Source organism: Mobula birostris, chromosome X (genome assembly GCF_030028105.1).
Source record: "Mobula birostris isolate sMobBir1 chromosome X, sMobBir1.hap1, whole genome shotgun sequence".
NCBI lineage: Eukaryota > Metazoa > Chordata > Chondrichthyes > Myliobatiformes > Myliobatidae > Mobula > Mobula birostris.
This window is the reverse complement of record NC_092402.1, coordinates 46,697,607-46,841,785: the sequence shown is the minus strand read 5'-3', so window position 1 is coordinate 46,841,785 and position 144,179 is coordinate 46,697,607. Positions and strand designations below refer to the sequence as shown.

At 41.5% G+C, this 144,179-nt stretch overlaps 1 protein-coding gene across 4 annotated transcripts; it reads right to left on the bottom strand.

Annotated features, from left to right (window-relative positions):
* Window positions 1-59,616: 59,616 nt before the first annotated feature.
* On the bottom strand, window positions 59,617-135,224 carry med24 (mediator complex subunit 24). 4 transcript variants are annotated; one of them, XM_072249873.1, is made up of 28 exons: window positions 135,145-135,207; window positions 133,285-133,435; window positions 132,117-132,255; window positions 125,798-125,880; window positions 123,377-123,415; window positions 122,463-122,536; window positions 121,784-122,007; window positions 120,194-120,305; window positions 116,217-116,364; window positions 114,878-114,991; window positions 112,324-112,371; window positions 109,070-109,152; window positions 106,760-106,846; window positions 101,852-101,963; window positions 96,211-96,353; window positions 90,202-90,239; window positions 87,432-87,514; window positions 86,971-87,146; window positions 83,470-83,569; window positions 81,823-81,998; window positions 79,325-79,586; window positions 73,337-73,518; window positions 72,163-72,256; window positions 70,327-70,426; window positions 67,637-67,717; window positions 64,195-64,343; window positions 61,506-61,624; window positions 59,617-59,953 (listed from the first exon to the last, which is right to left on the bottom strand). In XM_072249873.1, the coding sequence occupies exons 3-27, from the start codon at window positions 132,244-132,246 to the stop codon at window positions 61,508-61,510; spliced, it is 2,955 nt and encodes a 984-aa protein (XP_072105974.1). In that variant the 5' UTR covers window positions 132,247-132,255; window positions 133,285-133,435; window positions 135,145-135,207; the 3' UTR covers window positions 59,617-59,953; window positions 61,506-61,507. The 4 variants fall into 4 exon arrangements, with proteins under 4 accessions (XP_072105974.1, XP_072105975.1, XP_072105973.1 ...); XM_072249874.1 differs by having other exon boundaries at window positions 133,294-133,435; XM_072249872.1 differs by lacking the exon at window positions 133,285-133,435 and having other exon boundaries at window positions 135,145-135,224.
* Between the last annotated feature and the right edge of the window lie 8,955 nt (window positions 135,225-144,179).

Here is a 144,179-nt window from a genome sequence, read left to right as displayed (position 1 = left end):
ACCTAGACATTTCAGTAACCACCACGAGCGGACTTTCCAAATGCATGGTACAAAAGTTGCAAAGGCAATTGTTTTTACACTTGATATTTTCTCACCTTGGATTATATCAAATTGAAAGTCACCTGTCCTTTGGTCATTTTGAGGATTACGGTAACCTCTTTTGCATTTTTAGAATTATTCTGAGAATGCCCCAAGAATAAACACAAGAGATTTCTGCAGATGCCGGAAATCTTGAACAAAACACACAAAATTCTGGAGGAACTCAGCAGATCATGTAGCACCTATGGAGGGGAATAAATAGTTGATATTTTGGGCCGAGACCTGCCATTAATACAGCACGCCTGTCAGTTCCTTTCAGGGCCTGTGCCAAATCAGCAAATCGGCAGCAAAAGGTTTTACACCAGCAGATATTAAAAGAGAGATCCTGATGTTGGATCAACTGCAGCACTTAATTATATGCTCAAAGTTCCTCTTCAAAGTTTGTTGTTTCAGTGTCCAAGCTACTCATGGGACCCTGTTAACTTCACACTCCACTTTTCATCATTTTCTGTGTTGTGGGCTTTCAGCAAAGAAAACCAAGATTATAATGGCTCTGCACAGAAAAAATACCCTGTTTTGAAGAAGGAAGAAGTACTTTTTAATTTACAAGCCACTAATTGGCCCTCAAGCGTAAAAAATAGCATGAGTTAGCACCAGGCCCTTTAGACCTGCCCTGTCTTTCAATATGATCGCGGCTGATCCATATGGTCTCAACTTCATAGCAATATTATTAAGACAAAGTCAACTTCTCTTTGTTGAATGCTGTGTGCAAATTTCATACTTACTGCATAAAAGCAACGTCCTCTTTTCAAAACATACTTCATTTTTGAATCCTTTCGGAATTCCAAATGATGTGAAAGGAACAAAATAAATTATGATTTAAAAGCCTTATTTTTCTTAACTAAATAAAAACTGAAGTTATCTTTTCAATGGCTCTGAAAGGCTTCCTTTTCCTTCTTCTTGCTTCCCAATGTGACATCCCTCAATTTCTATATCAAACTATTACAGTCAGCGGACTATGACCAACTTACCCTCTGACAGCAAATTTCTGAATGGTCATGAACCCATTCCTTTCTTTGCACTATTTATATTTGTAACTTATAGTAATTTTATGCCTTTCTACTGTACTGCTGATGCAAAATTTATTCTGATTTATTTCCAAGGATACCCAGCTCAACCTGAATATCAATAACCCTTCAGCTTCTCACTAATATAAGATAAATCATTCCTTTATTTTTTCTTGTAATGTGGATGAATTCACAGTTTTCATGTCCTCACCCCATTTATTTTACCTATGTCCCTGTAAATGTTTCTCTGCATACTTCTCACAGCCCATGTCACCACCTAGCATTATGGAGTCACAGAGTTCTACAGAATGGAAATGCCCCTTCAAACCATCACATCCACATGGACTGTCAAATAGTTATCCTATGTTAGTCCTACCAATCAGCTTTTGGTACATAGTCTTCCATGAATTGGCAACTCAGACACTTGCTAGATAATTCCTACATGTTTTGAGAATATGTTTCTCCACAACACCCTCAGACCATGTGTCCCAGATTCCCACCACCTGCTATGTGAAAAAAAATTCCTCAAAACCCCTCCAAACCTCTTACTCCCTATACTAAACCTAGGCCCTCTAGTTTTAGATTGGTCTGCTATGGGGAAAGGCTTCCTGCCATCCACGTTCCTCATCATTTTGCAAACCTCTGCCCAGTCTCCCCTTAGCCTTCTCTGCTCCAAGAATAACAAACATGACCTTCCCAGTTGCTCCTCATATCTGAAATGTTCCAACTCAGGCAACATAAGGAAACTTGCAAATATTAAACTTGATCCCTTCATCCAAATCATTGACGTAGATAACAAATATCGAGGCCACAGCACTGATCCCATTAGTCACAGCTACTCAACATGGAAATAACCCATTTATTAGTCTTTTCCCTTACTGACTAGGACTTCTCAACATACGGATCTAGAAAACAATCCAACATTATACATTCAGTGGCCTCCTTATTAGGTACTTCCTGTAACTAATAAATTGGCCACTGGGTGTACGTTCATGGCAGTCTGCTGTTGTAGCCCATCCACTTCAAGATTTGACATATTGTGCGTTCAGAGATGCTCTTCTGTACACCCATTATAACACATGGTTATTTGAGTTACTGTCACGTTCCTATAAAAGTTGCTTCAGGACAAAGGGTCTTGGCCCGAAACGTCGACTGAACCTCTTCCTAGAGATGCTGCCTGGCCTGCTGCGTTCACCAGCAACTTTTATGTGTGTTGCTTGAAATTCCAGCATCTGCAGATTTCCTTGTGTTTGTGTCACCTTCCTATCAGCTTGAACCAATCTGGTAATTCTCCTCCGACGTCTCCCATTAAAAGGCATCTTTGCCCACAGAACTGCCACTCGCTGTATTTTATTTTTGTTTTTTGCACTATTCTCTGTAAACTCCAGAAACTCTAGTGTGTGAAAATCCTAGGAGATCAGCAGTGTCTGAGATACTCAAACTACCCCATCTGGCATCAACAATCTTTCCATGGTCAAAGTCACTTTGATCACACTTCGTCCCCACTCCAATATTTGCTCTCAGCAACGTCCAAATCTCTTGATCATGTTTGCACCTCTTCCCGGAAACAGAGAAGTTTCTTTGTGGCAATTCAGGACCAGGTGGTTTACAAAAAATTATCAAACATACATAATAAAAGACCAACAGGTTCAAGATGATAAATGCAGAAAATGCCAAGAAAAAACAGAAATAATCCAACAAATAACATGATCCTGCAGCAGCTTAACTCAATCTGATTACTTACACAGGCACAATCAAGCGGCAAACACCATTCACCAAAATCTTGCTTTAAAATACAAATTAATAAAAGACATCATACCTCACTATAAATACAAGCCTGTATTAGAGTCAGAGTCCTAAAAATTATATTACGACCATTCCATCATTACAGATAGGACAATCCATAATAACCATCTGGACATAATAAAACAGGATAAACAAGCAAGAACAACTTACTTAATAGATATAGCCATTCCAAACGCACAACATACAGCAATCAATAAGTGAAAAACATTAGAAATATGCGGAATTAAAAGAAGAAATTGAAAGATTGTGGAACATGAACAGGGTATACAATGTCCCAATAGTAATATCTACAACTGGTATCATCCCAAAGTCACCACATAATAGCATTAAACAATTAGGGCTACACAGCAATATTTATTTGAATCTCGAGAAAGCCACAATACTAAACACCACCAGAATAGTCCAAAAGTTTGCCTTTTCTCATATATCAGGTTTTACAAGCTTGAGCTGAGAAAAAAATATAATAATAACAATCTTATTTATAGAGCACTTCTCATACAGATGATGCAGTTCAAAGCGATTTACAGTGCGATAAAGTGCAAACATGAAAATAAAATAAAGAATAAAAAATAAAAATAAATATGAAAACAAAAGACAAAAAGATGTCAGTTTAAAGCCAGGTTATGTAAATAGGTTTTGAGCTGACATTTAAAAGTGTCAACCGAGTCTGCATCTCTTATAGTTTTAAGTATTGAATTCCACAGTTTAGAAGCGTTGTTCAAAAAAAGGTGACCTGCCAATTATCTTTTGAGTGAGATTGTTTAAATTTAAGAGCCAGGCAGAAGAAGACCTGAGAGTTTGAGCAGGATTATAAAACGAAAGCAAAAATGTATTGCACCTTTTTCCACTCACTGAAACATTAATTCTGCATAGATGATGCCTGACCTTCTAAGTATTTTCAGCATTTTCTGTTTGCTTTTATCATCCTGACCTATGAATGGATGTATTTTATATTTAATTTTAATTAGGAAAAGATTCACCAGAACAACTTTCAGTTTGCATTTTAGTGTTGAAGCTAAATTGGTTCTTCTATTTTTTCAACTATTTTACATCAGTCAGTGGATGTAAATTTGAAGGCAAAGTTACACTGATACTTAAAATAGTTTACAGAGTGTTTGTATGACAGAGAATATTAGTATTCAAGGACTCAGCAGATAACCTTGATGAGTACGCCTCAGCTGTCATGGACTTTATTTGGAAATGCACGGAGGACTGTGTGTCTTGCAAGACGATCCGGGTATTCCCTAACCGGAAACCTTGGATGAATTATGAGGTCAAGTCCCTTTTAAAGGCTAGAGCTGCGGCTTTTAGGTCTGGGGATACCAGTCGCTACACGGAATCCAGGCGTGAACTCCGGAAAGCCATTAAGGGTGCCAAGAGGCAATATCGAGCCAAGTTGGAAGCCCAGGCTAACTAGAGGGATGCCAGTAGACTATGGCAGGGTCTAAATGAGATCACTGGGTGCAAAGAAAAGGCTGGGAATATCAATAACTGTGGCGCTTCTCTTCCTGACAAACTTAACGTATTCTACGCAAGATTCAAACAGAAGAGGACCGTCCCGCTCCCTCTGGATGAACCGGACCTGGTGGCATCGAGATTCATCGTCACCAAGGAGGACGTTAGAAGGGCCTTCCTGAAGATAAATCCAAGGAAGGCGACGGGCCCAGATGGCGTCCCAGGACGGGTTCTCCAGGCCTGTGCAAGCAAGCTAGCTGGAGTGTTTGCTGACGTCTTCAACTGTTTCTTGCTTCAGTCTAAGATCTTCTCGTGTTTTAAGAAGGAAACGATAATGCCAGTGCCGAAGAAGAGCAAAGTGGCATGCCTGAATGACTATCGTCCTGTGGCTCTGACATCAATTGCTATGAAGTACTTCGAGAGATGGGTTATGGCACACATCAACCACAGCCTACCGGTCAACCTCGACACTTTGCAATTCACCTACCGCAGCAACAGGTCAACGGCATATGCCATCTCTCTGGCCCTACATTCCTCCTTAGAACACCTGGAGAATAAAGACACATACGTAAGGCTCCTTTTCATTGACTACAGCTCTGCCTTTAAAACCATCATTCCAAATAAACTGATTCCTAAGCTCCGGAACCTGGGCCTTAGCACTCAGATCTGCAGCTGGATCTTCAACTTCCTCACAGACAGGACCCAGGCTGTAAAAATAGGGGACAAGCTCTCCTCTACAATCACTCTGAGCACCGGTGCACCACAAGGCTGTGTACTCAGCCCCCTGCTGTACTCACTGTACACCCATGATTGTGTAGCCAAGTTTCCATCAAACTCAATATATAAGTTTGCTGATGACACAACAATTGTAGGCCGTATCTTGGGTAATGATGAGTTTGAGTACAGAGAGGAAATTAAGAACATGGTGGCATGGTGCGAAGACAATAACCTATCCCTCAACGTCAGCAAGACGAAGGAATTGGTTGTTGACTTCAGAAGGAGTAGCGGACCGCATGACCCAATTTACACCGGTGATGCGCAAGTGGAACAGGTCGAAAGCTTTAAGTTCCTCGGGGTCAATATCACAAATGACCTGACTTGGTCCAACCAAGCAGAGTCCACTGCCAAGAAGGCCCACCAGCGCCTTTACTTCCTGAGAAAACTAAAGAAATTTGGCCTGTCCCCTAAAATCCTCACTATTTTTTATAGATGCATCGTAGAAAGCATTCTTCTAGGGTGCATCACAACCTGGTATGGAAGTTGTCCTGTCCAAGACCGAAAGAAGCTGCAGAAGATCGTGAACACGGTGCAGCACATCACACAAACCAATCTTCCGTCCTTGGACTCACTTTACACCGCACGCTGTCGGAGCAGTGCTGCCAGGATAATCAAGGACACAACCCACCCAGCCAACACACTTTTCGTCCCTCTTCCCTCCAGGAGAAGACTCAGGAGCTTGAAGACTCGTATGGCCAGATTTGGGAACAGCTTCTTTCCAACTGTGATAAGACTGCTGAACGGATCCTGACCCGGATCTGGGTCATACCCTTCAAATATCTGGACCTGTCTCTTGTTTTTTTTTTTGCATTACCTTACTTTCCATTTTTCTATTTTCTATTTATGATTTATAATTTAATTTCTTAATATTTACTAATTGTAACTATTTTTAATAGTTAATATTTGTAATCCAGGGAGCGGGAAGCGCAGAATCAAATATCGCTGTGATGAGTGTACACTCTAGTATCAATTGTTTAGTGACAATAAAGTATAAAGTATAAAGTATAAGATATTAGAAAGGTCAGAATCAGAATCAGATTTAATATCACTGGCAAATGTCATGAAATTTGTTAATTTAATGGCAATGGTAGAATGCAATACATGATTATATAGAAAAAATAAGATCAATTACAGTAAGTATATATGGGCATTAAATAGTTAAGTTAAAAATAGTGCAAAAACAGAAATAATAAAAGTGATGTAGTGTTCACAGGTTCAATGTCCATTTAGGAATTGGATGGCAGAGGGGAGGAAGCTGTTTCTGAATCACTGAGCGTGTGCCTTCAGGTTTCTGTACCTCTTACCCGATTGTAACAAGGAGAAGAAGGCAATGGGTGATGGGGGCCCTTAATGATGATGGATGCTGCCTTTCTGAGACATTGTTCCTTGAAGATGTCTTGGATACTATGGAGGCTAGTACCCAAGATGGAGCAGACTAATTTTATAACTTTCTGTAGCTTCTTTTGATCCTGGGCAGTAGCCACCCCTCTTTACCAGACAGTGATGCAGCCTGTCAGAGTGCTCTCCATGGTACATCTGCAGAAGTTTTCGCGTGTTTTAGGTGACAAACCAAATCTCCTCAAGCTCCTTATGAAATATAGCCACTGTCTTGTCTTCTCTATAGCTGCATCAATCCGTTGGGACCAGGTTAGATCTTCAGAGATCTTGAAAACCAGGAACTTGAAATTGCTCACTCTCTCCACTTCTGATCCCTCTATGAGGATTGGTTCATTTTAGATGTCATGCTAAATCTTCACAAACCTCTAATAAAGTAGTCCTACCCTTTCTAAAGTCCACAATCAGCTCTTTGGACTTGCTGACATTGAGCACAAGGTTGTTGCTGCGGCACCACTCCACTAGTTGGTATACCTCACTCCTGTACGCCCTCTCGTCACCACCTGAGATTCTACCCACAATGGTGGTATCATCAGCAAATTTATAGATGGTATTTGAGCTATGCCTAGCCACACAGTCATGGATATAGGCATAGCTCAAATGTCATCTATAAATTTGCAAAGTGAAACAAATTAATTAATCATAGCATTAAAGTATAAATTATAAAGAGTCCTGGTGGATACACTTTGAGTTCTCCTTTTTGCAGGGCTCATATAGGTATTTCCAGGAAGAATCTTCTTATTCTCAACGTGTATTTCTCATGAGTTAAGAGACAATTCAGCTCATAAAACATATGCCAGATTGCAGTCCGCCTGCTTCATTTATTTCTGTGTAACCTATACCTACTGAAATGTCCACCATCTCCCCCCAAATTCTCCTACCATTCAATTGCACTAGGAAAATTTTACAGCAGGCAATTAAACCACTAGCATATGCTTGTTGGGATGTGGGAGGAAACCGGAGCATCCAGCAGAAACCCACAAGGTCAGGAATATTCTCACTCTCTCACTCAGTCTTGCACTAGTGTCATTGTGTTTATTTTGTTGTATATTTTGCATGTCAAGAAACAGACCCTTCAGCCCATCTAGTCCACACTGAATTATTATTCTGCCTAGTCCCATCAACCCAGACCTGGACCATAGCCCTCTCACCCACGTACATACCTAAACTTCTCTTAAATGTTCAAATCAAACCCACATCCGCCACTTTTTTTGCCAGCACAATCCATACTCTCATCACTCTCTGATGGCAGTCGTTCCCCCTGAGCACTCTCTAAGCGAAGAGGCCCAGGTGTGGCTCAGAGCAAATATCAGAATGGGGAAGAAATGTGATCTAAATAACTTTGACCATGGAATGATTGTTGGTGCCAGGCAGAGTATCTCAGAAACTGCTGATCTCCTGGTGTTTTCATACGTAAGTCTCCAGAATTTTCAGAGAATGGTGTGAAAATTTAAAAAAAAAACATCCAGCGAGCGGCAGTTCTGTGGGTGAAAGTGGCTTTTGAACGAGAGCCAAATTTATGTTAATTGTCCTCTTCTTGTAACATACTGTGCTGTTGCTGCAAAAAGCTAACTTGCATGGCATTTATACCCTGTGTATGCATGTCTATGACGATAAACTTGAAATTGAAGCGTAAACTCCACACAGGTCGACCCAAGGTCAGATCTCACCTGGGCAACTGGAGCTACGCAACAGCAGCTCCAAGTCTGTCCCGCTCCGCTACTACACACAGAGCTTATTATAACTTTGGAGGAGTTTGGAAGTTATACAGTTCTGGGAGACCATCGATTTCATTGCTGAAGTGAAATATTGGAGATTCAGACATTTATTAAAGAATTGACTAAAGCAACAAAGGAGGGTGAAAAGACTTCATATTTTTGTGTGACCTCTGTCAACATGTTATTCTACATAGATATAGAAGAAGCCAAAAGCTCATAATCGGAATTAAACTCTTATCAGAGTTGAATGTCAATAGTCATACTTACTGACTTTAAAGTAAAAGATACCTTTTCTGATCTCACACCATCTCCATTTCCACAGTATCATCTAGAGGTATCAATGACACAAGCTCTCCAAATGTCTTTCCTTTTATTAACGTAAGTGTGTGGATGACAAAGTTATGCATGCAGTACTAATATTGCAGTGCTGATATACATGACGCTAAAATTTGTATTCACTTTGGCAAGCATCGCAGGCCAAGCGTCAACTTTTCCTTTTACTACCACTGGGGTGGAGGTACAGGAGCCTGCAGACCCACACTCAACGTTTTAAGAACAGCTTCTTCCCCTTTGCTATCAGGTTTTTGACTGGTCCATGAACACTACCTCATTATTTGTCTTTTGCACAATTTATTTATTTTCTAACTTGTAGTAATTTTCATGTCTTGCACTGTACTGCTGCCGCAGAACAACAAATTTCACGACATACTGTATGTCAATGGTAATAAATGATCCTGATTCTGTAGAAATTCAGCCTATCACCTATCCTCTGCTTAGATACAGCACAAGCAGGCCACACTGACTATTGAGCACCTAGTTACACCAATTCTCACCAATCTTGTTCTATCTCTCCACATTCCTACCAACCCCAATTCTACCACTCACCTACAAATTCGAGGAAACTTAAAAAGTGACTAGTTAACCTTGGTTATGTTTTGGGATGTGGAAGGAAACCTGAAAACCTGGGGAAATTTGTGCTGTCACAGGGAGAACATGCAAACTCTACACTGACAGCAACTGAGGTCAAGATTGAAGTAGGGTCTCCACTGGTTGTGCTACTGTGCCACCTTCTATTGCCTCCTGCAACTGAGACACCTCTCAGGACTTCTACGCTCTTCAAATTATTCCCTGAATTCAAACGCGTCACCAGTGGCAGTTGTAGCATCAGTAGTTGAGGATATAAATTCTGGAATTCCTTCACCAAATGTCTCTACCATCAAGAAACTCCTTGAACAAACTTTTGGTCACCAGCTTAAACTCTCCTAAATTGTCTTGAATTCAACTTCTCTTTGAAACCATTGCAATGGAATTTTTGGGATGTTCCTATTATGCTGCAGGTGCTATATATTGTTCCCTCTTATCACCCTTGACATCCATACTAAGATAAGGAACCAAATTCAATACGATATTCTGAACAAATGCAATCGGTGTTATGACAATTGCCTTGTATGTCGCCCATGTACACTCAGTGGCTACTTCATTAGGTACACCGGTACACCTGCTCAGTAATGCAAATATCTAAGGCTACTCTGGTCCCTTCTAGTCTACGAGGTGCCAATGTCAACAGTGGAGGCTCTAGAGAAGATCATCGGTCAGTTTCTCCAGAGGCGGTTGGGGCTCCCCCTCCTCCGGACCTTAAGCTGCATTGCCCTGTATGGGCATTCCACCAAGCTACAGCTCCCCATCAGCGGCCTATCAGAGGAATTCAAAGTCACTCAAGCCAGGGAGGTTACGATGTACCGAGACTCCTCTGAAGTTGAAGTCGCTTTGACAGGAATCCGCGTAAAGACCGGAAGGAAGTGGCAGGCACAGGAAGCTGTCGACAGGGCGGAGGCACGGCTGCGGCACAACGTTTTGGTGGACACTGTGGCGGTGGGGCGGGCAGGACTAGGTTGTTTTCCCAAACCACGCTACGACGAAACCCGTGGAAAGGAGAAACGTCAACCTGTTTAGGACGAGATACGAGCAGAAGTGGAGGAAGAACGACACAGCAAGATGGCCGGCATGTACAAACAAGGCGTCTGGACTAGATGGGAGCATGCGGAGCCTCACAAATCCACCTGGACAGAGCTCTGGAGAGCCGAACCATTGCACATCAAGTTTCTTATCCAATCAGTCTATGACGTTCTCCCAAGCCCGGCCAACCTGCACTGGTGGGGCATGGCAAACACTCCAGAATGCCAACTGTGCCAGAGGAGGGGCACCTTGCAGCATATCCTAAGTTGCTCTCCGAAGGTGTTGGGGGAAGGGCGATACCACTGGCGCCATGACCAAGTCCTAAGGTCTATGGCGGACGCAATCAGCACAGCGATTCAAGACAGCAAAAATCAGCACGCTCCCAAACAGTCCATAACCTTTATTAGAGCAGGGGAGAAGGCTCAACATCGGCCTAGCTCCTCGGGAGGGCTTCATGCCACTGCATGAGATGGGTAGCTCCAAGTCGACCTAGGGAGGCAGCTAAAGTTCCCAGAGAGCATCACAGTCACTCTGCTCTGCCCGGACATGGTGTTAATATCGGAGTCAACAAAGCAAGTGGTCCTGCTGGAACTTACTGTCCCCTAGGAAGACTGGATTGAAGAGGGCAACGAGCGCAAGAGGTCTAGATACACAGATCTTGTTGCAGAATGCTGGAGCAATGGCTGGAGAGCTCGCTGTGAGCCAGTCGAAGTTGGGTGCTGGGGCTTTGCTAGCCATTCATAACAGTGGACTCTAAAACTCCTTGGAGTTAAAGGACTGCAGTGCAGAAGAGCCACCAAGAACATTCTGGAGGCTGCTGAAAAGGCTTCGCAGTGGCTGTGGATCTGGACAGGGGATCCATGGATTTGTACGAGGAGGAGAAGATGACGACGTGACGCAGCTCGCAGCGGCCACTCCGGTGGTGATGTCTGTTATTTGTCAAGTAGGGTGCCATGCACAATCCTGATTTGATGGAGACAGACTTGAGAGCACAGAGGAACATCTGGTGAAACTTCTGAAATGCCTGCTTTGCTGCCGCTGCTACTGTGCGATCGAGAATCTCCGGAGGGGAAGGCCCCGAGTTCTCGGCTTTGCTTGTTGTTCGGCGGCCAGGGCGGGGTCAAAGCGCTCGACAGAGATGGTGCTCGGTGCTTGATGTTGGAAGGCTGTTTGAAGGCTCGAAGTTTTCGGACGGACTCAGAGTCTGCTGCGGTCGGGTGCTTCCAATGGTACTGCATCGGCGAGTTGGCGGTGCTTGGAGGTTCATGGCAGGGAGAGTTTCTCCCTTCTACCGCCTGCGTGAGATGATGAGGCTATTGGAACTTTGAGACTTTTTTTTACCGTGCCCATGGCCTGCTCTTTATCAAATTACGGTATTGCTTTGCACTGTTGTAACTATATGTTATGATTATGTGGTATTGTCAGTTTTAGTCTTGGTTTGTCTTGTGTTTCTGAGATATCATTCTGGCGGAACATTGTATCATTTTTAATGCATGCATTTCTAAATGACAATAAACGAGGACTGAGTGTCCTCATAATCTAATCTAACTTGGACACAAGTCGGGGGCTGATCATCCCCAGCTGGGTCACCTGGTCGAGGTTGTCTGATGATTAAAGGCCCGAAACACCCTATGACCCTGGGTTCATCACTGAAGACGTGTCCAATTAGCACCAGAAGGTGTATTCTACAGCTAATTTGTGGCAGCAACTCAATGCATAAAAGATTGCAGACATGGCCAAGGAGTTCAGTTTCTGTTCAGACCAATTATCAGAATGGTGAAGAAATGAGATCTAAGCAACTTTGACTTTGTTGGTGCCAGATGGGGAAGTTTGAGATTTCAGAAACTGCTGATCTCCTGGGAATTTTTACACAAAGCAGCCTCTAATGTTTACAGAGAATGGTGTGTAAAACAAAAAAAAAACAAAAAAACATCCAGTGAGCGGCAGTTCTGTGGGCAAAGATGCCTTGTTAATGACAGAGGTCAGAGGAGAATGGCCAAACTGGTTCAAGCTGACAGGGAGGTGTCAGTAATTCAAGTAACCACACATTACAATAGTGGTGTGCAGGAGAGCATCTCTGAATGCACAACATATTCAATCTTGAAGTGGATGGGCTACAGCAGCAAAAGACCATGAACAGACACCCAGTGGCCACTTTACTAGAGAATGTCTGAAATCAAGGACTCAAGTGCATGTATTTTAAAACAATTTTCTAAACTTAAACTCCCAGTTTTAAGAAACTTCATATGTCGGTAATCTTCTATGCTTTCAGTTTTCTTTGGTTTATCTTTTTTTTTTATCACTTGCATAAACTCCACAGCAAATTTTGTGGGTACTTATCTCCCTATCTACTGATCCACATCCTGCTGAAGTTCTTTGCAGTTAGCCATACTCTACATTTTGCAAGATTTCCTTTGCGTATGTGATTTTGAAAAATTTAGAACAAAAAATGACCAATCTTGAGTCCAACAAAAACTACGCCAACATTATCATGTACTGTAATCTCTGCGAACTCCATTCTTCTTTAAAGGCCCTAATTAATCTGCTACCAGAGGTTACCATTCCTTAACTACTCCTTGAGTACAAGTGTTTTTATTTATTCTCTCTTTTGTAGAGATTCTTAATTACCTATCTGCAGAAACCTGAATCATCCACTCATGAGATCAGCTTGCATCTATTTACCAGTCTTTCCAATCCTGTGCAAATCTGTGTGGATCAGAAATAACATCTCCACCTCATTGATAATCAACAATGCCGCTCCACAGGGGTGTGTGCTTAGCCCATGGCTCTACTCGATCTACGCTCATGACTGTGTGGCTGGCATGACTTAAAGGCAATCTATAAATTTGCTGACGCCACAACTGTCGGCAGAATTTCAGATGGTGACGAGGGGGCGTACAGAACCAAGATAGATCAGCTGGTTGAGTGGTGTCGCAGCAACAACCTTGTACTCAACATCGGAAAGACCAAAGAATTGATTGTGGACTTCAGGAAGGGAAAGATGAGGGAACACACATCAGTCCTTATCAAGGGATCAGGAGTGGCAAGAGTGAGCGATTTCAAGTTTCTGGATGTCAACATTGCTGAGGATCTACCCTGGACCTAACATATCGATGCAACTATAAAGAAGGCATGCCAGTGGCTATATTTCATTAGGAGTTGGAGAGCATTTTAACTGGCTGCATTACCATCTGGTATGACGGGGGTGTTACTGCACAGGATCGAAATAGGTTGCAGGGAGTTGTAAACTCAGTCAGCTTCATCATGGGCACTAGCCTCTGTATTATCCAGGACATCTTCAAGCAGTGATGCCTCAAAGAGGTGGCATCCATGATTAAGTGCCCCCATTATCCAGGACATGCCTGGTCTCATTGTTACCGTAAGGTAGGAGGTACAGAAGCTTAAAGGCACACACTCAGCAAGTCAGAAACAGCTTCTTCCCCTCTGCCATCCGATTTCTGAATGGACATTGAACCCACGAACTACTTTTTTATTTCTATTTTTGCACTACTTATGTAATTTTTAACTGTTATATATACATAGTTACTGTAATTCATGTTTTTTCTCTATTATTATCTATTTCAATGTACTGCTTCCACAAAGACAACTAATTTCACAACATACACCGGTGATATTAAATCTGATTCTGATCCCTTCAGTCTTGTTGGTTCTGGAGGTGTTATGACCCAGAGGTTCTTTTGACGTCATAAATTAGACATAAAACCTGTGGTTACAGCCATTTTGTGAGGTGTTCATAACAAAGAAATAATGGTAACAAACTCAGTCCATTGTAGGGAGAGAGAGAGAGAGCAAAGCAAGAGAGTAAAGAAAGAAAATAAAGAACCAAAAAGATATGGTCACCGTGTACCAAAACCCAATTCAAATACAAGGCACTTCATTGATAAGGAGCCACCTATCAGACAGTCAGATTCAGTGGCATGACACAGGCTGCGGAGAAATTGCTAGAAAAATACAGAACTAGTATACTACAATTACTGAAAATTCACTGAATAATTACAGACAGGCAGGTAATTGCATAAAAATATAAGCAAGCATAAAGTTAAACTACAAGGAAAATAACAATTTAGACTCTAATCTAACAGCCTCCTCTCAACTTTCTTTGATCCAAGGAGATTCTTTATGATTGAAATCTCTCACCCCTGTTTGAAGTTTATAACCTTATTCAAGGCACTGATAGAGTAGACAGAATTTTTCTCCCCAGGGAAGAAATGTTAAATACTAGAGGGTATGCGTTTAAGATGGAGGGGGTAGTTTTAAAGAGATGTTCAAGGAAAGTACTTTTTTGAAGCACACAGATTGGCATGTGCCTGGAATGGGTTGCCAGGATTGGTAGTGATGTAACCAGATGAGGTGATGGTGTTCAAGCAGCTTTAGTTAGACGCACAGAAAATGCAGGGAATGGAAGGATATGTCTCACACAGGCAAAAGAGATTTCATTGTGCTATGAAAGACATTTACACAGGTGCATGGATAGGAAGGGTTGAGAGGGATATTGGACAAACGAAGGCAAAGGGAACTAGCTCAGGTAGACAATGTGGTTGGCCTGCACCGTTTGGGTAGAAGGGCTCGTTTCCATGCTGTATGCCACTCTATAGCACCCAATTTTGTTCTGCTTCTGATAGGCTGCTGTGCTGTACTGTTCTAGGTTCTACAGTCTAATCAAGTAAATTTTCTTGCACTCTCTTCTAGGTGCTTGACTTTACCAGGTAAAGTGAGAGCTGGAGGATTGAAGGAGAACTGGTGTTGTTCCACTGTTTAAAATAAAGCAGGAAACTTTAGACCAGTCAGCCTGACATCAGTGGTGGGGAAGATATTGGAAGGTATTCTAAAGGACCAGATATATGAGTATTTGAATAGACAAGAACTGATTTGGGACAGTCAACAAGGCTTTGTGTGTGGTAGGTCATGTCTTACCAATTTTATAAAGTCCTTCGAGGAAATTAACAGGAAGGTTGATGGAGACAAGGCAGTGGATGGTGTCCATTTGGACTTAAGCAAGACATTTGACAAGGTCCTATATTGTTACGTTTAAGGGGAACATGAGGGGAAACTTCTTCACTCAGAGGGTGGTGAGACTGTGGAATGAGCTGCAAGTACAAGTGGTGCATGCATGCTCAGTTTCAACATTTAAGATAAGTTTGGATAGGTACATGGATGGTAGTGTCATAAGGGAATGGCTGGGAACAGACCCAAGTGCAAGACACAGACACTGAAGTACTAGGGACAGGACTAGGATACAGGGTGAGGGCTAGGACATGGACAAGAGAGCTAGGAGCCAGGGCTTGGACTCCGAGCCAGAGACCGGACAAGGACCCAGAACCTAGGTCTTGCCTCTGGCTCAGACTCCAGATCTAGGCAAGGACGTGACTTGGCTGGCAGGCAGGACGAGGCTGGAGTCTTCAGGCTTGAGGTGAGGCTGGGAACCAGAGACTCAAGGCGAGGCTGGGGACCAGAGGCTCGAGGCTTGGGGTCTTGAAGCTCCTCCTGGGCAGGGCGTGGTACTCCTGGGCAGGGCGCGGTACTCCACCTGACGGAGGCAAGGGACAGGAAGGGACAGAATCAACCGTAGGTAATGGCAAGTCGGCCTGGCTTACCTGACAGAGGCAAGGGACAGGAAGGGACAGAGTCAACCGCAGGGTAACAGCAAGACAGCCTGACTTACCCGGCAGAGGTAAGGGACAGGAAAGGACAGAACCAACCGTAGGGTAATGGCAAGATGGCCTGACTTACCCAGCGGATGCAAGGGACAGGAAGGGAGCTAGGTACAGGGTGGCTCCAAGATGAGACTACAGGCGAAGCGAGGCGAGAGTTACCGGCAAGACAAGGCAGGGCTTCAGGCGAGGAAACAGAAGGCAGGGGAAGGGATACAAGGAGTAAGGACAAGAACAATCCAGCAGACATGCCCTGGTCTCTGGAGGTATTTATGCAGCCAGCTCCAACGAGAATCAGCTGCCTCAGTTAGTGCTCAACAGGAAAACCTGGAGCAAGGGTCAATGGACCGGACCGAGAGCTGGAATGCGGACTTCACGGACCGGACCATGACAGTATCCACCCCCCACCCCCGTCTACAGGAGCCTCCTGGCGACCAAGCAGGCTATCCAGACCATGGACGACCCAGGCGGGTGGGAGGGTATTTAACAGAAGGGAACCCCGGGTGGCAAGAGGAAAACGACAGTGTCTGTGTCACTGGGTCCATGGTTGGCTGGATCGTTCTGTCATAAGGGGGTGGCTGGGAACAGGCCCAAGTGCAAGACACAGACACTGAAGTACTAGGGACAGGACTAGGATACAGGGTGAGGGCTAGGATATGGACAAGAGAGCTAGGAGCCTGGGCTTGGACTCCAAGCCAGAGACTGGACAAGGACCCAGAACCTGGGTCTTGCCTCTGGCTCGGACCCAGAACTAGGCAAGAATGTGACTTGGCTGGCAGGCAGGACGAGGCTGGAGTCTTCAGGCTTGAGGCGAGGCTGGGGACCAGAGACTTGAAGTGAGGCTGGAGACCAGAGACTTGAGGCGAGGCTGGGGACCAGAGACTTGAGACTAGAGGCTTGAGGCTTGGGGTCTTGAAGCTCCTCCTGGGCAGGGCAGGGCGCGGATCACCTGGGCAGGGCGCGGTACTCCACCCGACGGAGGCAAGAGACAGGAAGGGACAGAACCAACCGCAGGGTAATGGCAAGATGGCCTGACTTACCCGGCGGAGGCAAGGGATAGGAAGGGACAGAACCAACTGTAGGTAACGGCAAGACGGCCTGGCTTACCCAGTGGAGGCAAGGGACAGGAAGGGAGCTAGGTGCAGGGTGGCTCCAAGACAAGACTACAGGCGAAGCGAGGCGAGAGTTACCGGCAAGACAAGGCAGGGCTTCAGGCGAGGAAACAGAAGTCGGGGAAGGGATATAAGGAGTAAGGACAAGAACAATCCAACAGCCACGCCCTGGTCTCTGAAGGTATTTATCCAGCCAGCCCCAACAAGAATCAGCTAATTCAATTAGTGCTCAACAGGAACAGAAACAGGGTAGACAGGAAAATCTGGAGCAAGGGTCGAATGGACCGGACCATGAACCGGAATGCGGATTTCACGGACTGGACCATGACAGGTAGGGGTATAGAGGGCTTATGGTCTGGGTGAAGGTCGATGGCAGTAGGCAGTTTAAATGGTTCAGCACAGGCTAGATGGTCAAGAGAGGCCTGTTTCTGTGCCATACTTTTTCATGACTCTGTAACTTCCTTGCTAAAGTGTGGCAACCAAAGCTGGATGCAATGACCGAGTTGGGCCTAACCAGTGACTCACACAGGTTTAGATTAAAATCCCTGCTTTTGTATTGCTAGCCTATACTTATGAACTTCACACTCTACCGCTTTCAAGGATTTATAATGGATTTACCCACTTCACTGTTCTTGCAGGCTTCATTCATTCTATATTGTCTCACCTTATTCTGTTTGCTGTTAAATTTCATTTGCTACTTGTCTGCTGGTTTTTAAAAGGCAAAGCAGAATTTTCCTCCATGATATTTCAAAAGCCAATCATAGTGCAATGGGACAGGCGATATTTGGATACCAGCTTTGTTCGAATGCCCGTGCAGCACCTCTGCGGAAATGGAAAATAACAAACTTTTCAGATGAATTGTTTGGCTGCAGTGTCATCAACATAAAATGTTAACTCCGTTTCCCTCTCTACAGTTGCAATCTGACCTGTTGAGTACTTCCAGCATTTTACATGCTAGACTCCAGCACCTGCAGCACTTTTGCAGCCTTTTCTGCAAACAGAGGTAACATCAAAAAACCCCGAAAACACCAGTTCAACACATCAACCATTTCAATAATCTTCAATCAAACATAAACTGCTTATCTCATTACACGGAGAGATAGGACAAAAAACACGTTGCACAAATTCTGATTCAGCGTTTAAAAATAGTTAATGTAGAACTTTAGAATGAGAATACTTGGAATCTGGAGCTGAGAAACCATATGAAATAGATAAATAAGATCTATTGTAAATAGAGAACACATTTTTACAATGCTTTTCACAATCACCACATGCTCCATAGTGAAGTACTTTATTCTATGATTTCTCTTCACATTGTAGGAGACCACTTGTCCCACTGAGTCAATGGTAGCGCTCAGGGAAATCCAATCAATCTTTGAAGAGCGTCAGAAGAGAAGTTCTAATATGACAACTGCAAGACAGATGACCTCTTTACATCCTCTCCCTGTAAGTACCGAGATTGAAAACCCAGTCAAATGAGAGATGAATTATTTGTTCAGGCTAATCCCTTAAAAGGAGGCAATAACTGAGAAAATCAAAATGTAGAACTCAATTCATCATACCACCCTTGAACAAAACCCCAAAAGTTTAAGTTGTTTCTTACCTTTTGCAACCTGAGCTTGGATTTGATTGCCTATCCGTAACAGCCCCTGAGAAGGTAATGGTAAGCTGTCTTCATGACTCAATACAATCCTAGGTCTGACTCTACCCATAATATTGTAAGAACGAATGTTCCACGACCCAGCAACCTGCTTAACTTTAATTGCTGCAAAGCTTTCTCAATAGTTCTACGATAGAGTGTGGCAATGAATCAAACCTCTCTACTGTGGCTTTTAGGATTCAAGCCAAATGCAACCAAGTCCAATACCCTTAATAAGAGGATCTCACCTGAAACATCGACTGTTCATTCTCTTCCATAGACGCTGCCTGACCTGCTGAATTCTTCCAGCATTTTATATGTGTTGCTCTAGATATGATAACCCTTTCATTCCCAGAATCATTTTTGTGAACGTCCCCTGAACCCTCTCCAATTTCAGCACATCCTTTCTTAGATAAGGAGCCCAAAACTGCTCACAATACTCTAAGTGAGGCCTTCCAGTGCCTCATAAAGCCTCAGCATTACATCCTTGTTTTTATATTATCATCCTCTTGAAATGAATGTGAACATTGCATTTGCCTTCCTCACCACCGATTCAACCTGCAAGTTAACCTTTAGCAAATCCTGTATGAGGACTCTCAAGTCCCATTGCATCTTGGATTTTTGAATCTTCTCTCCATTTAGAAAATAGTCTATGCTTTTATTCCTTCTACCAAAGTGCATGACCATACATGTCCTGAAGCTATATTCTATCTGTCATTTCTTTGCCCATTCTCCTAATCTATCTAGGTCCTTCTGCAGCCTCCCTGCTTCCTCAACACCATGTGCCCCTCCACTTCTTTTTGTATTGTCCACAAACTTGGCCACAAAGCCATCAATTTCATCATCCAAATCATTGACATATAACGTGAAAAGAAGTGGTCCCAACACTGATCCCTGTGGACCACCACTAGTCAGCAGCAGCCAACCAGAAAAGGCTGCCTTTATTCCCACTTTTTGCCTCCTGCCAGTCAGCCAATCCTCTATCCACAGTAATATCTTTCTTGTAACACCATAGGCTCTTATCTTGCTAAGCAGCCTCATGTGCGGCATCTTGTCAAAAGGCTTCTGAAAATCCAAGTACACAACATCCACAGATTCTCCTTTTTACCTCCAAGGCACATAATTGATTCCGGCATGACACTTAAATCGGAAATCTTGCTCAAAGCAAAAAATCATCTTATTCATTCGAAGCACACTTAACCCAACATCACACTTAGAAATGCAATCTCTCTCTACAACAGAACCTCTAATTGATTAAGTGTGTTTTAAATGAATAGCTTCACAGAGATCAGGGTCTGGTGAGCAACAAGAAATGCAAACAGCTTTTCATCTCTCCGAGCTGCTGAGAACAAGTGCATTTCTGATTTTACACCAGTCCATTCCTATGCTTCCCTTGACTTGAAAACAAGGTCAGATACAAAATATAGAGCCTTTCAGAACAAATCATTGTAATTACCCTGGCAGTTGTGAGACAGTTTCACATTCTGGAAAGGTGCCAGACTTTCAATCAGTCCTGCTACTATGAGCAACTGTACATTTTTACCACTGCTTTGAAGGTGAATTGAGAGTTAAAAAGAGCTCAGGATTTTCAAGTTCAAGTTCAACTTCATTGTCATTCAACATGATGAGGTAGTAAACTGGTTAGACTTTGGCTTTGAGGGAGTGATAGTAAATGGCCTGTGACTACTAGAGAGCCTCAGGGATTGGTGCTGGGTCCTTTGTTGTTTGTTATCTATATCAATGATCTGGATGATGATGTGGTAAACTGGATCAGCAAGTTTGCTGATGATACAAAGATTGGAGGTGTAGTAGACAGTGAGGAAGGTTTTCAGAGCCTGCAGAGGGATTTGGACCAGCTGGAAAAATGGGCTGAAAAATGGCAGATGGACTTTAATGCAGACAAGTGTGAGGTATTGCACGTTGGAAGGACAAACCAAGGTAGAACATACAGGGTTAATGGTAAGGCACTGAGGAGTGCAGTGGAACAGGGGGATCTGGGAATACAGATACAAAATTCCCTAAAAGTGGCGTCACAGGTAGATAGGGTCGTAAAGAGAGCTTTTGGTACATTGGCCTTTATTAATCAAAGTATTGAGTATAAGAGCTAGAATGTTATGATGAGGTTGTATAAGCCATTGGTGAGGCCGAATCTGGAGTATTGTGTTCAGTTTTGGTCACCAAATTACAGGAAGGATATTAATAATGTTGAAAGAGTGCAGAGAAGGTTTACAAGGATGTTGCCAGGGCTTGAGAAACTCAGTTACAGAGAAAGGTTGAATAGGTTAGGACTTTATTCCCTGGAGCGTAGAAGAATGAGGGGAGATTTGATAGAGGTATATAAAATTATGATGGGTATAGATAGAGTGAATGCAAGCAGGCTTTTTCCACTGAGGCAAGGGGAGAAAAAAACCAGAGGACATGGGTTAAGGGTGAGGGGGGGGGGAACTTAAAGGGAACATTAGGGGGGGCTTCTTCACACAGAGAATGGTGGGAGTTTGGAATGAGCTGCCAGACGAGGTGGTAAATGCGGGTTCTTTTTTAACATTTAAGAATAAATTGGACTGATACATGGATGGGAGGTGTATGGAGGGATATGGTCCGTGTGCAGGTCGGTGGGACTAGGCAGAAAATGGTTCGGCACAGCCAAGAATGGCCAAAAGGCCTGTTTCTGTGCTGTAGTTTCTATGGTTTCTGAGTGGCCTGGCCCGAGGGTTGACAAGTTAACGTAAAGTGGGAGGTGTATGATTGTGTAAGACAGTATGATGTTACTGACTCTATTATAATAAAACAAGCAGTCGTATAAGCACGTGAAACAGCAGCAATAAAAGATGAAAGGTGACTAGTACAGGGTGAGAGTGTGGAGTGTGTTATTGAGTTGGGGAGTGGGGGTGAGGAACAGCAAGGGATTCAGACAGGGTGTACATGTGTGCTGGGTGGCAGCAGGGTATTATGAAGTCTGACAGCCTGGGGGAAGAAACTGTTACCCAGCCTGACAGTTCTGGTACTTTCTGCCTGATAGCAGGTCAAAGAGATTGTAGGAAGGACGGGAGGGGTCTTTGACAAGGCTGGAGGCACTGCGCATGCAGCGCTTCTGATATATGTCCTGATTGGGGGTGGGGAGAGACCCCCAGCGATGTTTTCAGCACTCCTCACTATGCATTGCAGGCTCTTGCAGCCTGATGCATTGCGATTCCCGTACCAGACGGTGATACAGCTGGTTAGGGTACTCTCAATGGTGCTCCGGTACAACGTGGCAAGAATGGTCTGAACCATGATGCTCTCATTTTCAGAGTTTGACCAAAAACCACACCAACATTTACAAATGTGACAGTGATATTGATATGAGAGATAAAAAGAATAATGCAAAGATGTTATATCTTGTTTTTATTAGTTAGATTTCAAAACTCAGACCCATACCTCGTTTATATCCCAAGTGACACAGTACACAGTGAGATGTACTTAAGGTGATTTGGAGGAAAGCATGGAGGGGATGTCTGAGGTGGGTGTTTTACAAAGAGCGTGTGGAACGCACTACCAGGGCTAGTGTTAGAGGCAGATACATCAGGGACATTTAAGAGACTTCATCCACATGGATGAAGGAAAAATGGAGGGCTTTGGGGAGGGAAGGGTTAGATTGATCATGAAGCAGGTGAAAGACCGGCATAACAGGGCCTGTACTGTGCTGTACTGGTCAACGTCCTATGCACATGGAATATAGCATGCCAGTCAATAACACAGGGAAGTTACGAATAGTAAATTTATACCGAACAATATAGATCCATGTTCAATCTGCCAAAAATGCTAACAAGAACATTTCAATTTCTTTTCTAAAAAAAATCCCTTCTTTTTTTGACAACAAACATCTGAAGCTATTATTTTTGCCATACTTTTTTTTTGATATCATTGAGGCAGTACAATATTACGATTTCATTTTGTTTACATGGCTGTAGACTGTCCTTTCTGGAGTGAGTTGGTGCCGGTACCCTTGTTAGTGTAAAAGTCACACTCACTTAGAACATAGAACATGGAACATAGAGCTTAGAACAGTAGAACACAGTACAGCCCCTTAGACCTACAACGTTGTGCCAACTCCTTAACCTACTCCAAGACCAGTCTAACCCTTCCCTCCCACATAGTCCTCCATTTTCTCATCCATGAGGCTAAGACCCTCTTAAAAATCTGTCTCTCTCAACACCTCTGGCAGTCTGTTCTATGCAATTACCACTCTGTGTGTAAAAAAAATCTACCTCGACATCCCCCCCCTCCATACTTTCCTCCAATTACCTAAAATTATGCCCTCCCATAATAGCCATTGCCACCTTTGGAAAAAGGTGTTGGCTGTCCACTTGATCGATGCCCTCTTATCATCTTATACATCTCTATCAAGTCACCTCTCATTCTCCTTCTCTTCAAAGAGAAAAGCCTAAGCTCACGCCACCTTTCCCTATAGGGCATGTATATGCAAGGGGGTTTTGACTTTTATGTTACTGCGGAGGCTAATTAAAATGGCGTCTTTGTTATGTTAATGTGGGGAATGCGGCTTTGTTGTGTTAAACGCTGAGAAAGTTTGCGCTAGCAGCTTGTTTTTGATTTAGAGTGTGATAACAGAATGCTATTAACCAATTGGGATAGTTGTTATGGTTTTGGTGTATTTGAAGATACTGTATGCGCGGGGTTTTGGGGCAGAAGGCAGGAGAGCGAGACAGAGGATGGACGAGGTGCTGTGAGTCTGCTAACGGGGTCAGACCCCGAGCGGGACGTTCGGCGAGGAGACGGAGACAGACCCGTGTGGAGCGTCTGGTCGACCACCGTCGTTCGTCCCAGGCGGCCGGTCGAGGTGGTCCGAGGGGGTCGCAGGGTGAAAAAGAAGGGTCCTGAGCTCCAACTGTTTGTGCACGAAGAGATTGAACTTCGATAAGTGGGGCGCCTTTTATTTTCCTTTTATAGTTTATTCTGTTTTAGTTATATAGTTCCAGTAATATCTATAAACTGTATATCATTTAATCGTATCTGGTGTATTGTCTGTTATTTGGGCGGGGTGGGGTACATCACACAGCATCCACACAAACGAATTACCCAGTTTGCCGGGGCTGAGGCTGTTTCCCTAGGCGACAGCGAGCCGAGCGACCCTGAGGGTGGCCGGGGGGGGGGCTACATATACTTCTGGCGTTGGCACTGTTGCTGATGTTTCTTGTCCATTTTCTCTAGAGTAGGCTGGAGTTGGATTTCTCACCCACTTCACTAATCTTTTCCAGCTTTGTTGGTGTTATGTTTACTGGACAGTGAATATTAAACTTGGGTCTGTCATCTCATTCTTCTCCTGTGATGGCAGTCATGTCGCTGGATTTATGACATTCATTGCTTTTGCTCATTACATTTCAGAGTATAGATCTTCAAGGGTCCTGACCCGAAATTCTTTCCCCCACCCAGATATAGCTCAAACTGCTGAGTTCTTCCATCAGTTTTTTTCTCTCCCACTTCCAGCATCTGCCATCTCTTCTGCCTCCAAAGGTCCCTGAGATATTTGAAGACTTGCTGATACTTTATGTGGACTCTGCTTATAGATTTTCCCTAGGGGCCAGTCAGCAGATTCCACTATGAACTTCCTTAGGGGTAAGCATGGAATTTTGCACGTCCACGCATAATTTCGATTAACACTTTTTCTATGCTCAACGTTCAAAGTAAATTTATTATCAAAGTACGTACAGTATATGTCACCATATACCAGCTGGAGATTCATTTTCTTGGAGGAAGATAAAGAAATACAATAGAATTAATGAACAACTATACATAACAAACTCGACAAACACCCAATATGCAAAAGAAGACAAAACATGCAAGTTATACAAAAGTAAATAAATAATACTGAGAACATGAATTGTAGAGTCCTTGAAAGTGAGTCTACAGATTATGGCAACACACACAAAATGCTGGTGGAACGCAGCAGGCCAGGCAGCATCTATAGGAAGAAGTACAGGCGACGTTTTGCGCCGAGACCCTTCGTCAGGACTAACTGAAAAAAAAGATAGTAAGAGATTATGATTATGGAGTCAGTTCAGTGTTGAGGTGAGTGAAGTTATCCACACCAGTTCAGGAGCCTGATATTTAAGGGGTAGTAACTGTTCCTGAATCTGGTCATGTGGAACCGAAGGCTCTTGTACTTCCTGCCCAATGTTAGAAGTCAGAAAAGAGCATGGCCTGGATGATGAGGGTCCTTGTTGAAGGATGCTACTTTCTTGTTGCTATGCTCCTTATAGATGTGCTTAATGGTGGGGAGATGTTTGTTTATCTGTGATGGACTGGGCTGTATTCACCACTCTGTGTAGACTTTTCCATTCCTGAACATGGCTTACCAGGCCATGACGCAACCAGTTAGGATACGTTGGCATATCTTGTTTCAACCAACACGTGTTCTTTAGGTACAAATGATACGAGAACATGATAATAGGAAGACGCGTCAATGAATTCATAGCTGGCCAATCTGCCCCTACACCAGCTGTACCATTCACTCAGATCACGGGTGATCTTTTATCTGAGTGTCACTTTCAAAAACAAATCCCTAGATTCCTGAATATCTTAAACACCAGTCAGACTCTGGTTAGATCTCACTTGGAATATTATGTTCATTTCTGGTTGCCTCATTATAGGAAGGATGTCGGGGCTTTAGAGAGAGTGCAGAAGAGATTTACCGGGATTCTGCTTGGATTAGAGAGCCTGTTTTAGGAGGATAGGTTGAGTGAACTAGAGGTTTTCTCTCTGGAGTGAAAGAGGATGAGAGGTGGCTTGATAGAGGTGTACAAGATGATAAGAGGCATAGACCTTTGGATAGCCAGAGACTTTTTCCCAGGGTGGAAATGGCTAATATGAGGGGGCATAATTCTAATGTGATTGGAGGAAAATATAGGAGGATGTCAGAGGTAGGTTTTTTACACAGAAAGTGGTGAGTGTGTGGAACTTCCTGCCAGAGGCAGATACGTTAGTGGACAAAACTCTTAGATAGGTACACAGATGACAGAAAACTGGACAGCTATGTAAGAGGGAATGGCTAGGTTGATGTTCAAGTAGGTTAGTAGGTTAGCACAACGTTAAGAGCCGAAGGGTCTGTGCTGTAGTGCTCTATACACTCCATAGCCCACTTGGAGAGAGATTTCCAGGGATTCAATACACTTGGCAGAAAAGATTCCTTCTCATCTTTGTCCTGAGTCTTTAATAAAATGAACTCTGGTTTTAACATCTCAACCATGAGAAATATTATCTTTGCAAATGCCCTATGAAGTCCCACAAGGAACACAGATAAATAGGAGCAGGAGTTCAAGCCTGCCCTGTCTTTTGATATGATCATGGCTGATCTATTCTGGCCTCAGCTCTTCTTCTGTCCCAGTTCCCAATAGCCCTCTGCTCCATAATCTTCCAAATATTCATTTACTTCTTCCCGAATATTTACTTCTTCCCTAAAAATGCCTAATGATTTGGCCTCTGCTATGCTTGAGGACAGAGGCTTCTAGAGATCTTTACTTCCTTCTGAGTGAAGAAATTCTTATGCTCCTCAGTTTTGAATGACTTCTCCCCATTTAGTACCTCTATCCCCTTGTTTGTAACTCCTCCACCAGGAGAAACACTACAACATCTACCCTGTTGAGTACCGTTAGAATCTTATCTGTTTGAATAAGGTATGTTAAATTTATTATGCTAAATTCCAAGGAGTAGAGACTCAAGCTGTTTAGCCTCGCCTGACAGAACAACCCTCTCATCCCATTAATAAGCCTGATAAGTCTCCTACGAAACTGCCTCCAATGCTACTATATCTCTTTTTAAGCAAGGGAACTGAAACTGTGAATAGTATCTAAGAGTATCAACCTCCCTGTTTTGAAACTCCAACAACTTCACAGTAAAGGCCAACGTGCCATTTGCCTTGTTGAACCTGCCATTTGCTTGCTAATTTCCTGTGATTCATACATTAGAATATCTAGATATCTCTGAACTTCACACATTTGTAGTATTTATCTATTCAATAATCTGACATGATCCAGTTTTTTCAAAGTGAGTGACCTCACACTTCCCATATTAAACTCCATTTGTCTTGCAGAATCATAATGTTCTCATCACAACACGCCCCTTCACCTATTTTCATATCATCCGTAAACTTTGAAACTTTACTATTTTAAGATTAGCTTTACTATTTTAAGATTTAGCTGTACTAAACTATGAAACTTTACTATTTTACGATTAGTTGTGAGGTACACCGAACATCAAAGCATACTGTGAAGTGTATTGCTTGTGTCAACAGCCAACATGATCTGAAGATGCACTGGGAACAGCCCGCAATTGTTGCCACTCTTCCAGTGCAAACACAGCATGCCCACAACTTACTAACCCTAACCTGCACGTCTTTCAAATGTGAGGGGAACTGGAGCACCCGAAGACACCCCATATGGTCACAGGGAGAACGCACAAGTTCCTTACAGATGGAGGCAGGAACTGATAACTGGTGCTGTGAAGTGACTGTGCTGCCCCTTTTTACATTTCATTCCTTCCTCTGTGTCATTAGTGTAAAATAATAGAGACCAAGATCAGTTCCCTGCGCTACTCCACTAGTTACATTACTCCAACCTGAAAAGGACACATACAGTATATTCCAACTCACTTTTAAATCCATGCTAACACACTGCTTCCAAGACCTTGGGCTCTTAATTGATGCATCAGCCTCATACGTGGCACCTCGTCAAATGCCTTTTGGAAATCTAAATACATTACTGGCTCCCCTTGAACAATTCTCCCTGTCATATCCTCAAAAAAATGAGTATGTTTATCAAACATTATTTATCTTGCATAAACTATGTTGACTAAGCTTGATTCTAGTTAGCTTTCTTAAATGATGAGTTATTTGCTCTTTGATCGATCACCTGTTGGAGGAATGCACTGCGGCGTAGCAGTTAGCGGAAGGCTTTACAGTGCCAGCTGTAAGGTCGGGGCTCAACTCCCACTGCTGTCTGTAAGGAGTTTGAACATTCTCACCATGACCACATGGGTTTCCTCCAGGTGCTCCGGTTTCCTTCTACATTCCAAAGACGCAGGGGTCAGGGTTAGTAAGTTGTAGGTATGCTGTGTTGATGCCGGTTACACTCATGGACTGCTCCCAGTGCACCTCGGACTGTGTTAGTCATTGACGTAAAAGCAACGCATTTCACTGTATGTGTTGATGTTTTAATGTTTCTGCGTCAAATAAAGATGATCTTTATCTTGGTGTTATTTACAACGTCCTCCACAGTGAAGGTTGAAGCAATTTAAAATTAATTTAATGTATCCTCTCATTTTTTTACTTCCAGTTACCTTCTTCGGTTGTCCATCGAAATCCGATGACGATATCCTCTCCTTTAACGGTGAGATCTTTGATGACTATACAGTCCTATCCTGCACCCACAAGCTCTATTGCAGGTGGGACATGTATATGTAGTAGTGATGGCAACCATGGCTGCATTTCTCCTGGCTCTCTTCTGCTGTCTTCTGGTTGTTCTTTCCATCTCCAGAATACAAACCCCGTCCCTACACAGCTATCGCCAAGTGGTACGGTCAGCAGCAACATCCTCCGGGTCCTCAGGTCTGATCTTGCACTTCCTTAAAACATTCTTCATCTGATCCTTATAGCGCTTCTTTGGCCTTTCAGCTGAGTGTCAACCATGATGTAGCTGCCTGTATAACACTCTGCGGGGTAGCCGACTTGGGGGCATCCTTATTACGTGCCCCAGCCACTGCAGCTGACGCTGGGTGATCATGGCCTCAATACTCCTGCAGTTGGTCTTTACAAGTATTTCAGTGTGAGGCACCCGCCCACGCCAGGTAATTCCCAGGATGCGCTGGAGGCAGCTTATGTGGAAGTACTCCAAGGACTTGATGTGATGGCTGTAGGTTACCCAAGCTTCACAGCTATAAAGGAGGGTGGTGACACAGACCGCTTGGTATACGGCGACCCCTGTGGAGAGACGAAGGCTCCTGTTCTGAAAGACTCTACGCCGAAATCTCCCAAAGGCAGCTGATGCCTGTTTAATGCGGCTCTGGATGTCGTTGTCAATGCCGCTATCCTCAGACAGAATGCTCCCCAGATATTTGAAAGATGGCACTACTGACAGCTTTTCATCACCAACAGAGAAGGCAGGTAGAGTGGGTGGAACACTGGTACTCCATTGGTAAACCACTTCTGTCTTGGTGGTATTGACAGTCAGCCCCATCCTGCTGTACGCTCTCACCGCCACAGCAAGGACAATCTGAAGATCCTCTGGAGTATGGGCCACAAGAGCACAGTCGTCTGCATACTGCAGCTCCAGGACCTGCTCTCTACGGAGTTTGGTGGTTGCGCGGAGCCTCCTGATGTCAAAGAGGTTGCCATCTAATCTGACGTCCGCTGCCACACCACTGCTATCTTCAATCTCGTTGTGGAGAAGCTTGGTAACACACAACAGGAAGATGTTAAAGAGCACTGGCGCTAGCACACACCCCTGCCTCACCTCTGTGTGTACAAGGAAAGGCTCGGACTCTCGTCCTCTCGTCCTCCTATGGTTACCCAAGCAGTCATCCCATCGTGGAACTGGTGGAGGATGTTAACAAATTTATTGGGACAGCCAAACCTGAGGAGGACATCCCGTAAGAGCTCTCCTTGCACAGTGTCAAATGCTTTGGAGAGGTTGACAAAGGCCATAAACAGGTCCTAATGTTGCTCCTGGCACTTTTCCTGAAGCTGCCAGGCTGTGAAGATCATATCGATCATGCTCCTGTTCTTCCTAAATTCACACTGCGATTCAGGCAGCATTGAATCCGTGATGTTGCTGATGAGTCTCTGAAGCATCACCTTAGCCAGGACCTTTCCAGCAACAGAAAGGAGTGATGTGCCCCTACTATTGCTGCAGATGGCCTTGTCACCCTTGTTCTTATAAATGACAACGATGTTTGCATTTCTCTATTGCTGTGGGATGTTCTTATCAGCCCAGGCCTTGGTGATGTACTGGTAGAGGGTGCGCATACACATGTACCCTCCGTTCTTCAGTAACTTCATAAGTTTAGAGCGAGGGGGCATCCACGAGGTCTTATATTTTGCCTTCTGCTGGAAGACGGTGTTGGTTATGGTAAGGTTATGCTCAGAGCAAAGAGTAAGTAGCCTCATGCCATTTGCATTCACCTTGCCAATACCATGCCTACCTAGCACTCCACTCCATATCCCGTTGTTCCGTCCCACCCTAGCGTTGAAGTCCCCAAGCAAAAGGATCTTATCATTCTTAGGGATCTGGCAAAGAGCTTCATCCAATATCTGATAAAAGCATTCCTTGGCCTCATTCTCAGATGGCAAAGTTGGTGCATAGGCACTGAGAAGCGTGGCATAACGTTTCTTTGCCGGGGGATATGGAGGGTCATTAGTCTTTCACTAATGCTAACAGGTGTTTCTGTAAGACTTGGTAGAAAGGTGTTCTTGATGGCCAAGCCTACTCCGTGGAGATGTTGTCCACCTGGGGGGAAACCTTTCCAGAAGAAGGTGTAATCGATCCCTTCCTCTGTTAAAGAGCCTTCATCCAGGAGCCTGGTCTCACTCAGGGCAGCAATGTCGATGTTGTAGTGCCTCAGCTCAGCAGCGATCAAGGCTGTTCTCCGGTGAGGTCTGTCAGAGATGCCATACGAGTCCAGGAGAGTCCTTACATTCCATGTTGCCAGTTTTAGGTTGTATTGTTACCTATTTCGAGCGCAGTAGTGGAATAACCCGATAGGCACGGTAGCCTATCCAAGAGAGTGATTGAATGGGCAATTTTTAGGCCACCTTTTCTAGGCCCTTCCGGAATTGGGGTGAGCAGTGCTGTCCCTAAATAGGGCTGCTCAGGGGTCTGCCAAAAACAGCTGCCACTCAGTCCCAGCTGCTAGCGACCAAATACCCTGTGCCGCTGCCATGCAGGGTTCTGACTAGAAGCTCCCAGTCCATTCGTACCTGCTCCCGTTGCCAGATGCCCCATCGCCGTCAGACTTCAACCATATGTAAGGTCCAGGTATTGTTCACCGTGGTCAGAGGTGGAGACTTGTGCAAGGAAGATTTTAAAGTGCCACAGGGGGTGCGCCATCCCCAGTAGCACTATCTTCACCATGATGAGGTGAATCCCGGTGGCAAGGGTGATCCCAGGACAACCGGTCCCACATCTTGGCTGCAGGAGGCTGCTGGGTCCTTTGTCTGTTAAGGCCCGTCTATTTTGCGCTGCCAGTGCGTTGCTTTTCTGACAGGGTCTGCTCCCTTAGCCTTGAATCAACAGACTTACCACAAGGCAGTGGGGCTACTTACCCATAGCTGGGACAGTGGTTGATGGGCACCAGGGCGTGTCCACACAGTGGTGGGCCTGCACGCCACGTCTCTGGGGCCTACTGCTGCTCTGAGATCCCCTGTGGTTTAGCTTGGGACCGTAAGATACCTAGTTTCCATGTGTGGCCGCGAGAAGGCACTGCAGGAGCCTTGGTGGTGGAGAGGCTCTGTACTGGCAGGAGGAGGGTTACACACTCGGCTCCTCTTTTCACCCTCTATTAAGAAGGCTAGCCAGCGGCAATAGCCGTAAGCAGAGAGCAGCAAGCAGAGAGCACTATGCGGCATACAGCATGCAGCATGCACTAACTACAGGCACTACTACACTACTCAAAAGCTTTAAGTTTCTCAGGGTCAATATCACAAATGACCTGACTTGGTCCAACCAAGCAGAGTTCACTGCCAAGAAGGCCCACCAGCGCCTTTACTTCCTGAGAAAACTAAAGAAATTTGGCCTGTCCCCTAAAACACTCACTAATTTTTATAGATGCACCGTAGAAAGCGTTTTTCTAGGGTGCATCACAACCTGGTATGGAAGTTGTCCTGTCCAAGACCGGAAGAAGCTGCAGAAGATCGTGAACATGGTGCAGCACATCACACAGACCAATCTTCCGTCCTTGGACTCACTTTACACCGCACGCTGTCGGAGCGGTGCTGCCAGGATAATCAAGGACACGACCCACCCAGCCAACAGACTTTTCGTCCCTCTTCCCTCCAGGAGAAGGCTCAGGAGCTTGAAGACTCGTATGGCCAGATTTGGGAACAGCTTCTTTCCAACTGTGATAAGACTGCTGAACGGATCCTGACCTGGATCTGGGCCGTACCCTCCAAATATTGGGACCTGCCTCTCAGTTTTTTTTGCACTACCTTACTTTCTATTTTTCTATTTATGATTTATAATTTAAATTTTTAATATTTACTATTGATTTGTAATCTAGGGAGCGGGAAGTGCAGAATCTAATATTGCTGTGATGATTGTACGTTCTAGTATCAATTGTTTGGCGACTATAAAGTATAAACTATAAAGTATAAAGTAAAAGTACTGCACTACAGCACTAGATGCTTCCTGTTACCAATTCACCAACCTCATTGTGTTTGGTGAGTCCTACACCTATGTCATCTGACTTCTTCCTACTTAAATGTCTATGGAATCTATTATTATTTGTTTTGATATTGCATACATGTTTTCTCTCAAAATCAATTTTCTCCCCTCATATGAGTTTTTCATTGATGGATCCTCAAAAATCCCAGTACTCTAGCCTACCACCAGCCCCTGCCCTACTTTTCAATTTAACATTATTCTTGACCTCTCTTGTTAAGAACAGATTGTGCCTCATTCTCATAAATCTCCTCTTTTTAACTCCTGCTTGAGCTAAGTCAAGTAGCACAATGGTTAGTGCAGCACCTTACAGTGCGAGCAATCACTGACCTGGTTCCAATTCCTGCCACTGCCCGGAGGAGCTTGCACGTTCTCCCTATAACTGTGGGGCTTTTGCGCTGGTTTACTCCCACAGGCCAAAACCTGCGGATTAGGGTTAGTAAGTGTTTTATTGGCTCCGGAAGCCTGGCAACACTTGCCCGCAAAGTTCCTTGCTGATTTGATTCGACACAAATGACACACGTCAATGTGTAATTCAATGTAAAGTACATATGCCAAATAAAGCTAATCTTTTTGCTCAGCGTTGTGGACCAGCTGTTTGAATGACTGCCACTGTTTATTGAATGACCGGTCACTTAGCTTGTTTTCCCCACCCACCTCAGACAACTGCACCTTCATATCATTATAATTGACCATATTTAATTCGAAAGACAATGGCTTTTGTCACTTACAAACTACAGCATGAATTCTGCCATAACTTGGTGACTACCTCCTAGGGAATCTTTAACCACAAAATCGCTTACTAGTTTTTTTTCTTATTACTCATGACCAGAATTAAAATAGCCTGTTCCTTGGTATGCTGCATAAGAAGCAATCCTCAGATTCATTTCATAATTTTTTTCTTCTATGATACATTTGCAGTTTAACTGGATCTGTTGCATCAGTCATCACCGTGAAGGACACGACAAATCTTCCATGACAATTGCAGCCCTCTTCAAACATTTCCCTTTTTATGCTCCACCCTACTGAAAGATCTTATTTTGGGGATCTTGAGACTACTCCCACGTGAGCTGTTGCAGCAGCAACATTTAAAAACACACCTAGCAATGTGCAGACTTAACTAATAATAAAGTACAGAATAATAACATACACAATAATAATTTCCCAATGTGCAATAATAATGTATGAAATAATAAAACAGAGACTATTGAACTATGATGTGTGTTTTCCTGTTGCACAGAGATGAACTGTTGTATATACTTATTGCATTTGATAGGAAAGATTTTCTGTAACGATCCTTGTGACAGCAGAGCTGAATGAGTCTGTTTGAAAGGGTGATCCACTGCTTACTCAGTAGCTCATGGAGAGGATGTGCCTGATTGTCCATAATGGATAACAGTTTGTTGTGACCTCTTCTCCACCCTATAACTCAAACAAGTCCAGGTTGTAGCCAAGGATGAGCTTCGATCCTTCGATGAGTTTATTTAGTCTTTTTGCATCACCAGCACCAATGCTGCTCCCCCAATATAAAGCAGCAAAGAAGACTGCGCTCACTACAGCAGACTGGTAAAAGATCTCCAACATCCTGCTGCACACATTGAAGGATCTCAGCTTCCTTAGGAAATAGTCTGCTCATCCCCTTCTTGTAAGCAGCCTTGGTGTTGGTTTTCCTGTCAAGTCTGTTGTCAAGGTGAACACCCAAGTATTTGTACTCCTCCACTACCACAACCTCTTCTCCCAGAATGTAAAATCAATCACCATCTCCCTGGTTTTGGCCACATTAATTCCACCCAAACTGATTCTTCATTAAGTTCCACTACTTCTACATTATGACCCACACCACATAGATATCTTCCTTGGTTAACAAGGTAATCCTACCCATTTGTAATATTGCATAACCTGATATATTATACCAGGGAGACAAGGACTGATGCCCTTCTGGAACTATCCTCTGGATCCCTCTGCATGCCTTTTCTGAAACCACACTGTCCTGCCACTGCTCTAACTCTACCTCCAAGTTTGCTGATGATGCCATCGTAGTGAGCCATATCTCAAATAACATTGACTCAGAGTACAGGAAGAAGTTAGTAACATCGTGTCATAACAACAACCTCAGTGTTAACAAAAAAAAAAGAACTGGTCATTGACTTCAGAAAGTAGGGCAGTACACATGTTCCTTTTTACAGCAACATTGCTGAGGGCAAGAGGGTTGAGAGTTTCAAGTTCCTAGGAATGAACATCACCAGTAATCTGACTTGGTTCAAGCACGTAGATGCCAGAGCCCGATAGGCTCACCAGCACCCTTGTGCTTCTACTTCCTCAGGTTGCCAAAGAACATTGCTGAGTCACTTTGACCCATACTCATTTTTATCAATTCACCATAGAAAGCATTCTATCTGGGTGCATCACCGCTTGATATAGCAAATGCTCTGCATGCAACTGCAAGAAACTGCAGAGAGTTGAGGACACAGCTCATCACATTACAGAAACCAACCTCTCCTCCATGGATTCTGTCTATACTTCTCGCTGCCTCAGTAAAGTAGCCAGCATATCAAAGACCGCATCCTCCTCGATGACACCATTCTCCCCTCTCCCATTGGGCAGGAGATATAAAAGCCTGAAAGCAAGTTCCAAGACAGCTTCATCCCACTGTTATTAGACTCTTGAGTGGTTATCATGTATGGTAAGATAGACTTTTGGCTTCACAATCTACCATGAGTCCAATTCTTGCACTTTATTGTCTACCTGCACTGCACTTTTTCAGTGGCATTTGCACTTTATCCTGCATTGTTATTGTTTTATCCTATTCTAGCTTAATGCACGGTGTAATGATTTGATCTGACTGAGCAGCATTTAAGACAAACTTTAAAGTGCATCTTGGTACATGTAACAATAATAAACCAATACCAATTTAGAGACAGTTTAATCTAAGGAGTTAATCTCTGGGCCCAACCAGAGGTGTAATTGCTCGTTTTTTATGTCCTTTTCACGATCACAAGACACTGCTGGGTATTAAGAACACAAAATACGGCAGGGCCTACCCCACTAGCAAGTTGCTGGACAGAGGTGGAGCTGGATTCGTGGAGCACCATGTTGCAGCCTGTTTCAGCCGCCAATGGAAGAAGGCATCAATGGCAGAGTGCGGAGGCAGTGCGCGATCCAACAGATGGTGCTGGTGATTGTCTTGGACATTTTTGTTGTGATCACAAGACCTTATTAGGTGTTGGTAATGCAGAATATTGTGAGTCCAATTCACTGGTTCATTAGTGAGACGAACGGTGGCGAGGGGGTGGGGGGGCTGCATGGCCTCAGCGGTGGCCTTCATTCATGCCCTGGGGTTGTCTGTTGTGGCCACCGAGGAAGGAAACACTGGAGCTGGCTGTGCGTCGTTGCATTCCGTACTGGGTTGGGCACTGGCCCCTCCCTTCGGTGCTCCCCTCCGGTGTTTGGTTGGTGGGAGACAAGCTGGATTGCACTCATCTGTGGCTGCACTGTGCAATATGAGGAACTGCTGTGGGTTGCTCTTCCAGAAACATGGCTCCAGGCCAACATTTAAGTACCATTGATCTACAGGGCCATGACACTCAGGGCCTTGGGCTACAAATTAAAGTTTTTTTGTAACTACAGTATGCTTTCTCTGCTATCATAATTATATATGCTGTGTGTGACTGTTGGTCCTGTGTTGTGTCCCTCGGCCCCAGAGGAACACTGCTTTGTTTGGCTGTATTCATGTGTATGCTTGAATGACAATTAAACTGCAACTTGAGTGCAATTGCTTACGGATATACTCTGTCCCGGTAAACTCTCCCCCTTCCAGATGCACTGAAGTGTTTGAAGCCCAGATTTTAGTTCACTGATCCTGAGACAAAGTCCCTTGAGCAGCCAGCACTTTCTACAGGTACGACCATTGTTTATCACAGAGGTGTCACCTGTTTCCTCATGTATTTACAACATATCACCTGCTCAGCTCTTATTAATTAGTTGTATTTAGTTTAATCAGCTGTAATTATTAGTTTAATTAATTTGGATTAGCCTTCCTTCCCCAAGTGAAGAGCATGTTCATACTGATGAGCTATATTTAAACTATCCCTTAAATATTTCACCTTTCACCCTTAACCTATGATCTCTAGTTCTAGTCTCACCCAACCTCAATGGAAAAAGCCTGCTTATATTTACCCTATCTGTATCCATCATAATTTTTTATATCACTGTCAAATTTCCCCTCATTCTCTTATACTCCAGGAAATAAAGTCCTTATATGTTCATCCTTTCCATATAACTGAAGGTCTCAAGTCCCAGCAAGATCCTCGCATTTTTTGGTACTCATTTTTCCTATGGATAAGTGATAAGACCTGCACACAAGGCTCCAAATTAGGCCTCACGAATGTCTTGAACAACTTCAACGTAACATCCCATCTCTCACGAATATCTTGAACAACTTCAACGTAACATCCCATCTCCCGTACCCAATACTCTGATTTATGAAGGCCAATGTGGGAATAATCTAGCAAATCTTTTCATAGTATATTTTCACTATCTTTCCATAGAACATAAAATATTCCAACACAGTATAGGCCCTTTGGCCCATGAAGTTGTGCCGACCTTTTAACCTCCTCTAACATCAGTCTCATGCTTCCCTCCTAAATAGCCCTCCATTTTTCTATCAACCATGTGCCTAACTAAGAAATGGCACTGGCGACCTACGGCATCATTTTGCAGGCAGCTCACAAAACTGCTAGGTACTAAATATATTTTGTCTGAACTGTGATCGCTGCAATCCATAACCTGCAACTTCCCTTTAAGGGATGGACTTTTTAACCATCTGAACGAATTGCCATTTTTTCGATCTCCTGGGGGATTCATAAATCCAAGTATGGCTGGGGTCAGACACTGCATTGAGGCCTGACAGCGGAAGATAAACTGTGCTCAGCTCCATTACTCTGCGCCAATTAAAGCGTCAAGCAACATTAAAATCATTGAGGCTGAGACCGGTAAGCAAACAGATATTTAATGCTGTCTGCCTGCGTTTGACCAGTCTCCCTCTCTCCTCAATACTACCATTAGGTGGCAGGTGCAGGAGTCTTGGGTCTTTTCTCTCACAGGTATGTGCTACCTTAGGTTGTGAGACCAACCTGTACATAATACTTCAGATAAAGTCACACAAAGCACTACACAACCGTGGCAAAACACCCCTCGTACTCAAATCCTCTTGCAATAAAGGGTAACATAAAACTTGCTTTCCTAATTACCTGATGATATTTCCAGTTCATTTTCATGTATACGAAAACTTGCACCTTTCATTTGGTCACCATTGATAGTATAGTCTCCCCTTCAACTTTTCATTTCAGGGAAGTGGCTAACTTTGCATTTTCCCCACGTATTCTATTTGCCATATTCTTGCTCAGCCGGTTTATCTGTGTATGTCCCAGAAATATTTTCCATTCCATTCCTCTTACAGCTCACACTGCCACATAGTTCTGTATCATCAGCAAACTTGGATATATTACACCCCATCCACTCACTTAATTGATGATCTAGATTGTGAACAGCAAGAGTCACTGATCCCTGTGCCACCTCACTACTACCAACCACTCAACCCATTTATTCTGACTCTCTGTTTTAACATAGAACAGTACAAGCCCTTTAACCTACTCTGAGATCAATCTAACACTTCCCTTCCACATAGATCTCAATACTTCTTTTGTCCGTGTACCTATCTGTGTCTCCTAAATGTCCCTAATGTATCTGCCTCTATGACCATCCCTGGGAGCACATTCCACACAGCTACTGCTCTCTGGGTAAAAGAAACCTACCTCTGACATCCCCCTGGACGTTCCACCAATCGCTTTAAAGTTACGCCCTCTTGTATTGGCCATTTCTGCCCTGCAAAAAGGCACTGGCTGTCTACAGTATCAATGCCTGTTATCATTTTGTACTCCTGTATCAAGCCACCTCTTATCCTCCTTCACTCCAGAGAGGAAAGCCCCAGCTCACTCAACCTCTTTTCATAAGACATGCTCTCTAATCCAAGTAGCACCCTGGTCAATCTGCCCTGCACCATCTCTAAAGCTTCCACATCCTTCCTGTAATGAGGTGACCAGAAATGAACACAATATTCCAAGTGTGGTCTAGCAAGAGTTTTATCGAGCTACAACATTACCTTGTGGCGCTCGAACTCAACTAGTGAAGGCAAACACACCTTCTTAACCACCCTATCAACTTGCACTGCAAGTTTGAGGTATCTATGGATGTGAATCTCAAGATGTTTTCTGCCTATTACATGATGGGCAGCTTCCTGGATCAGCCAAAGTGATTCAATGCAAGAAACAGCCTAGACCACTGAAATTATTAAAGGCTAGATTCCAAACAGTACTAAAGATCTATGCTGCAGGACCAGCTGTATAGCTTCAAAGATTAGCTTTATTTGTTACATATATATCGAAGTATACAGTGAAATGTGTTGGAGAAGTGCTCGGGCAGCCCACAAGTTCGGGCACTAACATACATACCCACAGCGGTCATGATTGGCTTTCCTCTGGGTGCTCTGATTTCCTCCCATATTCTTTGCCAAAGGTCTGTAGCTTTAATAAAGATATTCCAGTACTCTCCAACCGTGTGTAAAATTGTCCAATCGTGAGCTGTTCACGAATAAATAGGACAATTTAAAAAAAATAAACACAAGCGACCCTGCAGATGCTGAAAATCCAGAGCAACACACAAAGTGCTGGGGGATCTCAATAGGTCAGGCAACACCTATGGGATCATGGATGCTCAAGATCAATTTAATCACTACCTTGATTGAAATGGCAAAGAGGTGGCAGATGGGATACAGTGTAGGGAAGTGCATGTTCATGTACTTTGGTAGAAGGAATAAAGGCGTAGAGTATTTTCTAAATTGGGAGCAAATTCAGAATTCAGAGGTACAAAGAGACTTGGGAGTCCTCTGGAAGGGTTCCCTAAAGGTTAACTTGCAGGCTGAGACAGTGGTAAGGAAGGCAATTTCAACACTAGCATTCAGTTCAAGAGGACTGGAATATACAGTAAAAGCAAGGATATAATGCTAAAGCTTTATAAGGACCTTCTCATAAGATAGCAGCATGCTCAGACACAGAGGCCTCTTTGGAGCCAACCAAAGGTGTTTTTGTCTTTTTGAAACATCCTTTTTACTATTGCAAGACAATGCTAGATATTAAGAATTTCAAGTACTGCAGTCTACCCCATCAGCGAGTTTCTTGTTGGCGGAGGAGCTGGAGTAGCTGGTTTTGGTTTGGATCATATTGCTGCAGAAAGGCACCGGAGTCAATGTGTCAGAGGTCACAGCCACAGAATACTAGGTCGTCCCTTTAGGACAGAGATGAGGAAGAATTTCTTTAGTGGTGAATCAGGAGGCTGTAGAGGCCAAGTCATTGGGTATATTTAAAGTCTAGGTTAATAGGCTGTTGATGAGTAAGTGTGTCAAAAGTTACGGGGAGAAGGCAGGAGAATGGGCTTGAGAGGGAAAATAAAACGCTTCAGAACACTTCAAACCTAAGTTGTATTCAATCAGAATAAACTATGTAAGGAAGACTGGCAGTGCCGGTAAATAATATTTCAAATTTACAGTCATTCCACTTGAATGTTATATTTGCTTTAAAGAGTGCCAGACTGTTGGTAAAATATTCATTTTAGTTATTAGATTTAGTCATTATAGAGCTGTGAATTAGGGCAACCTAAAGCTGTGTGAGATGGCATGTTGTCTAACAGCCTTAACCACATCAGTCATTATTCGTCGTCAGCGAAAGCCTAAGAAACTGAACCCGAAACAGATTATAAACAAAGCCAAAATTATTGCAGTGGGTTAGAGTGGGAGAAACTGTCTTAAAAGGTTAGTTAGTAAAATCTGAGTAATATTTTCAGCATCTCAACATAGAGTTCAATATAATTTTGCTCTGTATTTTACAAATTCGTCCTGCTTATCACAGCAAGCAGATGGATTTGTATTTGTCACATCAACTAATCAGTTTGGAGAAAGAATTTTCTTTTGATTGCACTTTCAGAAAACAATGGGGGAGAAATTTGATTCTGATTGTTAGCTGAAAGTGTGCAAGAGTGCTGGCTGCTGTTTGAACTCATGTCTACATGTGTACATTGCGGGGAGATTGTTAGGGGGTGAACACTATAATCGGTAGTTTATAAGCCATCCCTTAGTTAGGAATACCTGACTTGCACATACAGTGCCTCTATATACAAACAAGCTCCCATAATATTATTAAATTCAAAAGTCCAACCTACAAATGTTCATTCCTGTGCACAGCAGAATTAGTTTCCTTCTCTTTCTACTTTTAATCATTGTTCTTATCAATCTGGTGTGCATTTGATGCCATTCGTTACAAATCTGCGGAGATACAGTCACTTTAGAGTGACCTTTGAGTGTTCTCCAATTTAAGGGCAAAATTGGACTCGTGGATGCTTGTTAAAAAAATGGAACCCATTTGATTACTGAGCAACCTGTCTGTGTTTTCACATTTAGTGTTGGCACCCAGTGGGAATTCCTTTCCCAATATAGTTTGAGATTTCCTTGGTTATACAAGATATTAAACTTAGTCTGAATGAAGTGCACAACAAAACGACTTATGCTGAGAGGAACTGTGAGGGGAATTTACCAACAGGAGGCATCAACCATTTGCACCAGACAACTGGACAGCAGAAAGGAATGGAATCTCTAATGTATATTTTCATCTGCTTATATTTTTCTAGCAAGCATTCTTTAATATTGATGTTATTGGTATTAAAAAGGGTGCCAGTAGCATGATGGTTAATTTGATGGACCAGCATCTGAGGACCTGGGCCAACGATCTGGAGGCTCGAGTTCAAATCCCACCATGACAGCTAAGGAAAGTAAATTAAGGAAACATTATTATAATTCTGGAATTATAAAGTATTAGCAGTGATGCTTAGTTGTATTAACCCATCTGACTTAGGGCAGCATGGTAGCTTAGTGGTTAGCTTAATGTTATTACAGTGCTGGCAATGTGGGTTCAATCCCCACTGCTGTCTGTTAGGAGTTTCTTCCAGGTGCTCCATTTTCATCCCACATTCTAAAGATGTATGGATTACCAGGTTAATTGGTCACTAGGTGCAATTAGGTGGCACGAATTTGTTGGCCTGTTACTGTACTGTACCTCTGAGTGAGTGAAGCCTCCGTCGGTCAGGGTCGACCATGGATGTTGCATCCTAGTTGTCCAGCTACACTGGCAGTACAATATAGAGAGCAAGCTGTTGCCCATGTAGCAAGCTCCCACACATTTGATGAACCCAAAGGAACGGAAGATACCGGTACAGTTTGGTACCAGCAGCGTGCAGAAGTTGCCAGTCAACATTGAACTCAATGTAGGACTGCCTTAGGAACTCCAGCTCCCAATTTCACTTCCGAAGCGTTCCCCATGAGTGATTATCACCACAAGGCAGCAGAGGTTTGAGATCAGAGTTTTCCTTCTAGATGAGCTACCAACCATGGCTGACAAGCCCCATCTGTCCAAAGTGACTGGTTTTAAGGTGCCAGTAAATTGCCTTTGCCCCTTCTCCTGACAGCAGAAATGGTTCCACCAGGTTCAGTAGCTAAGCCACACAAGAAGGCCAGGTGGTGGACTTGGTTGTCAGAGGCTATTTGAGGCGCGCACCATTGGGAGCATTTAATAGCTAGTGGGAGCTTATTCCCACTGTCTCCACCGGGTATGACAATCTTAAGGAACTGCTGTATCTCTAAATAAAATAAAAATAAATAAGTTTATCGACCTTTTTTAAATTAATGCTTTGATCTTCCTTTACTGAATTCTGACATTTTTCCTAGTCCTCAAGGTTACTGCTTTTATGACAACTTTATAAATTATTTAATTTTATCGTTAATTAATCTTGATACTGCCAGTTGGGTCACTTTTCCTTTTGGCTCTTTCTTTGCTAATATGGGAAAACAGTCCGAATGACCAACTTGACACAAAGAATAGTTTGAATCTGAATGTATGTCTTGTTCCAAAGTAGGAAGTCGTGTGATCACAGAGATAGTTATTTTCACCTGGGAATTGTGTAGGTCGGCAAGTTTCTCATTGGAAAAATAAAGCGACTAATTAGTCATGGTGTGATAGCACTCTACTCAGAATTCCTGTGTACATATACATTGCTGAATTCTTACAGATCAACTATTATGACTCGAAAAGGAAGTGTCTATGTAATGAAAATGAATGTTAGTTAAGTAGGTGACGGTGCATCTGTGGATGCTATTTAATACCTTCAAGAGATTGAAGTGTTTTTGGTTGAAATATAGTCATACCAGGATGACTGTAACTTAGATTTGAATTGAGACCTATAACATCACTTCTCTATGCCCCCACATTTCTTAAAATTGCACCATTTTCTCAAAGGCAGCACAGCGTCTGCCAAAGCACAGTCCACAGTACTTACATTCAGTCGTAATTCTGAAAACTGACCATTGACGTCAGAGTTACACATCATGGAAACAGACTCTTTTGTAAGGAGTTTGTATATTCCCCCCATGGTCATGTGCGTTTGCTCGCACATTCCAAAGACGTACAAGCTAGGATTAGTGAGTTGAAGGCAAGCTATGTTGGTACCAGAGGCTGCCCGGCACAATCCTCGTTGATTTGATTTGTTGCAAACAATGCATTTCACTGCATGTTTTGATGTACATGTGACAAATAAAGCTAGTCTTTTAAGTTTTTATTGTACCTGCCTCAACCACATCCTCTGGCAGCATAGAGGCCGCCTTTTGTGTAAAACAAAGTTGCCCCTCTGCACCTTCTTTTCCACCTCAGCTTAAACTTAAGTTCTCTAGTTCTTAATTTCCCAATTCTGGGAAAATAAAACTGAATGCATTCTATGTCCCACATAACCTTTCATACTTCTATAAGATTACCTCTAAGTATCTTATGCTCGAAGGAATAAAATCCTGAAGCAAATTTAAATAGAAAATAGATATAATTTAGGAATCTATTGGACATGGCTTTTAAACAGGAATGGTGTAAAATTTGACAATCTGATTCTGTTAACACTTCAAGAATCTGATACCTCAGAGAGTCTGAGGTCAGGAAATGTGCCCAGAAAATGATAATATTATATAGCATGGAGACAGAGTCATCGGCCCAACCAAGACATCCATCTGAGCTAGTCCCATTTGCCTGCATTTTGTCCATAACCCTCCAAACACTTCCCGTCCACATACCTGTTCATGAGACTATAAAACCATGGGACATTAGAGCCAAGTTAGGCCATTTGGCCCATTGGGTCTGCCATTTTATTAAAAAGTTGCCATTTCATTTGTTGTTCACTCAACTGTGGAGCATCTTGGCAGCAAAGATACATACATCAGGATGCTCTTTATCAACTACAGCTCAACATTCAATACTATCATCCCCTCAAAATTAACCAATAAGCTTCAAGACCTTGTCCTCGATACCTCCTTGTGCAACTGGATCCATGATTTCCTCACTCGCAGACCCCAGTCAGCTCAGATTGTCAACACATCTCCTGCACAATCTCCATCAGCACAGCTGTGCCACAAGGCTGTGTGCTTCACCCCCTGCTCTACTCGTTCTATATTTACGACTGTGAGGCGAACCACATGTCCAATGCCATATTCAAGCTCGCTGATGGCAACTCTGTCGTTGGCCGAATCAAAAGTGGTGACAAATCAGCATATAGGATTGAAAATCTGACAGAGTGGTGCCACAACAACAACCTCTCACTCAATGTCAACAAGACCAAGGAGCTGATTATACACTTTAGGAGGATGAAACCAGAGGTCCATGAGCCAGTTCTCATCAGGGGATCAGAGGAGGAAAGGGTTCACAATTTTAAATTCTTTGGTGTTTTCATTTCAGAGGATCTGTCCTGGGCCCAGCATGTAAATGCAATTATGAGGAAAACACAGCAGCGCCTCTACTTCCTTAGGAGTTTGCAAAGATTCATCAAGGCATCTAAAACTTTGACGAACATCTATAGATGTGTGGTGGAGAGTATATTGACTGGCTGCATCACAGTCTAGTATGGGAACACCAATGTGCTTGAATAGAAAATCCTCCAAAAATTTGTTGCCTGGATTGGGGAGCATGCCTTATGACAATAGGTTGAGTGAACTCAGCCTTTTCTCCTTGGAGCGATGGAGGATGAGAGGTGACCTGATAGATGTGTATAAGATGATGAGAGGCATTGATCGTGTGGATGGTCAGAGGCTTTTTCCCAGGGCTGAAATGGCTAACTTAAGGGGGCTTAGTTTTAAGGTGTTTGGAATTGGGTACAGAGGAGAGGTCAGGGGTAAGTTTTTCTCACAGAGTGGTGGGTGCGTGGAATGCACTGCCAGTGATGGTGGTAGAGACGGATACAACAGGGTCTTTTAAGAGGCTTTTAGATAGATACACGGAGCTTAGAAAAATAGAGGGCTATGCGCTAGGGAAATCCTAGGCAGTTTCTAGAGTAGTTTACATGGTCGGCACAACATTGTGGGCCGAAGGGCCAGTAATGTGCTGTAAATTTCTGTGTAAGAGGCACAGTCCAGTCCATCACGGGAAAAGCCCTCGCCACCATTGAACACATCTACGTGGAACACTTGCAGGAGAGCAGCATCCATCATCAAGGACCCCCACCACCCAGGTCATGCTCTCTTCTCGCTGCTGCCATCAGGAAGGAGATACAGGAGCCTCAGGACTCACACCACCAGGTTCAGGAAGAGTTATTACCCCTCAACCATCAGGCTCTTGAACTCAGGGGATAACTTCACTCAACTTAATTTGCCCCATCACCGAAATATTCCCACAACCTAGAGACTCACTTTCAAGGGCTTTTTTCATCTCATGTTCTTGATATTTATTGCTTATTTATTTATTTGTTTGATTGTACCAAAGTAACATGTCTGAATGACTGGCGTCCTGTTGCACTCACCTCAATAATAAGCAAATGCTTTGAGAGGTTGGTCAAGGATTACATCTGCAACATGCTGCCACACACACTGGACCCCCTACAATTCACTTACCGACATAACCAATCGACAGATGGCACAATAGCCACAACTCTACACACCGTCCTTACACGTCTGGAGAAAAAGGATACTTATGTGCGAATGCTGTTCTTGGACTACAGTTCAGCATTCAACACCATAATTCCCTCCAAGGTCGACAAGAAGCTCAGAGGCCTCGGCCTTCACCCTGCCTTGTGCAGCTGGATCCTGGACTTCCTGTCAGATTGCCGGCAGGTGGCAAGAGTGGGCTCCCTCACCTCTACCCCTCCGACTCTCAATACAGGAGCCCCTCAGGGCTGTGTACTGAGTCCCCTCCTTTACTCCCTGTATACCCATGACTGTATCGCCACCCACAGCTCCAATCTGCTAATAAAATTTGCTGACAATACTACACTGATTGGCCTAATCTCAAATAATAATGAGGCAGCATACAGAGAAAGAAGTCATCACCCTGACACAGTGGTGTCAAGAAAATCACCTCTCCCTCAAAGGCGCAAAAACAAAGGAGCTGGTTGTAGATTACCGGAGGAATGGAGATAGGCTCACCCCTATTGACATCAATGGATCTGGGGTTGAGAGGGTGAACAGCTTTAAGTTTCTCAGCATACACATCACCAAGGATCTCACGTGGTCTGTACATACCGGCTGTATGATGAAAAGGCACAACAGCGCCTCTTTCACCTCAGACAGTTGAAGAAGTTTGGTATGAGCCCCAAAATCCTAAGACCTTTCTACAGGGGCATAAATGAGAGCATCCTGACTGGCTGCATCATGGCTTGGTATGGGAACTGTACCTCCTTCAATTGCAGGACTCTGCAGAGAGTGGTACGGACAGCCCAGCACATCTGTAGATGTGAACTTCCCACTATTCAGGACATTTACAAAGACAGGTGTGTAAAAAGGGCCCGAAGGATCATTGGGGACCCAAGTCACCCCAACCACAAACTGTTCCAGCCGCTACCGTCCAGGAAACGGTACCACAGCATGAAAGCCAGGACCAACAGGCTCCGGGACAGCTTCTTCCACCAGGACATCAGACTGATTAACTCACGCTGATACAACTTTATTTCTATGTTATATTGTTGTACATACTATTTATTACAAATTACTATAAATTGTACATTGCACATTTAGACAGAGACGTAACGTAAAGATTTTTACTCCACATGTATATGAAGGATGTAATAAAATCAATTGAATTCAATTCAATTTTCTTTTGCATTTGCACAGTTTGCTGTCTTTTGCACATTTGTTGTTTGTCCATTCTGTTGGGTACGATCTTTTATTGATTCAATTGTGTTTCTTGGACTTACAGAGTATGCCCATGAGAAAACAAATATCAGGGTTGTATATGGTACTTTGGTAATAGATTTACTTTGACTCTGCTCCGCCATTCCATCATGGCTGATCTATTATCCCTCTCAACCCCATTCTCCTGCCTTCTCCCCGTAACCTTTGATGCCCTGACAAATCAAGAACCTATCAACCCTAACTTTAAATATACCCAATGACCTGGTCTCCAACAGCCATCTGGGGCAATCAGTTCCACAGATTCACCATCCTCTGGCTCAAGAAATTCCTCCTCATCTCTGTTCTAAAGGGACATCCTTCTATTCTGAGGCCAAGTGTCTTTTAAGTGTTGTTATTGTACCTGCTTGAGAGCAAGAAGGAGATTTGGTCCATGATTGAGATGAATAAAAATAATGAACAGTACACCTACAATAAATAAACAGAAGCCTAAAAGTCAATAAAACTCCAGATGCTGGAAATCTAACATGAAAATAGAAAATATTGGACACATTAAGCAGGTCAGGTAGCATCCGAACTGATTGTCAATATCCAGGAACAGAAAAGACTACAGAAAGTGGTGCATACAGCCCAGTTCATCAGAGGTAAAGCCCTCCCCACCACCGAGTACATTTACATAGAGCACTGCCATGAGAAAGCAAAGCCTTAGGAGAGAGAAGCAGAGTTTATGTTTCAGATTGAAGAAGAATCGGAACTGGAAAGGAGACAAAATAAGTTTGCTAGCTGCAGTGAGGTTGGAGGGTGTGGGCGGGGGTAAAACCAGGGTAACCATGGGAATAAGCTATAAACAGGGTTACCTAGTCAGTGAGCGTATGGGAACAGTCAGAGGGCAGGAACAGAGAAAAGAATAGAGACAAAGGAATGTTTGAGCTGTGAAATGCAGAGCTGGAAGACAGGCATAGCGTGTCTTCCAATTCGAAAGGAAAAAAATACAGTTGGATGATTTATGACTTAACCTTGCTGAGTACAATATGAGCAACCAAATTACACGATCTGCATGATGAAATACTCACAGTTACGAAATAAATTCTGCAATGCTGACTCGCAGTATAGTAATATGATAAAAACTAGCTGAGATATCAAACGTAACAATGCAGAACGTTGAAAGGACTCTGTGGAGGGAAAAAAAAAGCAGGCTCTCATGTTGTCTCGAGTGCTGATTGACAGATGCAGTGACGCACAGACTCCCAGCTTGACCAAGTTCTTCCAGCATGATAACAATTTATTTGATCATACTTCCATATTTCAGATTATTCCCACACTTCATTCAGTGGGCATCCTGCATCCAAAACCAAAGAGCTAATGAGGGAAATTCCAAAAATGGAGAGAGAGGAAGAGGGAAATACTCTCTCAGAGTGCAAGTTCACTGTGATCAAAGTTGAAGTTCAAAGCAAATTTAATATCAAAGTATGTATATGTTACCACAAACTGCCTTGAGATTCAATATCTTCACAGGAAAAAAAGAATACAATAGAATTTACAAAAAAAATGACTGACAAACAAGCAATGTGCAAAAGAAAGTAAACCGTGCAAATAAACAAAAATAATACCGAGAACATGAGTAGTCCTTGAAAGTGAGTCTGAATGTTGCAGCGTAAAAACTGTTGTTGAACTTGGTGGAGTGCGGTCCAAGGCTTCTGTCCGACGATGTAGCAAGAAGGGAGATTAGCCTGAGTGGTGGGACTCTTTGATGATGGATGCTGCTTTCTTGTGGCAGTGCTTCATATAAATGTATTCAATACTGGGGAGAGTTTTGCCTGTGACTGGGCTGCACCCATCACTTTTTGCTGTCTTTTCCATTCCTGGGCACTGGTGTTTGTATACCAGGCCATAATGCAACCAATTAGGATACTCTACACTGTGCATTAATAGAAGTTTATCAAAGTTTTTTGTGACATGCTGAATCTATGGAATCTCTAAAGAAGTGGAGGCACTGTTAAGCTGCCTCCTTGATGACACTTATGTGCTGGAAGACACTAGCAGTATTGTGGAAGTTCCAGGTGTCAGGGGTCATGAAGTGTGTGAAATTACCACTACTAGCAAGAAGATTATTGGGACACTGAAAGGTCTGAAGGTAGATAAGTCACCTGGACCAGATGGTGTACACCCCAGGGTTCTGAAAGAGATGGCTGAAGAGATTGTGGAGGTATTGGTGATGATTATTCAAAATTCACTACTTTCTAGAATGGTTCAGGAAGACTGGAAAATTGCAAATGTCACTCCACTCTTCAAGAAGGGAGAGAGGCAGAAGAAAGGAAGCTATAAGCCAGTTAGTCTGACCTCAGTGGTTGGGAAGATGTTGGAGTTGATTATTAAGGATGAGGTCTCAGGGTACTTGGAGGCACATGATAAGATAGGCCGTAGTCAGCATGGTTTCATCAAGGGAAAATCTTCTGTGACAAATCTGTTGGAATTCTTTGAAGAAATAACAAGCAGGATAGACAAAGGAGAATGGGTTGTTGCTGTGAATTTGGATTTTCAGAAGGTCTTTGACAAGGTACCACACATGAGGCTGCTTAACAAGTTATGAGCCCATTGTATTACAGGAAAGATTCCAGCATGGATAAAGCAGTGGCTGATTGGCAGGAGGCAAAGAGTGGGAATAAAGGGAGCCTTTTCTGGTTGGCATCCGGTGACTAGTGGTGTTCCACGGGGGTCTGTGTTGGGACTGATTCTTTTTATGTTATATGTCAATGAATTGTATGATGGAATTGATGGCTTTGTTACAAAGATTGCAGACAATACAAAGACAGGTGGAGCAGCAGGTAGTTTTGAGGAAGTAGAGACTACAGAAGGACTTAGACAGATTAGAAGAATGGGCAAAGAAATGGCAGGGGGAATATAGTGTCAGGAAGTATATGGTCATACTCTTTGGTAGAAGAAATGAAATGGTTGGCTATTTTCTAAATGGAGAGAAAACACAAAGAACTGAGGCACAAAGGGACTTGGGAGCACTTGTGAAGGATTCTCTAAAAGTTAATTTTCAGGTTGAGTCTGTGGTGAGGAAGGCAAATGCAACGTTAGCATTCATTTCAAGTGGACTAGAATATAAAAGCAAGGATGTAATGTTGAGACTTTATAAAGCACTGGTGAGGGCTCACTTGGAAAATTGTGAGCAGTTTTGGGCCCCTTACCTTAGAAAGGATGCATTGAAACTGGAGAGGGCTCAAAGGAGGTTCACAAAAATGCTTCCAGGTTTGAATGGCTTGTCATATGAAGAGTGTCAGATGGCTCTAGGCCTGTATTCACTATAATTCAGAAGAATGAGGGGTGATCTCATTGAAACCTATCAAATGGTGAAAGGCCATAGGATGTTTCCTATGGTGGGAGAGTCTAAGACCTGAGGACTCAGCCTCAGAATAGAGGGGTGTCCTTTCAGAATGGAGATGAGGAGGAACTTCTTTAACCAGAGAGTGGTGAATCTGTGGAATTCTTTGCCACAGGCAGATGTGGAGGCCAAATCTTTATGTATATTTAAGGCAGAGGTTGATAGATTCTTGATTGGTCAGAGCATGAAGGGATATGGGGAGAAGGCAGGAGATTGGTGCTGTGACAAAAAATGGATCAACTAGGATGAAATGGTGGAGCAGCCTTGATGGGCCAAATGGCCTAATTCTGCTCTTATGCCTTATGGTCTTATTGGCTTATGGACTGATGGAAAATAATGCTGGAGAGGTAGTAATGGGGGAACAAAGAAATAGCAGATGAACTTAATAAACATTTTGCGTCAGTCTTCACTGTGGAAGACACTAGCAGAATCCCAGAATATTGAATGCTGGGGGCAGAAGTGAGTGTTGTTGCTATTACTGTGGAGAAGATGCTTGGTAACCTGAAAAATCTGAGGTAGATAAGTCACCCGGACCTAATGGACTACACCCCAGGGTTCTGAAGGAGGTAGCTAAAGAGATTCTGGAGGTATCACGAAAGATCTTTCAAGAATCATTGATTCTGGAATGATTCTGAAGGACTGGAAATTTCCAAATGCCACTCTTTAAGGAAGGAGGGAGGCAGAAGACAGGAAATTATAGACTAGTTAGCCGGACATCAGTGGTTGAAAAGATGTTGGTCTATTATTAAAGATGAGGTTTCAGGGTATTTGGAGGCACATGACAAAATAGAACAAAGTTTGCATGGTTTCCTTGAGGGAAGATCTCACCTGACAAATCTGTTGGAATCCTTTGGGAAGTAACAGTCAGAATAGACAAAGGAGAGTCAATAGATCTTGTTTATTTGGATATTCAGAAAGCATTTGACAAAGTGCCACACATGAGGCTGCAAAACAAGATAAGCCCACGGTATTGCAGGATAGATACTAGCATGGATAGAAGATTGGCTGCCTGGCAGAAGGCAAAGAGTGGGAATGAAGGGAGCCTTTTCTGGTTGGCTGCCAGTGACTACTGGTGTTCCACATGGGTCAGTGCTGGGACCATTTTTTCCATGTTATATGTCAATGATTTGGATGAAGGAATTGATGACTTTGTGGCCAAGTTTGCAGACGATACAAAGATAGGTGGAAGGGCAGGCATTGTTGAGGAACCAGGGTGTCTGCAGAAGGACTTAGACAGATTAGGAGAATAGGCAAAGAAGTAGCAGATGAAATATAGTGTAAAATGCCTGGTCAAGCACTTTGGTAGAAGGAATAAAGGCATGGACTATTTTCTAAATGGGGAGAAAATACATAAATCAGAGTTGCAATGGGACTTAAGAGTCCCCATTCAGGACTCCCTAAAGGTTAGCTTGCAGGTTCAGTAGGTGGTAAGGAAGGCAAATGCAATGTTAGCATTGATTTTGAGAGGACTAGAATACAAAAGCAGGAATGTAATGCTGAACAAACAACAAACATCAAAGTTGCTGGTAATGCTGAGGTTTAATAAGGCTTTGGTCAGATTGCACTTGGAGTATTGTGAGCAGCTTCGGGCTCCTTATCTAAGAAAAGATGTGCTGGCATTGGAGAGGGCCCAGAGAAGGTTGAAGAAAATGATCCCGGGAATGAAAGGGTTAACACATGAGGAGTGTTTGATGGCCCTGGGTCTGTGCTCGCTGGAGTTTAGAAGAATGAAGAAGGATCTCATTGAAACCTATTGAATATTGAGGCCTAGGTAGACAGGATGTGGAGAGAATGTTTCCTATAGTGGGGGAGTCTCAGACCAGAGGGCACAGCCTCTGAATAGTGAGACATCCATTTAAAACAGAGATGAGGAAAAATTTCTTTAGCCAAAGTGCAGTCTGACCAATCCCTTCTGAAGCCTCAGCATTACATCTTTAATGCATCATTAGTCTTTTCCAATTGATGATCATTTCTGAGAACTGCATCCTCTTCTGATGCACGATCTTGACCAGCCCTATCCCTCTATAGGTGTTGCTTGACCTGCTGAGTTCATCCAGTTAAAAAAAATTATATATACTCTCTCTTGTTAGGTAGAATCCCGACACTCAGACTAATGAGCTGATTAGAACCACAGCAAAGAGATGATGTGGAAACTTATGAGATAGTACCACGAAAGGCGGTTTGGGTGAACAGTGGAGAAAAAAAAACCACTACATAAGTAAACCACTGGCTTCCAGTCCACATTTCCTATTGTAAAGTGCAATACACAAGAAGTGCAAAGTTTAACCGTCACTATACTTAGTTGGTGTCCTAGTGCACAATTCTGTTTTATACCTGGAATGCACAAAGCATTCTGTGATTTGAGTCGCCATCTCTGAACAGCTATCATTAGAGTTCCGGCTTTCAAAAAGCATCAAGTTTCACAGCTTGCAATACTTACAGTATTGCCTATGTCAAGAATATTTAGAGTGATAATGAGTTCAACTCAAAAACTTGACATATGCTCTGACTTCTGGTGAAAATCTGGCCGAGTTGTGCCACATCGCCTTTGCGTTGAGCTAGCAACATGGCCTCGTAAAAATAAGAAAGACTGCTAAAAAAAACGCTGTCACGACAGCGTCCCGATGACCCCACTCGGAGTTAAGGGCTTTCTTCTTCTGTACACCTGCTCGTTAATGAAAATATCGCATCAGCAACTCAATGTATAAAAACATACGGACATGGTCAAGAGGTTCAGCTATTCCTCAAACTAAACATCCGAATGGGCAATAAATGTGATCTAAGCGACTTTGACTGTGGAATGATTGTTGGTGCCAGACAGGGTGGTTTGAGTATCTCAGAAACTGCTGATCTCCTGGGAAATTCACGCATAACAGTCTCTAGAGTTTACAGAGAATACAGCGAAAAACAAAACCATCCAGTGAGTGTCAATACTGTGGGCAAAAACGGCCACAGAGAGGTGAGCAAGAGGTCAGGAGAGAATGAGCAGACTGGTTCAAGCTGACAGGAAGATGACAGAAACTCAAAGAGCCATGTGCTACAACAGTGGTGTGCAGATGAACATCTCTGATCACAAAACACATAAAAACTTCAAGTGATGGGCAACAACAGTAGAAGATGATGAACATGCACTCAGCGGCCACTTTATTAGACACAGGAGCTTGACCCGAGTATGAAATGTAGCATGTGTACAAATTTCCAAATATAATTTTTCTTTTTAAATGACCAACAGCTCAAACCCATGTCAAGCAAATTATTTCAATGTTACAGCCTCCAGTTACTTTGAGGTTACAGGTATTACCCGCTCTTTGATGACCACTCCTCAGGACTCCTATGGAATCTGCAAGTTCACGGTGACCTAAGCTTGGTTCCTCTAATTCAATGTGATTGTAGCCTGTCTGTCTGTCCATCCGTCTGTCTGCATCTCTCTTCCTCTCTCTATCTCTCTGTCTCCTGTCTCTCTCTCTCCCTGCTTATCTCTCTCTCGCTCTCTGTCTCTCTCCATCTCACTTCTCTATTTCTAACTTGCTCTCTCTCTCTATTGTTCCATCCTGACTCTCTCACTGTCTCTATAGCAGTCTTTCTGTCTCACTCTCTCTCTTTCCAACCTGCTCTTTCTCTTCCTCTGTATCTCCCTCCCTCTGTCTACCTCTCTCTACTCCTGTCTCTCTCTCTCCTCCTGTTTCTCTCCCTCTCTCCTTCTCTGTCTATCTCGCTCCCCTCTGTCTATATCTCTCTCTCCCTTTCTCTCTCTCTCTCACCCTGTCTGTCACCTCTATCTCTCTCTCTATCTCCCTCCATCTCAAACTCTCTCTATGCCTGTCATCCCTTTCTATCTCTATCTCTTGCTCTCTCTTTCTCTGTCCATCTATATTTCTGTCTCTGTGTCCACCTCTGTCTCTCTCTCCCCGTCTATCTCACTGTCTCTCTCCATCTCACTTCTCTATTTCTAACGTGCTCTCTCTCTCTATATCTGTGTCTCTCTCTCCATCTCTGTCTCCCTCCATCTCTTTGTCTCTATCTCTCTCTCTTGTTAACAAAGGAGACAAGATTTTCTTTTGTTTTAACAACTTTACTATATATATAATTTTCATTGGTTTAGGTGAATTACTTTAACTCTAGTTGTTAGGCCTAATAAATATCTTAAGGTACCCTATACCCTCATTTAGTGCCTTCAGAGTACTACAAAATATAAAATATATATATCAACTCAAATGTCTTTTAGGATATGGGAATTAATTCCATCAGTTCAATGTCCATTAGGATATGGGGATTAGTTCTAACCCTTGATGTTGATACAGTTCATAAGGTACCAAATGCATTCACTAAGTGCTTTCAACAGCACAAGAGCCGGAGCTCCCTTCTTAGTGGGACAGTCAGCTAGCTGTTTCCTTTGTAGTTGACCATAGCAAGTCATGAATTTTCTGTGCTTCAACAAGTTCCTTAATGCCGCTTATCTCTAGATGAAGCCTCTTCTCTGTAACTGACTTGTTGGATTTGATGGTGCCAACTAGAGAATAGTTGCCCATGAACTGAGGTATTTGTCGACTGTTCTTCTTTGGGTACCACGGAAAAGCTCAGAATAGAGTGTGGCCAGATAAACAGCACTGTCAATACCTTCAGACATTGCAAGGGTTTCTTCTGCCAGCATGCAACATACAACACTTCGGATTCTTTTTGATTGCGAATAGAGAGATGAAACTCTTCCCTCTTCTCCCATCAGAACAATAAAATGACCCCTTGAGGATGTCCATCAGGAAGATTTCCAAGAGAGGCATCACTGAAGACAACGAGCCTCAGTGAGCCATCTTTTCCAAGCTGTTGAAACTTCAGGACTACTTTTTCAGATTGAATTCTGTGCACTCTCGTTTGCCTCATCTAAAGCTTGTACTGTGGCATTTTTGTGCTGGATGCCATGTTGCAGGCATCAAACGTGATGTCAGGTCTGCTCTGCCTTGCCACTCATACAATCTGACCTATCTTTGACCTGAGCTGCTCAGCTTCAGCTTCACCGAGTGGTGCATTCCGTTGAGTGGCATGTGAGATTCCATGTGGATTGTCTGAAGATTCCTGATGTAGCTCTCTTGGTGCAGTTGTACTGTTCCATCAACAGCAAGGATGTCTACTCCTACTTTAGAATGGAAAAATAGTCTCATCTGGAGTCATGTTCTCTGTGACAATTAGTACTTCCTTCTCACATTGGTTCTCAGTCATGTCTTTATCTGGAATGTTCATACAGTAATGTTCAGAGCTGGTGAGCTCAAGACACACTGGCTGTTGAAACACTGTTGCTTCGTCATTCTCCATAACCAATACTGCTCTTGCTTTCTTTCAGGAAGTTTTACTCAAGAGTAATGAGTTCACTGGTACCACCTCCGTTTCGATGTAACATTTTGTCTGCACCTGGTTTTGTGGGAATTTTCACTTTTTTGGTAGGATGTACAATCTTTCCATCTCCAGATTTGGATGCTTTGTTACTAGGTGTATCTGTGTTCACCAGTTTATACTCTTCATTCCGGTTTAGTTCACTTACATAGCTTTCAAGCCATTTTTCTCTACATACTGTGCACGTGCATGCTGTATCAATAACAGCACATCCTAGAGATTCTATCATCAAAATCTCTGCATCAGTAAGTGATTCCTTTGCAAACAATGTGATATGGCTCTCTTCTAAATCTTCAGATTTGTTATTTTCTTCAATGAGCTTAACTTGTTCTGTTCTGTGCAGACAGTTTTTTTTGTCCAGTGATAAGTACTCTAACAATTAGCACTTTTCAATCTCCTGCTGTACTCGTCTAGTGGATTTGTGCCAGGTATTGTTGCCCTCATCTGGTCACCCTGAGAACTACACTTGCTACTTTCTCATTTCCGCTTAGCGAAGTACATCGTTTCCTGACTCAAATTAATTCTGGCCGTTGTCTTGGCAGCATTTTCTCCAGAAATGCTCTTCAGTGCCGATTTCATACATGCAAGTGTAAGTTCTGTACATGTAATTAATGCTAGCAGTATCCAACAATTTTGAAAGCTAATACTGTATCAGGAAGGTCCATTTGTATTTACATGTGTGACTGTACTTTTGTTCAAAATCAATGAAATAACCAGCCACATTTATAGAAATGTCAAAGTCTGAATAGGCCTCATAAATCTAATCCTTTTCTTCCTTCATCAAAATGGAGTCAAGTGCATTTATTAGCACAGTCATACCATCATCTTTGTTCAAGTCTTCCACTGAAATTTTCATCCCAGTCTCTCTTCACTATTCCCTAAAGTGACAGTACATCTGCAAGCATTTGCCCCCTTTAAAATGGCACACTAAATCATCACTGGTGCAGCCAATTGGTTTTAGAAGTCACATAATTAGTTAAATGGAGGTCTGTTTTTGGAGACCTATGTGCAGTCAAGGTGTTGCAATTGACTGTAGTAAAAATACACCTGTATCTGGAAGTTAGTATCCTGGCAACAACTACACCATGAAGACAAAAGGACACTCTGAGAAAAGGTTATTGAGAAGCACAAGAACCATAGAACACTACAGCACAGAAAACAGGCCATTCAGCCCTTCTAGTCTGTGCCAAAACTTTATTCCACTAGTCCCATTGACCTGCACCCAGCCCATAACCCTCCAGACCTCTCCCATCCATGTAGCTGTCCAATCTATTCTTAAAACTTAAGAATAAGCCCACATTTACCACGTCAGATGGCAGCTCATTCCACACTCCCACCACTCTCTGAGTGAAGAAGTTCCCCTTAATGTTCCCCCTAAACCATTCCCCTTTCACCCTAAAGCCATGTCCTCTCGTATTTATCTCTCCTAACCTAAGTGGAAAGAGCCTACTTGCATTTACTCTGTCTATACCCCTCATAATTTTGCAAACCTCTATCCAATCTCCCCTCATTCTTCTACGCTCCAAGGAATAAAGTCCTAACCTGTTCAATCTTTCCCTGTAATTCAACTTGAAGATCTGGCAACATCCTAGTAAATCTTCTCTGCACTCTTTCAACCTTACTGATATCCTTCCTATAGTTAGGTGACCAGAACTGCACACAATACTCCAAATTTGGCCTCACCAATGTCTTATACAACCTCACCATAACATCCCAGCTCCTATACTCAATACTTTGATTTATGAATGCCAGGATGCCAAAAGCCTTCTTTACAACCCTGTCTACCTGTGACACCACTTTCAGGAAATTATGTATCTGAACTCCCAGATCCCTTTGTTCCTCCAAACTCCTCAATGCCCTACTATTTACTGTGTATGTCCTACTTTGATTTGTCCTTCCAAAATGCAACACCTCACACTTGTCTGCATTAAATTCCATCTGCTATTTTCTGGCCCATTTTTCCGGTTGGTCCAGATCACTCTGCAAGCTTTGAAGGCCTTCCTCGCTGTTCACAACGCCTCCAATCTTAGTGTCATCAGCAAACTTGCTGATCCAATTTACCACATTATTATTTAGATCATTGATATAGACAACAAACAACAATGGTCCCAGCACAGATCCCTGAGGCACACCACTAGCCACAGGCCTCCAGTCTGAGAAGCAATCATCCACTACCACTCTGTCTTCTCCCACACAGCCAATTTCGAATCCAGTTTACAACCTCACCATGGATACCTAGCGTCTGAACCTTCTGAACTAACCTCCCATGTGGGACCTTGTCAAAGGCCTTACTAAATTCCATGTAGACAACATCCACAGCCTTTCCTTCGTCTACTTTCTTGGTAACCTCCTCGAAAAACTTGTTAGAACAGATAGTGAGGGGAGGAGGATAAAGGTCATGCGAGGACTGCATGTACAGACAGAAATCAAAGGTTTGTACGTGATAGAAATGTTCTCAGGTGCATCTATTTCAATGCAAGGAGTATTGTAGGCAAGGGAGATGAGCTTAGGGCATGGATTGGCACGTGGGATTACGACATTATTGCTATTAGTGAGACTTGGTTGCAGGAGGGGCAGGACTGGCAGCTTAATGTTAACATAGAATAGTACAGCACAGTACAGGCCCTTCGGCCCACAATGTTGTGCCGACCGGTATAGTGAGAGGGACAGAGGGAGAAAAAGGAGAGAGAGAGAAAAAGAATGTGTGTATCACTATACCCCTTGCCCATCCTCTGGGTTTTTCCCCCCCTCCCCCTTTTCTTTTTCCGTGGGCCTCCTGTCCCATGATCCTCTCATATCCCTTTTGCCAATCACCTGTCCAGCTCTTGGCTCCATCCCTCCCCCTCCTGTCTTCTCCTATCATTTCAAATCTCTTAGTAGCTCTTTTTTCAGTTAGTCAGTTAGTCCTGACGAAGGGTCTCGGCCCGAAACGTCTCTTCCTAGAGATGCTGCCTGGCCTGCTGCATTCACCAACAATTTTTATGTGTGTTGCTGAATTTCCATCATCTGCAGATTTCCTCGTGTTTGCATTAAGGCATGAGGTTGCTTTGGCAGATAAAGTGACGGTAAACCCGAAGGGTTTCTACAAGTATATTAAGAATAAAAAGATAATAAGGGACAAAATTGGTCCCCTAGAAGATCAGAGTGGTCATCTATGTGTGGAGTCTTATGAGATGGGGGAGATCTTAAACAGTTTCTTTGCATCAGTATTTACTCAGGAAATTGGCATAGTGTATATTGAAGGAAGGGAAACAAGCAGTAGTGTCATGGAACATATAGAGATTAAAGAGGAGGAGGCGCTTGCTCCCTTACAGCGAATAAAGGTAGATAAATCCCCCCGGGCCAGATGTGATATTTCCTCGGACCTTGAGACAGACTAGTGCAAAAATTGCAGGGCCCTGGCAGAAATATTTAAAATGTCCTTAGCCACGGGTGGGGTGCTGGAGGATTGGAGGGTAGCTCATGTTGTTCCGTTGTTTAAAAAAGGCTTCAAAAATAAGCCAGGAAACTACAGGCAGGGAAGTCTGACGTTGGTGGTGGGTAAGTTGCTGGAGGGGATTCTGAGGAAGAGGATCCACTAACATTTGGAGATACAGGGTCTGTTTTTGGGACTTACAGCATGGCTTTTGTGCATGGAAACTCGTGTCCAACAAGTCTCTTTCAGACCTTCAAGGAGGTAACCAAGAGTGTAGACGAGGGTAGGGCAGTGGATGTTAATTAACTATATGGACTTTAGCAAGGCCTTTGACAAGGTCTCTCATGGCAGGCTAGTCTGCAAGGTTGAATTGCATGGAATTAAGGGGGAATATAGTGGATTGGATTCATAATTGGTTCATTGGTAGGAAGGATGGGGTGATGTCAAGGGAGATGGGGTGATGCCACAAGGATTGATACTAGGGCCTTTGTTATTTAAAATGTTATTTATAATTTACATAGATAATTTGGATGTGAATACACAAGACATGGTTAGTAAGTTTGCAGATGATAAAAGCAGCTTCAAAGGTAAATACAGTGGCAAAGGCATGCTGGCCTTCATCAATCAGGGTATTGGGAAGTTATGATGCAATAAGGCACTGGTGAGGCCACACTTGGCATATTGTGTACAGTTCGGTCACCCTATTGTAGGAAAGATGTTATTAAACTAGAAAGGGTACAATAAAAATTACCAGGATGTTGCCTGGACTTGGGGGGAGGGCTAAATTACAAGGGCAGATTGCATAGACTAGGATTTTATTCTCTGGAATATAGGATATTGAGGGATGACCTGACAGAAATATACAAGATCATGAGGGGCATGGACAAGGTACAAATGGTGGCATCCGTTAGTCTCGCAAGACCACGGACCTGCGCCTGGAAAGTTCCAGGGCGCAGGCCTGGGCAAGGTTTTATGGAAGACCGGCAGTTACCCTGTTACACTGTTGGCATGGACCATCTGGACCAAAAGGCCTGTTTGGTAGCTCTGTATAAAATTATGACAATTCCCCAGGACAGACATTGCAGTATAGAGGAATGGCAACAACGAAAAGATATTAAAGTAATTGGACACAACAATTTATTTTTTTTCTCTCATTTTAAATGAATTTACATGATTTACTTTAGTAAAAAAAATTTAAAAATGACTTTAATACATTATTAGCATTTCTGAATATCAGAGTCATTTAGAAATATTCATAGCTTTTGACGAGTTTAGCAGCAGGCTAAGCCAGGAGGCATGGCTTAGCCAATTGCCAGAATTCTTTTTCCAACTGTTTCTTGTATGGAGCTTGGTCCAATGAAGCCCATGGAGTGCCTCATCTGGGTAACTGAGCCCTTTGTTCCAAGCCCTGGCCACCAAGGATATGGATATCTTCGTCCAACAGGTTCAAGCTGCAGGATGTGATTAAATAAGTGCATGTTTAGCAGAAAGAACAGTAGTGAGAGTGGCCATTTGTCACTGACCAGAATATCTAGGTCTTCCATAAATCTAGAAGTTATAATGAGCTCCACAAACCTCAACATTTTTACATCTGTCATCACAGATAAGTTGTAAGCAAATGACTAATCAAACTCTAGCAGGGAATCTGTGGTTACCTGATCTGACCAGACAGTAAAATTGTTCCTAAATATGCAATTCAATGAAAAAATTGACCTTGAATTTTTGCCACAGTTGCTCTCAAACTTTCTTTTCTGCTCTGCTGTGTTAATTTCTTAGTTTAAAAGTATGCGGTAGTAACAAGGGCATGAATTTAAATAGATAGTCACTAATCATAAAGTAAGGATCACAGAACTAGAGAACTAATATATTACCCATGGATAGCTGATTGGTTGAAGGACAGAAAGCAACATAAGAATAAGTAAGTTATTTTTAGATTCACAGTTTTACTTGTGGGATCAGTCCTGGTATCTTCAGTTCATCACAGCTTATATTAATGACTTAGATGAAAATGCATCAAAGTTAACATTGATATCTACGTCCGTTGATAGCCATCTGTTTACTTACGGCCCACAAGGGAAACTGAGGACACAAAATGTCTGCAAAAAGATGATAGATTAAGCAAATGGCAAGATAGCATATGAAGTGTGAGGTTTCTCTTTGGTTACAGGAATAGCAATTGCGAGAAGATAATAGATGATGGTGTGTTGGGTCATAAGATACAGGAACAAAATATGCAAATACACATTTAGGAAAGCAAATGATAATCTAGCCTTCACTGTGGAAACACTGAATTGCAAAAGTAAGGAAGATATTGAAATTTTACCAGACTTTGGTCACGGAAACTTGCCATTCAGCCCACCAAGTTCATGTCCACCACTAATCAACCATTTACACTAAACCAGCATTAATCCTATTATTAATTCTCTACACGTCCTCTTTAATGCTACCAGATTCTACTTACTAATTTATATTGCCAAAGAACCAACCTGCATGCCTTGGGGATGTAGGAGGAAACCTACAAGTCACAGGGAGATTGTGTCAACATAGCATTTGATGTCAGGGTTGAACCTATGTCTGGGACTGAGAGGCATAACTCTTACTAGCAGCAACACCATGACACCTCACAAATGGAGTACTGTGTGTAGCTTTAGTTTTGCAGCAGAGATCGACAAGATTTATTGGCTCTTTATCCTTTAGCTCTCTGGTTTTAGACATTCCACACCAAAATGGAGAGTGTTGTGAATGGTTAGTGTTTAAGTGCTTCTGATACTGAGATTGATTGGCTTCTCAATAGTGAGAGAATTGAAGGAAATGTTAATCAGGTGACAAAGATCAGCCTTAATCTTACTACAAGTAGAATAGGCTCACTAGTCTCTATACCTACATCTGCTTCTATTTAAGTTCTTACACAAATACAAGTCCACAGCATTACATGCATGCAACAGGATTTATCAACACACGATTACTCTATACCAAACTAGGCCTGGAGACTCAACAACTAACCTTTAAAGTGCAGCGATCGCCTTTGCAGCAACCCTGCGTCCCAGAGGGAGACCCAGATCAGTTATCGCTAGCACAGTCTTTGGTTTGGATAGAGCAGGCAATTTCATGAGCTCAGAAACCTGTTTTAGAAAAAAATATGTACAGTGCAATCAAACACAAAGAGCATCTGAATTGTAAGTGATACTGAGATGCAACGACTCATTCTGAAATTTGCATTAGATTTTACTTAAGAAGCCTTAACTGGCTACATGACTTAAGTTCTTTTGTTTACAAAGATCAACTAAATACAGTTATATATTGTAGCTTCACACATCAAAGTTGCTGGTGAACACAGCAGGCCAGGCAGCATCTCTAGGAAGAGGTGCAGTCGACGTTTCAGGCCGAGACCCTTCGTCAGGACTAACTGAAGGAAGAGTGAGTAAGGGATTTGAAAGTTGGAGGGGGAGAGGGAGATCCAAAATGATAGGAGAAGACAGGAGGGGGAGGGATGGATCCAAGAGCTGGACAGGTGATAGGCAAAAGGGATACGAGACGACCATGGGACAGGAGGCCCATAGAGAAGGAAAAGGTGGGGGGGGGATCCAGAGGATGGGCAAGGGGTATAGTCAGAGGGACAGAGGGAGAAAAAGGAGAGAGAGAGAAAGAATGTGTGTCTATAAATAAATAACGGATGGGGTACGAGGGGGAGGTGGGGCATTAGCGGAAGTTACAGAAGTCAATGTTCATGCTATTAGGTTGGAGGCTTGTATTAAATTGTAGCTTCATTTTTTTTGAAAATCTAGTCCTGTTTGCAATTTCTAGACAAGAAATTATATTCCGAAAAACATTCATTACTTAATGGTACAATATAATTAAATATAATATTGCATGTCACATTCATATTTAAACAGAAGTCATCTAGTTTTGCAATATTATACTAAAAACAAGTATGGGGTAACTTAAAAACAACAAATTCACGATCATATTGCACCTTTTGCAATAAAGCACTCAAAGCTTTATCATTTTTATTTTACAGCTAATTAGGCAATTTTGAATTTGTTAGCCAGTAGGTACACAAGTATAAATAAACACAATTACAAATAATCATTTTTTGGGTATTAGTTGAGCAATAGTTGTTGACACTGGAGAACCTATCTGATTCTCTTTGGATCATTTATGTAACTATCCAAGAGGACAGGCATGGTCTGGGTTTAAACCTCTGATGAAAAAAAGCATGTTCAGCAGTATATTTTTCATCCACTAAAGTGCCAAACAGGATTGTGCAGTTAGTTCTGAACCATTAATCAATAATCTGAAATGTTAACCCTCTCTAACTCTGTATACTTAGACTGAAAAGAGTCCCCTTGTGAAGAACAGGATATAGTCGGGGCACCCACAACATAGCAAAACTTTGCCTTCAGTAGAGAATAGGGCAAAATAGAGCAATACTACAAAGACTTGTATTATTGACCCTTCAAATTAGTTATCTATTCAAAGCTATCTTAGAACCATTTTCAATAAAGGAGAGACAAGGCATTAAATTAGCAAGAAGGTGATACTTTCCCATGAGGGTTCCAGGAAAATTTTCACAATTACACAATTAGTTCACAAACATTTTGTTCCTTTGGAAATTCAAGCTTATATTTCTTTCTTGTTCTATAATGAGGACATATGGCATGTACAGTGTGAATAGAATGTAACAATCATCAGCAAACACTTCAAGTTCTGAATTAATGTTGAAAGGATAGTCTGAATAATGACCCCTTAAACAAAGCTAACGTGAGGACCACAGCTGTTTAACCATTTTCACAAGATAGCATATGACTGAACCTGATTCAGCACCATAGAGTGAGTTTCACAAAATAAAAGGACTAGTTTCAGTCCTTCCCGGTGAGGCAACACTTCACTTGTGAATCTGCTGGGGTTGTCTATCCAGTGCTCTTGATGGAGTCTCCTCTACATTGGTGAGACCCATTGTAAATTGGGGGATCACTTTGGTAAGCAACTCCGCACCATCCACCGCAAGCAGGATTTCCCAGTGGCTAAACATTTTAATTCCGATTCCCATTCCCTTTCCGACACGTCAATCCATGGCCCTTTCTTGTATCAAAATGAGGCCACCCTCAAGGAGGAGGACCAACACCTTATATTCTTGTTAGGTACCCTCCAACCTGATGGCATGAATATCAATTTCTCCTTCCGGTGAACAAAATCCACCCCCCCCCCCCCCCCATTCCCCATCCTGACCTTTTACTACTACTCACCTGCCTATTACTTTCCCCTGGATTCCCTCTTCCTTCCCTTTCTCCTATTGTCCACTCTCCTCTCTTGTCAGATTCTTTCTTCTCCAGCCCTTAATTAACGTTTTCCACCCACCTGGCTTCACCCATCACCTTTTTCCTTTCCCCTCTCCCCACTTTTTAATTCAGGCATCTCCCCCCATCTTCTCAGTCCTGAAGAAGGGTTCTGGTCATAAATGTCGACTGTTGGACACTTTTCCATAGATGCTGCCTGACCTTCTGAGCTCCTCCAGCATTTTGTGTGTTGCTTTGGATTTCCAGCATTTATAGATTTTGTGTTTGTGATTTGTTAGTTATACATGCCTGTTTTATAGCATTCAAAGCTAAACATTGAGCACGCAGAAAGATCTACAAATAATTTATGTACTCATTTATATCTGGATATCAATCAATCTGAAGAATTGACTTACCATGGTAAAAGGCATGAACTGGAGAATGCTACCACGGCTTCCTTGGTCCAAGCATTCTACGCATTCTTCCATAAACCACTGGACAAACTGGGTGTGCGGACCAGCCACCTTTGAGCTCAGGATTGAGGAAATCAAGAGGAACAAGTTTGCTGAAAAGGAAGTTGAGAAAGTTAGTGCTCCACGCCTCCACCTTGTCTTGGCCAGCTTTTAATGAATATTCAGCAGCGTCAGTGGAGGAACATTTCACATTTTGTTGAATCTGAAAGACTCTCCACTATAACACCACCTTAACATGATTTAGATTTCTATCAGCTGAATAAAATAGAAATGGATGTACATCTGGCTCTTTATCCTTAGCTCACAGGTGTTACACATTCCCGCCAACATAGCATGCCCACGATGTTCAGCAGAACCACAAAACAAGTCCTCTTTTCACCCACCCCTTCATACACACAGACAGGCCTCCAACCCCAGGACTCCGAGTCTCCAGGCCTTGTCCCCAGGCTCTCAGATATCGGGCCTTCAACCTGAGACTTCGCCACAGGACTTGCCGATCATGGTTTTGACCTTCAAGCCTCGACTTCCAGACTTGCACAGACCTCTGAGCCTGGTGACTCCTCCAGGTCTCTACCATTAGTCTTTGACCCTCAGGGCTTCTACCTTTGGACTTGCTGCGCTCTGAACATTGATTTCTGGCTTTGCCAGACTTCGCTGATGTCAGCGTATTGACTCCAGGACTTGCCAATCATGGGTTTGACCTTCGACTTCCATACTTGTATGGACCTTGTTTGAGCTTTGGGCCTTGACTTCTGGACTTGCATGACCCCGGTAACCTGGGGGTGGGGGTACCCACTTCTATGACTTTGTACCCAGGACTTGCCACCCATACTGACCTACAATCTGGGACTATGACTCACTAACTAGGGGATCACTGGTCTCCTCAGTGCCTCCAGGATCGCTGACATTCAACTGCGGAACACCTGCCCAGTCTCTTCATTTACTAGCCCTGATCTCTAACTCCCCATCATCCCCATCCCTAAACCCTAACGGATTCCCTATCTCCCAGTGCTTCCCCCAGAACTATCCCTATGAGTAGTTAAAAAAAAAACAACCAAGTTTGAGCCACAACATTGGTGGAAATCATAGCTTGGCACCATCTTGACTGGAAAGGTCCTGACCTTGGGCGTTGCTTGTAGAGTTTGTACATTCTCCCTGTGACCACATCCCTAACACTTTGGGTTAACTGGAAATTAGCTACTGTAAGTTATCCAAGTCAGTGTAAGTGGCAAAATAATCACATAGGAATTGATTGACATACAAGACAGAATAAGTTACAGAGCTATAATAAGGTGGAAATAGAACAGATAGGATTAAACACAAGAGATTCTGCAGATACTGGAAATCCAGAGTAACACACACAAAATGTTGGAGGAACTTAGCAAGTCAGGCAGCATCTATGCAGGAGAATAAACAGTCGATGTTTTGGGTCCAGACTTTCATCAGGACTGAAAAGGGGGAAGAAGCCAGAAGAAGGTGGTGGAGGGGAGGGGAAAGAGTACAATCTGGCAGGTGACAGGGGAAGGTGGGTGAGTAGGGGATTAATCTTTCCTGCAACCAGCTTGGACTGAATGAGTAGCCTATATTCATTTTGTGTTACAATAAGTAAATTTAGAAACAGTAAGAAAAGCCTTCTTACAGCACAAGCTCACATAAGGTCATGCCAGTATGGCTGGGGAGATACGGCTTATGAAATGTTCACAGCAGTAAAGCAGTGAGGACTGCAAATATTAAATGTAACTAGCAGCATTCAGTGGGAGGCAAATGTGAGTTGCAGTCAAGCCAAGCATGACTGATCTACCTGCAACCAAATAGAAATAATGTTCAATTGTTATTTTTCAATGTTACTTGAGTACGTCCCAAACACAATGTGCTGCAATTTTAAAAACTTTGACTCATACTAGAAGTCATTTAATATGCTTCAAATGCTCTTAAAACTGTATGTCTATTGATCTGGCTCTTCTTCGTGTACAAGATGATCACTGACTCCCAAGAGGATGTGTATTCAAAATGTGCTTCACTGAGCTCAGATTTCACCAAATATCAAAGTGAATAGCAATTAACAGCATGGGAACTCCTCTCCTAATTATTAAGAGATGGCAGGACCATTATAAAGAGATCGCATAGACAACCTCCATAAGCCAATCTATACTTTCTGTACCAGTGAATCCTAAATATTCTGCGGTGTTATCTGGAAAAAGAGCATTGATTTTCAAGTGCTCTGACGAACTTCTCCTTATCAAAGTGAAATAAAACTAGCAACCATTTAAACATGAGAAAGTCTGCAGATGCTGGAAATCCAAAGCAATGTACACAAAATGCTGGAGGAACTTAGCAAGCCAGTTAGCATCAATGGAAATGAACAAAGAGTCGATGTTTCATAAACACAAAAAATCTGCAGATGCTGGGATCAAAGCAACACTCACAATACACTGGAGGAACTCAGCAGGTCGGGCAGCATCAGTGGAAATGTCGACTCATCGTTTCCACTGATGCTGCCCGACCTGCTGAATTCCTCCACCGTATTGTGAGTGTTGAGTCGATGTTTCAGTCAAGACGCTTCTTCTGGACTATTTATCTTATTGTTCTGCATGGCACCTTACACAATGGTTTCAACTTTTACCAAAGGGAATAATTATAAATGCAATTAGTCGGCTATACAATGCTTTGGAATTTCTAGAGGGCTTTGTGGTCAATTTCTTTCCTCAAAAAGTTCAAAATATATATTAAAAAATCCCTTTTTAATTCTATGGACTTCCAATCTGCAGAAATTTGTTCCAATGATTTTTTTGTACTGCCTTTGTCAAATAATATTGTGATATCAGTTTAGCAATAAGTACCACCACAATCTCTTTCTGTTTTATTTTATGTAAAAACCTTTATTTTATATATCCATCTAACTGCGTAATGAAGCAAAGCAGTTTCCCCTTTGGTGTCCCTGTCAGTTGCAAGCTCCCACTGAATAAATATGATACTCAACAATGACCTCTCAAACATTGCTTAACTTCTTCCTTTTGTCAGTTTTTGTCCTATTGTTGATTACATAACTCATCAGAAAGATCACTTCAGTATCAAATTTAAATAATGATTTCCGAGAAACTCCATTTGAAATAAAGAATCAACTTACCAGTATATCACAATTTCAATATGCTTTGTAATGAAATAGCAAAAAATAGGTATCTGTAATTCAGCAGAATATCTGGATACTGGGTAAAGTAATATGAAGACAAATTTAAAATCTAGATTCCAAAGAAGGAACCAAGACAGCATCTTTTGGACTATTTGAATATCCCAATGTGATTTAATCAGAATTAAATACAACCCTGCATCTAAGCATAGAAACAACACACACCTGAATGCGTTTGAGTGAACACTGATAACTTACCCAATACTCTTTTCAAGGGATCTCTCATGTTTATGTTATGAAGCTGAGAGGCCGAAAGTGAGCTGCTCATTGAACGGTCACCTGAAGATTATATGTTAAAATAATTATAAAATACACATAAGTAATGTGAGAGAAACAGAAAAATATAACAAATGGCTGGAGCCCTGATAGCTAACTAACCATAAAAGGGAAGATTAAAAAAGGAAAACTGAATTGTCATCATATTTCAACATATTCATGGAAGAGTGAGAAAGAAATAAAGCTCAAATTCTTTGGAACTGAGTCATCCATAAGTTGATATGCCTGATGATGGAAGTTAAATTAACCGAGGGGCAGAAATTGTGATTAACATTCAAGCTTGGCAGACAGCTATTTATTTCATTTTTATTTGGATATACACCGCCCAGCAAACCACTTATTTAACACTAGCCTAATCAAAGGACAATTTACAATGACCGATTAACCATCTAACCAGTACGTCTTTGGACTGTGGGAGGAAACCCGGTCACACAGGGAAAATGCACAAACTCCTTACCGACAGTGTTGGAATTGAATTCCAAACTTGGAAAACCAGAGCTGTAATAGCATCGTGCTTATGGCTATACTTCCAGGAAGTATAAATGAACAACCAGTCCAACCTATCAATGAGAACTGGAGGGAAAGGTTGGACAATAAGGAGATATATATCTCCTTTGTACTCAATATCAAGTCTCTCCATTTAGAAAATTTAGAAAATATAGAAAATAGTCACCCCCTGCATTTCTTCTACCAAAGTGCATGACCATACACTTTCTGACACTGTATTCCATCTGCCATTTCTTTGCCCATTCTCCTAATCTAAGTCCTTCTGTAGTCTCTCTACTTCCTCAAAACTACCTGACCATCCACCTATTTCCATATCGTCTGCAGCTCTGCTGCCATCTCTGCTAGTGTTCTTTTCCAGTTAATTCTGGCCAACTCCTCTCTCATGCCTTTGTAATTCCCTTACTCCACTGTGATACTGATACATCTGACTTTAGCTTCTCCTTCTCAAATTGCAGGATGAATTTGATCATATTATGATCACTTGCCCCTAAAGGTTCTTTTACCTTTAAGCTCTTTAATCAATTCCAGTTCATTGCACAACACCCAATCCAGTATAGCTGATTCCCTAGTGGGCTCAACCATGAGTTGCTCTGAAATACCATCTCGTTGACATTCTAGAAATGTCCCCTCCTGGAATACAGCACCAACCTGATTTTCCCAATCTACCAGCATATTGAAATCCCCACTGTAACATTGCCCTTTTGGCGTGCATTTTCTATCTCCTGTTGTAATTTGTAGACCACATCCTTACTACTGTTTGGGGGACTGTCTCCCATCAGGGTGTTTTTACCCTTGCAGTTTCTTAGCTCTATGCACAATGATTCAACACCTTCCAACCCTATGTCATCTCTTTTTAATGATAGGCCACAAGACATAGGAGCAGAATTAGGCCATTTGGCCCATTGACTTTGCACTGCCATTTAATCATGGCTGATCCTTTTTTTCTCCTCCTCAACCCCATTTCCTAGCCTTCTCCTCATAACCTTTGATGCCATGTAAATGACATACAAACTTTGTAATTGCATTTTTTACCAACAGAGCGATGCCACTCCCTCTGCCTTCCTGCCTGATCTTTCAATACAAAGTGTATCCTTGGATGTTAAACTCCCACTATAATTTTCTTTCAGCCATGATTTGGTGATGCCTACAACACCACACACGCTAATCTGCAACTGTGCTACAAGTTTATCTACTTTATTCGTATACTGCGTGCATTCAAATACAACACCTTCAGTCCTGTTATTGACCCTTATCGATTTTGTCTGCTTTTATACACTGCAACTCATCCTGTTGACTACAATTTTGTCCTATCAACTGCTTCTCCTCACTACATTTTGCCTCTGTTTATAAAACAGCCACCTCATCTTCAGCACTATCACCCACCTTTTCTACAATACTTCTTGCATCGAAATGTAAGATCCCTGAGGAACATGACTGGTCACTGATCTCCAGCCAACACAACACCCTTCCACCACTAACCTTTGTCTTATATGGCCAAGGCCAATTTGGAATCCCAGTTACCTAGTCGCTGTGGATACAACGCATTTTCATCATCTGGATCTAAGGCGATTTGGTAGGGGCTGAATGGTTTACTCCTTCTTCTATTTCTTAAGAGACTGAAATATGGAAATGCTGATACAGAGCAGATTCTAACTAATCGAAAATAAAAATGAACATTGTGCTTAAAAATTAAACTTTATGCAAAGTAAACCACTGAATCACTGGCAGGGTGATTACTACCTAGGCACCTTCCGTTCTCTCAGGTCAACAGTTTCATATTTACTATACCTGCCAACTGCAATTAACATACACCCACACACATCCAATTAACCAGGTATTACATATAGTCTTTAGTAATGACTCTGTGAAAGAAAACGCAAGGTCCTTAGAATCGCAAATCCTAAATTTGCGGAGCTCCTGCTGCCAAGATGTGTTGTCTTATATTTTATAGTATTGCTCAAAACAAACTTGATTTCAAATTTGGCTTCCACCCAGAAATCTTTCTAGACAGTAAGCTGTAAAACAACATAACATCACATCCATATATATCTGACGTTCACTGCTTTTCACTAGGCTTGGAAATGATTTAAGTCAAGAGCACCTACCAGGGCTAGAAAGGATATTTGGATCCTCTTCATTTGAACTTAACAATCGCAACAGTTTTGATGGCTGGCTGTCATCCAAAGGAAATAAATTGATGTAGTCCTGTGGAAAGAGAAGCCCAATAGTTATCCAAGCCACCATTTATTGATTATACATTTCCTAGACAGCTAGGATGCAACATCTATGATCGACCACGACCAACAGAGGGCCTTTTTTCAATTAAAGCAAATGATTCAGGTGGAAATACTCCTGCTATCTGATTGGTTTAAAATCAATTGTGAAAGCTGCATGAAAAATATTATGTCTAATTCAACACAGTTAGCATTTCAAATGTACCTCATTTCAGTTGCTATCACCAATCTGTTCCAATTAAAACCAAAGTGGAAGGATCACTTTTCTTTTGAAATTTATTGGAGGCAATTCTATACTTTTGAGTTGAGTTGTAGACAAATTGTAATGGTTCATTGTAATGTTAGCACTTTTCACCAACCATGAGAAAATTTCATTGCAATATATGCCAGGATGGAGATTTTAATGGACGAATGACTGCTAAAATCACAAGATAAATACGTAGTGCACAATGAAGCATAGAAAATGCATGGATAGATACAGAAAGCACTTCTACACCAATGCAGGAGTCCATACACAAGTCAGATATGAGGCTCACAAAATGGGCACCAACCCCCATCCGTATTTTCTATGCTTCAAATGATTGTTTAAAATAGACCACCTATGAAAGTGATCAATGTAAGAGGCATTTGCTGAGGCAAACACTGAGGGTCACAAATCTTGAACTGTGTCTTGTGCTTCAACTCTGTGTAACCCTTTCTGGTATGGTGCATGTCACATCCATCCCTATCTCATGTAATACACATTGACATTCCATTGCAATATTGCATTATATGGAAAAAAAAAGTCAGCACATAATGTTAAAATAAAGCTGCATTTCCCTCATAAGGGAGGAACCAATGATCTGCTGGTTCCATAGGCTGCTGTTATTGAGGTCACACTTTAATAACAAAGAAAAGTCTGAGCACTTAACTCAATGCTATTTATAAAGTCTTACTGTGTGTCAAGGTTCAGGAGCATCTACACTCCAAAAGTATGTTATTATTCACAATCCAATTTTGAATATCACCAAGAAGTGAAAGGTGCTTTATTAATCAAGCTCCTGTTCTCTCTGGGACAAATTCCATTTCCATGAATTAGTTTCATAATTTATAATCAATTCTAGTGGTCATAGATTAAGTAATGGTTTTACTGATCTATTTTCCCAACAAGACCAATATATAGATGGATGCCAGTCCATGGCCTCCTCTACTGCTCCAATGAAGCCACACTCAGGTTGGAGGAGCAACACCTTATATTCTGTCTGGGTAGCCTCCAACCTGATGGCAGGAACATCGATTTCTCAAACTTCCTTTAACTGTCCCTTCCCCTGACCTCCGCAATTTCCCATTCCCCTCTTTCACCTTATCTCCTTACCTACCCATCACCTCCCTCTGGTGCCCTTTCTTCCATGGCCTTCTGTCCTGTTCCATCAGATCCCCCCTCCTCCAGCCCTTTCTCTTTCACCAATCAACTCCCCTGCTCTTTATTTCACCCCTCTCCCCTTCCCAGTTCCACCTATCACCTACTACCTTGTATTTCTTCCTTCCCTCCCCCCACTTTCTTACTCTGACTTCTCATCTTTTTTCTCCAGTCCTGATGAAGGGTCTCGGCCCAAAATGTCGACTGTTTACTCTTTCCCATAGATAATGCCTGGCCTGCTGAGTTCTTCCGGCACTTCGTGTGTGTTGTATAGATGGATATTACTGTTGAAGTGGTACCGCTCTTACCTCAATATCTTCTCTATGTCTTTTCCTCTGCTTGGCTGTGGCCTGACCCTTGTTATGCGAGGAATGAGAGCTCAGAGCACACCAGACAGAGAGCCTACATTAAACAGAGGAAATAGGTAAATTCAAAGAATTTCTCCCATAACCAAGCAATGAATCAACAACTGAAATTAAACTGATAGAAAAATATCATGGTATATAATCATGACATTAAGACTTGGTGGTTGGAACCTTAACTGCCCTATTCCCCATTCCTAGGTACAAGATGCTGCCTGGCCTGCTGAGTTCCTCCAGTATTTTGTCTTTGTTGCTTGGATTTCAAGCATATGCAGATTTCCTCATGTTTGTGAAAGGCTGTCAATACTCATCAAGTCAGGCAGCATCTGTGGGGCACAGAGGGGCATACATAAATTGGATAGTCACAGTCTCACTCACAGGGTAGAGGAGTCTCAAACTAGAGGGCACAGGTTTAAAATGAGAGGGGGAAGATTTAAAGGGGATACAAAGGGCAAGTTATTCCATACAGATGGTATGTGGAACATGCTGCCAGAGGAAGTGATAGAGGCGGGTACAATTACCACATTTAAAAGACATTTGGATATGCTCATTGGTAAAAAGGGTTTACAGGGATAACATGTCAAATGGGACTAGATCAGGAAGGCACCTTGTCAGTATGGATGAGTTGGGCTTGAAGTCCCATTTCCATGCTATTTAACTTCAAATCTGTGACAACACAAACAAGAGCTGAATGCTGCAATTTAGACTGGTGTGAAGAATAAATCTATTCATTTGGTAATTTAAATAATTAAATGAAACAGTAATTCAATGTTGCAGTACCAAATTATACTTAGAGGTAAATTTCTGGGTGAAGGAAAATTCCAGCGGGAAAGTTCACAGTTTGTTTGTGCCAATGAAAGCAGAATTAGAGTTGACTACAGTATCTAGTCATGACCTGAAAAAGATGTCTTGGGTTACTTTTCAATCAAATTCTTTTAAAGCACCTACCTTAATTACAATAAAGCTGTTTATAAAAATGACAAAAGTTTTTAATAATTCTTGGTAATTGTATATCATTAGTGAGTTATAATACAAGCCCACAATTGCTGCTGTCAATCAGAATAAAGTACAAAAGAAAATGACCAACTTAGTAATGGGAATGATTAAGATAATACATTACTTGGCAAGAGCTCGTCCAGGAGGATCCATGAGCATCTGCCACTTTAAGGAATTGGTCAGGAGCCCAGGCAGGATGTGGCCCAGCAGACCCAAGGTGATTTGCTGCATGTCCAAGCAAAACACACTATGAAGGAGCTCAACAGCTTTGTAACAGTGTTCCTTCCTCGTCTCCTTTAATAGCTCCTAAAGGGAAACAGAATACACATATTAAGTAATCAGTTGGCGACAGAGTCAGTAATCATTCTCAATAAGAACAAATGAGACAGGCTAATCAAATCAAGTTTAACTATCGTTCAACCATAATAGATACAGTGAACGAAAGAGCATTCCTCTGAGGCCAAGGTGCAAAACAAACAAAATAGCACATTCAAAATAGTGAGCAAAGAAGCATATTCAGGCAAAAAAAAACATATATATATAGTCTAAGACACTCAGCAACAAATCCCATAATTGATGGTACAGTCTCCAGGCAGTGTACAGACACACGCAATCCAGCCTGTCATTCCACTGCTTGAACACGGGAAGGCAGACCCCACCGACTGAGGATGCCACGCTCCACTGCTTCTGCTATTTCCTCTCCTGGTCTGCAGCAATAGGCAAACCCATGGCTTGAGGCCTAGTCCTTGTTACAACTGAGGCTACACAGCTTCCATGTCATCTGTCGCGCCACCAGATAAGGATAACAGGTCTGCGGCAACTTCTGTTATCACTGTCCAGCAGAGTCTTGTGACCACAAGTGAAGTGTCTGAGACAATCTCCCACGGTTATATTACATGCTGCAGGCAGCAATACGGTCTGCAGCCACGTCAGCTCCTCCAACATCCCGACCGGCACCTTTCTCGACATCCTGGCTGGCACCTTCGACACCTCGGCTGGCTCCTTCTCCAACATCCTGACCATCCTGGTCCACTGCCGGCACCAATCCAGCTACTCCGATCAATGAGCAGCTCACTGATGGAGTAGCCCGGTAGTACCCCAAGTTCTTGGAGTAGAATTGTCTTGTGATTGTAAAAAACACATTGAACAAAGAGAAAAAGCACCTTTAGTTGGTCCCCGAGAGGCTGCTGTGTGCGAAAGTGTTGCCATCTTACTGGAAGGAATAAAATTCTTATGCAATAAGACTCAGGGAAAAAAATGGCTGGGTGAAGGGAATGTAAATTATTAGATGTAGCTCATGCAATGGACACCTATATCCAGCTGCATTTGAGAGTTCCACAATTTTCAAACATACAGGGAGGAGCTTGGGAGGATTAATGGCGCCTAACGGCGACTCCTTTGCTTGCATCTTCAAAAACAGCTCTCTTTCCATCTTTAATATCTCTATTTTACCCTTTCAGGGTTCTTTTGAAGACCCTGACCTGGAGTTACATGCTGACTAGCTTTCTTTACGGGAATGGGACCCGCTCTCGGGGTTTCATGACTGGCTGTTATTCAGCACACCAAGGGCTTAGCCTAAGAGCTCAGCTCGCCTTCAGAGGGCCAAGATCTCGCGGCTCTGGAGATAGGCGGATCAAAGGTCGGTGTCCAGGCAGATTGGTGTGTCGTGGCAGATGGAAGATCTAAGGCTATATTCCCAGAGACCCGAGACCTTTGGGCACAGAGCTGAGAAAAAGCAACGCAACGCAACACAACAGATTTTTAACATCATAAACCAACGAGCTGCTTGTTATGTCTCCCTCTGGCTGTGAAACGGAGACATAACAAGCAGCTCGTTGGTGTATGCCGAACAAGTATGGTGAACAAGTAGTCTTTGAGGTAACTGCAAGTCTGTGTCTTTGTTGTTGCTTTGCTCACACTTAAGTGTTCGGTGACGGGTGCCGATGCTTTATTTTTGCCAGTGGGGGGAGGGGGGATCGTTGTTTGCTGCTGCTTATGTGCAGGAGGGAGGGAGAGCTGGGGGGGAATTTGGGGTTCTAACATTTAACTGTCATTCACTCTTTGGGGGCACTCCTCTGTTTTCATGGATGGTTGCAAAGAAAAAGCATTTCAGGATGTACAAACCCCATTTCCAGAAAAGTTGGGATATTTTCCAAAATGCAATAAAAACAAAAATCTGTGATATGTTAATTCACGTGAACCTTTATTTAACTGACAAAGGTACAAAGAAAAGATTTTCGATAGTTTTACTGACCAACTTGATTGTATTTTGTAAATATACACAAATTTAGAATTTGATGGCTGCAACACACTGAACAAAAGTTGGGACAGAGTTAAAATAAGATTGAAAAGTGTACAGAATATTCAAGTAACACCAGTTTGGAAGACTCCACATTAAGCAGGCTAATTAGTAGCAGGTGAGGTATCATGACTGGGTATAAAAGTAGCGTCCATCAAAGGCTCAGTCTTTGCAAGCAAGGATGGGTCATGGCTCACCCCTTTGTGCCAAAATTCATGAGAGGATTGTTAGTTCAAAAGGAACATTTCTCAACGCAAGATTGCAGAGAATTTAGGTCTTTCAACATCTACAGCACATAATATTGTGAAAAGATTCAGAGAATTCAGAGGCATCTCAGTGAGTAAAGGGCAAGGTCGGAAACCACTGTTGAATGTGTGTGATCTTCAAGCCCTCAGGCGGCACTGCCTAAGAAACCGTCATGCTACTGTGACAATTATAGCCACCTGGGCTCGGGAGTACTTCAGAAAACCATTGTCACTCAACACAGTCCATTGCTGCATCCAGAAATGCAACTTGAAACTGTATTACGCAAGGAGGAAGCCATACATCAACTCTATGCAGAAACACTAGCGAGTTCTCTGGGCCCGAGCTCATCTCAGATGGACCGAAAGACTGTGGAACCGTGCGCTGTGGTCAGATGAGTCCACATTTCAGCTAGTTTATGGAAAAATCAAGCGTCGAGTTCTCTGTGCCAAAGGTGAAAACGACAATCCAGATTGTTATCGGCGAAAGGTGCAAAAGCCAGCATCTGTGATGGTATGGGGGTGCATCAGTGCCCATGGCATGGGTGAGTTGCATGTATGTGAAGGTACCATTGACTCTGAGGCGTATATTAGGATTTTAGAGAGACATATGTTGCCATCAAGGCGACATCTCTTTCCGGGACGTCCATGCTTATTTCAGCAGGACAATGCCAGACCACATTCTGCATGGGCTACAACAGCGTGGCTTTGTAGACACAGAGAGCATGTGCTTGACTGGCCTGCTGCCAGTCCAGATCTATCTCCTATTGAAAATGTATGGCGCATCATGAAGAAGAGAATCAGACAACGGAGACCACAGACTGCTGAGCAGCTGAAGTCTTCTATCAAGCAAGAATGGACAAAATTTCCAATTGCAAATCTACTACAATTAGTATCCTCAGTTCCAAAACGATTAAAAAGTGTTATTAAAAGGAAAGGTGATGTAACACAATCGTAAACATGCCTCTGTCCCAACTTTTGTTGAGTGTGTTGCAGCCATCAAATTCTAAATTTGTGTATGTTTACAAAATACAATTAAGTTGGTCAGTAAAACTATTGAAAATCTTTTCTTTGTACTTTTGTCAGTTAAATAAAGGTTCACATGAATTAACATATCACAGATTTTTGTTTTTATTGCATTTTGGAAAATATCCCAACTTTTCTGGAAATGGGGTTTGTATATCGTATACATTTCTCTGACGCTAAGTGTACCTTTGAAACCTTTGAAGATTTTATTTTTGCAACGCAAGAGACTGCAGGTGCTGGAATCTGGAGCTGATCTTGTTCAAATGGACAATTTCTCAACTTTATCCACTAATTTAATTCACATTCATCCCTCAGCCTCCTCCTCTCCTCTTCCAAAATTATTTTCTAACCAACCTTTGCATCAACAGCACATTTATCAATCAAATCCTTCGTGAATTTATTAGTCACCGAACTATGTTGGAAAAGGTCAAGCCTTAACACCATTTGCTATGATGCAACTCTCAATTAGCCTTGTCAACCAGAAAAGGTCCTGTACCTTAACAATAAGCCGTTACTATGCAACAGAAGTTGTTTGGACAGAGACAGTATTTATATGTACATCAGAGAAGTGTCAAATATCCTGTACGCCCCACAGCATGTGCCCTTGAGCTGTGCAAGGCTGTTGCAGCAACTCCTCCTTCTGGCCTTCCACCTAACCTATCTCAGCCCAGTAAACACTTGCTGTATCTTCTTTGATTGGGAATTTTTGCCCTAATGAAATCAAGCAATTACTATGAGATTGTGGTCATCCAGAACTCCTCACAATTTCAATCAAAGACTAGCTTTCTCACACGTACCGAGTGAAATATGTTGTTCATGTCATCAACAACACTGCCCAAGGTTGTGCTGGGGGCAAGTGTCATCACACTTCTGCCGCCAACATAGCAGGCCCACAACTTATTAACAGCTTTTGAATATGGAAACTGTACACCAGGAGGACATTCATGCAGTCATGGGGATCCTTACAAAGGCAGGAATTGAACCCCGATGATTATAATGCTGTAAAGCATTACACCAACAGCTATGCTACTCTGCTGCCCATCAATTTAACTTTTTGACTGGAAAATTATTACTAAAAACCAGGAAGCATCTCTGCATGAACCTTGAAAATCACACTTAAGACAATAGCACAAATGACAACTTGCACTGTTCCATTAGATGTAAGAATAGTGCAAGTTACAAAAGTCAAATGTCACTGAATAAAAAGGCGGATTGAGAGATATTCCCTTACACAGAGAGTAATTCTCTTGACAGGCAGTGGCAGTTAAGAAACGTGCAGTGACTGTGGAAATGATAAATGTCTTGCATAACTAGATAAAAGATTAATCAGGCTCCCTAACTTCTTCCAGACCCCAAGCCATTACATAATCTTACCACATCCTCAGTTTGCTAACCCTTATTGTCATGAAATCAAGCATGAATTAAATTTCCCATCCAAATCAACAAAATGGTACATTTAATCACACTTTTTAATTGCAATCTCCCTAAGTCATAAAAATAACGAGTAGCATTTTAGTTTTAGAAATATGGACGCAGAGTGCAAGAATATGGAAGTAATAATCTTGCACAAAAATATTGGCTACAACAGTAGATTCAATTTATAGGAAATAAATCACATAATAGTTAAAGCAATAGTTAGAAACTCAATAGCTTCTGAACAGAACAGTTGTATTTAACTTACAAGACTTTGCCATATACTTTCTGTAAATAAATATGCACACTCAACTGACTAAAGATATACACTCAGTAGCCACTTTATTAGGTACAGGTATGGAACTCGATATGGTCTTGTGTTACTATAGCCCATCCACTTGAAGGTTTGACATGTGTGTTCAGACATGCTTTAGTGCACATCGCTGTTGGTTATTAAGTCACTGTTGCCTTCCTGTCAGTTTGAACCAATCTAGCCATTCTCTTCTGACCTCTCTCATTAACAAGGTATTTTTGCCCACAGAAATACTGTTCACTGGATTTTTTTTCGTTTTTCACACAATTTTCTGTAAACTCTAGAGGCTGTTGTGCATAAAAATCCCAGGAGATCAGCAGTTTCTGAGATACTCAAGCTGCCCCATCTAACACCAACAATCATTCCACTGTCAAAGTTACTTAGATCACATTTCTCCCCCATTCTGATGTTTGGTCTGAACAACAAATGAACCTCTTGACCATGTCTGCATACTTCTATACATTGAGTTGCTGCCACATGATTCCCTGATTAGATATTTGCATTAACCAGCAGGTATACAGGTACCTAATAAAGTGGTCACCAAGTATAGCAAGAGTGAGACTTGCAACATTGAAAGCTCTCAGTTTTGGTTGTTAATAGATGTAATCAGACTAATAGTTTACGCCAGTGGGAATTACAAACAGGTAATTCCCAAATAACATGCAGCCTCTTATTCCCAATCAGAACAAACTGTTTTATTATTTCCAAATAGATTAAACTTAACAGCGTGCTATATTAAAAACAGAGAATTCTCACAAAGAGATGAATTATAAATATGTTAGGCTAGCTTAACAAAACTTTCTCAATATGTCTACCCACCTTGACCAAGTTATTGCAGAACCAGTATACACCTCCCATATGCAGCAGTGCCTCAAATACATGGATGGAACGGCTATCCACCCAGCCTTTATTCAGTATGTTGTTGAAATTGGTAATGAGCACTTCTTTTATTGGTTTTTTAACTGGTAGAAGGTTGCGGTATGGGATAGGATCCTGGTTTGTTGAAAACTTTATGGAGGTTGCTGTCTGCTGCAGGACATCGGCACACATCTGCTCCAAGATCAGGCTCATGATAACAACTCTGGGAGAAAGAAGACAGACGGGCACAAATGACACCATTTTCCCAGTAAGCTAGTGAATAAGTTATCTGACTATAGTTTTGCAAATCAATACAAAACCTAAAATTCCTAGATGGAATAGGTTCAATTACAGACTATACTGATCTGAAGTTAGAGGTTGAGAATTAACTTTGAAGGCAGCATACACTGAATAAAAATATTGAATAGCTACAAGGTCTAATGAAAAGGTATAGATTTCAGCTGATTTATAAGAGCACCAATGCCAATAACGCAATTTGAATTTGGAATGTACTGGCCAAGAGGATGGCAGATACAGAGTCAAGAGCACTGTTCAAAAGAGAAATAGATACCCTGAAAGGGAGAAAAGAAAAACTGGAAGATGGAGGAAAATACCAGGAAATGAGACTAAGTGGATTGATCCTTGAAGGAAAAGACTCAATTCAATGAACAGAATTTTGTCATTTTGTGGTATACAATTACTTTAAGGTAGAAGTTAGAAATGGTCATAGTATTTACAAAGCAGGAAAGTGATAAAATTAACTATTATGATTCAATGGCTTCTACTGGGATAATACACTTGGTTTGAACAGCCTAAAATAAAATATGGATTCGTACTCGATTAATTAGACAAGTTAATGGGGTGGGATGGTGGGGGGGCACGGGCACAATGAAACAACCTTCAGTACAGGGAGCAAACTAACTTTAAAATAAAAAAAAACAAAAAAGCATTACTTCATTAACTTCAGCCACTATTACCAAAGTGTATTTAACCTTTGCACTACCAGTCACAAAACAATGAAAAATAATTAAGATTCCTTCAAAATAATATAATGTATTAAAAAAAAGCATAACATTCATACCACGGGTAGCCATATTTTGTGCTTTTACTTGGAGAAATATGAAATTGAATGACTACAAAATTGAGAAATAATGCTGAACTATGATTTGTATTCACATAGAATCTCAGACAAGGATCTTCTGAAATCCAATTGTTAAAATATTCATAATATTTCAAGGATTGTCAAGAGATAACATTAATTCTCTAGGATTACGTAAAGGAATTTGTGCAGAGTGATTCTTGAAACAACTTACAATAGTAATGTTTAAGTGGAATCAGCAAGCATTTGATTATACATGAGCCACGATAAAGGTTGAGATAAAAATCACACAGTATTTATCACACTTTTCTTGGATACGATCAGTGCAATTGATAGCCTGTAACTTCCCTTTTAGAGTTGAGCAGTTGAACAGCCTGTACAACCTGGCATTTCTGAGGTGTGAACTGAAGTCTAGAAGGTGTAGGATGGTTGTGGTGTGGTGTATACACGGAATTGAGGTGGTAGGGCCCAGACATGAGCCAATGTTTGATTATTGCTAGACCAGACTTGGATGCAATTTAATGTGGCAGAACTGAGGTGAGGTGAGCAAGGGGAATGCAAAATCGAGCTAGTGGAGCCCAGGTCCAAGAGTGAGGGACAACGAGGTTTGGATGACTCAAACGTCGGGCCAGATTGAAAAGGTCAGGGTGTCAGGGCTGGAGGCGATGGACAGGCCTGCTGCTCTGTGAGGTTTACTTGTCTCTGTGCTGAACTGAGTCTGTGGTGTGCAACTAATGGGCTCCTGAATCAATTGGCTTCGTGGCTGTGGACTAACTTTCGTAAACTTCAGTGATAAATGTTATTTGCTTACTTTTATTGTTTGCACGATTTGTTCTTTTTTTCTCCTGCTGCACATTGGGTGTTTGATGGTCTTTTTTCAAAAATGGGTTTTATTGGGTTCTTTTGTTTTATGGCTGCCTGTCAGGAGATGAATTTCAAGGTTGTATATAGACTAAATGTACTTTGAACTTTGACTTTGAAAATGAGGTGCAGTCACTCATGCATGTTAATCCTTACATTATAATGAGCATCTATGACTGGAAGAATGCAATGCAACACAATGCTTTGAGTCATGAGGTCAAGTAAAATCTCATATCCAACCAATTTGGTCAGAGAGCAGAATCTAATATTTTCTGTGACTGGAAATGAATGTGATGAAGGAAGCACCTCAGAATCAGGGGACTATTGAAGCCAGCTTCAGAGAAAAACTGACAGAATCCTGGAAACTTAGTACCATCTGCTTTTCAGCCTTGGAAAGTGGAAGAAAGGATACAAGAAAAATATTTTAAGGCAGTTTTCAAAAAACAAACAAACAGATTTGATAGGATTTGCTTTCAAAGCTAGTATGCAATGAAATTACCTTTCATTGTAGAATTGAAGGGTGTTTTCTGCATAGACTGGTGTTACAAGTTGGCAGATCATTTGCAGCGGCTTCTCACGCTCCTCCAGACCCAACATTCTAACATGCGCCACTAACCATGCAACTGCACAGATAGCCATGCTGCAAATCTTCCCCTTGATATTATCAGTGATTTTCTAGTTAAGAAATTGAGCAATGATTCACACAAGTTTATTCGTACTTGTAAAAGGTCATGTACTATTTGCATGGAATTGAGAGTAGTAACACACTTTAACATGGATAATGGGATATGATCTTTTACTTTAAAGCAGCTCCCATTAATCCTGCTCAAGCATTCCCGAGTTTTACACACTAAATGGTAACTGATACAGTACTAATTTATACAGTAAATGGGAGCTTCTATGAAAATCATTTTGCACCTGTATTGATCTTCAAACACTTTCCCTAAATTCCAACGCATGCTGATTTTAAGGCACAGCTGAGGAAATAAACTTTAGTTTGCATTATAATAAATTTAACAACTATGAGCAGAAAGACTTCTCTAAAGTCATTGTGTCATAGAGTAATACAGTACAAAAACGGCCCTTCAGCTCAACTGCTCCCTGCCAACCATTTGCTAGTCCCCATTTGCCCATCCTTCTGAACCTTTCCTATCCATATACTTAACTAAAAACTCTTCAATCAAATGCAGCTGAAATGAATTAAAGGGCAACAAATACTCTACAACAAAACATTCAAAGTAAATAATTGAGGAAAAATAAAAAGCCAACAGATTTAGTCATGAAAGTCATGGAAATGATTTTTCAGAATTGTTAGAATACAGAGGATATGAATTAACATCAGAATAACACAAGATCAACTGGAGTTCAAAATCAACTTTACAATTCTGTACTTGCAGGTTTCTTTTATATTAAGAGATAGAGATATTGTATCTCTACTTTCCTACGTTATTAATCTCACCTTTTCTTAATATTGATGTTGTGCTGGGTATGCAGTTTCACACCTACCAGCCAGCCTTCAGCTCTTTACCTATCTCACCAATCTTGATCTTGGAGGGATATTCTACACTCTGAGGTTCATAACAAAGACTGATTTTTTTCTTACTTGATAGCATATATAGTTGCTGCACTCTAGCAGGAAACTACTAAGCAGTGAATAGGAGTGGGAAATCTTTTGCATTTTCCATTCCATAATCTATCCAGGGGCATTCAAGTCAAATGTGCACCCTATTGTTACCTTGCTGAGATCAGGTAGATTGGCAAAAGTTGTAAGGCTTAACTGAGTAGCGTCTTGCCAATTGGACATTAGGCCCAACACACTTTGTGATCATGGTGCAATCTAAGACAGAAATCTGAAGGTTCTGTTTGTATTTGAGAGATATGGGCACTAAAATATTTGACATATTATTTTATTTACTTTTTTTTTAATGTTTTAACAATTTGTCTTCTTTTGCACAATGATTGTCAGTCTTTGTTATTTCAAGTTCTTTTAATAGATTGTATTGTTTATATTTCTCTGTAAATGCCTGCAAGAAAATGAATCTCAATGTATTATATGGTGCCATATAATAAATTTACTTTGAACTTTTAAGCTTTGAAGCACACAGTCATCAATTAGACTCCCATAGCAGCAAAACCAAAGCAATACCTGCACGGCTTCAAAAGTCAGCAACCCATGTTCCCAAGCATTGAGGACCTCCAGAATAGCTGCTGGTGTACAAGAACATACTTCATGCCATTTCACCTGGCTTGAGAATAAACAGAAGTTTGATTATTCCTAGTACATATATACATGGTAAACAAAATGATAAAGCAGTAACAAAGCTGGGAGAAAAATCACAATGAATACAGGAAATTTGTTTTGAAGCATTTTACCAAAAGAGAACTAAAAACATAAAATAAATAGATTTAAAGTTTTGCCAATTATAAAACAGCTAACTTTTTGATATTGATGGAGGATGAATAATGTGGATTCCAAATATAGCACCAAAACATTATGATCTACTCAGATCATTATGATCGACTGGGGTGATATACTGCGTCCGGTGCTCCCGATGTGGCCTTTTATATATTGGCGAGACCCGACGCAGACTGGGAGACCGCTTTGCTGAACATCTACGCTCTGTCCGCCAGAGAAAGCAGGATCTCCCAGTGGCCACACATTTTAATTCCACATCCCATTCCCATTCTGACATGTCTATCCACGGCCTCCTCTACTGTAAAGATGAAGCCACACTCAGGTTGGAGGAACGACACCTTATATTCTGTCTGGGTAGCCTCCAACCTGATGGCATGAACAACGACTTCTCTAACTTCCGCTAAGGCCCCACCTCCCCCTCGTACCCCATCTGTTACTTATTTTTATGCACACATTCTTTCTCTCACTCTCCTTTTTCTCCCTCTGTCCCTCTGAATATACCTCTTGCCCATCCTCTGGGTTCCCCCCCCCCCCGTTGTCTTACTTCCCGGACCTCCTGTCCCATGATCCTCTCGTATCCCCTTTTGCCTATCACCTGTCCAGCTCTTGGCTCTATCCCTCCCCCTCCTGTCTTCTCCTATCATTTTGGATCTCCTCCTCCCCCTCCAACTTTCAAATCCCTTACTCACTCTTCCTTCAGTTAGTCCTGACGAAGGGTCTCGGCCTGAAATGTCAACTGCACCTCTTCCTACAGATGCTGCTTGGCCTGCTGCGTTCACCAGCAACTTTGATGTGTGTTGCTTGAATTTCCAGCATCTGCAGAATTCCTGTTGTTTATGATCTACTCATAGTTCTTCTCAATCCATTCGCAGTCTTGGACACAAATGACCTCTCCACTACCTCCAATCCCTCTATGCTTTCATCTCACGGGCTGAGTTCACACTCTGATGGTTCAGATCTCACCTATGTGGATGCAGCCAGAAAATCAGCTGTTCTGGATGAACCATTACCTCTGGTATCTCTCAAAAATCTATCCTTAGTTCTCAAAATTTGCTTCTCCAAAACAACATTACTGGAAAACATGGTTTCCATGCATACAATGACAACATCTGGCTAAACTTAAACACTTCTTTTGACTCTGCTGCAATCTCTACAAATTCTTGGGACTGCTAGATGGCAGAACTGTCCTCCAGCTGCTCACCAAGAAGATGTATGTCGATCCGTGCCACAAACTTCAAACTCTGGCCACAGATGCACATGCTAATTGTTAAGATACAGATTCCATCCCTTTTCCCTGCATTCATCTGATTGTCTGTAACCTTATCTCAACATACTTGTCCGAAACTCTGCTGCCTACCTACCTTCTACCATCAGAATTTTTGCTGACTTACATTAGATCTCAGTTAAGCAATGTTTCAACTTTAAAATTCTTACCCTTTTCACTGTGATCTCCTTAGCCTTCAATCCCTCCAAGATAACTGCAGTCCTCTAATTTTGTTTTCTTGATCATCCTCAAATGTAACCACTCCAGCTCCCAGGCATAGTTTGACTAATTCCTTTTCTCCCCTTTCTTCCTAAAATACTTCTAAAAATCTTCTTCTGGGTAAGCTTATGCCCTTCTGCCCGTATATCCACTTGTGGCTCAATGTCAAATTATGCTTGATAACCATCTGCTTTTGCTGCAGTGTACTGTATAATTCATCAGATGTGATCCTGTCTTCTTGATCTTTTTACAAAAATAGATGGCCATCTTAGCTGACATCATATTGATACTCTGCAGTCAGTTAGCTACCATCTGACTAAACCAGGGGTCCCCAACTTTTTTTGCACTGCAGACTGGTTTAATATTGACAATATTCTTGCGGACTGGCCGACCCGGGGGGGGGGGGGGGTAGGGTTGCCAATGGACAAGAGTAGCAGTCAAATATACGTTGTGTTTACCCCGAGAAAGACTACAATGACCATGAAGCCTTGCACAGGCACCAGTGCACATGCGTGAACATGCCGATGTTCCCCCCCCCCACAAATCGCTTCTGGCGATTCTGTTCGGGGGGAGTGGGAGTGTTAATCACGGCCAGAATATAGGTGATAAGTGGATAATACACTCAATTTTGTTTATAAAAGCGTTTATCTAAAGAATTTAATATTAAACACAGCGCATATTTTCCTCGCATGAATATACTGATAAGTCAATTATCAGGGGAGGAGACGGGAGCTTGAAGTAAGTGCTGAATGAACTTCCAGTAGAAGTGGTAGAGGCAGGTTCGATATTATCACTTATAGAAAAATTGGATAGGTATATGGACAGGAAAGGAATGGAGGGTTATGAGCTGAGTGCAGGTTGGTGGGACTAGGTGAGAGCAGCTTTCAGCACGGACTAGAAGGGCAGAGACGGCCTGTTTCCGTGCTGTAATTGTTATATGGTTATACAAGTCACTTATAAGTCAATAGCATCATAACATTTTAAGTAACATTTGGATATTAAACACACAGCACATATTTTCCACGTATGAACATATAAAATCATTGCAACACACCAATATCGCTGAATCAGTGGGAGCCCTGGCTTGTTTCCCTGCAACATGGAGGGGTGATGGGAGACAGCGATACTCGAAGGGGGTTCCTTATGTCCAGTCTATTCCGCAATTTAGTTTTCATTGTATTCATTGCAGAGATATGTTGGAAATGGAAGCAACGTTTTCAGTGCTTTCGTGGCTATCTCAGGATATTCAGCCTTGACTTTGATCCGGAATGCCGGCAGAGATGTTATGTCAAACACACTTTTCAGCCCGCCATCATTTGCAAGCTCGAGGAGTTGATCTTCTTCCCGCGCTGACATGGATGACGCGCGGGTAATGACCTCGCGTGTGTTCAAGCTCAACAGGGGGCGTGACAGGGAATGAGGAAAGGTGCAGCTGACTCATATCGCCAAATCATATCGTTTCCTCGCGGCCCGGTAGCACATGCTTTGCGGCCCGGCACCGGTCCGCGGCCGGGTGGTTGGGGACCGCTGGACTAAACTGAATATTCTGTTTATATAAAAGTCACGTAACATTCAATTATAATTGCTCAGCGACTTGTTCAACAGAACTGTTGCTTAAATTTCTGAAGAAAATATTTACTGAATTGCGAATTTCCATGAGGTTAGGCAAACCATCCTAACAAACACTCAGATATACTGAACGAAATACTTTCAAATAGAGTTAATGGAAAGTAAACAGAGCACCATACACAAGTTTCATTTCTGCAGAGGAGTTCAGATGAACCACTAGAGACTCCACTTTAGTGGGATCAGCACGGAACCCCTGCTCTGGATTTAAGATTTTCCCTTCCTCGGGCATGCATGTCAGCATCCATGTCTCAAAGAATGCCACCTCTCCTGATGGACAAGGGTCTGACAGAATCACCTGCAAACAAAACACAAAGTTACTAGCTCTTCCTACCAAATTAGAATGAGATGATTAACACACATCTACTGTGATGATGCATTTTGAGTGTTCCGTACTTATTTGTAACTTTAAAAAAAGCATCTATGTATTTGCAATGACACGTGATTATAATCAGCCTCTTAAATAGTGGCGACAATCTGATCCGACAGGAATGAATGACCACAATTATGTTTAAATACACAGTGCTTATTATGCATAGCAAATTTTATTTCTAACAGATTTATGAACTGAGATTGCACTTACATCGGATCCATAAGTTTGAGCAACATGACACAACATGAGGAAGGAAATGTCAAATAGTAATGCTCGGACAGAGGCTGCTTTTGCTGGAAAAAAAAACAGAATACATCAGTCAATGACTTTTAGCCAGTCTGCTCTTCATTGAAAGCTTTCTTGTTGATCTAAAAAGAACTTTTCAAGAAGCAAATCAATAAACTGTTTTTTTTCTTTTTACTTCGTCAGCTTTCAAAAATGTTGCTCACAACTAAATGCTGCTCGGAGTTGATGAGTCAGCTTATTAAGACCACTGAATCCCCTTCGGTGAACATATTCTGCTCGTGCTATTCTGTAGGATTTACTTCAAAAGGCATTAAAGGATCATTTTGTTCCAAATTAAAATAGTGTGCATTTTGGACAGCAACCTGAACACAGCTGTAGCCTTTGATATTGGGTTTGAGGATCTGGCAGGTAATTTTGGAGTGGCCTGGGTGAATAACTGCAGTGCATTTTGTAGATTGTTCACAGGTGCAGCTATGTCCACCGAGCACAAAGGGAATTAATATTTAAGACAGATGCTGTGTTTACTCCAGATGCTGTCGAGCTTCTTGAGAGTTGTTGCAACAAGTGGAAGTCATTCTATCACACTCTTGACTTGTGCACTGCAGAAGGTGGAAAGGCTTTGGTGTGTCAGGATGTTAATCATTCATAGCAGGTCAACCAGACTCCAATTTGTTCTCATGACATAGTTCTAAAACGGCTAATCTGGTAAATGGTGAGGGCTTCACAGATAGTACTGCCACTAATTGTCAAAGTAGAGAGTGAGGCTCTCTTGTTGGATATGATCATCTTCTCACCCTTTTTTGGTATAAGCATTACTTGCCAATTATCAGCCCATGTCGGAATGTTGTTTAGGTCTTGGTGTATGCAGATATGGCTGATTCATTTGCTGAGGACCTGAAAATCTAACTGAACACTGTGCAACCAGTGGACATCTCATTTCTGACCTTATTGTGGAAAGAATGTTACCAATGAAGCAGCTGAAGATGGCTGGCCTTGGGCACTATCTTCAGGAGTTCTGGTATTGATATCCTGTGGTTGGAATAATAAACCTTCATCAGTCACAACAATTTCCCCTTCCACAAGGTTTACTGGAATGTTGTTCCTTTGATGTCCACTGATTTAAATTTTTACAAAGGGTGCTTGATGCCACACTGAAAGGTGAGGTATTTTTCTCATCCACAAAACACTGACTTTACCAGACTGTGCACAAAGTCACAAAACTCAGCTCAACAGAATCAGAAAAATGGCCAAATACACAAACAATTGAAGATCTCTGACCCAATGCAAACCAGAAATAAGAACTTCCAGTTTTACGTTTTAAGTGAACTGATGGTAGAAGCTAAAATATAAAAATTTAAACAAGACAACTATTTTAAAGTAAATTGACTGAAAGGATTAGAAGTTACAAATCAAGTTACATTTTTAGGACCAAGGACATTGTTCAACAGTAATTATGTCTTTATAATCTGAGTTACATCTAACTTAACAAAGCATAAGAGTTAATTTTTGTACTTCAATAACATGACATAAAATAATTAAAATTCACATTGTAATCTGCACAGTATTACTCATCCAATGTTGAAGACTTGAGCAATTTACTTAATGGAGGAGCACAGTATCAATGACGACAACAACAACAACAACTGGACTCCACCATTTAAATCCCACACCACCACCTCTTGCCACATGTGGTTACCAGAAGTTGCTTCACAGAGTTTTCATTTATCCATTCCTAGGACGTAGGTTGTAGAGCCAGCAGCATTCTTGAACTGCTGCAGCACAGGTATTGAAGGTACTTGAACAGTCCCCAGTGATTTTGAACAACTGAGTTGCTTACGCAGCCATTTCAGCGGGTAACAAACTGTTAAGCAAATTTCTATAAGTCTGGTGTCATATCGGATAACCAAAGTATATGTCCTTCCTTAACAGGGCACTAGTGATCAAAATTGCTATTGTATTACAAGAATATAGTAATTTTACATTCACTATTATGTACATTTACTTTTTATTCTAGATTTAGTTAAATCAGTGAGTTTAGCTTCCTCATGTCTTGCTACATCATTACACTACGCCTGTAGAAACAAGCCCAATGACACATCTACTATTCTACCAAAGCAGCATTTCCCTATTGTTACAGTTCTAGGCCATTTTTCAAGACACCTGACAGGCTGTGTCCACCAAAGTTTACTCCACCTGTGAAGGTACAGTCATCTGCAATTATCAGGGAAACTCAACATGTGCAATAAGTGTACCATTTTATCATTCAACATGTCGAGTGCAATCACAATGTTCTGAGAATTAAAGATCAGTAATGAGTGAAGCCCCATTACTAAAGCAGATTTAATAATCAACACCCTTTTCTTGGCAGTTCATTCCTTCATCTCACTACAATAACATGATGGAACATTCTGGAAAGTGCAGTGGCTCATTACGCCACATTGTGTTATATTGAATCATACAGAAAGGATTTTTCTGACCTGCTTTGTTAGTTAATGTAGACAGATCTGTTTCCAGCATTCAGTGGTTTGGCAAAAAGTGCAGTCAGGTTTTTGCCTCTTACTAACCACACCCGCTGGAAAATGCACACATTGTACACCTCAGTTATCATTAGCCACACATTAGAATTGTGAATACTTACTGCTTAAGATGTTAAAAGAGCAGACACTTGAACAAGATATCAGATAGAAGACAAAATTAATTAAATCAGATCTTAATCTTACAGAAATATACTTACATCCTTCCCCACTGATGTGCTTGGCAAACTCATTTAACCTAAGATTAAATAAAAAGTTGAAGAAAATGAATTCATAGAATGAGAAAATTAATGATATAGAAGGCAACTATTTGACTCATCAAGTTTGTACAGGTAAAGAAAAAGCCCTCCAGCCTAATCTTACACTCAACTTTACAGGTCTTCAAGAACCCATTCATGTGTTGTTCAAATACGAAAGAGTTTCTGCTTTTGCCACCCTTTCAGGCAGTCATTTGCAGACCCATACCAAATTCTCAGATGCTAGATTGCCTTATTTTATGTATTAGGGACAATGCAACATACTTTATAATGTGCTAATAGCTATGTCAATGTGACATTACAAGATTTAACTACTATATGCAAAAATGCTAGGCACTTAGACCATAAGACAGGTGCAGAATTAGGCCATTCGGCCTATCAAGTCTGCTCTGCCATTCCATCATGGCTAACTTATTATCCCTCTCAATATCATTCTCCTGCAACCTTTAATGCCCTGACTAATCAAGAATCTATCAATCTCTGCTTTAAATACACCCAATACTTTGGCCACCACAGCTGTCTGTAGCAATAAATTCTACAGATTCACCACCCTCGGGACTAAAGAAATTTCTCATCTCTATTCTAATTGGACATCCCTCTATTCTGAGGTTATGCCCTCTGGTCCTAGACTCCCTCGCTACAGGAAACATCCTCCCACATCCACCCTATCCAGGCCTTTCAATATTCAATAGGATTCAATAAGATCCCTCCTCATTCTTCTAAACTCCAGTGAGCACAGACCCAGAGCTAGCAATTGTTCTTCATACGTAAACCCTTTCATTCCCAGAAACATTCTCATGAACCTCGTCTCTAATGCTACAAGATCTACATTTTTAAAAATATATTTACAAGATGGTGCCAGCGACCAGCTGCGATATCCCGCAGACAGCTTACGAAACTACTTCTTTCTTTAAATATGCTTTTTCTCCCGTACTGTGATTGATTGCAGTCTGTAATTTCCATTTTGATTATGCATTTTTGGGCCAACTGAGCGAATGAGTATAGTTACGTATTCACGCTTGTGACGGAATCCTGAATTATCCCTTATGAACTGTGCTTTTAAGAAGAGAGAGAGAGAGGCAAAGACTGCTTACAGTTTGTTTGGAATTTCTGCAAGGACACTGCCAGCTTCTGAGTTCCTACAGAGAGAGAAGGGAGGAGCTACTTGATGGACGGCTGGTGTTCAGCATGGTGAGATAAATACAAGGTCAGCTGGTAGACAGACAGACAGACACATGATTATGGACACTGGATGAGCTTTGTTTTGTCCACAGAAAGGTGGGTTTTTAGAGGATCGATCAGGAGAATCGATCAATGGCTCTCGCAGTGTGGAAAAGGTGTGACCAGTGGGAAGTTATTAGTGTGTCCAACCCTCGCCTGGGTTGATAACTCCACCACAGAAAACAGTCCCCTTTGTTGTGGTCACATTTGGCGACTTCTAAAGGATTTCGGAGGACAACGTTAAGAATTGACAGCATCAGCTTACTCAAACAACCACAGCACACCTCTCTCCATCACTACTCAACTCAATACCACAAACTGAACTGAACTTTACCCATCAGCTGTATCCATTTACCCCTAGGCTTGAAGAAGCTTGGTTTTTATATATTTCCACACTTACATATCTATAATCTTTGCTAATCTGTTTGATTTATCTGAATTTATATTACTGTATTGTGTAGTTACTAATAAATAGCATTAGTTAACAGCAATACCAGACTCCAAGGTGTTTTCCATTTCTGCTGGTTCTTTCACCCGTCACAGGGTACGTGACACGCTGTAGTTAAAGCCAGGGAGTGGGCTGGAGGTGATTTTAATTTTTGTTGACTGTTACCACGTAGTACCACTGATTACGTTATTAGCGCTAGTTCTGGTTTTGTTAGTTTTTTTTTAATCACTACAAGATCATTCGCCTTTGTTGGTTTCATAATAAAGGATAGTACATGCTTTCCTTGATTTGGAAATTCGCTATTTTGGAACCGCGTCATACAGTCTCAACCTCCCCACCTGTACTCAGTGTCTGAGTGGTTTTGGTTTGTTTTCAAGTAATTGCTGCAGGTGTGTTTGTGGTCACTTTTTTTTTACTATTTGCGTGATTTGATTGATGCGCTTCGGCGCGGAACTGGTTCCATGGCTAAGGCCTACAGTCATCGACACAGTGCTAAGCTGAACTGATCCAGTGACTGTTCTCAGGAACTCTGCAATTTGATGTTTAATATTCTGTGTGTTATTTGCTGATTGCATGATTTGCATATTTTTCCTTGCGCGTTGAGTGTAAGATGCTTTTCCTTTAAAGGTTTCCATGGTGCATCTTTGGTTCATGGCTACCCATGGGAGGACAAATCTCAGAGCTGTATACTGTCTACATACTTGGATAATAAATATACTTTTAACTTTGAGCATCTTTTCTTAGACAAGAGGCCCAAATCTGTTCACTATACTCCAAGTGCAGTCTGACCATTGCCTTATAAAGCCTCAGTATTACATCTTGCTTTTATATTCTAGTTCTCTCAAAATGAATGCAAACATCGCATTTGCCTTTCTTATCATCGATTCAAAATGCAAGTTAGCTTTCAGGGAATCCTGTGCGAGAACTCCTAAGTCCCTTTGCACTTTAGATTTTTGAATTTTTTTTCCCATTTGGAAAATAGTCTTTATTCTCCCTACCAAAGTGCATAACCATACACTTCCCTGCACAATATTCCATCCACTACTTCTTTGCACATTTTCCTCATCTGTCAGAGTCCTTTCTGCAGGCTCCCTGCTTCCTCAACACCACTTGCCACACCACCTATCTTCTTAACGCCTGCAAACTTGGCCACACAGTCATCAATTCCGTCATCCAAATCATTGACATACAATGTGAAAAGAAGCAGTCCAAACACTGACCCCTGTGGAACACTACTAGTCACCGGCAGCCAACCAGAAAAGGCTCCCTTTATTTACACTAGCTCTCTGACCTGTTCTATCACCACCCAGTTTTGATACATCCTGTACTAACCTTCACAGCTTACATCCAGAAAACTTCATAAACTTCAGCTCATCAAAAATTGAGATTATATATCTTATTCTGCCGGAGGTTTTATCATCATCAGGTGCCGTGCCCAGTTTGAGCTTTGACTGCCATGGTCCACACACTCCTGTTTTGGGTCAAGTGGATCAATTCATTGGTATTCATTTCCTGTTCTCTGGCTGCTGCCTCCATCATCATTTGTCTTTGCCTACCTCTTGCTTTCTTCCCTTCAGTCTTTCCCATAATTACCGTGCATTCTAACACCTCTTTCCTAATCACATGTCAATGAAATTACGTTGCCTTTTCATGATCTCATACATTATTTCTCTTTTTGTGCTTGCTCTGTTCATGACATCCTCGTTAGATATTTGTTTCGTCCATGATATTCTTTGCATCCTCCTTAAAAACCTTACTTTTAGCTCTTGTCATCAAAATTCTTAGAAGTATCTTAGGGATATGACTCATTAAACTTATGATCCTATGTAATTCACATTCTATTGCTCCAGGTTTCTTAGGAAGAATGATAAATACTGATTTTTCATCTCTTCTGGTATTATTCCAGTCTCATAAATGTCATTGATTTTTCAATTCCATAATCTTCAAGGGTGATAATTTGTTCTATTACTGATTCATCTGGACCTGCTGCCTTTCCTTTCTCCATCTTATTTATTGCATTATGAACTTCAGATTTTAAAATACTTGGACCTTCAATGTTCTTCTTAATTTCTGGTTTTTTGCCTCGATCCTCTTCAAAAAAATTCCTGAATATACTCAGTCCATCTGTTCATAATGTCATCTTTTTCCATGATAATGGTACTGTCCTTTGCTTTCAAACATCCAACTGAAGAACAGAGGAGCTTTTTACCAGTGATATTCTTGATTTGTTGATGTAACCTTTTTGGATCATTAATAGGGATTCTTTTTAGTTGCTCACATTCCTGGTTTAACCATTCTTCTTTGGCTTTCTGACATAAGCTTTTAACTTTTTTTTAATCTAAGGACTTATATTCTATAGGATTTGCTTTCTTCAGTCTCCTTTCTTCCATTAGATTTTTGATCTCATCCGTCATCTATTTATTCTTTGTGCTTTTCTTCTTTTTTAGGAATCACTGACTTTGCTAATTCTACCAAGGCATCCTTCAGAGAGTTAAACTTCATTTCTACATGATTGCTATCATCTTCAACAGATTCTATTTCTAGACTTTGAAACCTATTCCTTACTTCAATTATAAATTTTTGTCTTAAGTTTTCTTTAATTAATTGCGAGTAGTCAAGGGATTGTTCAAGTTTTTGCTTCTTTAGTTTTTTCAGTTTTACTTTTACATGACATACTACTGGGTTATGGTCACTATTACAGTCTGCACCTGCATATGTTTTGCATTGAGTCACTGAGTTTCTAAATCTTTGGTTCATAGTAATAAAGTCAATTTGATTTCTGGTGTTATCACCTGGACTCTTCCAGGTCCACAAGCGTCTCCAATGGTTTTTAAGGTAGGCATTCATAATGACCTGATTATTCATCTTGCACCATTCTACCCATTGCTCCTCTCTTTCATTTCTTTCCCCTAGTCCAAATTTTCCTATGGTATTTCCATCAGCGCCTTGTCCTACTTTAGCATTTAGATCTCCCACGACAATAACAATATCTTGAGATTTGCATTCATTCTTTGCTTGTTCAAGCTCTTCATAGAATTTATCTATATCTTCATTTGTTCCATCTGTTGTTGGTGCATATACCTGCATAATTGCTAAATCAAATGGTTGTCCTCTGAATCTAACAAGAAGCACTCTTTCTGATATTGCCCAATGTCCTAAAACACTTTTTGCCATGTTTTCATCCATAAGAATTCCTACTCCATTAGTATGGGATGTTCCACAAGAATAGTGTTTTATTTCTATTCTGACATGTTCCAACACCTGTCCAATGAACTTTGCTAATTCCCATGATATTAATTTTTAGTCTTTCCATTTCATTTATCACATTGTCCAATCTTACTGCTTGATATAGAGTTCTTACATTCCGAGTGGCAATAATTTTCTTTTGTGTTACTTGAATTTTATGAGCAGTAGCTTGATGACGGTTGGGGATCCCCTGCTGCCCAGAATCAACCCTACCGAGCAAAGCATCTTCAGAATTGTCTTGAAGATCCTCTTGACGCTGTTGTTGTGCGATCCATTTTGAGAGTTTGACCATGGTTTTCTTAGCAAATAGATTCCAGGAAACTTAGTACCTAGCAATGGTGGTTTGCTATTACCTTCCATTGGAGAACTGAAGAAGTCACTATTTCTCTTCCCAAATGTTCATCCGTCTGTACTATAGCCGTTGTCATTTGAGGTTGTAGCTCATCCGTCTTCTCCGTCATAAGTTCAGTTACTGAACCTGCTGGATCTGCCGTTGGCCTTCGCTCGTATCCTGAGCAGGAACCCTTGCAGGTGCTACTGTTCCGGGTTAGAGCGGCCCCGGGAGCAATGAACGACTAAGGGGTAACTCCACTTTCCCCAAAGCTCTGAAAGTCCCCAATCAGAGCCTCATCACCGGTTGCAGTTTAGAGTCATACTCAGGACTTGGAGGTTTGATACATCTTTGAATTCAATACCCGCAAGCCTCCACTGGCTTGCAATAGCTCAAATAGTAAAATAAAAAGTGCTGGCAGTAGGCAATATGTCAAAAGGCTCGGAAAATATCCGAGACATTCACCTTCACTCAATGTAAACCAACACTGCTATTTATTCCGCATATTGCTTGTCTCGCCTTATATATGAGTCAATTAGAACAGTATTCACCCAGGGATCAAATCATACATATAAGCTTACTTTGCAAGGTAATATTGAATTAATTTGGTCAATTACATTAGATAAGAAATTACTGCCATCATGTTATGAAAATATCTAAACTGCAAAGTAGGCCTTCAGTGAACTCAAAACCACTTTGCACTTACTTGACAAACTTCCGAGCGAAAGACTTCAATTTTCCAGTGGCTGCAGCAGCTGCTAGTAGTAAATCCAAGCTCTTCCCTGACAGCATGTGACCCAGGACTCCCAGCAATCCCTCAGGGGACTTGGAGTGGTCTGCATCCATGGTCTGGAAGAAATACAGTAAAATATTGTATTATTTTAATGGTCAGATTTAAGTGCGTGACATCGAAGCTTCGTTGATGTCAATGGAGCAGAACTGCAGAAGCAGGATACATATTCTGCCTTTTCATTGCAAATGACAGAATAATGAAAGGACCTTTGTGGCTTTGTAAGCAGGAGCAATTCAGGGATTGCTTTGAGGTAGGGTATATATTTTCATATTAAGTTACATGAGGAACAACTTTAACAATTTTTAAACTCTCAACACCTCATATTGATGCTGGAGAAGTAACAATTCATATTCCATCTGGGAGCCTCCAACCTGGGTTGGCTGGAGCTGTAGTGGGATCAGCACTGGACTTTGAGGTGGATGGTCTGAGTTCGAATCTGGCCGGGTCCCAACCTGGGCAGCTGCAGTATCTGCACAGAAGAAAGGCCTGGCAATCTACTTCAGTGTCTTGCCACGAAAACCCCATGGACAATAATAGCCTCCAACTTGATGGCATGAACATCAATTTCCATAAACTTCTAGTAATTTCTCCATCTCCTACTCTACTCTTTTTCTATTACCAATTATGCCTCCCCTCCCCTCTAGGGGAGGGTCCAGAGGAGGGTCATGAGAATGACTCCAGGACTGAAAGGGTATGAGGAGTGTTTGATGGCTCTGGGTCTGTACTCCTGAAGTTTAGAAGAATGAGGGGAGATCTCATTGAAACCTACCGATAGACAGGCCTAGATAGAGTGGATGTGGAGAGGATGCTTCCTATAGTGGAGGAGTCTGGGAACAGAGGGCACAGCCTCAGAATAGAGGGACTTCCATTTAGAACAGTGATGAGGAAGAATTTCTTTCGTCACAGGGTATTACATCTGCGGAATTCATTGCCATAGACGTCTGTGGAGACTAAGTCATTATTTACAGTGGAGGTTCATAAGTTCTTGATTAGTCAGGGCATCAGAGATTATGGGAAGAAGGCATAATAGGGTTGAGAGCGAGAATACATCAGCCATGATAGAATGTTGAAGCAGACTCGATGGGCTGAATGGCCTAATTCTGCTCCTATATCTTAAGGTGCTACTCCTTCTCTTCTCCTCAATTGCCTATTACCTCACTCCAGTACCTGTCTTCCTTTCCTTTCTCCCATTGTCTCCTATCAGATTCCACCTTCTTCAGCCCTTTAGTCTTTCCAAGTTCAAGTTTAATTGTCATTCAACCATACATGAATACCCATGAATATAGCCAAATGAAACAGTGTTACTCCAGATCCAAGGTGCAAAACAAAGTACCAACAGTCACACAGTACAAGGAACATATAAGATATCAGTAAAACACAGACACACAAAAAAATATAAAGTCCAAGACCCTGAGTCCATGGATGTTGCAGGAGACTGCAGGAGAACACAATACAGCTTGTCTTCTGTCGAGTGATCACTGGGGCAGTACCGAGTCCAGCTTGGATATCACGCCACACCGCCTCCACTGGAATGCACCGACTCTAATGCCTCTCTCCTGGGCGGCTGTAAACAGGCTATACCACAGCTTGAGGCCTAGTCCTCACGACAACCAGGGCCACGCAGCTCCCCTGCCGTCCGCCAATAAATGAGCGAATCAGACTTGTAGCATTCCACATTAACAATGTCCAACAGGGTCTTGCGATCACAAGAAAAGTGACTAAGATGATCACTTGCTGTTACTCTGCACATTGCCTTCACACACTGACTCTCAGACTCTCATTGGCAGCAGCACAATCCACACCAAGTCCGGCTTGTTCACTTTCTCCACCAATCAGCACCTCGCTCTTTGGGTAGACCTGTTGTACTTTACGTCTTCATATCTAGCAGGGTTTTGTGCTCATAAAAATGGTTTAAAATGGACAATAACACCTTTGGTTGGCCCCTTAGAGGACACTGTGATTGAATATGCCGCCATCTTACTGGAAGGAGAAACCACTATCATCTCCCAGCTTTTCACTTCACTCTCTCTCCCCCGCCCACTCACCTTCCTGCACCTAACACCTTCTAGTTTGTACTCCTTCCCAAAAGACCATAACACATAGGAGCAGAATTAGGCCACTGCATCATAGCTGATTAATTATCCCTCTCAACACCATTCTTCTGCCTTCTCCCCATAACCTTTGATGCCCTGACTAATCAAGAACCTACCAACCTCCGCTTTAAATATACCCAATGTCTTGGCCTCCACAGCAGCCTGCGACAATGAATTCTACAGATTCACCACCCTCTGTCACTTTGCACCTCCAACTTCTAACTTTCTCCCCATTTAGAAAATAGTCTGCACCTTTATTCCTTCAACCAAGCTGCATGACCATATTCCCTACACCATATTCCATTGGCTACTTCTTTGCCCATCCTCCCAATCTGTCTACGTCCTTATGCAGACTCCATGCTTCCTCAACACTACCTGCTCTTCCACGTACCTTAGTATTGTCTGCAAACTTGCTCACAAAACCACCAATTCTGTCATCCAAATCAATGACATACAACATTAAAAGTAGCAGTACCAATACTGGCCCCTGCATAACACCATTGGTAGCCAACCAGAATAGGCCCCCTTTATTCTAACTCTTTGCCTCCCGCCAGTCAGGCAATCTTCAATCTCAATAAATAATAAACAAAAATTATTGAGAAGTTAGAGGATTGGGAAGATTTTAAAAACCAACAGAAGGCAACTAAGAAAACCATAGGAGAGAAAAGATGAAATATGAAGATAAGCTAGATAATAATATCAAAGAGAATACCTAAAGTTTTTTCAGATACTGGATATGAGAGTAAAAGAGAGGCGAGAGTAGATTTTGGACTGCTAGAAAATGATGGTGGAGAGATAGTAATAGGAGACAAAGAAATGGCGGATGAACTTAATAAGTATTTTGCATGAGCCTTCACTAGCTGTATGCCAGAAATTCACGAGTGTCAGCAGCAGAAGTGAGCGTAATTGCTATTACGAAGGAGAAGGTGCTTGGTAAAGTGAAGGGTATGAAATAGGTAAATCACCTGGACCAGATGGACTACACAGAATCAGAATCAGGTTAATTATCACCGGCACATGACGTGAAATTTGTTAACTTAACAGCAGCAATTCAATGCAATACATAATATAGAAGAGAAAAAAAAATAAAAATAATAAGTAAATCAATTACAGTATACATACATTGAATAGATTAAAAAATGTGCAAAAAATGGAAATGCCGTATATTAAAAAAAGTGAGGTAGTGTCCAAGGGTTCAATGTCCATTTAGGAATCGGATGGCAGAGGGGAAGAAGCTGTTCCTGAATCGCTGAGTGTGTGCCTTCAGGCTTCTGTACCTCATACCTGATGGTAACAGTGAGAAAAGGGCATGCCCTGGGTGCTAGAGGTCCTTAATAATGGACACTGCCTTTCTGAGACACTGCTCCTTGAAGATGTCCTGGGTACTTTGTAGTCTAGCACCCAAGATGGAGCTGACTAGATTTACAACCCTCTGCAGCTTCTTTCAGTCCTGCAGCACCCTAGGGTTCTGAAGGAGGTAGCTGAAGAGATTGTGGAAGCAATAGTAATGATCTTTCAAGAATCACAGGATTCTGGAATGGTTCCGGAGGACTGGAAAATTGGAAATGTCACTCCATTCTTTAAGGGTGGGAGGCAGAAGAAAGGAAATTATAGGCCAGTTAGTGTGACTTCAATGGTTGGGAAGATGTTGGAGTCCATTATTAAGGATGAGGTTTCAGGGTACTTGGAGACAAAATCAGCATGGTTTCTTTAAGGGGAAATCTTGCCTGTTGGAATGCATTGAGGAAATAACAAGCAGGATAGATAAAGGAGAGTCAGTGGAAGTTGTTTACTTGGACTTTCAGAAGGCCCTTGAGGCTCATGAGGCTGCTTAACAAGAGCCCATGGTAATACAGGAAAGATGCTAACATGGGTACATCCATGATGAAGTAGTATTCTAAAGGGAGGATGAGGCAACCGTGGCTGACAAGGGAAATCAAAGATAGCATAAAACTAAAAGAAAGAGCACATTATCCTACTCCTGCCCCTGACTAGAACATCATACTGGAAATAATCTAGAGATTACTTCCTTGGAGTCCTACTCTTCAGCCTCTTCCCTAACTCCCTATACTCACTGTGCAGGACCTCTACTCTCTTTCTACCTGTGGCATTGGTGCCAATGAGCACCACAACCTCTGGCTGCTCACCCTCCCTCTTGAGAATCATTTGCAGCTGCTCTGTGACATTCTGGACCCTAACACTGAGGAAGTAACACACCATCCTGGCTTCCCATTTGCAGCTACAGAACCTCCTGTCCATCCCCTTAACCATCGAGTCTTTTATCACTATCACTCTACCTAACTTTACCCTTCCCTGCTGAGCCTCAGAGCTGGCCACAGTGCCACTGGCCTGGCTGCTGCTGCTGCTGCTGCTGCTGTGCCCTGACAGACAATCCCCCCAGCAGTATCCAAATGGGTATGCTTGTTGCTGAATGGAATGGCCACATGAGACCCCTGCACTGACTGCTTACTCCCTTCACTTCTGGTGGTCACCCATCTACTATCTGAAGCGTAAGCACAAAATACTCTGCAGATGCTGGGGTCAAAGCAACACGCACAACACGCTGGAGGAACTCAGCAGATCAGGCAGCATCCGTGGAAACGAACAGTCAACGTTTCGGGTCCTGACGAAGGGTCTTGGCCCGAAACGTTGACTGCTCATTTCCACGGATGCTGCCCGACCTGCTGAGTTCCTCCAGCATGTTGTGCGTGTTACTATCTGAAGCCTTTGCTGCATGTGAGCACCTCAGTAAAAGACTCATCTATGAGGTTTTCAGCCTCCCGGATGGTCCTAAGTACATCCAGCTCCAGCTCCAGCTCCAGTTCCAGTTCCCTGACCTTGTCAGTTCGGAGCTGAAGTTGGATCCACTTTCCTCCACATACAGTTATCAGGCAGACCGTTGGGTACCCTGAAATCCCACATCTCGCAGGAGGAGCATTCCACTGCCTGAACTACCTTCCTGCCTACATTTGTTATAACTCTAATTTCTCAAACTTAAGTTCCAGCCTGCGCCTGTTCTCGCCCAAGCCTGTTGAGCCAAAGCCTGACCACTCTAACACTGGCCCACTCCCAGAATGGCCACTCCACTTGTATGTCACTTCTTTTTATTGGCCCCTGCTGAGTGTCTAAAATATCATGATGATTTCAAAAGGCCGAGCTCCTTTTAAACCTCGCACAGCCGCACCAATGAATGAGTTCTTGCGATGATTGCAACCCACCGAGAAACAATTAAACTGGGAAGTTAACACATTTCCCAGAACCTTCAAAAAAAGATTTAAATTTAAGACTATATTTTAATCAAATGATTGAAATTAATACCATATCAGAAGAGCAGATAGTATGACCGTGGACACTAAAGTGAGAGTTTAGATGGTGTGGTCAAGTCTTTGAAGCAGGTCTCACATAGATAAACTTGAGAGAAAATTGTATCTGAAATTAAAATAAAATGCAGTAAAATTCACCTTTAAAATATTTGTCACCGTGGGCTCTGCACGCAGAATAAGACCGGGATTGGGCTGAATGCTGGCATTTTCAGCAGATTTTAATCGCGGAGCTAATTCTCTATCTGCTGTCCTGTAATGTGAAAAAGAAACAAACTTAAAAACAAATTCAGCGAGAGTGATAAAGTTTAACATCTAGTTAAAAGATGCATATTTCTTAACAAAGACTGCCAGTAATACAGAAGGAAAATTTGTAGGTTATTTTAATAAGAAACACTAGGGCTTGGACTTTTCCAACAATGCCAGAAGTACTGCTTGGAGATTGCAGCATTTATTAACCTGTAAACATTAGGCAGTCTGTTAAGCCAGCTGAACCTACACCAATTTAGATCTGCTGCTGTAGATACGAAGAGGAATAATTGCAGGAAAAAAGGCAAAATTTGGCTGTATTTTTAAAATTTCATTTCTAAAATTATTTTAGAATATGTTACACACTTTATTTTAAGGTTCTTGTATGTTTTTGAATCAATCAGTAAAAAGGATAGAACACAAAGAGAGACCATTTGATCTTTCAACTATCCTGGCTCTTTGCAAGTACAATCCTGCCAGTTAAACTCTTCACCCACTCTTCAGAGCCCTGCTAATCTATTTCCTTTCGAATACAGTGGATTCCTGTAATTGGGACATATTGAGATCAGTACATTTTGGCCAATTAAGTGGCTGCCCCAATTGGCCGAAGTTTCACGGACATAGTTAAAAAGGTATTAAAGAAGGCAAACTGAGTAATAAATTATTTATTTAAATGAACTACAGAACAAATTAGAACACCCCCAATACTACTGCAGTTCTATAAAACTGTGTATTTGATCCCAATAGATCACCACGTTCTTTTGACTGTAAATGAACCAGTAATGCAGATAATGGGCTGCCTTCATATACTGCTGTCGACGACGGCATCCTCTAAATCTTCATTTTCATTGTAACATTTTAGATGATTGTTGATACCCTCAAATTCTCCATAGTTTCAAACTTGTTGAAACACAGAAACCCTACAGCACAATACAGGCCTTTTGGCCCACAAAGCTGTGCCGAACATGTCCTTACCTTAGAACTACCTAGGGTTACCCATACCCTGAAGTAGTGAAATAGTTGCATTTTCACTCCGAGCCGTTTCTGGCATCTCCAAGCCTGAATGCCTGAAACTGCAGTGAGCGAAACAGTTCTGAATTGTCTTATTGCTTATTTCTTGCCAACTATCAGTGACAAAAATCACTGCTTTTGAACACAAACACATGCAAGTGATGCTACTTAAAAACTATTCACCTGAAGCACAGTGCTGTGTCTAACAGCCACGCAAGTGCACATGATTGATGTTAGCTAGAAACTGTTCGGGAACAGTCTTCTGTCCCAATTAAGTGTCTCAAATAAACACAGGGAACACGGGCTATTTTCTCGATTAGTTTTTGTTCTTTAAGAGTTGGCCAAAATAAGTGGTTGCCCAATTAACCAGAATCCACTGTACTTATCCTGTTTTCTTATGAATAAATGAATCTGCCTTCACAGATGTCACTGGCAGCTCATTTAAGATTCCAACCCCACACAGCATAAAGTTTATCCTCCCACAACTGTTCCTTTGGTTAACTGCTTTTTTTCAATGTCCTCTGATACTTCATTTTCTGCTAATGGATACAGCCTCTCTCTTACTCTGTCGACAAGTGTCATGATTTTAAATAGCCAAATTTGATCTGTTCACAACTTCCTCTGTTACAAGACAGCACTTGTTCCAGTCTCAACATGTAATTCACCTGAATTCCTCCTCTCTGGGATTGTTCTAATATATACATTTCTCCCGCACTCAGTTTCTAAGGCCTTCATAACTAAAGCCCAAGATCCTGTATGCATTTTTAATTACTTTCTTGACCTACCCTGTCAAATTCAATTAACCACGTACATATGTTGCACCTTTTAGAACTTAATAATCTGCGGTCTTTTTCCTATTCTTGATCTTTCTATGCATTAAATGTTATCAACCCCATTTATATCTAATTGTAATCTAAAACCAAATCCAACACACAGTTCATCCTGCCTGTGGCCATCAAACTTTACAACTCCTCCCTTGGAGGGTCAGACACCCTGTGCTGATAGGCTGGTCCTGGACTTATTTCATAATTTACTGGCATAATTTACATATTACTACTTAACTATTTATGGTTCTATGACTATTTATTATTTATGGTGCAACTGTAACGAAAACCAATTTCCCCCGGGATCAATAAAGTATGACTATGACTACTATACTATGACTACTATTGCACTCTCAAGTTGGTGCCATTTGTAAATTCAGAAATTGTTCCCTATATCCCAAGTTTAAATTATTAATATACATTAAGAACAATAGTGATACCCAGTTCCAGCCCTTGTGGAATGCTACAATCAATGGTCAATTTACAGGTCCACAATCCCTTATCCAAAATCGTTGGGGCCAGTTGCATTTCGGAATTCAGAATTTTTCGGATTTCAGACCCCCCCCCCCCCCAAACCAATACAAAAAAACCTGTATACTCAAGTCCCTTATTTAACCTGTCCTAGTGAAGTGGACTTTAGGACCCAGCGGCGCACCAAACCTACGCACATCCTCCCATATACTTTAAATCATCTCTACATTACTTATAGTACCTAATACAATGTAAATAATTGTTATACTGTATTGTTTAGGGAATAATGACAAGAAGAAATTTTATTTCCAACAAAAACATTCAATAAAACATAAAAATATACAGCTTCAAACGAACCGAATCAAACACATGGTAAATGACTTATTAGAATAAATGTAGAATGTCACTGTCACTAGAAAACTTCAGTAACTTGTCTTTCTGTTTATTTTAATCATATACAGTGGTAGTTCCAACACTATTTTCTTCAGTAAGATGCAGCACAAACACACCACGATCAAGCTTATGCAATAACTCCACTTTCTGCGTTACTGATAGAGAAGATTGCTTCTCTTTTTCTCATTGTTACCCATAGGGGTATCTGCAGCTCTTTTTGACATTTTCACAGTGAAATTAAACACAAAGTCAACAGTGAACACAAAGTATCAGTGAACAGCAAATGCACATGTAACCAGTACGAGCGCTGAACAACAACTGACGTCTGGCGGCCTCTGCTAGTGCTGCCATGTCATACCTGAGTGACGTCAGCTGTTGGCGCGCCAAATAAGCCTTGTTATGACACGCTCCACGAAAAATACTTCGGTTTTCGGAACCTTTTGCATTTCAGAATTTCGGATAAAGGAACGTGCACCTGTATTAGGTATACCAGCTCGTTAATGCAAATATCTAATCAGCCAATCATGTGGCAGTAACTGAATGCATAAAAGCATGCAGACATGGTCAAGAGGTTCAGCTGTTGTTCAGATCAAACATCGGAATGGGGAAGAAACGTGATCTAAGTGATTTCGACATGGAATGATTGTTGGTGCCAGATGGGATGGTTTGGATATCTCAGAAACTGCTGATCTCCTGGGATTTTCACCCATAACAGCCTCTAGAGTTTACAGAGAATGATGTACAAAACAAAAAAAAAATCCAGTGAGGGACAGTTCTGTGAATTAAAACTCCTTGCTAATGAGAGAGGCCAGAGGAGAATGCCCAGACTGGTTCAAGCTGACAGAAAGGAGACAGTAACTCAAATAAGTGGTGTGCAGAAGTGACCACTTTATTCGGCACAGGAGTTTCCTAATGAAGTTGTCACTGAGTGTATGTCAGAGATATTTATAAATACAAAGCATTTTGATAGCTGACTTGGGCTGGGGTGGAGGAGGGGCACTAGTGGTACAGTTACCATCTTTCTCCAGCATTTCTACGATCAACGCTTGTTCTAGCCATAATGCTTCCTTGCCTTAATATATAGAAGGACTGTAATATTTGCTTCAAGGAAATTCTTGCCAGGGATGTGCACATGCTGACCATAGGCTTAGTGCATATACAACAGATTAGCCAGGCTGGTGGGCCAGTTTCAGGAAACACTGTGGCTATGATTCTGAAAATTCTAAGTAAATTCAGTCTTCAAAAAAACTATTCACCAGCGTATACAATCCAGGCTTTATTCCATAAGGTATTTTTATTAAAAATAAAAATAATTCTACATGCAAACGCATATGGTAAAATTAAAATTTCTTCTACTCCAAAATAAGTTAACAATATTCAGTCTTTCAATATTTGCACCCGAAAAAATAAGGTAAACTCAAATCACAAATTTAACACAATGGGGTTTACTTACTTGTAGCTTTGTCTGGACAATCAAATTAAACAGAAAACCAGTTATTTCTCTTTTAACTACACAGAAAGAGTTTGGCCCATTTCCCAGCTTCCCAAACTTCCCCATTTCCACATCCAAGATGAGGGCAACTCTGAACTCTGCTGCCAGAACACAACATTAACAACTGGTCAATCTACCTGAAGAGGGTACAAAACACTTCCATGCAGACATGTCTTCAATGAGGCTTTAGTTTCTAGTAAACGAAAGGGCAAATATAATAAACACTTTTATTTTATAGGGTTCAATAAAATTATCTTCTCCTTGTCAGCTGGCAGTGTTGCCTAATTTCTACTATTAGATTCAATTAACAAACACACCTCAGTGCTGTAAAGTCTATCCTAAGTGATTCATCAATGAAATAAGTTTTTCTTTTCATAAGGAACAAGATCCCATTCAAAGCACTAAAGCAGAATATTTTCTAAAGGTTAATATTTCAAGCAATCTAAGCTTGCCAGTTGTTTTTAACTTGAGGATATTAATCTCACAACCAATTGCAAAAATGATGTCCCATCTTTGGAAGTGGAATGCAATGCACCATAACACTGGAGGACAAAAAAAACCAGCATTTCACCTTCCCTCAAAATGCACAATAGACAGTACCAGTCCCACCTTTTGTTAACCAGGTTTTTCATGTTGACTTCTGAAAGCAATCCCAATTTTCCACATTCCTGAAGCAGGAGACTGACACAGTCACAGCTATGAGAAAAACAAAAATACATCAGTCTACTGGTTTTAGATTAATTAAACCAAACCTCTTTGCAGTGGCAGTTTTTATTTTCTTACCACGTAGCTCAATCCCTATCATCTCCATTGCCTCCAGCCTTTTTTAACTTTGCACTTTGTTTTGCTGTATGATTTAAGGACTTTTAATAAAGGGTACAATCAGGCAATTTCACTTTGTAAATGTGCTTGAAAGGATGAAGCATTATGAAAGCTAAGAGTTAGTTTCCTTGCTTCTCAAGATGCTCTAGCCCTAGCTTGGAAGATCAACACATGCACCTGCAACAATGAAGGGTCTTTGCCAGAAACATCAACTGTTTATTCCTCTCCACAGATGCTGCCTGACCTGCTCAGCTCCTCCAGCAGTGAGTGAGTGAGAGAGAGAGAGAGAGAGAGAGAGAGAGAGAGAGAGAGAGAGAGAGAGAGAGCGCGCGCGCGCGCGAGTGCGAGTGTGAATGTGAGTGTGTGAGAGACAGACAGAGACAGAGACAGACTGAGGGTGACTGAGATTTTCTGGATTTCCAGCATCTGCAGAATCTCTTGTGAATATAACCTGCAACAAAGCTAAGCCAGCCCAGGAACCAGGGGTAAAACATAATTGTTCATACTATTGTCTCATTTGATATTTTTGCTTCAAAACTTTCCAATTGCAGGTTGATGGAACTTAGAATAAATTTGGCATGGTCTAGATGAAATGAAGGGCTTGTTTTTGTGCTGTGGTGCTCTATTACTTTATGACTCTAATTTGTTAACAATATTAAAACAACTGGATTGTCAAACACAAGGAATGCCTCTCAACTGGTACTCTCAAAATCTTGTCAACTTTCTCTCAAATAATTTGCATGCTATCATCTACTTTCAAGGGCAAGTCAGCTCCCACATTCACTGCTCTCTATGGAGTATAGTCTAAATTGTCTGTGCATAGCAATAGGCTTGTTTTCTCCGATTTTATAATTAGTAGTAAGATATTGTCTGTGTTCCAATTGCACATCATTATTAATTCTGAATATCTGAATAATAACTTTATCACATATTATTTTTTCCAAACTTTTCCCACGTTCAGACACAATGATTGCAGCAGTTTGGAAGCATTGACTATTTCTTCCAAAACATTTGCAAGTATGTTTTCCAAATTTAATTAAATCTCAACTCACAGAGCCAAATTTGCCCATTGGTATCAAGAAATGCTTCAGCCAACAAAACCACAAGCAAATATCTCCACACCACTTGTTGCACTGTGATCAACATTTTAATTATACATCAAAGACGCAACTGTGCATTTTCAACCACTAGATGGCAATAAGTATTATGAATCAAGTAAATAACTGCCAAAAGTACATGCAGTCAGGTTCCATAAAAGTGATGGCAGGTATTCTAAAAGATGAGAAGAGACAATGTGGCATAATAACTGCAATTACTTTGATAGCTTGCTTAAACTATATGAATGTGAAGCCAAACTAGATCAAAATGAGAAGACTTGAACTAGCTTACTGTGGATTCATTATGTGCAAATCTTTAGACTGGATTAGATTTTGTTTAATCTCAATGCAAAACTCAACCTTTGGCAGCTAATAACACTTTCCTAAAAATTTAATACTATACGCCCATCCTTTTTCTGCTTGCAGCAGAAGGGATTAACTTCAGCAGCTCAATTCACTATTTCCTTTACATTAATCCTTTCTTAACCTAAAAATTATACTCTATCCATCAACCAAACTTCACAGGAGGATACCGCATTCCCAAGAGCAGGGATCAAGTTATATTATTAATTAGTACGTTAACCAGTTTTCAGGTGGGGCAGTATTATGGCTTTCAATAGCTGACTGCTTAACATCAGAACTGCAATCAATGCTACCCAAAATACTAATCCGCCCAACTCTTATGTAACAAGCGATCAAAGGTACCATCATGAATCACAGTCACACTGAAGGTCCCTCAGGCACTGTGGCACAGCTAGTGGAGCTGTTGCCTCATCTCCAATGACTGGATTCAATTAAGACATGCAATTTGGTAGGTTAATTGGGAAATGAAGATGAGCCCAAATGTGTAGGTGAGTTGTTGTAGAAACTATTGAGGGGGTGGCATGGAAAATAAAACAGGATTTGCATAAATCTAAGCTCTGTGGTTGGTGCAGACTTGTTGGGCCAAATGGCCAATTTCTGTGCCAGGTGACTACAAAGAATCTGATCAATCACTTACTTGCATCGCTGGTCTGCTTTGTCTAAGAGTGGAGTAAGCTTGAGCAAAAACTCAAAGGCAGTGTTGACATCCTCAGTGAAGTCCTGTGTCCAAAAATAGCATAAATATTAAGAAACATCCAACTGACTTCAAGCTATACATCTGCAATTTTTGTGGTGGATAATTGGGGAGAAGCCAGGCAGCCAGTAGCAGATGCTCCCTTATCTGCAATTTGAAATAATTATTGCAAACAAGAAATCAGTAGATTTTGCAAAGATATACTGAACTAGGGCACAGATTGGTCACTGATTTCACCGAATATCATTGTAGACAACCTGTTCCCATCGATCAAACAAGCACCAATCTTTGAGTGTGTTCCATAAGTGAATTTTATTTTCTTTTGGCGTTAATGAATGAGCAGGGTGGTGGGACAAGGTGAAATATAATTCAGTGGGTGCAGATCTGCTTGTAGTAATAGCATGTGTTGTAAATATGTACATGGGAGCCATAGGATGCATTAAGATTTCTAGAAGGTATTTGTTCATTACTGCAGAAAAGCTCATGCTGTTGGAGACAGCAATTTGGTACAGATAGAAATTGGCTAGCTAACAGAATACAGAGTAGACATGAAGTTCCTCACTGGAAAGAAGCAAGTAGTGTGTCACAGGTGTCAGGACTTGGGCCTCAACCTTTTATAATCAATATAATGGACTTGGACAAGAGGACCCAAAGTCTAGTTGCTAAAAGCGTCAATGACACAAAGCTAGGTATAAAAGTATGTTGTGAATAGGACACGAGGACAGTACACAGGTTATGTATATAAACAAAGACCTGGCAAATGGTATGTAATGTGGTAAAAAAAAATGTAAAATAGTCCATTTTGTGGAGGCGGAGTTAAGATAGCGCTAAATGGTGACCCTTTTGCTTGCATCTTTGGAAACGGTTCTATTTCCATCTTTAATATCTTTATTTTTCTCTTTCAGGGGTCTTTTGAAGACCCTGACCTGGAGTTAACGCAGACTTCAGTTCTTTGCGGGAATGGGACTTGTTCTCGAGGTTTCAAGAGTGGCTGTTATCTGACATGCCAAGGGTTCGGCCTGAGAGTCTTGCTCATATTTGGAAGCCTAAGATCTCCGGGCTCTGGAGACAGGCAGATCAAGGGTCGGTGTCATGGCGGGAGACTCGTGTATCGTCGGGGAGGCCAGAAAATTTGTGGGCCCAAAGACCCGAGATCTTTGTAATCTTCAGGCACAGAGCTTGTAAAAAGCAACGAAATGGACTTTCAACATCATAAACCAGCGGGTTGTTGTTATGCCTCCCACTTGATGTGAAAATGGGGGACACCTCCCTCTGCCTTATTAGGGAGAGAGAGAACCTGTGGTTTGTCGAATGCCGGATGAAATACAATAGTCTTTGGGGTAACTGTAAGTCTGTGTCTTTGCTATTGCTTTGCTCACGCTTGTGCTCGGTGGTGGTGCTGATGCTTGCTTTTTTTTTGCCGGTGGGGGGAGGGGGGATTGTTGCCCACTGCCGATTACACGTGGGGAGGGGGGAGCTGGAGGGGACACTTTGGGGTTCTCACGTTTAACTGTTGTTCAATCTTCGGGGCACTCCTCTGTTTTCGTGGATGTTTGCGAAGAAAAAAACATTTCAGAATGTATATTGTATACATTTCTCTGACATTAAATTGGACCTTTTGTCACAAAAATAAAAAGGAAACATTATTTAAATGATAAGAATTCGCAGAATACTGAGATGCAGAGGTTCAGATGATCTTAATTCATGATTTGTAAAAGGCTAGTAGGCAGGTACAATGAAGTTTTAGAAACATAAACATTGTTGATTGCTAGAGGAACTGAACAGGAAAGTAGCAAGGTTATGCTTGTTACTTAGGATGCAGGTGAGACCACATCAGGAACACTCTGCGGTATTTAAGAAAAGATGCTAATGCATTGGAAGCACTTCACAGAAGGTTTACTAGACTGATATCTGGAATAGGCTAGTTGCCTGATAAGGGAATGGTGGATTGGTGAGGTAGAGGGGTAGATATGGAGAGGAAATTACTTCTTGTGGCAGAATTTAGAAGGGTCAAAGTTTAAAAATAAGAGGTCACCCATTTAAGACAGAGATGAGAATGTGGCTTTGGAGTTATTTCCTCAAAGGTTAGTGGAAGCAGAGTCTATGGATATTTTTGAAGATAGGTACTTGTTAAGCAAGAAAGTGAAAAATTACAGCAGGTGGGTAAAAGTGTGGAGTATACTAATATCTGTCATGGCATGAATTAACAAAAGAGGCCTGTGAGGTCAAAAGGCTCCTCCTACTAATCCTATATTGTTTCCTTTGGCTGAGACACCTGGAATCAGGGGATCATGGGTTGCTAATCAGGAAGAAATGAAGGGAAACTTCTTCACCCAACTGCTGGTGAATCTTGGGAAATTACTACTCTAAAGGGGATGTGGAGAGCCAACTCACCTACATTCAACACAAAGATCAATCATTTCTTTTAGAATTAACGGAAACAAGGAATACGGGTGAATGCAGGAAAGTGGCAGTGATCAGCCATGATCTTATTAAATGGCACATCAAGTACAAAGAGACAAAGGGCCTCTTGTGGTTTTTGTTTTGAATGTCAGAAAGTTTATGCTGGTATCATAACAGTGGGGTTAATTGCAAAAGAGCACATTTCCTCTCTCCATCACCGTGTTCTTTGCCCTTTGTTTCTCTCCCTCCCAACTTTCCTAATTCATCATAACTTCAAAATACATCACCAGCAACACATCTCTGATAACAGAAATCCAGCTCAGTGTAACTTTAGTAATCAAAGATCAAAAAATTATCAGGATAATCAGGATATCAAAATGGTGGATTTTTTTAAAAAAACATCGTCTTTCTTACAAGTCTACAAAATCTTGTATAAACTGAAATCATCTACTTCTTTAACTTATCTTGTTATTCCAACTTTGTAGCATCTTAACGGTGGGTCCTGGTTCTTAAACCAGAATGCTGTAAGTAATATAAATTCTTCTGGCTACTGATATTACCCAAGTTAATGAATAAACTCTTCTTGAGCTTCATGAAAATGGCAGAGTTAGTCATTGAAACGTCAGTTATAATTGATATCTGTACCCGGCTGGAAGCCTGAGAGGAATTTACTTGTCATATATGCTGGGAAAGCACTAGATCCTTTTTCACTTACCTGAGTTACTTTGAAAAAAAAAAAAAAAAAAAAAAGAAAACATTCATAAAAAAGACACCTTAAATCAAAAACAACTTACTTTATCACCAAGAGGGTATTTCTTAAGCTTCAATAGTGCCTGTGGAATCTGGAAAGATTAGACTCCAGGTGAATATATAATCACAACTATATTCAAGCAGAGTTCCAAAGTTGTTTTTAACACAAAAACATTGTTTAGACTACTTCCATGGTGTTGAATGGAGCTTGATGACATCATGATGGAAGAGGAAGATGAAATGGTTTAAGTTGAGAAGGGGCTGTTTTTTTGTGTGGCGTGGTGAGGAAAAGGAAATACAAAGAAGATGTTGGATAGAAGTGCGGTTAAAACAAGTTGCTGAACGCTGCCAAGAAAGCACAGAATGTTATCACTGGACAACGTCAGTGTGGTGGAAGAACGAAATGGTCCAAACAACGCAAAAACACAATTCTGGATTAATCTGCTTGCTAACGTTAAAGCAAAGAATCCAAGTTTACTTCCACTCTGCTAGTGCATTCAAATCATGTGTACAGCAAGAAAATGAATCTCATTGCTGTATATGGTGACATATATGTACTTTGCTAATATATTTACTTTGAAGTTTGAACTTTTGGGACATTCGAGAAAGATTGCATCTGATTTCAATTAAGAGCAGCAAATGCATCCACCGTCACAAAATGATGGAGGAACTCATCAGGTCATGCATTATCTGTGGAGGGAAATAGTCCACGTTTCAGGCCAAGACCTTTCATTATGACTGGAGATGCAGGGGCAGAAGCCAGAGATAGGGGAAGGAAGGTGTACAAGCTGGCAGGTGATAGGTGAGACCAGCTGAGGAGAAAGATGAGTGGATGGGTGGGTGGGGATGAAGTAAGAAACTGGGACATAGAACATAGAAATTTACAGCACATTACAGGCCCTGCGACCCACAATGTTGTGCCGACCGTGTAACCTACTCTAGAAACTGTCTAGAATTTTCCTACTGTTTAGCCCTCTATTTTACTAAGCTCCATGACCCTATCTAAGAGTCTCTTAAAAGATCCTATTGTATCTGTCTCTACCACCATCACTGACAGTGCTTTCCATGCACCCACCACTCTCTGTGTGAAAAACTGACCTCTGACATCCCCACTGTACCTACTTCCAAGCACCTTAAAACTATGCCCCCTCATGTTAGCCATTTCAGTCCTGGGAAAAAGCCTCTGGCTATCCACATGATCAATGCCTCTCATCATCTTATACACCTCTATCAGGTCACCTCTCATCCTCCGTTGCTCCAAGGAGAAAAGGCCAAGTTCACTCATCATATTCTTATAAGGTATGGACTCCAATCCAGGCAACATCCTTGTAAGTCTCCTCTGCATCATCTCTATAATATCCACAAATAGATAGGTGGAAGAGGTAAAGGGCTAAAGCAGGAGGAATATAATGGGGGGGGGAGGTGGAGGGGGGGAGAAGGTGGAAGAGAGGGAAGGTGGAAGAGAGGGAAGGTGGAAGAGAGGGAAGGTGGAAGAGAGGGAAGGTGGAAGAGAGGGAAGGTGGAAGAAAGGGAAGGTGGAGGGGAACCAGAGGGAAGTGAAGGGCAAAAGAGAAGGGGGTAGAAATGACCAAAGTTAGAGAAATCAATGTTCATACTCTCAAGTTGGAAGCTACCAAAATGAATATAAGGTGTTGCTCCTCCAGCCTGAGTTTGGCCTCATCATGGTAGTCAAGAGACCATGGACTGACATGTCAGAATGTGAACGGAAAGTTGAATTGAAATGGGTAGCCACTGCCTTTTGCAGTGGACAGAGCAAAGGTGCTCGTTGAAGTGGTCCCCTAATCTGCATTGGGTCTCACCAATGTAGAGGAGGACACACTAGGAGCACTCATATAATAGTTACGCCCAACAGACTGGTAGATGAAGTGAAGCTTCACCTGGAAGGGCTGTTTGGGGCCCTGAACAGTGGTGAGGGAAGAGGTGTAGAGGCGTAGAGGCAGGAGTAGCACTTGTCATGCCTTTAACGATAAGTGCTAGGAGGGAGATCAGTGAGGAAGGACAAGAGGAGAAGGGAGTTACACAGAGAGCAATCCCTACAGAAAGCAGAAGGGGAGAGGGAGAGAAAGATGCACTCAGTGGTAGGGATGCTGGAAATGACCAAAGTTACAGAAAATTATGTGCCTATTAGATTCCTCTTTCTTCAGTCCTCTACCTCTTCCATCTATCCCCTCCCAGCTTCTTACTTCATTCTCCTCCCCTACCTACTCACCTGGTCTCACTCATCTCTTGCCAGCTTGCTCCCCAACTCCCACATTCTTATTCTGGTTTTTGCTCCCTTCATCTCCAGTCCTGAGGAAAGGTCTCCACTTACAAAGTAGACTGTTTATTCCCCTCCATTGATGTTGCTCTGACTTGCTGAGTTCCTCCAGCATTTTGTGTGCGTTGCTCTAAATCTCAGTTAATGGTAGGAATGCATGGCATAAAAAAATCTTGGTAACCCCTGCTCTAAACACAAGTCTGATCTGTTGCAGAGAACTGAAATCAAAAGTAGAATGTTGAAATTGCCCAGCACAAGAGGCATTGTCTGTTAAGCAAAATAAATTTCCCAAATATCACAGCCACGTAATGAATCTTTACCTTGAGAAATGTGAATGCAGTCCACTTTAACTCTTCAGTTCCTTCTGGCGATTCAATAAGGCCAACAAAACAGGCCTTCCAGATTTCCAGTAAAAAGAGGGGCGAGGGGATTCGCTAAAAAAAAAAATACAACTCTAAATACTTGTAATTATCTTTCATCATGCTTCTTGCATTGGAATAATTTCTGATTTCTAATCACAGTGGATTTCGAAATTACATGTGAACTTAGCACAAGCCTTTTTAGTATTATCAACAGCAACATCACAGCAGGGCTACAAAGTAACAAAATTATGGAACATTCTGACTCCAGTCTGACTGGGACTATGTGCTACCTTTATAGTGACACATTGTTGGAGCACAAGAGCACAGAACCTGGCTATATAGCCCCTTGAGGTACCTGCCTATTTAATAATATCATGGTTGATCCTTATCCGTTCCATTTCCCAACTGGATCCCATGTCCTCCAATTCACTTAGTAACTAACAAGCAGTCTCAGCACTGGTTATACTCAATGAATGAGAATATATAGCCCTTAGAGAATTCCAAAAATTCAAAACCTGTGACAAGAAATTTCCTCACATCTCGCTCCTAAATGACTAAACTCTTACACATTGGTAATGAGCCAAGTTCTATACTGTCCAGCTAGAGTCTCAATCCGAATCTTAGCTTAGATTGTTGGAGTTTATTGACTACTGACAACCTTATTCTAAGCAGAACTGCTTTACTGTTAGGGCAAATAATATGCTTATGGGGTAAAGAAGCCAATTTCAGTAACCTAGTAGTGCCCTAGATCCATGCACTCTAAGTACAGAATAACCACTAGCAAATCACATCATTCTAACAGTAATAAGCTGCCTTTGTCAACACCAGCACAATTGCAATCTTATATGCTTTCACACTGAGTTTATTCAATCATTATCATACTCCCTAAACCACGCTACATCCTCTTAACTGTTTCACTTTTCCTTGAATGTGTCCTTAGGAATTATGCTGGATTCAGCCTTTGACTGCCTTATCTATGTAATACTCACTTTGAAGCAACAGCCAAACAGCCATTTACACCTTTTTTTCCATTTTGGAAACTGAAATGATTACTTCATTTTTTTCCGGTAACACATATCCATAACTTGTAAATATTTTAGTTCAAATCCATGAATGAAGATGAGGAGTAACATATAACAAAATTGTAGCTGATCTCATACTGCTGGTAAAAAACTTTATTTGCAAACATGATATGCTTGATCCTATTTTAATCTGTGAAACAAAATGGCAAGATGATAGCAACGATATTCATTATTTCGTTTCTGTTAAGTTTAAAATTCCAGTGGCTGCCAGTTACCTGCATCCGTTTCACCATGATTAGCTGTTCAACAAGCGACTGTGTATCAGATGTGAGATTGAGAGTTCCTTCCAACATAATCAGGGCATGAACTGTGGGGAATTCCATCTTGGTGTTCTGCTCAGTCTGAGCTGTTATGACTGGAACACTAGAAATAAATAATATTGATTAATACTGCAAACAAAAACAGCATTTTGGTTAAACTTTATGGTAGAGCTATCAAAGCTGCTTTTACACAGAATCTAAATGTCTGAAAATGATTTTTTGACAAATGTCATTTTCCTGCAAATTGGTAATATGCACAACAACGAAAAAGAGGCCCATGTAAATCTGGGACAAATGACAAAATTACTTAGCAAATAACTTTGTTGCATTCCTACATTCCTCAAATTATTCCACTCTAAAAGGTATTATCAATTAATTATCTTTACCTATTCATTTCCAGGATACTGGTAAAACAGCCTACATCTAATTGGTCTTGGAAAGTGAATGGTGAGCTGCCTTCTTGGACTGCTCAGTCCTTCTGGAGAATATACTAACACAATGCACAGGTGCAGTGTATTTTGTAGAAGGCACAAACTTCAGCCACTGTGAATGGGCTGATTGAAATGTTCAGGATGACAAATGGATGCCAATGAAATGCACTGCTTTGGCCTGGATGATGTTGAACTTCTTGAAAGCTGTTGGGAGCTACAGTCCGTCAGGAAAGTGGAGAGTACTCCATCATGCTCCTTATATGCCTTATACATTCAGTGACCACTTTATTGGAGACCACCTGTACCTAATAAAGTGGCCACTGAATGCATGTTCATGGTCTTCTATTGCTATAGCCCATCCACCACAAAGTTTGACATATTGTGCATTCAGAGATGCTCTTCTGCACACCACTGTTATAACGCGTAGTTATTGAGTTACTGTTGCCTGCCTGTCAGCTTGAACCACTCTGGCCATTCTCCTGTGACCTTTCTCGCATTAATAACACAAGAAACTCTGCAGATGCTGGAAATCCAGAGCAACACACACAAAATGCTGGAGGAACTCAGCAGGTCAGGCAGCGTCTATGGAAATGAATAAACAGTCGATGTTTTGGGCTGAGACCTTTCTTCAGGACTGAAAAGGAGAAAAGGAAGGGGGAAGATACCGGAATAATAAGATTGGGGGGGGGGGGGTTGAAAGAGAGAAGGAAGAGGACAAGCTGGAGGTGAGAGGTAAAGCCAGGAGGGTGAGGGAGGGCTAGGATGTAGTAAGACGCTGTGAGGTGATAAGTGGAAAAGGGAAAGGACTGGAGAAGGAATCTGATAGGAGAGGAGAGTGGATTACTCTCATTAACAAGGCATTTTTGCACACAGAACTGCTGCTCACTGGATGTTTTGATTTTCACACAATTCTCTGTAATCTCTAGAGAACATGTGTGAAAATCCCAGGAGATCAGCAGTTTCTGAGATACTCAAACCAATCGGTCTGGCACCAACAATCATTCCATGGTCAGTCATTCAGATCACACTTGCCTATTCTAATATCTGGTCTGAACAACAACTGAACTTCTTGACCATGTCTGCATGCTTTTATGCTTTGAGTTGGCCGAATGGACATTTGCATTAACGAGCGGTTACACCAGTTTACCTAATAAACTGGCTACTGAGTGTAGTTTTAGGCGTCAATTGAAGGGAAGAACACCAGCCTCTGAGCTGCTTCCGTAGTTGCAGTATTTGGTGATCTTCAAGAAATTGATGGTAGAGGACTCAGCAATGTTAGTGAGAGCAGGCCTGAGTGTTCTTGGCAAAACGCAAGCTTGGTACAATAGAGTAGATCACTGGCGAGTTAGTGTTACTTGGAAACAGACCAGGAGGATGCCTGTGCAACATGTATAATAGTCAGGATAAGTTCTAATATTTGTAGTGTTTGTGTTGGTTTGCATACAGTACTACATCACTCTCCAATGTAACCCTAACAGTTCACAAGTGGGAAATGCGACTGCCCAGCAATATTCTTAAATAAAAATATAACCTGACAGAATCATTATCTTACTCAATGTGTAGTTAAACTAGTGGAGTTAATCCAACCATTTAGCTATTGCACAAACCGAATTCTCAGATGGCAGAACGTGTCTACAGCCCTACAGCTGACAGCAAGTCCATCACACCAATCTCCCAAACAATTGATATACAAGGGATGTACATCATTTGGGCATTCATAACCTGGGGAGGACTTGTACCACTATACTATTACACCACATAATTGTAATGGAGAGGTCTGGCACACTGTCAAAATAATGATTCTGAGAGTATGATTATATCAGTCTGTTTCCTGGTTAGTCTATACTAGTTTGCTCAATTCAGAAACCAATTCCCCGATGCTTATAAGGTCCATTAAGTAGATTGTCTGGGCTGGAGTGAACTTGTATAACTGAATGTGGTACCTAGGTTTTGCTGGTGAATAGGTCAACAACAAAGTACAAGCAGGACTAAATAGGATGAAGATATTGCTTCATTCAAACTGTTTGAACATAGAATGAGTCGGGATTTGGAATCCATAACGATGGTGGGAGCTGAATAAGCTACTTAATACAACAGTTGAGTCTACAGAGGTGGAGGAATAGATCTGGTTGTTAACAGTTTACGTAAGAAAGACAACATGTATCTAATGTCAACACAGAAGGCCAGTTTAAGGAACAGTGATACTTTGTTTGCATGCATCAATTTTATATACTACAAGGAATAGAACCTAAAGCAGTATTATTGCAACTGTTGTTTCATGATATGCTTGGTGCAAAGCAATATCATTTCATGACCTATGTATGGTTAAGATTACTATTTTTGGTACTTTCTCTTTCTAGATTATTCTTCCTGTCAGTTATTAATTAACTTTGACAGTAATTATAATCTGGACATCATCATCATTGAAATCATTTAATTAAAATTGAACTCTACACAATTACATTACCCAACTTTCCCAGAAATACATTATTAATTTTAGGTCAGAATAAAATAATAAAAATTACTGGGACACAAATTGCTAATAATTACAACACTACCTAACTCATAGGAGTTAAGTTGTAATAATACGACTTCAGATTGTATTCCAAGTAATAACATGGGTAGATGAAATTAAATGCATCACTTCTGAAGTAACTAGAAGTGAAATTTCATGTAACTTAGATGGAATAATAAATTCCAAAGTTAAATCTGAAAAATTGTGCCAATTTTTAATTTTGAAATTGAATGGAAAAATAATGATCATACTGTATATATGTCTTTCCTGATCTACAACAAAAAGAAATGTACCAGATAATGCGCAGATTTTAAGAGCAAGTTTTAATAATTGGCCAATTTTAAAAATTTCCACCATTATTTACAAAATGCCTTTATATTCATGTTATATTTTATATCCTCAGAAAGTTCCGAAGTTCTTTACAGCCCTGAGTATTTTTGAAATGCTGGGAACTACAATACTGAAGGGTCTGTTGGTCATTTTGCACGCAGCAAGATCCATCTGCAGCAAGGAGATAAGCTATTTCAGTGACACTGATTTGAAGAACTGACATTGGCTAGGAGATGTGGAAGAATGTTCCTCCTTTTCTTCTCAGAAAGCAGTTCAGGCATTCTTTATATCCAGCTAACGGATGGACCTTAGTTTAATACACAAAATGCTGCCTCCACTACACTCTTTGTCACTACTACCCTGGAGGATTAAGCTGAATTTTATGCTAAGACCTGAGAAAGATACTCGAAGACTCCCGACTTACAATAACAACTGACAAGTCTGATATTCCAAAACGGGACATGCTTTGCCACAATGTTCTGGTGTTTGAGATTATGAAACTTAATTCCAGCAACAAATGATCTGGAGGAATATCTAAAGTAGATTTTTCACATTCAATTTCAAAAGGTATAAGTGAACTTATTCTGGATTCAAATCCATTTGAACTTGTAAATGGTACCAACAGCTCAGCATGGCAACAGAACAGGTAGCCTTACCTTTTAATCAATCCAATACATTCTTCCAGTCTCAACCTGAGCTGCTGATTGCTTATTTTGTTGCAGTTTTCTGTTAGTTTTATGAAAGCCTGCTCCACATTTGCCCACGTAACTAAAGATGAAACACATGAACAGATTATAATCTTAATGCACAGTTGAGACATCTTAACATTCAATATATAGCTGAGTACCATCATTGACATTTAACTGAGACTTTTTCAATGAGCATATTGGAACAGGTTATGACACATATGCCCTGTATATGAAGATTAGATATTGATGAAGATTGCAAGGGAAAACCTAATTAAACTGTAGGAAAAAAACAATGACTTTTCTTAGTAAATTTTTTTGAAGTACAATAACAGAAAAAGGATGGATGGATAGACAGACAGATGCTGATCACAAGCTGAGAAAGAATGGCTAACTGAAACGAAACGGAGTAGGCATAAATAGATACTTTTCTGGTTGACAAAATTTAATAAGTGATTTGTAACAGAGCTGGTTTTGGAGTCTCAACAGCTTGGTGTCTTTATTACAGGAAAGACCTTTTATTTTAGGTAGTTCATATAAGATTCACTAGATATATCCCAGGTATGGAGAAATTGCCTTGTAAAGGTAATCATTGGAATTTAAAAGAATGAGACACATCTTAATGAAACACAGATTATTAGGACTTGACAGGGTAAATGCTCAGAGACTATTTCCCCTTATGGGAACGTCTATGATCAGAGGGCCCAGTTTTGGAAATAAGAGATTGCTCCTTTAAGATGGATGAAGAAAATAATTCTATGCTCAAAGGGTTATGAATCTTTATAATCCCTTGCTCCTGAGAGCTGCAGAGGCTAAATGCCAGAATATACTCAATGTTGAGATCAACAGACTTTTTAATTGGTCAGGCAATTAAGAAATACTGGTATCGGGTGGAAAAGTAGATGAAGAAAGTTGGACCAGCCATGATCTCATTGAAAGGTAAAGCAGCTCAAATAGCTATGTTCCTATCTATTCCTATCAAGTACTCGTGTTCCTATTTCTTGTCACCTTATGCTCTCTCCCTCTCCTTGCTCATTTAACATAAGGATGCTTTTTAGCTTAGCTGTAGCTATCTAGTTAGTTGGTAAGGGAATAGTTTTCCAGATCTGCATCGCGGCAATTTTTAAAATGCAGCAGAGAAGTTTATGTTAGTTTTAAAAATATCATGTTGTCTGGTACTGTGCCATGATTAGAAGCTGCTCTTGTAATCTGTCCGCAGCCATTCTTCATGAGTTGACAAGTCAATGCCCAGAGGCTTCAACAGTGGAGTGCATCACAGCTGAAACATATGATTAGACAGCAAACTGGTGAGGAAATGTATCAATTTTCACCTATTACACCCAAGGTCAATGAAGTTAACTATAGTCCTTCAACAGCTACTGATGTCTAGTTCATATCAGAGATGGATTGAAGCTCTGTGCCTTCTGAACTCAAGCTTAGTACCATACTGCATTCTCATGCAATTCACTTATTACACCATCACGAGTGAATTCCTTTACATAGAAAGTGGAGTAAAAGTATTAATTCATGAATGTCAGTAATTTAGCCCAGCACATGTACCTTGCTCTTCCAGCCTTGCAATATGAAGAAGAGCTCTATTCTTCTTACTATTCACAATATTCTCAATGCGATTAACACAGAGTTGGAGTTGTTCTTCCCCTGAAGCCACATCTGGTCCCTCCTTCAGCCTTTCAGTAAAATGAGTAGCACACTTCAGCAACCATCCTAGCGTGCTTAGCAAGGCTCGACAGAGATTTATACATTCTTCTGCTTTGCCGTGACAGCTAGAGGATTAGAAAGCACCATTAGGCCTTGACATAGAAAGCTTTGAAAATAATTCAATTATGTAGAAGCGCAGAGAGAAATGCAAATTTCTTAGTACGTCTAAAAATATTTACATTTGGTCACTTGAAAAATACAAACATTTGTAAAAGGTGGTGACATACATAGCAGATTTGCTGCTGTGAAGACAATAAACAAATGAAGACTACTTTGGTCACGTACCCATGAGCAGACACTGATGGAAGGTACGTGCCCAAATCATAATTTTCTTCATCTTCCTTTACTCCTGCATAAATATTTATAAATCTCTTGGTCTTTTCTCATAGTTGAAATATAAAAGGTCTTTTGTGGTTTTGTTGCAATCTTTTCTATCAATATTATTGTCATACTGCACTTAAGGGCCAGGAAGTCGTGAAGAATGGAAGAACAATTCAAAAAGGTATGAATGACTACTGACCTGAGTCGATCACAAAACATATCCATTAGTTCCAACAGAGCTTTAACACACAATTCCCTGGAGTAATCTTCAAACTGAAACAAAACATTCTATTAAAATCACTTACCCACTGCAGATCTTTAAAATCTTTAATCTTTAAAATATTTTAATCTTTAAAATTTTAATCTTAATTTTAATCTTTAAAATATAATGATCATGCCTCTTTGATATAGTAAATAGAATAAATGACATTAATGAACATTGGAAAGCAATATATTTGCATGCCAGGAAACAAACACATTCAAAACTGTACTGTTTGGTTTCAGTTTTTAGAGGAACAGAGGAGGAAGATAATTCCGATTTCCTTAAAAATCTAAAGGCATAAAATGCTAGTTCATTGGTGTTCAAAAGATTAGTTTTGGTTGTAAATCCTTCTTCAAAAACGATAAAATAACCCCCAAATGAATAAATTGAAAAAAGTCAGATGCCATTAAAAGAATGGCTTCACTAAACCAACTCAGATATTATGAATAATATATATTAATTGATATTCTGTGTTTAACTGTCTGTACAGATGTTTCTTTAAAAAAAATAAATGGGAATAAAATGAAAACCTACAGATAGTATACATTGATGTAGCCACAATCTTACCTTCTACTGTAGTCACTGAAAATATGCTACATACTAGACTTCAAATGATATCTTAAAATAAATGGATCAAAAGCATCAAACAAACTTTTCAGACACAATTACCACCAAGATATAGCTATGACATTTACTTAGTTGATGCTTCATCTTCACTCCAGACCACAAGTAGGGAAAGGTAGACAGGGAGAGTAAACAGTATTGATTCTAATTCCTCCATATCATAAGCCTAGTTGGTTATGCTTCATATTTTTGCATTTTTAAATCACCCTATTAATTCAAATACAGACCTTTGCAATAGCAGACATTACACTTGCATAAGACACCATCTGTAAAAGCAAGCACAAAAAATTCAGAGCCTGAAGTAAGAGTGTTTCTGAACAGAACAAAGATCATAATTCTAGTTATAAAAGTACTTAACACTTAACTCACTGGATACTCCTTCAATGTCTTCGTAATAAAATTAACAAAATAATTTTAAGTCAGTGAAAAACATTGAAAAACAACTCAAAAACAAGATGAGTTTTGAGTCTCCATTTTTGCCCGTCTTTTTTTCCTTGTGTAACATGATAATGATCACCTAAAAGAGAGGGGCTTTGTAAATAGTAGATTTTTTTAAAATAGCAGGGAATTCCATAAGATGGATGACGGAATTTCTGCAGCTGAGAATTCTGCAAGTTTTCTTAAGTATTTTATGTTGACACTTCCACATTGACGTAAAGCAAATGCATCAAAACAGCCATTAGTTCCACAAATGATAGCTAATTATACCCATATTGTCAACGAGAAGCACTTAACCTTTAGCTAAATACTGTATCTGTGTAGTTAGAAATACAGGTGAAAAGTGAAGTATTTAGCAAAAAAATACTGTTTAAAAATTTATAGAATTAATAGGACACATGGTTGTAATGAATATATCTACCAGGTTCTCCTGGAATTTGCCTCTCATCTTCCTTTTTAAAATTATGCTACCAATCCTTTTGCAAGTTAATACACTTACATGGTCTCAGTCAAAAATCTTATTTCAGGGATTTCTACTTTCTGGCCCATAGCTTGAACACCATGCAGCTGTAAAACCCCACATGAAAAGTTGAATTCCAAGTTTCCACAGTTAGCTTGTTGAAATTTAAACAGACCCTTGTCCTGTTTAACCACTGGCAAAAAAAAAACTTTTCAAACATTTAGGTGGTTGGTAAGTTGATGGAGAAGATCCTGAGAGGCAGGATTTATGAACATTTGGACAGGTATAATATGATTAGGAATAGTCAGCGTGGCTTTGTCAAGGGCAGGTCGTGCTTTATGAGCCTGATTGAAATTTTTGAGAATGTGACTAAACACATTGATGAAGGAAGAGCAGTAGATGTAGTGTATATGGATTTCAGCAAGGCATTTGATAAGGTACCCCATGCAAGGCTTATTGAGAAAGTAAGGAGGAATGGGATCCAAGGGGACCTTGCTTTGTGGATTCAGAACTGGCTTGACCACAGGAGACAGAGTGGTTGTAGACGGGTCATATTCTGCATGGAGGTCGGTGACCAGTGGTGTGCCTCAGGGATCTGTTCTGATACCCATACTCTTCCTGATTTTTAGAAATGACCTGGATGAGGAAGTGGAGGGATGGGTTAGTAAGTTTGCTAATGACACAAAGGTTGGGGGTGTTGTGGATAGTGTGGAGAGCTGTCAGAGGTTACAGCGGGACATTGATAGGATGCAAAACTGGGCTGAGAAGTGGCAGATGGAGTTCAGCCCAGATAAGTGTGAAGTGGTTCATTTTGGTAGGTCAAATATGATGGCAGAATATAGTATTAATGGTAAGACTCTTGGCAGTGTGGAAGATCAGAGGAATCTTGGGGTCCAAGTCCACAGGACGCTCAAAGCAGCTGCGCAGGTTGACTCTGTGGTTAAGAAGGCATACGGTGTATTGGCCTTTATCAATTGTGGAATTGAATTTGGGAGCCGAGAGGTAATGTTGCAGCTCTATAGGACCCTGGTCAGACCCCACTTGGAGTACTGTGGTCAGTTCTGGTCACTTCACTACAGGAAGGATGGGGAAACCATAGAAAGAGTGCAGAGGAGATTTACAAGGATGTTGCCTGGATTGGGGAGCATGCCTTATGAAAACAGGTTGAGTGAACTCAGCCTTTTCTCCTTGGAGTGACGGACGATGAGAGGTGACCTGATAGAGGTGTAGATGATGATGAGAGGCATTGATTGTGTGGATATTTAGAGGCTTTTTCCCAGAGCTGAAATGGCTGCCACGAGAGGGCACAGGTTTAAGGTGCTTGGGAGTAGGTACAGAGGAGATGTCAGGGGTAACTTTTTTTACACAGAGAGTGGTGAGTGTGTGGAATGGGCTGCCGGCAACAGTGGTAGAGGTGGATTCGATAGGGTCTTTTAAGAGACTTTTGGATAGGTACATGAAGCTTAGAAAAATAGAGGGCTATGGGTAGCCCTAGTAATTTCTAAGGTAGGGACATGTTTGGCACAGCATTGTGGGCTGAAGGGCCTGTATTGTGCTGTAGGTTTTCTATGTTTCTATGTTTACTACTCAGTACGAAGAAATCAACAAATCAGTTCAATAAGAAAACAGTATGCAAACATGACTGACTGTTCTGAGCTTTATGCCTTGGACACCAAAATTTTAGAATTACAAATGGTTCACACAACCTGTAGCTTGATTTCCTCTGTTTACTGAGTTTTAAATCCATTACCTGTGAACTAATTGCATACTTCAAATAGGACATAATCAGAGGATTTGGTGATGGGCCAACCAAGGCTTGCTCCAGCAAATGATCTGGAAGAAATTCAAGAAAGATTGGAGCCACTTTATTTACAGTAATTATCAGCAATCTGTAAAGTTTTGAGTACAAGATGGACCCCATAACACTACCAATGAAGCACTAATGCCCAAGATTATTGGAATTTGTCCATCCAAATGAAACATTAATTTATTTTAGTTAGAGATACAGCGTGGGAAAGACCCTTCCACCCCAACGAGCCACAGTACCCATCAACCTACCTGTTCAACCTCAGCCTAATCACAGGACAATTTACAATGACCAATTAACCTACTAACTGGTACATCTTTGGACTGTGGGAGGAAACTGGAGCACCCGAAAGAAACCTATGCACTCATGGGAAGAACGTACAAACTTTTTTACAGTGAATGCTGGAATTGATTTCTGAACTCCAGAACGACCCAAACTGTAATAGCGTAGCACTAATTACTATGCTACTGTGGTGATCTAATTAAACGGAAACCCAAAGGCAGTTTCCCACAGTAAGTTAAGCTATCAGATTTCTGAATGGACAATGAAGCACGTACACTACCTCAATTTTTTCCTTTTTTTGTTCTCTTTTTGCATTACTTACTTTATTTAATTTCTAATTACATATTTCTTATTGTAATTTAGTTTTTTTTATTATGTGTTGCAATGTACTGCTGCCATAAAATAACACATTTCATGATATACGCCAGTGACGTTAAACCTGGTTCTGAAATTTAAAAAATATCTGCGAATGTTGAAGAAAATGGTAGAAATACTTGGCAAGTTAGGTAGCATATGTGCAAAGCAAAATTGATAGAATTAACATTTCAGGTCAATGTTTGCCATGTCATTACACATTAATGCCGTTGTACTACTTGCTATATAATGAAGTTTACTTCAGATTCTGGAGCATAATCACCATTGGTTGAATAATTTCTCACTAGCTCCACAACTGTGAAATGCTTGTTGGCTGTAAGATGCAGTATGAAGATGTAAGAACAGTGATGCAGCCTTGTAATACATTCATCTTCATTGCCTGGCTCTGTTGTACACCCACAATTTAGGATTATGGCTTGCAGACAATCAGAAAACAAATGTAAAAGAAATTCTGTTGACAGCTGAATTTGAGGAGAGGCCCGCACAGTCCATAAAACCGTAAGATATAGGAGCAGAAGTAGGCCATTCAGCCCGTCGAGTCTGCTCTGCCAATCATAGGCTGATCCAATTCTTCCAGACATCCCCACGCCCCTGCTTTCACCCTATACCCTTTGATACCCTGGCTAATCAAGAACCTATCGACATCTGCCTTAAATACACCCAATGATTTGGCCTCCACAGCTGCTCGATGCAACAAATTCCACAGGTTTACCACCCTCTGACTACAGCATTTTCTCCGCACCTCAGTTCTAAAAGGGCGTCCTTCAATCCTGAAGTCGTGCCCTCTTGTCCTAGAATCCCCTACCATGAGAAATAACTTTGCCATATCTAATCTGTTCAGGCCTTTTACATTCGGAATGTTTCTATGAGATTCCCCCCTCATTCTCCTGAACTCCAGGGAATACAGCCCAAGAGCTGCCAGACGTTCCTCATACGATAACCCTTTCATTCCTGGAATCATTCTCGTGAATCTTCTCTGAACCCTCTCCAATGTCAGTATAACCTTTCTAAAATAAAGAGCCCAAAACTGCACACAATACTCCAAGTGTGGTCTCATGAGCGTCTTATAGAACCTCAACATCACATCCCTGCTGTTATTTTTTTTTTTTTTTTACCATGCCCATGGTCTGCTCTTATCAAGTTACGGTATTGCTTTGCACTGTTGTAACTATATGTTATAATTACATGGTTTTTGTCAGTTTTAGTCTTGGTCTGTCTTGTGTTTCTGTGATATCATACTGGAGGAACATTGTATCATTTTCTAATGCATGCATTTCTCAATAACAATAAACGAGGACTGAGTGTCCTCATAATCTAATCTAATCTAATCTTCTATACCTCTAGAAATGAATGCCAACATTGCATTCGCCTTCTTCACAACTGACTCAACCTGGAGGTTAACTTTTAGGGTATCTTGAACAAGGATTTCCAAGTCCCTTTGCATCCCTGCATTTTAAATTTTCTCCCCATCTAAATAATAGTCTGCCCGTTTATTTCTTCCACCAAAGTGCATGATCATACACTTTCCAACATTGTATTTCATTTGCCACTTCTTTGCCCCTTCACCTAAACTATCTAAGTCTCTCTGCAGGCTCTCGTTTCCTCAGCACTACCTGTTCCTCCACCTATCTTTGTACTATCGGCAAATTTAGCCACAAATCCATTAATACCGTAGTCCAAATCATTGACACACATTGTAAGAAGCAGAGGTCCCAACACCAAGCCCTGTGGAACTCCACTGGTAACCAGCAGCCAGCTAGAATAGGATCCCTTTATTCCCACTCTCTGTTTTCTGCTGACCAGCCAATGCTCCACCCATGCTAGTAACTTCCCTGTAATTCCATGGGCTCTTACCTTACTAACCAGCCTCATGTGCGGCACCTTTTCAAAGGCCTTCTGAAAATCCAAGTACACCACATCTACTGCATCTCCTTTGTCTACCCTGCTTGTAATTTCTTCCTGAAAGAATTGCAGGAGGTTTGTCAGGCAGGATTGCCTCCAGGTACTCCGTAATCTCATCCCTAACAATCAATTCCAACAACTTCCCAATCACTGATGTCAGGCTAACAAGTCTATAGTTTCCTTTTTGCTGCCTCCCACACTTCTTAAATAGCGGAGTAACATTAGCAATATTCCGGTTATCTGGTACAATGCCAGAATCTATTGATTTTTGAAAGATCATCATTAATGCCTCCGCAATCTCTCCAGCTACTTCCTTTAGAACCCGAGGGTGCATTCCATCAGGTCCAGGAGATTTATCCACCCTCAGATCATTAAGCTTCCTAAGCACCTTCTCATTCGTAATTTTCACTGCACAAACTTCACTTCCCTGACACTCTTGAATGACCAGTATACTGCAGATGTCTTCCACTGTGAAGACTGATGCAAAATACACATTCAGTTCCCCTGCCATCTCTGCATCTCTCATTACAATATCTCCAGCGTCGTTTTGTATTGGTCCTATATCTACCCTCAAAACTCTCTTTTACCCTTTATATACTTAAAAAAGCTTTTAGTATCTTCTTTGATATTAGTCGCCAGCTTCCTCTCATAATTCATCTTTTCCTTCCGAATGACCTTCTTAGTTTCCTTCTGCAAGTTTTTAAAAGCTCCCCAATCCTCTATCTTCTCACTAGCTCTGGCTTCCTTGTATGCCCTCTCTTTTGCTTTTACTTTGGCACTCACTTCATTTATCAGCGACGGTAGTGTCCTTCTTCCCTTTGAAAATTTCTATTTGGAATATATCTGTCCTGCATTTCCCTCATTTTTTGTAGGAACTCCAGCCATTGCTGCTCTGCTGTCTTTCCTGCAAACGTCCCTTTCCAGTCAACTTTGGCCAGTTCCCCTCTCATGCCATTGTAATTTCCTCTATTCCACTGAAATACCGACACACTGGATTTTATTTTTTCTCTCTCAAATTTCAATGTGAACTTGATCTTATTGTGATCACTCTTCCCTAAGGGTTCCTTAACCTTAAGCTCTCCTATCACCTCTGGATCATTGCACAACACCCAATCCAGCACAGCCGATCTCCTAGTAAGCTCAAAAAGCTGTTCTGAAAAGCCATCCCTTAGACGTTCTACAAATTCTCTCTCGAGGTCCAGTACTAACCTGGTTTTCCCCAATCCACTTTCATGTTAAAATTCCCAACGATTATCATGGCATTGCCTTTCTGACACATCCTTTCTATCTCCTGCTGTAATTTGTAATCCACATCCCGGTTGCTGTTTGGAGACCTGTATACAACTGTCATTAAGGTCTTTTTACCCTTGCCATTTCTTAACTCAACCCATAGAGACTCTACACCTTCTAATCCATTCAGGACAATAGTGTCAAAGGCTTCAGTGAGGTCAGAAGATGCCTTGTTGCCCTGTTGGTGCCACTTTCCACATTTCTTTTGGAAGTGTTGTATGGTAAAGATCATGTATGGTGATCTGTTAGCTTTTGTGCAAGGGAGGGGTTGGGGTGTTTGGGGTTTTGAGTTTTTGTTTCTTTTTCTTTACATGTGGAAGGGATTGATGTCTTTCTTTCAACTACTTGCATCGTTTTCTGTATTCTGTGGCTATCTGGAGAAGAGACAAATTTCAGAGTTGTATTCTGTATATATACTTTGATAATAGTTCAATAGTTACATTTGATATCAGAGAATGTATACAATATACAAGCCGAAATTCTTACTTTCCACAGACATCACTGAAACAGAAGAAAAAACCCCAAAGAATGAATGACAGAAAAAACTAAAGAACCCCAAAGCTCCCTGACCCTCTCCCAGGCACAAGCAACAGCACCAACCCTTACCCCACTTATTCTAGCATAAAGCAACTTCATTCCCACCACCCACCATGCAAGCAAAAGCAGAGTTCCCAAAGAGAGATCGTGGTCTACAGTCCATCAAAAACTAACTGTTCACTCCAACATTTCCACATCCCACAGGCTCCCTCTCTCATTAACAAGGGAGAGACAGATTTTGCTCCTTCCACAGCGACGGGGAGACAAGTCGCTATTTTGATGTTACAGTCCATCTGAAGTGTTGTTTTTTTATTTTGAGTTCCCTGACGAGAATCAGCAAACTGGTTACTGAGTGCAGAGCCCTCCGACAGCTAGTCTTGCTACCTTCGATGTTCTGGCTCCTGCTATGCTTCAGCAAGCAACACCAGCGAAAATTTGTGTCCACAGGGCCATGCGGGCCCCAAAGGCGGCCAACTTCAGGCCAAACCTGGGCATGCCGAAATGCATTGAGATGACTGCACAAAGAGGATATTATCTTTCGAACAAAAGATTAAACTGAAAAATTAAAGACATTTCATCTGCTCACTCATGGTCTAATGGTAATTTTTCAAAGACAGACAGTCCTCACCAATCTTTATCCCACACTCAGCGTTACTAAAAAGCAGGCTTTTTTTTTGGTAATCATCGCATTGATTTTTGAGAGACATGCTCCATTTTTTTAAATTAGCACAGAAATGGTACCACTTTGGTTGCAAAGCTCTTTGGGATGTCTTAAAAGGTATGCAAGAGATGTACAAATGCAGTCCTACTTTCAGAGCATAAAAACACTAGGAAATCCATGAAGTATATCACTTCTTTTAAGACAGTCCCTCTAAATTAGGGGTTCCCAACCATTTTTTAATGCCATGGGCCTCAACTATTAGTCAAGTGGTCCATGGACCCCATGTTGGGAACCCCTGCTCTAAGTAGACGATGATTTGCTTCAGTCTAGTTTTGTATGTTCTGGCATGGCTAATAGAGCCAATGTGGGAACAGCAGAATTATTTAGAGAAGGAGCAGGCGGTAGCTGACAGGATAAGAAGGTGGGCAGAGATAACACATTCCTCTGTCCATTCACGTTAGGCTTTTCTGGGCTCCTGATGCAAGAACTTGAGATATTCTCCAATCTGAGCAGTCATACCCCAATGTTGATACCAGTTGTATTTTTTCCAGGAAAGCTTTTGAAGCATACTTGAATCTTTTCCACTGCCTCTCTCACAATCCCTTCCCACAACAGACACAGATTAGTGTCTGTTTTGACAAACTGGTGTAGGGCACATGATCAGTTGACTGTAACTAAAAGCTCCATGTTGGGTATATTGTTTTGGAATATAACATTGACATTGGCTGGCTTATTCTTCCAATTAGAACATCGAGATCAAGTGAAAAAGCTGCTGAAACCCATGCCCTAGGTACACTCATTGGGCAGTTAAGCGAGGCTATTGCAATAAGGCAGAAGCTAGTATGCAATGACTTGAAAATAAATAGTAGGAACCTGAGTGTAGCTCAAATAGTGACTACAAAGGAAATTCTCAAGAGATTATAACTGAAAATTAAGCTGTTGGAAAGATGTTCTGAAGGAGGAACTTTATTTGTAATGTTAACTTATGTGTCAGACAATGTCAACACTTTCAACCTATTCTGTTTTAACACAATTACATATGGATATCCAATTAGACTGTTGCACATCAGCTGCCAAGATAATTACAAAAAGATCATAAAATAAAATGTTTGACTTATTTTCTAATTCGGTTTAAAACAAATGTTAATTTTCATTTGCTTCCACTTTCAGATTGAATAGTTGAACAATCCCATCCTAAAAGCTCCAGAGTCTTACCTGCGAGTCCGAGAAGGTCCCAGGTTGGCCCCTTTGGAAAGAGTTTTTTCATATTTATGGCCCATTGAAAATCTGCCCATCTCTCCTTCCAAGCCTGGAGAATGGCCTGCCTTAGATTTACCACCTTCATCTGTGAGTGCTATAATCAATAACAGAAAGGGGGAAAATTTAAAAAAAACATCTCCACTGTGTCAATATGCCAATTTTGTTACCCACATTGAAATGTCATCAGCTTAGCCTTCAGCATTATCAGGGGAGAATCACACGGAACCCAGCCTGTGTCCAGTGTTCAGCTGTCTATTTAACTTGCAGCAACACTTGCCTTTTCTTCAGTGCCGCTCTCAGTGAGCTCCCAGTCTTGTGCTGTTGAAATGCATTTTCTACTGATTCTGATATTTAGAAATAGTTGCAAAAACAATTCAAGATATTAGTAAAATACTGAAAAATAAAATAAATTCAAAAGCAAATTGGACATGTGTAACTTACTTGGAAATAGCAACTTAAAATTAAGCAAAAAACAAAAACAACATACTTTTTTAGTGAGTCTGCAACTTTACTACTTGACTGGGTATGGAACATGTGCCAGAAAGCAGAGGGGCAGATGCAAATTGAATGTAGCCTGTCAATCAGCTGAGTATATTAACAGAATGACTCTGGACTTGGTGGTGAATTCAGAGTGGGAGATGAGATGAAACTGCACCCAACTTCCAGCATATTTGAACTGCACTATGAACTGGCCCACTACACATTTTGTTCAAAGTCGTTTTCCGAGCAACACACACAAAATGCTGGAGGAACTCAGCAGGCCAGGTGGCATCTAGGAAAATAGTACAGCCTGCTGAGTTCCTCCAGCATTTTGTGTGTGTTGATCAGATTTCCAGCATCTGCAGGTTTTCTCTTGTTTATTGTTTTCTGGTTGGCGAGGATGTAGACATTATAAATCAGGCTTTTTTTTAAATGAGGTTGGCAGAGTTAGAAGTTCATCCCCAACTTCATTTTCAATTTCTCAGCTGAAAAACCATCCCAATAGTACAGTCAAACAGTGTTTTTCCACACTCAGGTTTATAATTGGAATGCATTGTTTTGACTTTGAAGACACTTGATGCTACAGATAATCAAATAAATTGAGAGCAGAATCATCAAAGTATACAATGGGTAGACAACTTACCTACCATACCTGGGTCAGAACTTTGCTTTGCTACTCAAGACCATTGCAGTCTCCATTCCCACACAGATTTCCAAATCTCTTTGGCAGGCTGATTTCCTCAGCATCACTACCCACATCTTCTTTCACAAACGTCTGTAATACTTTGCTTCACCTATACGAAGCACATCAGTTGCTTCTGACAAAGTCTCTCATCAGCCCTACCAACACCCGTTTCTTCAGTTAATTCAGTCCAATGTTTCTGAAGAACACCAGGATACATTTAGTTAAATCGGTGTTATTGTTTGATAGCTACCTACTTGGAAATTACATTTATCTATTTGGTATATTTTTTGGTTTAGTTTTTCTGTAAAGACACACGACTGCTAACACTGAAGTGGTTTCAAGTGGCCACATCAGAACTGGAATAAGGCCATTCACTGGATCAAGCCTGTTCAAGCCCTTTGTGAAACAATCCTTTCACTAGTTTACCATTTTTTCCTAGTAATCCTGCAAACTACTTTCTCTCAATTGAGTGCCCGATTCCCTTCATAAAGGCCCAATGAACTATTTGTACCAATTTTAGTCACTCTCCAAACTCCTGACACACTTTCCTCACATTCCCTTTATACTTTCAACACATCTGTGATCCTTCCACCAATAGTCATTTCTATACACCCTATGGAAATGAGCTTGCATATCTCTATCAAATCTCTTCTGAATCATCTTTGCTCCAAGGAGAACAAACTCAGCTTCTACAGTTTAATCTTGAAGCTGGAATTCTTCAAGTCTGAAACCTTTCTAGCAAATTACATGTAAATAACAGTCTTGTGTAACCATTGCATAGTTAATTAGGTCAAGCTAGTCAAACTTGTATTGCTTTCTCTGGAGTGTCAGAGGCTGAGGACGCTGATAAAGCTCTCAAATTATGATTGGCACAGATAGAGTGGACTGTGAGCACAAGATATTCTGCAGATACTTGAATTCCAAACTGGCAGGTGATAGGTGAAACCAGGTGAGGGAGAAAGGTAGGGGAAATAAATTGAGAAGATAGGAGGTGATAAGCAGAAAAGGTAAAGGACTGAAGAGGGTGGAATTTGACGTGGATCATGGGAGAAAGGGAGATGAAAGAAGAGAGAAGGGGATGGGGAGGAATGACTAGAAGTTAGCAAAATCAATTTTCATGCCATCAGGTTGGAGGCTACCCAGACCATTTTCTCCATGATAGAAATATGATGGGCAAAGAGGATATGCATTTAAAGAGAGAGACGGAAAGTTTAAAGATGTGCGAGGTGAATTTTCTTTTTACACAAAGAATGGTGGGTGCTTGGAATGGGCTACCAGAGGTGGTGGTGGAAGCAGATGTGAGAGTATCATTTAGACAGACACGTTAATATGCAGGGACTAGATAGATATGGGTCATGTGCAGGCAGAAGGGATTTAGTTAATTTGGCATCGTGTTCAACACAGACATTGTGGGCTGAATGGCCTGTGCCCGTCCTGTTGTATGAGGGGGGAGGAATTGGTGGTAATGGACATAAGAGAAGAGTCGGAAGACAAGTATGGTCAAAGCCAGTGAAGAGCTAGGAACCACAATTGTGACCATAACAATGGAAGTGATAATTTTGCTTTGACCAGTTGGTGTTCCGATGGATTGTTCTATGTCCTACATTCTGTTGCACCTCGCCGATACTAAGGCGCCCTTGTACGTGACACTTTGGGAAGTGATACTGGAATAAAACGGAAGACTATGTGTCCTTATCCTCAGATGTCTGGTTCGTTGTTTTGTAAGCGTAAAGTTATGCTCATGAACATTCCTTCTCCCCCTCCCACCTTAGTAAAGATAAGATAACGCGGATAAAACTGCAGCTACGGGCACTTTACCTGAATATTTCTGTCTAGATCGAAACAATCTACGCCTCAAGCAAAACACTCCGCCATCTTATTCAATTACCAACACGGACCAACAACGGCCACGGTAATTGGGCGAACACAGACCAAGTCAAGCCAATCAAGTCAATGAGGTGTCTGCAGCCCCGATGTTACCTGGGAATTGTAGTGAAACAGGCCGCGAGTTTACCCGAAGGGCGAGAACTTGAACGACATTTCCCGGAGCGCACTGCGAGTAGCTCTGTCACCTGCGCTGGAAGCTGTGAGCTGGTGAGTCAGATTGCTTTTGCTTTTGAAAATACATGAGATCTAATTTTAGTATATTGTGCAGTATTTGTCTGCAGATTTATGTGTATTGGGGGACGCGCATGGTTTTTATTTGCCTAAGATGCCCGTGCTTAACCGGTTTATAAAATGACCTGTGCTGCTGTTTTCTCATTAATATTGGCTGAGGTCCAAAGATTTCGTTTCATTTACTCTTTTAAACACTTGTATCACTCCCGTGGCTTCCTTGTCCTTCTTTCACATTTGATAGTGATTTTGAAATACTTGCATTGCTAACGGTACTAACGAAGACTGTTCCCTGATCCTCCACCCTGCCTGCAGGTTGGATGCAGCAACAGACGTGCTATTGATTCTGTTGCGCTGTGCGCTTCCCGGGAAATGGGGTCAACTTGCCTTTTTTTTAGGGTGTGAACATACACGACAGTCCGTGTAAGTCCATATGCTTCGATTACGCTGCTTGAAATGTGGGCTCATTGTTTTGAGCCTATAAATGACAAGTCGTTTCTGAACTTAAATAAATGCATTTCATTCTGCTTAGTTCGGCTGGAGTGATAGAGGATTCTGCTGCATCGGTTTCTTCTTCCACGCGCTTAAATTCTATAATGGAAGATTAAAACATACTCTCCTTACATTTTTCAATATCCACGTACTATTTTCACGCCAATTGGTTGATCTCCCTTCTCGCTCTTACTTTAATATTTTCACACCCACATTAGCTTTGAGAAGCATTTTTTTTCTTCGCTGGGGACAGATATGTATTGATGTTTTAGGATAACAGAACTAAACCCAGTACAATTCCCTTTCTGGGGCAAAAATGTATAGATATTTTTCCTTTTTCCCTCCGAGGGTTATTCAAGTTAATTGATGTTCCTATCTGCACTCGAAATGATTTCGGCTAATTAAGCACAGACAGGAATGCATAGAATCGCAAAATGGTTACAGCTTGGGGAGTCTCTGTCCTCTGTGTCATACTGAACCAGGTAGTTCCTCTCCCTGCGCGCTCTCCAAAGCCCTACAATCTCTTTGCTTTTAGGGTAGCATGTGGAAACAGCACGATGCTGCAGCGGACAGCGTTGCTGGGTTCGATGCTGACGCCTGTGTGCAGTTTGCACTTTCCCACTGTGACCGTGCGGGCTTCCCTGTTCGCGTCCCAATGTCTATTCTCTATTCCAAAGGTGTGCTAACTGGCAGGTTAATTGGCTGTTGTAAAATTAACCTCGGTGTGGGTGAGAATCAGGTTTATTGTCATTGACATATGTCGTAAAGGTTGATGTTTAGCGCCAACTGTACATAAAATACAATAAATTACAAAAAAACGTAAAAAATAAATTAATCAAGTAGTGCAAAACGACAGCAAAATGTGACATGTTAAGGAGAATTGTGGAAGAATCAGGTTGGATTGACAAAGAACATTCGTTGCTGCCATCGGGAAGGAGGTATGGGAGCATTCGGTCCCATACCAGCAGGTTCAAGAACAGTTATTCTCTTCAACCACCAGGCTTCGGGACCAGCGTGGATGACTTCACTTACCATAATACTGAACTGATTTCACAAACTACGGACTGATTTTCAAGGACTCTACAACTCGGGCTTTCAGTATTATTTGTTTCTTTGTATTTGTATTTGTTGTTTGTCAGACATTGCAGTTCTTCTTGATTCTATTGTAGTTTGTTGTACTGCGAACGCCCGCAAGAAAATGTATCTCAAGGTAACATATGGTTGCATATAGAGACTTTGATAATAAATTTATTTTGAACTTTGAATGTTTTGCTGGGAAGTTGGGGAATGGCATTGCTTGTGAGCTGACATTTGATGGGCTGAATGACCTCCTTTGTCATAAAATATGCAAGAAATTCTAGAGACGTGGGACACAAGATGCTGGAACCTGCACCAACAAACAATTTGCTGGAGAAACTCAGTGGGTCAAGCAGCATCTGCAGAACGGAAGAAACCATTGACGTTTTGGTTGGAAATACTGCATCAGGATCTCTTATCAGAAATTCTTATCCAGTTTCCTTTTGAACATTATAATTGAATCTGCCTTCCCAGTTATCCTTGACAGTGTCTTCTTGACTCTAACCACTTGATGCTGCATTATCTTAGGGATTGAATCTATAATCGTCTGATAAGCCTAATATCATTCATGAGCTTTCATTTTCAGTGAAGACTGCCACTGAGATCCAGAGATCTTGTCTCAGTTACTATAATCATAACTGGCAAAATGTCATAATAAAAATAAAGCCTCTGGTTCATCAGAATCAGGTTTAACCTCACTGGCATATGTTGTGAAATATGTTAACTTAACAGCAGTACAGTGCAATACATAATAGAGAAAAAAATAAATTATAGTTATATTAAATAAGTAGTGCAAAAGTAAAAAATTAAAAAAAGTAGTGAGGTTGTGTTCGTGGGTTCAATGTCCATCAGAAATTGTGTGGCGGGGGGAAGAAGCTGTTCCTGAATTGCTGAGTGTGTGTCTCCAGGCTTCTGTACCTCCTACCTGATGGTAGCAATGAGAACAAGGTATGACCTGGGTGATGGGGGCCCTTAATGATGGATGCTGCTTTTTTTGAGGCATTGCTCCTTGGCGATGCCCTGTATACTACAGAGGCTGGTGCCCATGATGGCACTGACTAAGCCTACAACTCTCTACAGCTTTTTTCGGTCCTGTGCAGTAGGACCCCTATACCAAGCAGTGATCCAGGCTGTCAGAATGCTCTCCATGGTACATCTGTAGAAATTTGCAAGTGTCCATGATGACTTACCAGATCTCCTCAAAATCCAAATGAAATATAGCTGCTGCTGTGCCTTCTTTGTAGCTGCATTGATATGTTGGGCCCAGGATAGATCCTCAGAGATATTGGCACCCAGGATCTTGAAATTGCTCACCCTTTCCACTTCTGATCCCTCTTGGAGGAGTGGTGTGTGTTCCCTTGACTTACCCGTTCTGAAGTCCACAATCAGTTCTTTGGTATTACCGACAGGAACAGAAATACCTTTATTAGCTTGGGCCTGCATTAAGATTCCAGACATGTTGTTGTGCTTGACTCTTAATCTTATCCTTTGTCTGGATCCATCCGGGATTGACAATAAATGCTGTATTGGCACAGCAATTGTAGTTTGTGAACAAATGAAAACAACATAACACCATTGCTCCCAGTTCTGTTCTGCCTTTTGCACTGCTCATCTCCCAGGCAGACCTGATGGCCTCTTAAGATGTTTGCATCAGTTGTGAAGTTATTGTTGCTTTTTCCAAGGTGTGCTGGGAAGAGGACGGCAAGAGTAACAGAGAAAGTAAGACAGTAACTCAAACTGCAGAATACAAGTAATGAATATTCAGGAAATGTATATCAGTCCATTCAACATTTGAAAGTGAGGTGAAGACTTTCGGTGGAATCCCATTACTTCATGAAATTAGCTTTGATTCCACCTAGCTTTTAGTGGCATGTCCCCACAATGTAAATGTGGGTAGTATTGGTTAGCATAATACTATGACAGCGCCAGCAACCTGGGTTCAATTGCCGTTGCTAACTTAAGGAGTTTGTAAATTCTCCCTGTGTCCTGCTGCTCCGGTTTCCTCCCACGTTGCAAAGATGTACAGGCCTAATGGATCACATGGGTGTAGTTGAGCTGGAAGGGGTTGTTCTGTGTTGCATCTCTAAATTTAAAAAGTCTCTAATTTGGTGCTGAATTGACATTGGAATGTGGAATAAAAATTTACATTTGTTGCTGTTGGCACAACATATTTGTAGCTCTATTAGATGCATGCATCCTGATGCTTATTGTCTTTAGTATTGTCCCTGTAAAATTCTCAATAATCTTTATGGGCACAAAATATACCTCCAGATATGATAGCTTGTCTTGACCCAATTCCAGGGTGATGTACTGAAGCAACATTAAACTGTTTAAAACCTTCCTCTGCTTTGTGCTCACCGTTGTCAATTTACTCCTACAGAGTAATGACAGCAGTACTTGTCTGAGTAATAAGAAATGTTCCTGTGCTTGTTACCCCTTATTCTCACACTATTTACACAGCTTGATTCCAATCGTATGCTTGAATTGGCTGTTGCAGTTTAATTGTGGTTAAATTCTGTCAGGCAAAATTTACTCGATTTGAAGGTGATGTGTGCACTGTTAAGGATTCGTTTGAAACTGCCAGAATTTTAGTAAAGCTATGCCTGAGCACATTACTTTGGAATTTAGAAGATTCTTTACTGCTGTTCTAAACTGACATAGGTTGTATAACCTTTATCTAGTTTGCTCATCTGTCCACATGGCAAGAAGGTCTGCATTTTTCTGTATTTACGTTTGCACATGTTTTCACTTGCTCTAATTGCACTTTTAGAAATCAAAAGGCAATACAGAGTAAATAACTAAAGAGCAAGAAAAAAGGAAGCTCTCTCCCAGAAGAGCAGAAACTTAACTTGACTCTTAAAACTGATATCAAATATAATATATGCTTTTGAGTAATGGGTTTCTTTCTTGCATTTTCACACTTTCAAATCTCGTTTGAAAAAGGCAAAAATTCTTGAATGCTTGTTTGCAATAAAGATATGACATGTAGGGATCTGCCATAGATTTAATTTGAGAAGTACCCAAACAACTGCAGTTTCTAAAGTTTATACTTATTCTGAAGGTTTCATAATGGGACAAGTGGACTTGTCAATCCAGGAAGAAGATTACATTGCTATTTTGCAAACAACACCTTTGGAGGGTGAGGTTATCTTGTGCAATATTATAATAAAATATTCAAAATGTATGTAGCACAGGTAAACAGCTCACTGTCCTAGTGATGAGACCACTGTGATAGCAGGGTATTCATTAGTCTCGAGGTCTGGGGGAAGAAGCTGTTACCCATTCTAGCAGTCCTAGTCCTGATGCTTCTGCACCTTCTCCCTGATGGTAGTGGGTCAAAGAGATTATGGGATGGGTGGTAGGGATCCTCAACAATATTTCTGGTCCATCATCTACAATGCTCCCAGTAAATGTTACAGATGGAGGGAGAGAGACCCCTGGTGATCCTCTCAGAGGTTTGTACTATCCTCTGTAGGGTCTTGCGGTTTTTGTACCACCAGTGATGCAGCCTGACAGGTGCAAAAACCACAAGACCCCCCTACAGACAGTCATCAAGGAAGTTTAGTGCTCTTCACTCTCTCCACGTCAGAGCCATTGATGTGCAATAGAGAGTGGTTGACCTGCACCTTCCTGAAGTTCACGATCATCTCCTTTGTCGTGTGCATGTTGAGACTTGGGTTGTTGCTCTCACACTATTTGTCAAGCCTCTCTGTCTGCCAATGTATTATTATTGATGAGGCCACCCACTGTAGTATCGTTGGTGAACTTGATGTGGTTTGAGCTGGATCTGACAGGGCAGACATGAGTCAGCAGCGGGCTGAGCACACAGCCCTGGAGGGTACCAGCGCTCAGGATTATGGAGCTTGAGATGTTGCTGCCAACTCTGTCTGACTGGGGTCTTTACATCAAGAAGTCCAGGATCCAGTTACAGAGAGGGGTGTTTCGTCCAAACAAGGAAAGTTAATCCACCAACCTCTGAGGAATGATCATGTTAAATGCAGAAATAAAGTTGATCAACAACATCTTGGTGTGCGAGGCATCGTTTTCTAGGTGGGACAGGACACAGTGGAGGACTGAGGCTATGACATCATCAGTGGACTGGTTTGAGTGGTAGGCGAACTGGAAAGGGTCCAATGTAGCTGAAAGGAGGGATCTTATACGATCCATTACCAGCTGCTCAAAGTTTTTCATGATTGTCAAAGTCAGTGCCGCTGGGCAGTAATCATTTAGGCTAGTTACCTTCACTCTCTTGGGACTGGAATAACGATAGCTGCCTTAAAGTCTGCAGGGACAATGGACTGTTTCAAAGAGATATTCGAGGTGTCTGTTAAGTCCTCTGTTAGCTGGCTGCACAGTCCCTCAGCACCTGACCAGGTATGTTGTCCTGCCCCACAGCTTTGCATGGGTTTACCGTGGCTACGATTCTCCTCACTACAGCTGCAGCTGCAGATATGGGGCCTGTTCCTCGGGGGAGAGGGGGCTTTCCTCAAAGTTACATAGAAAACTTACAGCACAATACAGGCCCTTCAGCCCACAAAGTTGTGCCGAACATGTCCCTACCTTAGAAATTACTAGGCTTACCTATAGCCCTCTATTTTTCTAAGCTCCATGTACCTATCCAAAAGTCTCTTAAAAGACCCTATCGTATCCGCCTCCACCACCATTGCTGGCAGCCCTCACCACTCTCTGAGTAAAAAAACTTACCCCTGACATCTCTTCTGTACCTACTCCCCAGCACCTTAAACCTGTGTCCTCTTGTGGCAACCATTTCAGCCCTGGGAAAAAGCCTCTGACTATCCACACGATCAATGCCTCTCATCATCTTATACATCTCTATCAGGTCACCTCTCATCCTCCGTCACCCCAAGGAGAAAAGGCCAAGTTCACTCCACTATTCTCATAAGGCATGCTCCCCAATCCAGGCAACAACCTTATAAATCTCCTCTGCACCCTTTCTATGGCTTCCACATCCTTCCTGTAGTGAGGCGACCAGAACTGAGCACAGTACTCCACGTGGGGTCTGACCAGGGTCCTACATAGCTGCACCTATTCCATGAGTCAAATCATGTGTTCTCCTGACTCTGCATTTGGAAGGCACTAGTGGTTGAGATGGTGTAACAAAGGAAAATCCATGTTTTTCTGTAAAATGGAAGAAATAAGTTTAGAGGTGAGCAAACAAGAAAACAGAAGTTCTTTCCCAACAACTGAAACATTGTAATTTTTAAATCTTAGGACTTAATAGTTGTTTTAAATGCACAAAATGTCAAACCTTGAAGTGGAGGGACTACAGCAGCAGAAGACCATGCTGGGTTCCACTCCTATATCTTATAAAGTTGCCACTGAGTGTATAACCTTATTACAAACTGAACAATGCCTTTTGCACATGCATCCTTAGCGTTAATATCATCAGTTGTCACTTGAACCATGAGTCCTGAGGCAGTGTTTTGAGCCAAAATGTTGACAATTTCCTTCCACCCTCAGTTGCTGCTTGATCCACTGGGTCCGTCCAGCAGATTGATTGTGGCTTCAAGTTCTAGCATCCACAGTCTCTTCTGTCACCAATTCCCAGCCTCCATCCATCTTCCACTGTGCACCCATCTCCCAACTGCCAAGCTGTCTTGTCCCATTACCCAGACCTAGTCTCTCACTATATGTAAGTATGAAGGGAAATAATGTTGTCCCAATTCAGTAACACCTTGAGTACAGCTGAACTTTGCAGTCGTATGTACCATGACTGAAACCGTCAATGCAGCACCACTTAATGACCCTTCAGCACCTTCTTTCGAGGCACAATTACCAAGGCATCTCTTTAAAGGAGCAGTCTGCCTTTCTCCTCCCTTCTACAGCAAACCACCCCGCCTTTCCAAATTCTCTCTGCAAAATATCATTAATTTTCTAAGAATGGAACATTATTTAATTAGTATATTATTATTAAATTTTTATGTAACTTATCCAAACAGCCAACTGTTTTGTGCCAATAACTTTTAGCTCGATAATGAATAACGTACTGAGGTCCCTCTTGTGGTTTCTGAATATGGAACATAGTTATTAGTATCATTTCCAATGCACAAGTTTAAAGGAGGACCAAAGAATCGTTACTCTGGATTCAGTACAGCAGCAAAGAAACACAGGATAAAGAATACAATAACAGGAAACAAAATGAATATAAATACATAAGATGGCTCATTTACATAGATTGTATGTCCATAAAGTGATGCTAGGCACAAGAGAGTCTGCACTGAAGGTGATTGACAGGATATGATAAAGTAGTGGTGGTGGGGTAGTGGGTGGAGGTGTTGATCAGCCTCACTGCTTGGGGAAAGTAACAGTTTTTGAGTCTGGTGGTCCTGACGTGGATGCTACGTAGCCTCCTCCCTGATGAGAGTAGGACAAACAGTCCATGAGCAGGGTGTGTGGGATCTTTCATGATGTTACTTGCCCTGTTCCTGCACCTTTCTGTGTGTACTGTATGTCCTTGATGGCAGGTAGGCTGATGCTGGTGATGCATTGGGCAGTTTTGCCTATCGTTTGTAGAGTCTTCCTGTCCGCTGCAGTGCAGTTTCCATACCAAGCAGTGACGCAGCTTGACAGGATGCTCTCTACTGCACATCTGAAGAAGGGCATTAGTATTGGTGTGCATAGTCCAGCTCTCTTCAGCCTCCTCAGAAAGAAGAGGCATTGGTGAGCTTCCCTCATTGCGTAGGATGTGTTCTGGGACCATGAGAGGCTATGTAAGGTGTGCACCCCCGGGAGTTTGAACCTGCTGTGCTAGCAATCTAAAGAGGGATGTGAGTGGTGCAAGTTCTCCTAAAATGGATAACCATCTCCTTTGTCTTGTTGAGATTGAGGAACCAGGCTGTAATGTTCTATACAGAACATAAAACATAACAGCGCAGGACAAAGTCTTCAGCCCAGGATGTTGTGATGACCTTGTAGCCTACTCTGAGAACAATTGAATCCTTCCCTCCTATGTAGCCCTCCATTTTTAAAAAAATCATCCATGTGCCAATATGTGAGCTTATCAAATCTTCCTAATCTACCTTCCTACCTGGTAAGGTGTTCCACATACTCACCATTCTGTGTGTGTGTGTGTGTGAGAGAGAGAGAGAGACTTTGATACCCCGCACCCCCCACTTTCCTCCAATCGTCTTGAAATTATGCCCTCTTGT

Coding starts and splice junctions, on each gene's coding strand:
- med24 (XM_072249872.1), bottom strand. CDS start 132,246: ATGAAGGTGGTAAATCTAAGGCAGGCCATTCTCCAGGCTTGGAAGGAG. Junction 120,306..121,783: donor TGCAAGGCTGGAAGAGCAAG/GTACATGTGCTG, acceptor TTTCATCTTTAG/TTACGTGGGCAAATGTGGAG. Junction 114,992..116,216: donor TCATGGTGAAACGGATGCAG/GTAACTGGCAGC, acceptor TTTTTTTTTTAG/CGAATCCCCTCGCCCCTCTT.